Source organism: Amblyomma maculatum, chromosome 5, assembly GCF_055883805.1.
Source record: "Amblyomma maculatum isolate TAMU_Amacu chromosome 5, ASM5588380v1, whole genome shotgun sequence".
Taxonomy (NCBI): Eukaryota; Metazoa; Arthropoda; class Arachnida; order Ixodida; family Ixodidae; genus Amblyomma; species Amblyomma maculatum.
In genome coordinates this window covers 154,123,329-154,267,144 of record NC_139348.1, presented here as the reverse complement: position 1 = coordinate 154,267,144, position 143,816 = coordinate 154,123,329, and the positions used below count along the sequence as shown (strand labels likewise).

The 143,816-nt window shown below is 43.9% G+C and overlaps 7 protein-coding genes, 1 long non-coding RNA gene and 1 pseudogene across 15 annotated transcripts; 5 read left to right on the top strand and 4 right to left on the bottom strand.

The window, feature by feature from the left end:
- Positions 1-9,597: 9,597 nt before the first annotated feature.
- LOC146190015 (uncharacterized) lies at positions 9,598-16,920 on the top strand. Its single transcript, XR_014707328.1, has 3 exons — positions 9,598-9,771; positions 13,080-13,185; positions 16,688-16,920. It is a non-coding gene; the product is annotated as an uncharacterized LOC146190015 (long non-coding RNA).
- A 25,098-nt stretch (positions 16,921-42,018) lies between these two features.
- On the top strand, positions 42,019-42,489 carry LOC146190014 (uncharacterized; annotated as a pseudogene).
- Positions 42,490-65,615: 23,126 nt separating this feature from the next.
- On the bottom strand, positions 65,616-76,934 carry LOC146190013 (uncharacterized). Of its 7 annotated transcripts, none has more exons than XM_084604739.1 (5): positions 76,510-76,934; positions 72,990-73,092; positions 70,795-70,867; positions 67,960-70,166; positions 65,616-67,298 (listed from the first exon to the last, which is right to left on the bottom strand). In XM_084604739.1, exons 4-5 carry the CDS (start codon positions 68,204-68,206, stop codon positions 66,892-66,894), a joined length of 654 nt encoding a protein of 217 aa, XP_084460865.1. In that variant the 5' UTR covers positions 68,207-70,166; positions 70,795-70,867; positions 72,990-73,092; positions 76,510-76,934; the 3' UTR covers positions 65,616-66,891. The 7 variants fall into 7 exon arrangements, with proteins under 7 accessions (XP_084460865.1, XP_084460868.1, XP_084460866.1 ...); XM_084604742.1 differs by having other exon boundaries at positions 67,960-68,369; XM_084604740.1 differs by lacking the exon at positions 76,510-76,934 and adding an exon at positions 76,359-76,503.
- A 123-nt stretch (positions 76,935-77,057) lies between these two features.
- Positions 77,058-79,528, top strand: aft (cap methyltransferase 2). The gene has a single exon (XM_084604735.1). The coding sequence runs from the start codon at positions 77,271-77,273 to the stop codon at positions 79,239-79,241; it is 1,971 nt and encodes a 656-aa protein (XP_084460861.1). The 5' UTR covers positions 77,058-77,270; the 3' UTR covers positions 79,242-79,528.
- Positions 79,529-79,547: 19 nt separating this feature from the next.
- Blm (Bloom syndrome helicase) lies at positions 79,548-93,957 on the bottom strand. Its single transcript, XM_084604734.1, has 7 exons — positions 92,094-93,957; positions 91,161-91,354; positions 90,041-90,488; positions 87,659-87,955; positions 86,212-86,394; positions 84,364-84,885; positions 79,548-80,343 (listed from the first exon to the last, which is right to left on the bottom strand). The coding sequence occupies exons 1-7, from the start codon at positions 93,813-93,815 to the stop codon at positions 79,867-79,869; spliced, it is 3,843 nt and encodes a 1,280-aa protein (XP_084460860.1). The 5' UTR covers positions 93,816-93,957; the 3' UTR covers positions 79,548-79,866.
- Positions 93,958-94,174: 217 nt separating this feature from the next.
- frj (membrane bound O-acyltransferase domain containing farjavit) lies at positions 94,175-109,335 on the top strand. 2 transcript variants are annotated; one of them, XM_084604736.1, is made up of 8 exons: positions 94,175-94,310; positions 95,907-96,146; positions 97,312-97,438; positions 98,951-99,098; positions 101,762-101,913; positions 102,445-102,653; positions 103,454-103,639; positions 106,188-109,335. In XM_084604736.1, exons 2-8 carry the CDS (start codon positions 95,929-95,931, stop codon positions 106,531-106,533), a joined length of 1,386 nt encoding a protein of 461 aa, XP_084460862.1. In that variant the 5' UTR covers positions 94,175-94,310; positions 95,907-95,928; the 3' UTR covers positions 106,534-109,335. The 2 variants fall into 2 exon arrangements, with proteins under 2 accessions (XP_084460862.1, XP_084460863.1); XM_084604737.1 differs by lacking the exon at positions 94,175-94,310 and adding an exon at positions 94,361-94,521.
- A 151-nt stretch (positions 109,336-109,486) lies between these two features.
- On the bottom strand, positions 109,487-117,765 carry Hap40 (Huntingtin-associated protein 40 kDa). The gene is made up of 11 exons (XM_084604738.1): positions 117,621-117,765; positions 117,402-117,448; positions 117,189-117,261; positions 115,758-116,049; positions 114,414-114,471; positions 113,892-113,951; positions 113,671-113,759; positions 110,540-110,627; positions 110,288-110,334; positions 110,143-110,198; positions 109,487-110,050 (listed from the first exon to the last, which is right to left on the bottom strand). The coding sequence occupies exons 1-11, from the start codon at positions 117,680-117,682 to the stop codon at positions 109,987-109,989; spliced, it is 936 nt and encodes a 311-aa protein (XP_084460864.1). The 5' UTR covers positions 117,683-117,765; the 3' UTR covers positions 109,487-109,986.
- Positions 117,766-120,601: 2,836 nt separating this feature from the next.
- LOC146190008 (centrosomal protein 20-like) lies at positions 120,602-123,404 on the bottom strand. The gene is made up of 4 exons (XM_084603367.1): positions 123,248-123,404; positions 122,414-122,614; positions 120,882-120,966; positions 120,602-120,795 (listed from the first exon to the last, which is right to left on the bottom strand). Exons 1-4 carry the CDS (start codon positions 123,279-123,281, stop codon positions 120,657-120,659), a joined length of 459 nt encoding a protein of 152 aa, XP_084459493.1. The 5' UTR covers positions 123,282-123,404; the 3' UTR covers positions 120,602-120,656.
- A 217-nt stretch (positions 123,405-123,621) lies between these two features.
- LOC146190007 (uncharacterized) lies at positions 123,622-137,032 on the top strand. The gene is made up of 4 exons (XM_084604733.1): positions 123,622-124,442; positions 129,545-129,868; positions 132,723-132,887; positions 135,303-137,032. The coding sequence occupies exons 1-4, from the start codon at positions 123,732-123,734 to the stop codon at positions 135,780-135,782; spliced, it is 1,680 nt and encodes a 559-aa protein (XP_084460859.1). The 5' UTR covers positions 123,622-123,731; the 3' UTR covers positions 135,783-137,032.
- The last annotated feature ends 6,784 nt before the right edge of the window (positions 137,033-143,816 follow it).

Below are 143,816 nucleotides of genomic sequence, written 5' to 3'. Positions count from 1 at the left end.
GCGCGCGACTGCCCAGTTGCACCAGTGTTTCTAGACCACACCTTACTGTGCTCAGGGACAAAGTACATAGCCAAAGTACTTGCATGACTTGCAGCAGGATTTGCATTATGAATTTGCATGTTTACTCTATGTTCGGAAGTGTCGCTGCCTTTCTATGCCTCCACCTTTGCCAACCACTTTCATTGTGCTGGAGAAACTGCTCATAAACAAGGGCGTAAACAACAAAACGAGTTCTTTTACATGGCAAAGGTTGGTGCGCGCTAAGAGGCAACAACCTTCAAAATATGCAGGCTCATCAATGCAACGCGTTGTTGTTGTTTTTTTAAGTTGTTTATAACCCGCCTTTTTCCCAAGGCCGCTCTGCGCGTGCGCGCCTCTCGCCTGGTTGAAAACAAACCACCAACCCCAGCTGCGCATACGCAATTCTTGGCCTCCGCGATCGGCGCAGCCGTAGCTGATCTCAGAGGCCATGTGTAGTTTATAATCGTAACAGGCGTATGCGATAGATGGGGGTAGCTGTCAAGAACACACCACATCATTTCGCTGGCGGCTGCATCTCCCAAGGACGTTTTCAACCAGTAGCAGACGAATTTTCAACCACTCCCAGAGGGCGCCACATTTTGTGAGAAAGGCGGATTCGAGCCAAAGTAAACGTATGCGTGACGTCATTCGACCTCATGGCGCCCCAGTTTTCATTGGGCGCTGGAGTCCCGTGAGCCGCCATGTTTTGTACGTATGGATGTCTATGGAGCCTTCGCTACCATAGTACATATACTTTGTTCCCACTAGCCCTATTCAGTCAAAAGTATATGGTGAATAGTGAGAGGCATATTTACAAATTGCTCTACACTTGATGACATTAGGTGATCCTTACATCCGTAGAAAATAAGCATGCCCCATGACAAGTTAATTGAAAATTTTATTTGGCCTTCGTACGCATATTCATATTATAACTCTATGCACATTAATGTTACGTTTCCTTTGATATAATTCATATCAGCAAATTACACCATGTATATCATTCCTTAAAATTTATTTAATACCGCTTAAAGCACCTACATATAAAGAAAGAAGTGTTTGAAAACAGAAGCCTTCTGCATCCACACCTGTTTAAGGCATGCGCGTAGAGCCACATAAAACGATCTCAGTTTTAGACATCCGTTTCGCTTGCCTGAGGTACGACTTTCAGCACGACTTGCACGACGTATCGCGAACAACGCCAAAGCAACATTCAACCAATCCGGACAGAATATGTTCTAGAAGTTACCTAAACTGACGCAAATTGAGCTACATTGCTCTATTGCTCATCTCGCGTTCTGGCCAAATGCCACCGCTCACTCCTCGCGCAGCGCCCGTCAGTTAGGAAGTTGAGATGGATCTGAGCGCACACCTCGCTACAGAAATGCGCCTTCCATCTGGTTGGCGACCGGGTTTCGGTTTCGCACCCTATTTAGCATTACGTAGAAATTCTCTCTTAAGAGAGAGTTTCTACGGAATGCTTTCGAGAATTTCTTTCTCCATTCATATCAAGACAGATGCCAGAGTCCCTGGTGAAGCACTTAGCAGCCATTGCATCACGACCTCTGGACTCTCGGCTTTTGCTCGCCTCCGCCGAGTGTGTGAAGAACGCCCTCCTATTGGTCACCATATGTTCGAGGCTATTATTGAACTTAGTGTCGAGCGCTTTGGGTTAGTCACTACCTCAGTGTTGTAGTGACGACGTTCAGACGCCCGTGATATAGTATTTCCTGGGCAGACCAATATTCACTTCGTTATATACACGATCTCATTAAAAATCTGCCTCGATGCATGGCCTTCTTCAAGCTTGTCTTAATAAAAACAGGCCATTAGATTCCTGGGAGCCCGCCGCAATCAAGAACAAGTCGTTATCATGGTTTTTAACTTCATTAGATTAGGATGTCCTTTTGGTTGCGCAAAGCTTCCCAGATCTTCAACTATCGAAGATGTGACAAGCTGTCTTGCCAAGGGAAAGCTAAAAACGCTGAGGAAGCAGGTAAACCACGAAAAGCTAGAGAACCATGGGCTTCTGGGGAAATGTATGCCATATCTTGGCCATCTGTCCCTAACGCTTCCAAATACGTTGGAAAATCATTCTGTTAGCCATAATTAAGAGTCCTGGCACCTCCTTTGGAGCCCTTGGCGCCACTCTGCGGCCTTAGGGGGTAACTGATTCCGCATGCGGAAGTGCTCATTAAATAGATTTGCACCCGCCAACGAAGCACGTGGAGCGCAAAAGATAACAGCACGATACTTAAAACGCCCTATTCTGCAGAAACTCCGGCGTTGTGAGCGCCGCTGTTGTCGGCGTTGTAAGGAAACATCGCAGACTACGCACTAGATGCTGGAAGTTGCCATATGAAATGGCCGAGCGCTGACTCTCCCACACCTTACGTAATGACACGAAATTAAATATTTATGTTTGCCGGAGCTGTCAACTCGTGTTGCTATTTTTATGTGGGGGATTCTTCTGCACACTATGGACACACGGACCAGCCGATGCCGGGCGTTAAAACAAAGGAGTTTATCTCTCACTTGTGGGAGATCTCCGTCCGGGAGGTGCGGTGGGATCCGACGGCCACGCAGTCAACCTAAAAGAAGTAGAAGGACCCGTGAGGTGGCTGTCAGCCTTGCTTTATACAATGCCAGGGGAACGGTTTTCCAAGCCCGCATGGGAAGGGGAAGGAATGTGGGTGCAGAAAATAGCGCACGATCCTGGTTATGCTTGGCACGTGGCCATCTTGGTGAGAGGGAGAGACAGGAACCAATCTTCCAGAGTTTTTTGAGATTAGGCCATTTTATAATCTACCCCAGCCAGAGGTGGGCATTTGACCTCAAAAAGTGCAACCTCACCTCAACCTCAATAAAAATTTCCTGACCTCACACAACCTCAACCTCTCGCTTTGAGGTTGAGGCTTGACCAGGTGACCTCACTTCAATTTTTCTGATGCCACCACCGACCTCACTCAACCTCACCTCAAACTCAAACTGTGACTTTGAGGTCGGTCTCTCGACCTCAAAAAAATAAAAAAAAAATAAAAGGTTTTTCACTTCAGAACACTAACTATAAAACGTCATGGCACAAGTCCTGTGCGGTGACACGCCAGAATGACGACGTAAATTTTAAACAACATTGAATATGATGATTGTTACTTGTAGAGTAAAAAAATTTAAATGAATATTTGCCAGCGGGGCTACTAATTCATAGCAGGCTGACCTAATAACGGCAGTATAATTGGTCAGTTTCAACTCTTCAAATTTTATTTTTATTTGTTTTGATATGGTGACTTTTGACCTTATTCCCGCTGTAATGCTTATGTGTCCTTGGTGCTGCTGGATGCGAACTCCTGAAGGTCTGCAGTGAAACGTCGCACATATCTGTGACCGTCAAATAGTGTTTCCTCATGACAAGCAAGTCATAATTTCTTGGTGAAGACATTTTCCTGCGATTTGAAATCGAAACGGATGACAAAATCCCAAACAATCTAATGTTTCTTCAGTGTAACGTCTCTGTTACAAAAAAAGTAGATCGATCACTTGCGTATATATGGAAGTTGCAGTACCATAACATTCTTTTATCAAACTGACTTCTGACGTGGGACTTATCACAAGAGATGGACAGAACAAAATGTTGCCATATGCAGAGACGCTTAGTTACGAAAAGGTGAAGCGTGCTTGACTTTTGACATTTCGCTACTTTCGATAATCCTGACGAGTGAGTTGTGCTGTAGAACAAACGCCGTGACAAATTATTGGAAAGATTACCTTCCCATCTACTTATAATAACTAACGGTGAATTTGCAGCCCCAAAACATTCCTTTTATCATTGATGTAAGTTAAAGAAATAATACGTTGGATTAAGGATAATTCGCACATTACCTTGAAATGCCGAGAGAAGCTCAAAAGCTGGTTTCCTTGTCCACACAGTTTCTTGTCGCAGTGAATACATTTCAAGTTTACAGTGCTTTTCGCTTCTTTTGCGTGGCTATTGTAACTGAAATGGCCTTCGATGTCTTCGCCAATTCGACAACTGCGCGCGCACACATCATTGTCGGTATATTTAGATTTTTTCGCTATATCTGCCATAACCGCACCTGATATAACCGCAACCATGCCATGCACCCTCGACGCCGAACGCAACAATGCGATAGACCTCGAAGAAGAAGGGCAGACCTCAGCTGGAAAGGGCGGAAACTTCCGTCGCCGACCACGGCATGGCTGCGTGTCTTCGCTTAAAAAAGACGGCCATGGTAAATGGCGAAGAACGCAGCATGTCGTTTAGATCCTGCCTTTCTTTTTTTGTCGATTTCGGGCGGCTCACCGACGCCGTTCGGGGGCGACTTCCAAGCAGACGTTCCAGAAACGATTGGTGTCGATGAGAACGTGGGGCTAAGACACCAGCTTCTAGTCGCGACGAGAGAACCACGCCCACTGGGAGAAGGGAGCGCGAACACTTAACCCATGCTACAGTAGTTGTTTCGTTTTTCTTCGACTGCACAATACTCGTCAAGAGAGGAAGACTAGCGGGTGGTGAGTAGGGTGGCAACGCGTCTACAGGGAGGAAGAGCAGAGTTTGAACACTGACTAGCGTTTCCCTCCTGCGAAACGATGAGATGCCTGCATGGTCGACAAGCGACAGAAGTCCGCGCAGCCGCCGCGGCGTTCGGAGAAGCGAGAAGGGCCTGTCTTTATATTTCTTTAGACTAACAGGAATACGCCAGTCGGAGGTATAGCGCACAACCAAAAGCTAAAGAAGCAAAAAAAAAGAAAAGAATGTTGCGAGAGGAAGAATCTGAGAATTGTCTTTTCTGATTTTTTGTTGTTGTTTTCTTCTTAGGAGGGGGGGAGGGGGAAGGATGACGACTGGCCGTACCGCAGAAAAGCGGCCGGTTGTGAGTAAACGCGGGTGCACAAACGCGAGAGGGGGCACTGGTAAGTGACCAAACAAAACGAAAACAAGAAGTGAGTAAAAATAGGGGTGGTGCAAGTGTATTGAAAAACTAACGAGAAGAGGAGACGCAGATCTTCACTCGCGCATTCACACGCTCGAGCACCGCGCACACAACTCGCTCCCTCGCCCACACTGCCACTGTCCTTGTAACTCTCGGCCCCGTTGACAGAAACGCACTTAAAGATACCTAAAACTCACAAACTCCCAGAGGCGCGCGTATGTGCAGTGGCTTTCTTTCTAAGAAATGCCGAGGGGTTCCCGGGTCCGCGCTTTGTCCGCTAGTTGAGATCGGACACCGGCTGCGGAGCCGAAAGAGCAGAAGCCAGCTTACGACCAAAAGGCGCGCCCGCCCCTTGGCTGCAAGCTGTAAAACGGAGGGGAGGCTGTAAAACAAACATGTAAATGAAAAAGGCGCAAGCTCACGTAGGGTATGAGAATGACTGCAAGCAGTCGTCAGTCACCTGTCTGTTCTTCAATGATTGTTCGAGAAGGGCACATTAAATTGATATTTTATGTAAGGGTTAACTTAAGGTCTAGTGACTAATAATAATAACAACAACAACAACAACAACAACAACAATAATAATAATAATAATAATAATAATAATAATAATAATAATAATAATAATAATAATAATAATAATAATAATAATAATAATAATAATAATAATAATAATAATAATAAAAGAGTGGATTGCACTAATACAACTACGATCTACCGTCCTATTGCTTTCTTTCGTTTTAACTCGTACCATATACAATAGCAAAAGCAGATTTTATTTACTAAAATACAGTCTTCATGGGGTAACTTCTCGTCAAGCCATTTATCTCTTGTCTCTTCTGCATCCTTGTTCTTTCCATATGCCTCTCTGAAACCTCCTCTCTCGTGCCATCCTACCCAAACAATTCCTTGGTTGCTGGATCTTGCGCTTCCCTCTTTTCTACTATTCTAGCTTTTTATTTTCAAAGAAGTCGACATACCCACGTAGGTCTGGAAGCCCTTCGAGTTTGCGCAGACTTTCTTCGCTTCCCAAACTCGCTCGGAATGGTGGCGGGATCTTGTTTCACCTTCTTTCGAGTCTGCAGCCGTCGTCCAACCCCACCCGTTTGCCGCGCTGCGCACTACGCCCCCCCCCCCCCCCCCCTCCTTTTTTTTTCGTGTCGAACGCAAACGCACAGACGCAAACTGTTCGTTACGTGCGCGTTGGTAGCCAAAAGAGTGTACACGACAGGCATTATGAAAGGTGTTTGTCCGGCTATTTTATCGCTGTGGGAAACAATAATTTCGACCTCACAGGCCGACCTCACTAAGTTACGACCTCACTCAACCTCAAACTCACGCATGAGGTTGAGGTCTCATTTGCTGACCTCAGTCAAAAATATTTCAGGTGTTGCCGACCTCACCTCAACCTCACCTCACTCCGTGAGGTTGAGGTCATTTTGAGGTTGAGGTTGACCTCATGAGGTTGCCCACCTCTGACTCCAGCTACACCAGTGTAGCAAAAGCCCAATGCCTCAATTATGTTTTACTATACTAGTGTAGCTGGTGCAGGTTACAAAATGGCCCCATTATGTAAGGCACGCTACTCCTATAGTCTTTGCGGGCAGGTTTGAAAGGTTGGGTTAAAACGGGGCTTTATATCTATACTTGTAGGATGGTCGCTTACTGCCAGTTCCTTTAGACAGCGTGTTTAAGATATCAGAGGCAAAAATTAAGAGATTGCTAAAACAAGTAGGAACTACAACAACGCGAAGAAGGAATAGCGAGCGGTACCGCGGACAGCAGCCAATAACGCTACGTTATTGTCTCGTGTCTCGAAATTTTGTAGCGTGAGCAATACTGACCGCACTCTCGCTGACTTCGCGTGGTTCTCCGGCAACCATACTACGCATGCATGATGAGCGAGTGGCGTCACTAAGCGCAGCTTCCGCAATTGGAAAATTTGAGACCAATTTCCCTAACCTCATGCGTAAGGAAGTTGCTGGAGCACGTAGTCCAGACGAGATTAACGTAATTCATGGAGCAAAACAACCTGTGGCCGCACGAAATGGTCGGTTTCCGACCACACTTGTGCACGCAGGACGTAATGCTGCGACTAAAGCATGATATCATAGACTCGCGATCGAGAGACGCCAAAGTAATCCTGGGCCTAGATCTCACCAAGGCCTTCGGCAATGTCTGGCACGAGGCTATTCTCGAAGGGCTCGAAGTGCTCGGAGTAGGGTAGCGAATGTACAACTACATAAAAGACTTCTTATTGGGCAGAAAAGCCTGCATGATATTTCAAAATTTAGAAATTTAGCCAGTAAAATCGGGCGGGTGGTTCTTGAAGGAGTTAAAATATCACGCACATTGTTAACACGTCTCAACACAGCTCAGAGCGGTTCCCGGAAGATATCATTTAGGCAGTCACTTTACATCAGGATGTTGCGATGTCTCATTAGAATACCTGTTATGTTACGGAGAGAGGCTGAGTATAGTTAAAACCAAGTTAGTTTGCTGTTTCAAGACAGAGCTCTTTGTTGAACAAAGTAACGACGCGCGCGGCAATGGCGTCTGATTTTTGTTTCGAGTTTGCTGTATATATATATATATATATATATATATATATATATATGCACAAGTACGCTGTTTAACTACTGTACTATGTCTTTTTTCGTGCGTCCCTTTTTTCCAGGCTGATTTCCACTTTTAATCTATATCAACTCGCTCAAATCGCTTCATTATTGAACTAATCTTGAAATGTTCATTTTTAGCCATTACAGTTATTTGCCTGGATAGAATAGATATCTAGGCTACCGCCAGTGATAGTCATATCAGTTTATTCGAATTCCTAAGACGCATCTTCTCTGGGTGCTGTGAGCCACAGCCGCCACTGGTTTGGTTCGCTCAATCACGATATTTCGCGAGCGTCACTTCAGGGTCGGGAAATAAAAGGAAAACGGTTCAGTGAGGCATTCCTTATCGTAATATTCGAGTAGAGGTTAATGAAGCTGTTCTCAGCTTTTCATATCACATATGTTGTATAAAGTAAATATGAGCGAGGGAATATCAACTTTATTGTCCGACAGAAAAGGCTCTTTTCTACCCCAGGTCCTCCCCTCTAGGGGAGAGGCGCCTTTGGGTAGGTGAGAATCCGCTTCAGATGCTGGCCAAAATTCCCTGGATCTCGGCAGCCTCTTTAGTAAGGTAAATATGTAGTAATTTAGGAAATTTCATCTAATTAGCTATAATGAATTGTAAAACAAAAGTTGATTCTTGTGTGCAAGACTGTGAGAAGCTGTTTGAAACTGGTTCATCTTACGTGCCTCAAATATTTTGTTTATTAACACTGGGCCCAAGTTACTTGCGACATATTGTGTAACATAACGCACTGACGCAGAGTGCAAAACAAACGACACTATTTGCCAAAGCTTCGATAAGGTTTGATCTTCGTCCCAGTTATAACGATGGCGTTATAACGTCACAGTTCTAACAAACATTTTGAAGAACACCGGACCGTGGGCGGCACTCGGCAGACAGAGTTCATTCTCTTGCATCGCGCGTCAAACCACTTGTTTATGTTTCATTTGATGTATACTATATTTCAATTCCGCTTATATATCTTGCAGCTATTCATCATTCTCCCCGCCCGCCCCATGCGGCAAACACCATCTGGAACTCTGCCTTGGCCAGCATTGTTACCCTTCCCGTCCTGGCCTCCCTCGAAACAACTGCGAGAATAGCGGGTGAAAAGTACGAACGTAACCATGCAATGCCTGTCTTCCCCATACCCCCCCATCTAGTCTTCGCGGGCAGCTTGCGTGGCGCGGCGCAAGAGACGACGGAGCGATGACAACGCGAGCGGGTTGCTATTACCGAAGACTCAATCACTTTTATTAGAACATCAATAAACTGTTTCTCGTTGTGCTAGCTCTCAGTGCATTTACGCAACTGCAAAAGAGAATTGGAAGAACTTATCATACTTTGACACTTAGACACTCAGCGGTATACACTAATCGAATTATCGCCATCTTCGGCCTCCTTTTCTCAAGGAAGAGATCCAGCTATGCGCGTGCGTGGGGTTCATGCGTGCTGTCGGCGATTGTGCAAAGCGAGTTCACAAGTTTAAGCGAATGCATATGTTCATCCGGTATAACAGCGGTAGTAGCGGTAACAGAGATAAAAGCTGTAATCTGAAATAGACAGTTTCTTATATCCCTGACAGTGCACTGAAATGGCGGCAAGTGCTACTGCGAGATGGTGTGGCTCGGTCTGCCGACCAGTGCTGCTGGTGCCAGGCAGGATTCACCTGCGTCGCTTGTGAATACGTTAAACTATCTTAACGACTGAAAAAAGGCAGCAAGCTATCTTCTGAGTAAGAGATTTCAAACTGGAATGCATTGGTGAATCGCTGATGAGCAGCAGGAAGATAGTTGCAAAGGTTAATACAATTCAGTCAGAATTACAAAACCCGAAATACATCAATACGTTTGTGTTAACGTGGCCATGAGCGGATTTCGAAAGGAATTGAGGCCGTTAGCTATTAATCTTTGTCATCATAAAGCAGTGGTGAAATGTGAGCTCAAGAACATGAAAATATAAAGCTATGATCTGCTTGTTTTTCTTTCTTCGCTGCGGTGTTCTGCGTCATTGACAGCAGGACTCACAGTATAAAAAAAGGTGAAGGTTTGTCTTCACTATCTCCGAGACGGGAAGCAGTGCGAAGGCCTTCAGGACAAGATGCGAGCCCTCCTTCCCTCTCTCAGCATATTTGTCGCCTTGGCCATTCTGTCGTGCGATGGAAAAGTAAACGTAAACGGTATGTGAAACGATTGCCTTAGCAACTATGTCGAGAAATGTTTGTTTCATTTAATTCACTACATATGCCTAACCTGATTATCCGACCTTAAACATGCAACAGACCTTTGTGGCTTAGAATGAATTTTTTGTATTTAAAATGGCATAATTTTTAGAATACAATAGATGCAATTGAAAGCCATATCCTTGCCCTTTCATAGGTTTTGGAATAATAAATGCAGTACTATGTTCTGGCACTTTTATATGTGTCTCGGAGAGTATTTGGTGAAAGATTGGCAGTTGTCTTCAAAACAGCATGGCTGGGGTAGTGACTTTCGATGACGAAATGTAGCCGCATGTCGCAAACCGTCAAGGGGTTATAGATGCTTCACCTGTTTACTGCTACTATACTTGTCTCACTGCAAACTAAACTGGTATGGAGACATTGTAAGCTATTCATGCTCCAAAATCAATTGTGTGCTATTTCGCATCCCAAATAGTTGACAAGAAAGTACCATGCTGAAATATCTGACCATTACAAAGTTGACGAGGCCCTAGTGGCCTTTCTCAGCAGAACCGCTTTCTTCAGTTACAACACCTGGATTCAATCGTTGGCTGCTTCTCGACAAAAACCTGGGAGGTTGAGAGCGTCTAGGTTTTCTTACAGTTTTCAGCAGTAATTTATAAGCTAAGTTGGTCATCTTTTCGCAGGTTTTGTAAGTCCTCCTTATTCTGCTTTTGACGCACCAGCCCAATGATCTTGCTTCGGTTGCTTCTTTTACGGCTCAATTTTTATACAGCTCATTGTGGCTGTTCGAGAGCGTACTAATTTTTTTTTCCTATACAGCCACTAGGTTCCCATTAGGAACTATAAGGAACTTGCACTGCCCAGGCGACACTCCCAAAAAAGGAGACGCAGGGTTACCGTGTACCAAAGCGAGCAAGCTTATAGTAGGACGGAGTAAATGAGTCACGGGGGGCGCGGTAGCGCCGGTTGTTTAAATCTAATGTTTCTGTTTAACCCACAGTGTTATTAGCTCATGAAATTTCAGTGTTCGCAATAGCAGCACGTTATAGAGAATGGCTTAAAAGCGCAACCTCACCAACGGAGCTTCCTGCCAACTAAGCTACGTGGCGCGCTGTCACTGCATCGTGGAAACCATTACTTCTCTACGCGTAGCTGGGAAAATGAAGCTGTTGTCTATAGTTCCCTCAATTGGCATGGGGCGATTTGCGAAGTTATGTCCAAGCTTTCGAGAATATAGCATACATCATTTAGCTTCAGAGAAGTATAGCTATTGGAGACAAAGTATATCACCGAACTGAAACAGTCATTATGCTGTATGTCAACATTCATATGGATTTACCCGTATTTCACACACGAGTAAACATATGCAACACTTATTTTGTGAGCTTTCGAACAAAACCATAATGACTCAAGTAGGTTCTTCTCGATAACATTTGCCCACTAGAATTGCACTCAGTGTCTCGCAATATGCATAGCGCCCTATTTGAGAGGGTGAGACAGTGAACGACATATGAATAGAAACAAAGACCTTCCCTTGGGTTTCGAAACTTGCCAGCTTACGAACGCGCATGAATAGCATTCCATGGGTTTATTTGCCTTCTATTTATTTTATTTATTTATTTTAAGTGGATAACCTTATAATTAGCACCGAATAATGAATGTACCTGGAGAGTTCTCTTTGATGGCACAGTAATAAATTAGGTAGGCGCAGTCTTACTGTTAATAAATAAAGGGCATAATGTGTGAGGGACCTACTTTGTCAGAGCGTTGGAGAGATTTGTCAAACCGTATTCTCTTAGCCTCAGAACGCGCGCCCATCTGTAAGACAGTGTATTAGCAGAGGAACAACTGCATAGATGGGATGGCGTTCCACTCAGTGCCGATGAATGCGAAAAGGAATCTATGAAGACTTGAAGAAATAAAGTATACTATTCATTGTTCCTTACACAACATGAAGTGAAGTAGCCGGCAGGCATTATTTTAACAATGTGATGAGCGTGACTGTATATTGACACACGCCCTTCCATCCCCCTCCGCCCCCCTCTGCTCTCATGATCCCACTGCGAGCAAATATCAGCCTAGCGAATTTTGTGGCCAAGAAACTATTCGGTGGTGTCGCAGATAGAAGCAGGCTTGAATTAAAAAGTATTTTATTTGTATATTTAAGTGTATTTATTATTCCAATCAAATAACAAGCGAATTCTCTAGTCGGCGATTGGTTTTCAAGCATGACACACTTATTCTGCCTCCGAGGGGACTAGGCGTGTTGCGATAGTTTATTGTCGAAATAATTGTCATCGCATGCCATGTCGCCTACCTTACTCTTTCAGCCGCATGAATGCAGCTTTGCCGACTGTCACTATTTTTTCACGCTACGGCCGGAATGAGTACAGATCATGCTTTTTATCATAGCCGTGAAGTTCTAATTGCTGGAACATATGCTTTTCGTTCAGTATACTTAAGTCGCCCTTCCGCGTCTGCAACCACGGTCACATTACTGCATTCGTCCTACTAAAAGTGTGGCGTGACGACCATTAAGCGGCGCTAGCGCAGTTTTCATATAGCCGGCTGTTTAGGAGTAGAATTTGCATTTTCCAGTAGCTGCCTTTTAAACGTGGGCTTTAATCCATTATAGACTCACATAAAATTGCGAAGCTTATTACAGAAAAAGAACGACAGCACGATACAAAAAAAAACAACAACAAATAATTACGGCACTCTAACGCTCCTCCGACTCAACAGCAGTTAAATAAATTTTCTCTCCGTCCCTTTCGTGGTCACTAGGTTCAAGGCTTTGTTGAATCGCTACATTCAAAATAATTTCTACCTAGCTTTCATTGTTTTTCGTCATCATATCTGCTCAAGAGAGCGAACAATTCGTTCAGCTAAAAGATGCAGGATTCAAATACAGCATCGTGCTCGGCTGTCTTTCTACGTGGCTGCGATTCCCCGTTTATATATAATTTTTAGTGCATAATGCCATAATAGGAGTTGCCACTTACGTGTGCATATAATCTTATAAACAAAACACACAGAAAGGAAACAAACAGCTAAGAAAAAATTTGAATCTCAGATTCTCTCATATAATGATCGCAACGATACCTCATTTTCTTACCCGTGCGTACTCAATAAAGCCTGTTTCGTTTTTGTTCTTCCATTTAACGAAGTACGAATATTACGTCAGCTGAGAGCATGACACAAACCAAGAAAGAAATCAAACGCGTGCAGAACGTGAGACATTCGCTTTTGTACGTCGTCAGGGCTGTCGTAACACATTGGCATTTCAATATATCGTGTTGCAGATGGTTGCCGCTACGGGAATAAAAAAATCCCGGACCGCGGGCAAGTTTTCGTGAAAGACCCCTGCCGGATAGTCACCTGCGTTGCAGGAACTGCAACTGCCAAGCAGTGAGTATCTTTACTCTAATGTCAAACAGGTTACACAAACTGGTTTGCTTTATCAGGGTGTTCTGCAAAAAAAAAAAAGGTCAGAAATATTGTAGCACGTCGACAGCTCAAACTGTAGAAAACGTTTTTAGCTGTAAATAGCCCGAAAAAAACCCCAAAGAGGTGCCACAAAAATACGGCGTGAAAAGCACATAGCTGCAACTAGAATTCCTCATGAAATGAGCGTAGATATGCCAATAGCAATGATGATGGTCCCGGTGTATTTATACATATGCGCATTTAGTATGTGTTGCTGCTGGTTAGGTTTTATGTATATATAGAACCTACATAAATTTATTCTGGTCGGGTGCTCTTAATTCGCGTATACCTTATGTTCTGCTTGCAAGAACACCTTAAATAAGTGTCTTCCATTAGCCGCATAATAAAACAGTGTTCATCTGTTATTATGTGTCTATAAACGCCAAAACGCGGTCGATTCGAGCTGCAGGTAGGTTTATCTTGATTGACTGCTATAGTTGTGATTTGCAGTCATCCCTTAAGGGTGGGATTTGTTTTCGAAAGATCTTAAACTTCTCTAAAGATACCTTTTATTAGAAAACACATACCTGAATAAATTTTGCAGATAGCATTTCGATCTTGGTATTTGGAACAAATGTGGGAAATGCAGGACAAGAAATGTTGAATCCGGACACTCCATGCTTCCTTCCGTTTTATGGTGCGATCGGAATACCGTCCTTCTGTTTAATGTGGTCCCCCTTATATGCTGCAGCTGTTGTTTCTTCAGCCATTCACGCAGTTCCCTCTCAAAGCCCATAAGCCACTCTGAATGGACCAGACCACCATCCACCTTAACTGCAGGTAACAAACGCTCCTGCAGGCCCCACTTCGTCCAGTCACATTCGGCCAACAACCTCTCTTCCAAGCTCTGGATTTCTTTCGCGTTCCTGGTTTGCAGCATCTTCAGTTCCGTGCCCAACGCCTTGGCTTGGGCTCCGGCTTTTCGTTCGGGTCCCAGCATAGCCTCTTCCTTAGCCTTGTTCGCCGAGTCCATCTGCCTTTCGGCCTCCTAGAGATCGGCCTGAAGCTTCTTGCGAAGCGTCAGGGCTTCTCATTGCTGCTTCCGTTTCTTATCCAGCTCCGCCCCAATATCCCACACCTGCTTGGCGAGGACCCATCGCTTCTCCTCGGCCTGCTCGTCTCGCCCTTGCAGGTGGCACTCGTGCTGAACCTTGAGCACCTGCAGACTGGCGTCCAGCCGCAGCTTCGCATCATATCGGCCAGCTGCAACTCATCCTCCAGCTCCTCCAGGCGAGTCTTTTACACAGCCAGCTTGTACTCCAGAGAGCGCATGGCCTTCTCCAACTCATGCAGATGGCGGTCTGCCGTGCCTGGCGAGATGACCAGGTCATCCAGCTCTAGCTGCAATTGCTTGCGTGACCGCTGAATCTCCACAAGGGTGTCGTTGCTGCCGAGCTCCAGCGTCTGGGCCAGAATGCGGGTCTCCTTCAAGGGTCACTCCCGCTCTGGTGTGTCCCGCTCGGCTGCCAGCCGCTCAAACACAGCTTTCTCCACCTCCAGCAGCGGGTAAAACTTGCGCTGCTTCTTCTCCGGCTAAGAAACCTTGGCCCTCTGGTTCTCACGCTCGACGGTGACATCCTCAACATGGGCCTGGACCCTGGAGCTTGCGCTTCGTCTTGTCTAGCTTTTCGCTGAGGGCCTGCAGTTCCTTGAGTGGCGCCACTGCTACACCACCATATCATTCTGGAGCCGCTTGTGAGCATCCTTCACCTGCGCAGCAACCTCGCCCTCCTCGTCCGCCTTCTTCTCGAGCTCGGCCACCTGCTGCGTGAAGACGGCGATCTGTTTCTTTTAGTTTCGCTTGTCCTCCTCCCCCTCCTCCCCCTCCTCTACCTACTCCTGGAGGGCGCCGCTTGCCGGTCGCCTCGATGGCGAGGCTCAAAGCGGTGGGGATCGAAACAGGGCGCTCGATACATACCTGGCACCGGACCTCGGGATCCCCGATGGCATCAAGAAAAGCAAACATCTTTTCCTCTCTTTTGTATATAAATAAAATAACCACCACCACCACCCCCAGCTGCGGCTGCAACGCCAACTGCTGAATATCTGCGCAGAGGTCCTGGAGGCTTTCCCCGGGACCCTGCCAGCGAGTATATAAGAGCTGGTATTGGAACCTGGATTAGGTTTTGCCTGCGATAACCTCTGGTTCGTAAGGGGGTTTCTCTCACATTTATTTAGTTTTTTTTTTTTGTCATTGTGAGAGTTTTACAATAAAGGGTAGCGGAGGCCGACCGGCCGTCTCGTATGGCGCTCGGCGTTGGACGGAAGTGCGCCATACCACCACTGCCCCCAAAATGTTACGGGATAGGAAGGCACTCAGGAGACAAACGCATGTGGGGTATGTTCACGCTAAGGGGACACAGTCACTCGCACGTCGCCGACTTATCGTTCCCTTCTGCACGCTACCTCCTATTCACGCGCTTGCCCCGTGCGCTAGCACTGCGCTACATTCTCTTCCACGCCTTGTTACAATATAATCGCCATATATAGCAAACCTATGCTAACTTGTTTTGTGGAAGCAGTCTGTGATGAGTACGGAATGCGGAATGCTATAAAATTATTTCCTTAAGAGAACAAAGGTTTCCGGCAAAAATAATACAAAATTGATATCATGTTCGGATTCCATAGAATTACTCAGAGCTGCCTCTTAGAAGAATCCGAAGGTCCACTTAGCATCAAAAGAATTCGGTGTCAATTTTATATTTATATGTATCCAAAGAAACCTCAATTCTCGTTAAATAATTTTTCGTTTGTTAGCCATAGTCGTAGAAGCCTAAAATAAAAATAAATTTGTCAGTTTGCATAATTTCTCCAGAACGCATCAGGGATCAAATATTGGGTAAAAGTAATACGGATTATTTAAAAATTCTTTAATTTTTTGTTACAGAAATGTTTTTACTGTGTTAATGAATGCGATTTTGTGAATATGCATTCATGTACTACAATGAGCAAAATTAAGACAGCCTTAAGCCCTTGAAATTTATACCCATGTCGTACCTCATGGGTACCACCTCACGAAGCATTCTGGCCTAATTCATAACTTTGGGGGTAGGTCTGTTACTTTTGATCACTCTAGTACGTCGAAGTTATATGGATGCGCACAGCACACCATGAATAGATTGTGCGCTGAAGAAAATATGAGAATCACGAGTTCAAACGTGAAGAAGCTAACATATCTGATTCTGCTCTCTTTTCAAGCAATATTCAGTAAAGCCGCAATAACAAATAGTAGGGAGCCGCTGATGCCAGTACTTGAGCCGCTTAATGCCGAGGGCGACTACATATTTGTGACAATCTGTTCCAGCCTCTATCACTAGTGGAAGCCCATCATGAAGAGTGCCTGCCTGTTATTAAGTGCTGCAAAAAGAGGGCTGTGGGAAATTTTCATTCATCACAGTTATACAAAATATTATTTTCTTTTCAGGTGCCCCCGCATGAGCGAGCATGTCAAATTGTGCGAACTACAGAAAAAAGATCCTGAGAACTTCTGTTGTCCGATGACGAAGATGGCCTGCCCGAAATAGATGGGCGCAGGCGACCTGTCGATACTGCCTTGGCATGCGGACACATACAACTACCAGTCCCGATAAATGCTGGCACTGCATGCAGCAATGGTAATACAATTGCCATTCGAAAAATAAACTTCGCGGGAGAATGCTCGCTTCGTGTTATTTACATTGCGGAACTCTTAACTACAGAGTTGAATATCGGGGATTGAAAGAATGATGACGGCTTAGCTCGGATAAGCCGGCCATGCCAGTTAAAATATTTTTTTTTACTTTTAGTTATACTATATTGCTAAACCAGGTTACATTCACACAGATCTGGATCTAATTTAGAGAGTGGAAGATCGATTACGCGTGGTCATAAATGGCATGTTCTGGTTTAACTATTCAGTGGAAGTCTGCAAACAATTAGCAAATACAACCGAAGTACTGGTTCTGGCGCGCGACTAATCTAAGTGTCTGCGAACCTCAAGGGTACCACAGAATGGTTTAGACGAAGCAAAGGGGTAGAAGGAAATGTGGAACGGGAGACCACAGGAAGTGAGCCAAATGGACAGCAGTGGAGGTGGATGGAAAGGGTATACGTGAGGCTGTTAGGCTGTGGGACATTGTTTAAGGCAATAATAATAATAACAATAATAATTTAATCACAGGAAGAGAACGGCACAGTACCTGTCACACTTGTTTCTGTGGACACCTGAACCGCGCTGTAGGGAAGGGAGGAAGGTGGTAGTGAAAATGGAAAGAAAGAAAAAGAAACCGTAGTGGAGGGCTACGGCTCCTCTTTCTCTATTTCCACTTTTACTCCCACCCTCCTCCCTTACCTTACGGCGCTATATTTTTGGAGATGGTGGTAAAACATTTATTGTGAGAACCAGGGTACATTACAAGGATTGAGGTGGTTCCTGATCAGGGCTGGTGTCTCTCAGGCCGCGCCTGGCAGCGACCTCTTCAGCTCAGTCAACCGGCCTCTTTTGCGCTGCTGAGTCTGAGCAGGAGACCGCGATCTCCAAACCCTCTTGGTCCGTGAGGCCCCATTGGGGCGTTGGCTTGAAATCTTCGCATAAAAACATTGTGTGATTGAAGGTGGCTCTAGGTGCGCCGCATAGAGAGTATGTGGGATCGTACCGGCCCGGGTTTGCCAAGGCCAACCAAGCTGGGGAGGGAAAGGTTTTGGCTTGTAGCTGTCGCCAGATTATTAGGTGGGGTTTTGAGAGAGAGGTATGTGGTGGAGCATATAAGAGTCGCTGTTCTCGGTAGTGAAGTGTTATGTCATAATAGGTAAGAAGACTGTCCCACGTGCTTCTCCAGTCCGGTATACACCGCTCAGTGGACGTGTGCTCGAGCAGTTGAGTGGGCTGCCTCGTTAACGGGGTTGCCTGCATGACCTGGTACGCAGACGATGTGAAGGGGTCGGAGAGCTGTGGAACCAGAGGTTAAAATTTGATGGGCGACTGGGTGCATTTTCCCTCTTGCGAAATTTTGAATGCCAGTTTTAGAATCGCTGAAAATGAGTGCGGCAGTGGAAGAGGAGATGGCTAGCGCTATGGCTGCCACTTCGGCTTCTGTCGACGTTTTTGCTTTGACATAGGCATAAACTATGGGATTGAAATGATGCACCACGCAGCAGAGTAGGCGATGGAACACAGGAGAGGTACAGTGTTCATTAGTGGCAAGACACACAAAGCAGAATACATTTCAGGGCAATTTTATCTGAAGCGCACACTTGGCAGATGTTAATCACTGGTTACCTAGTGTTGCATTTATGCAGTTCAAGTGGATGATCCTTTTAGGATAAAGAATTCCGAAGAGTTCATATTTGACATTAAGAAATACGAGAAGAAGGCTTAATCTGGGTTTCCACTAGATATTGGAGATATGCATAATTCAATTCCACAGGATGGTTTGTTGAGAGAACTAAGGGACACGATTGAGAATCATGGCGCCATTTCTTTCCAAAATGCAGCCGGTGTGTCTGTGGGCACGTTCCTAGAACTGTTAGGAGCTTACCTTAAGTCAACTGTTGCCAGCTATGAAGGATTACTATATGTCCAAAAGAGTGGAGTTTGTATTGGGTCAAGAGTGGTACCGGCCTTGAGTGATGTGTACCGTGCAGCTTGTGATAGAAGGATAAAGAAAGAATTAACAGACAAGTGTTTTATTAGGGTCGTGCGTTATGTTGACGACTTTTTGGGGCTGTGTGAGGGAAGGGACACAGAAGACTTCAGAGACATAAAGCTGGGAATTTTTCAAAGCGGTTGTCCTGATCTTCGATTCACTTGGGAACTCTCAGAAGAAGGTGTTCTAAGGTTCCTGGACTTGCGGCTTGATTTCTTGGCTGGACATCTGTGTTGAAGTTATCAGCCGCGAGCGAAGAACAATTCCTGCCATGTACGTAATATCATTTGAAGACAGTGAAGAGAGGAATAGCGAAGACTGCTTTGCTTTCAGCTTTTAAGAATCATGCCATCACACTAGTAGGCAAAGTTTCTTAAACCAGTATGAGAGACTTATAGACGCAGGATTTCCTGATGAATTCATATTCCGAATATCTGAAAACTTATTGACACAGAATAAGAAACAAAGGATAGAGACTAGACATCTCTTTCCAAAGAAGAAGAGCTCTTTGGTGCCCTATATTCATGGCTTCACCCACAACATGGTGAAGATTGGGAAGTACGGGTTTCATATAATTCCTACGGCTCCCAACAAAGCTAGAAGTATGTGTGCGTGAGTAAATGGGAATGACAATCGATCAAGATGCAAGACAGTGCATCGAACAAAGTACTCTGAGTGCATCCAAGGGATTGTTTATCGCATCCCCTTGTCCTGTGGCAAGAATTATATCGGCCAGACCGGAAGATGCATAAATGATAGGATTAAAGAACATGCCTCTACGATATTGGATAAGTCCGGGACTAACCTTGCGATACACTGCAAGGACTGCACTATTTGTGAAAAAGGAATGTCTTCAATAGAACTTAATAAAGTAGCAGTTTTGAGGAAGAACAAGGACAGATTAACGAGAGAGATTTTGGAAGTTTGGGGGATATATTTAGCTGGTGAAGACTGCGTTAGCATGCCTTCTGTTCTCCTGTCGAAGAGAAAGACTTTTTCATCCATTGGGAAGACCGTCGAAGAAGAAGTGGTGTGTGTCCTTAGAAACAGGAGAAGGAAGAGGATGTTGGTGTTAGATTTAATCAGTTCCGTGGGCATGTGCCATTTTGTCCAAGGTCACCATCATCATTATCGTCAGTGCAGCATTGTGCTTGTTTATGTGTATGTGTGTATTGTGTGCCTCTCCTGTGTTTCGTCGCCTACTCTGCTGCGTGGTGCATCATGTCGTCTGACAAACTAGCTCGACTTTCAACGGTAGTATGTGATTGAAGTTATAAGAAATCACACTGATGACATATGCCACGCGTCTACGTAGGCCGCCTCGGTGTCAGTCGCGTGTGCTTTGTGTAACGCCTTGGCTCGAGCTTCTCTTCGTGCCTTGTGGTGAGCAGGGTGCACATTTTTAGGTAGGGGTTGCACGGTAAGGTTGTCCCGTATGTGTTCGTGCAGACACCAAACTGTTTATAAATTCTAAATTGACCTTTTTAATGTCTCGCATGTAGTTGATTTTACATTTTAAGGTGCTCCTGCAAGCGCTCTTCTAAGAGAACCAAGTTGTCTAAATGTTCTTTTGCAAATATCAATTACATGCGCGTCCCATCTTAAAGATTGAGTTAGTGTGGCACCAAAATATATTTCACACTAGACACCCGCTGTATGTCACCCCCGTTTAACTTGTAGGGAGAACCAAGTGGCAATATTTTACAGGTTAACGTGGTAAAGTTGTGCTATTAAGATTAATTTCTCTAGAGCATTTTTATTTATTTATTTATTTATTTATTTATTTATTTATTTATTTATTTATTTATTTATTTATTTATTTATTTATTTATTTATTTATCTATTTATTTATTTATTTATTTATTTATTTATTTATTTATTTATTTATTTATTTATTTATTTATTCATTTACCTCAGGGCCCGAGGGCATTACAGAGGGGAGTGGGATACATAAAAGTATATGAAAGTACAGCACAGTTACAGAAAAAATACAATACAAGTACACAAAAAACATGCGAAAAAAGAAAAAGGAAAACAAAACTTCAGAATGCAGTGGGGATAAGTAAAAACTATGTTCAGGAAGTAAAGGGCAAATATTAACATAGCTTGTTTAGTTTTGTTTTTGTTTAGTCGTTCCGTTAATCCATTTGTCTGAGGATGATACGCTGTTGTGCGATGCTCGGTATGGCTGAGAGTTAAGATGTCCCGCAGTAGCCGAGCTGTAAACACCTTTCCTCGGTCAGTAATGATGGTCAACGGTGCACCGTGTCTGAGCACAATGTCGTTCATAAAGAATCGAGCAACTTCGCCGGCAGTACCTCTAGAGGCCTTCGTTTCAGCGTAACGTGTTAAGTAGTCTGTGGCGACTACGATCCACTTGTGTCCGTTCGAGGATAAAGGAAATGGGCCTAAAAGGTCCATGCCCACTTGCTCGAAGAGTGAGAGGGGTGGTTCAATGGATTGTAACATACCGGATGGCCTGAGCGTGGGTTTTTTTCGCCACTGGCATTGTCGACAAGTCTGTACGTAACGTCTAACGCTCGGAGAAAGATGTGGCCAGTAGTAGTTCTGCCGGACTCGGTTTAGGCTGCGTGTAAAGCCAAGATATCCTGAAGTTGGTTCGTCGTGGCAGGCCAGGAGGATTTCGTGCCTTAGATCAGCCGGTATGCCTAGAAGGTATGTTTTTGCACTCGACGTAGAATTCTTCTTATAAAGCACCCCATTGCGGAGGCAATACGACGACAACCCCCTCGCAAGGTACCGGGGTATTGTAGGATTCCCACCTTCAAGATGGTCAATAATCAGTCGCAGCTCGTCGTCGGCACGCTGTTTGGAGGCGAGATCGGACGTAGTGACTGCTCCGAGGAAGCTATCGTCGTCGGTGGCATCTGACGAAGGAGGGCCGACGGGCGCGCGGGACAGGCGATCAGCGTCGGTGTGCTTCCGGCTAGACTTATTTAACATCAAAATCGAACTCCTGCAGGCGCAATGCCCAACGTGCTAAGCGGCCACAAGGATCCTTTAAGTTTTTCAGCCAACACAACGCGTGATGGTCAGTGATGGCACGAAACGGTCGGCCATAAAGGTACGGGCGGAACTTGGCAGCGGCCCATACTACCACCAAACATTCTTTTTCAGTGGTGGAATAGTTACACTCAGCACGGGAATGTGCACGGCTGGCGTAGGCAATTAATTACTTTCTCGACTCCGTTTTTGTGCTGAACTAGAACGGCACCAAGGCCGACGTTGCTCGCATCCGTGTGTAACTCTGTGTCGGCATCATCGTCGAAATGTGCCAGGATCGGGGGTGACTGGAGCCGGCGTCGTAACTCGTCGAAAGCCATCTGCTGCTCGGCGCCCCAGGAAAATGATGCGTCATCTCAGGTCAGGAGAGTCAGAGGGCTGGCCATCTGTGCAAAGTTTTTGATAAAGCGACGATAATAGGAGCACAGCCCCAAAAACCGTCGGACTGCTTTTTTGTGGGCGGGGACGGGAAAGGCAGCAACGGCAGCAAGTTTCTCAGGGTCAGCTCGGATGCCATCAGCACTCACGATGTTCAAGTAACTTCAATTCGGTGAACCCGAAGTGGCACTTTTGAGGCTTGAGAGAAAGGTTGGCAGATCGGACGGCTTCGAGAACAGTTCTCAGGCAGCGCAGGTGTTCCGTGAACGTCGGTGAAAAAATTATCACGTCGTCGAGATAAACAAGGCATGTCTGCCACTTAAGACCTGTGAGCACAGTGTCCTTCATCCGCTGGAAGGTGGCAGGAGCACAGCAGAGCCCGAATGGGAGGACGCGGAATTCATAGAGCCCATCTTGTGTTACGAAGGCAGTTTTTTCACGGTCCCTCTCATCAACTTAATTTGCCAATAACCACTCCTGAGGTCAATGGAGGAGAAGTACTTGGCTCGGCGAAGTCGGTCGAGAGAGTCGTCAATCCGTGGCAGCGGATAGACGTCCTTCTTTGTCATACTGTTAAGTTTCCGATAGTCAACGCAGAAACGAAGTGTTCCGTCTTTCTTTTTAACGAGGACTACAGGCGACGACCATGGGCTGCTTGAAGGTTGAGCGACACCATCGGCGAGCATCTCCTTGACTTGCTGTTGGGTAGCGTCTCTCTCCCGAGGAGGCACACGATAGGGCTGCGGATGGATGGGTCGAGTGCCTTCATGCGTGATAATCCGGTGTTTAATGACCGACGTTTGCTGCACTTTAGATGAAGACGTGAAGTACACACGAAACTCCAGCAATAGATCTTGGAGTTGCCTCTTTTCAACAGAGGAAAGGCTAGAATTGATGTCGACAGCGTGTACGGCATCATCCGGTTCAGTGCTAGGCGTAGCTTCCTCTGAAGCAAAACATTCGGAGACTTCGTGCAGATGGTCGACGTAAATGCAATGACAGTGCCACGGAACAGATGTCGATGTTCATTGGAGAAATTGGTGACAAGCACCTCCGTCTCTCTTCCACTAAGGAAACAAAGACCTCTTGCTACAGAAACTCCCAAGGCGAGTGAGAGGGAGACATTAGGCTCAACAAACCGGAGGCCGTGATGTGGCTCGTCACAAGTAACTCTGGTGAGGATGCTAGCGCGTGGTGGCACTGTGAGGCTATCATCGGCGACTCGCAGCGTGGAGTGGGACCCGCGGTACTCATGCTTTTCAGTGGCCAGTTTGGCGGAAAACGTCACTAAGCGGTTCGGTAGATCTATAGTGGCACCGTGCTCACGAAGGAGGTCGATGCCAAGAATAACATCACGAGAGCATTCGCGTAGAACAAGAAAGTCAGTTCAGTTCAGTCGTTCAGTCGTGTCTGACTCTTCGTGACCCTATGGACCATGTCACGCCACGCTCTCCGGTCTCTCACTATCTTCCTAACATCACATAACTTCATCTGCAGTGCCTCGAGGATGCCATCTAACCATCGCGTTCGTTGCCTACCCCTTCTCCGGCGACCCTCAACCTTTCCCAACATCAAATCTTTCTCCAGCGACTCCTCTCTTCTCATCTGATGACCAAAGTAGCTGAGCCTTAACTTTAGAATTTGGCCCTCCAATGAGCAGTCAGGGTTTATGGTCGACAATATTAACTGATTTGATCTTCTGGCAGTCCAAGAAACTCTCAAGAGTCTTCGCCAGCACCACAATTCAAACGCGTCAATTCTTCGGCGGTCAGCCTTTTTCACAGTCCAACTCTCGCATCCATACATCACAACTGGAAAGACCATAGCACGAGTTATACGGATCTTGGTTGGCAGACTAATGTCTCTGCTCTTTAATAGGCGGTCAAGGCTAACCATTGCTCTCTTTCCCAGAAGCAGGCGTCTCCTAATTTCATGGCGGCAGTCTCCTTCCGAGGTAATCTTGGAGCCCAAGAAGAGAAAATCTGTCACAGCTTCCACTTCGTGTCCCTTGATGCTCCAGGACTTGATATAGGGCAAGACGCCATGATCTTTGTCTTTTTAATGTTCAGTTTAAGCCCAAACTTCTCACTCTCTTCTTGTACGCGCATCAGAAGTCTCTTGAGCTCCGCTTCACTTTCTGCCATTAAAGTGGTATCATCCGCATATCTAAGGTTGTTGATACGTTTTCCAGCAATCTTCACTCCAGCTGAAGACTCGTCCAGACCGGCCTTCCTCATGTTGCACTCTGCATATAGGTTAAATAGGCAGGGCGACAGTATGCAGCCTTGCCTCACTCCTTTCTCAATCGGAAACCAATCAGTAAGACCATGCCCAGTTCTGACTAACAAGAAAAGTCGCAACAAATGTGCAGCCTCGCACAGTAACCCAGGCTGTACACATACCCAGTGGTGCAACCACATGTCCGCCTGCCGTCCGTATGTCTGGTCCGTTCCATGGCGTCATCACCTTTTTCAGTGTCCTTGTAAGCCGCCCGCTAAGGATAGAATAATCGGCTCCCGTATCAACTAAAGCGCTGACCTCCTTCGTGTCGACGATAACAAGGATGTCCAGGGAGACCCGGCCAAGACCAGGGCCTGTCGACGTCGGTTCGGAGTGAAGTGAGCGGTATGGCGGCGGAAGCTGGACGGCAGTTGGGTGGTCGGCGTCGGGACAATTCAATGTCGACGGCAGGTCGGCGTGAAGCAAGCGGTGCGGCGGCGGAAGCTGGGTGGCAGTTGTGTGGTCTGCGTCGAGGCGATTTAAGACACACGGCGGTGATAACTGGTCGGCGATGCGGACGACGTCGGGGTGATCTGGTCTGTGCGGCGAAAACTGGATAGGAATTCGGCGTTCGACGTCGGGGCGAATCGAGCGGTGCGGCGATGAAAGCTTTACGGCGAATCGGTGTGCGGCGGCCTCGCCCCCAAAGGTCGCCGGAGCTAGTTTTCCCGATGAGGGCTCGAGGAACCATGGCATCCAGCGGTATACGGTGGCCCAGAGGGCGAAGAGCGACGAGGCGAAGGCGAGCGCGACTCGCGACGAGGAGAATGTGGCAGACTACGCTGGCGGGTGACGTACTCGGCGGTGTCCTGAGGCCGCTGACCAGGTCGTGGACGAGGGCTGTCGGGGGAAAATCCTCTAAGGCCCATCTGACGATAAGGGCACTGCCGGTAGAGGTGACCTGCCTCGCCACAGTGATAGCAGAGAGGGCGGTTATCTGGAGCGCGCCAGAGGTCAGTCTTCCGGGGCGCCTGGCGCCGATCTGCCAAAAGTGGCAACGGTTCCGCAGCGTGCACAGCGACCTGTGGCGGCATGTACGGCGGCGGGGTAGGTAGCAGGGCTGTGCGGCGTGTGACATCAGCATACGTCATCCGCTGGGTGAGGCCCGGGGGTGGTGGTGGCACGACTGTACTTGTCGGTGGCGTGAGTGCGTTCTGGACCTCCTCACGGATGACGCTGGCCAGGGAAGCCGCGCCAGGAGTAAATGATCCATGAAGTTGCTGGAGCTCCTCGCGAACCACGGTGCGAATGAGGTCGCGAAGGGAGCTCATATCTGCCCCGGGATTGTAGTCGGTTCGGTCAGACGGCGGTAGTGTAGAGATGGAATTCAGCGGCCGAGCGTACTAGCTGCATCGCTGCTGTAGCAGTTTCTCCATGATCACAGCTTCAGCCAGAAACGCCGCGACGGTGGTGGGCGGGTGCCGCACGAGGCCGGAAAAAAACTGTTCTTTGACGCCGTGCATCAGGTGCCGCACCTTCTTCTCCTCACTCATAGACGGGTCGGCGCATGACGTCTTCAACGTACATTGCGACCCCTTCGTTCTGACGCTGAACTCGAGAGGTCAGGGCACGCTCGGCATTCTCTCGGCGGTCACTGTTGGCGTACGTAAGGTTGGCGGTTACGTTGACGTACGTTGGCGTACGTTGGCGGCTTGCTTCGGAAGGCTGGCCACGTAGAGAATGTGGCCTCGCGGTTCTCGAACCATGTCCGAGCTGCGTCTTCAAGGCCGAAGTAGACGTTCCGCATTTTCGCAGCGTCGTCCCAGCAGTTAAACGTCGCGACCCTTTCGTAGTGAGCTAGCGAGTCCTCGGCGTTTTCAAACTGCTCACCGTGAAATGGTTTAGGGATACGTGGGGTCTGAAGGATGAGACAGGACGAAGGGGTGAAAGGGACAGTCATGGTACGGGCGGGCGGTGTCGTTGCCACAGCTAGGGTCTCTTCGTCAAGAGCGAAGGCCTCGGGGGGCAAGCCTCGGAGCCGTCCGCTGGTACGATGAACAGAAGTGGTCACGAGAGGCGGCCGCGTAGGATCGTCCGCAGGAGAGGGGATCATCGATGGCAACTCCACCAGTGTCACGACTGAAGTCACAGGGAGCCGTGAAGGTACACGTAGCTGAGGACCAGAGAATAAGGTCGACTTGTCGTTCTGATCACAGAGTCCAGCACCAGCGCGCCACTCGTGCCAACAACAACCGCTTCGTCGTCGTCGGCGCCAAACACGGCTGTCGCGCGGCGCTAGGCACGTGGCAATATATTCAAAGAAAAACAATGGCTTTGCGAAATGCATCGTTATCTGGTATATATTCGATATCATGGGGAAGGTGATTCCAACTGACACACGTTCTAGGTATGAATGCGTCATGGAAACATTTTGTGTGACTAGATGGAACCGCAACTTTATGGCGGTGATCAATGCGCACTGATATGTAAGATGGTCTAGTTAGTAATGTTTGTTCAGGTAGCTGTTCTGGTAAATTTTATGAAAAATGAATAATGATGCTACTGATCTGCGGTGAGATAGAAGTGGAAGGGTCAAACTTAATTTTATGGCAGTTACACTACTTGTTCTGTTATAGTTTGACAGTATGAAGCGACAGGCGCGGTTCTGCCCAGCTTCCAAATCGGAAACGAGTGAATCAATGCCAAAGCTCCAGACAGATGCAGAATATTCTGATTTGGAGCGTACCAGAGTTTTATAAAGCAATAATTTTAAAGAACTGGATGAACGAGAGAATTTCTCCGAAGGCACCCTAGCATGCTGTTTGCGTTATTTATGATATAGTCAAGATAGGGTTTCCAGGATAGGTTAGAAGAAACGTAAACACCTAGATACTTGTAAGAATACACACTCTCAAGAGAAACATTGTTAATCTGATAAGTAGTGGGCATGCTGGAACTACGAGAAATGTGCACATGCTTAAACTTATTAATATTTAATTTCATATTCCATTCCTTACACCAATCGAGAACCTTGTTAATATCAGACTGAAGGCAAGAGGCATAATTATCATCATTAATTACACAGTAAATAACGCAGTCATCAGCAAAAAGGTAAATTGAAGAAATGTTAGCCGGTAAGTCATTTATATAGATGAGAAAAAGGAGGGACCCGAGAACGGACCCCTGAGGCACGCCAGAACGGACAGGTATAGAATGTGAATTAACGTTATTTGCTGTAACGTATTGTGAACGGTTTGAAAGAAACCTCTTCAGCCATGCAAGCACCGTAGGGTCAATGTTCAGGTTATTTAATTTAAGGAAGAGAAGCTCATGAGAGACCTTGTCAAACGCTTTAGAAACGTCAATAAATATGCAATTTGCATGAAGCCCGCGATCAATGATGCAATGAAGGTCATGTGTGAAGCATATTAGCCGAGTTTCGCATGAAAATGACTTACGAAATCCATGCTTGGTTATGCTGAAAAAGGAATTCGACTCTAAAAAGAAACAAAATACGAGTATATAATATGTTCCATGATCTTACAAGGGATACTAGTGAGTGGTATAGGACGAAGGTTGTGAGGACAATGTTTATTTCCAGACTTATGCAGAGGAATCCCCTCCCCAACTTTCCAATCATTGGGAATACAACCTGTTTCAAGAGACTGATCAAATAATTTAGCAAGGATTATGGAGCAGGATGACTTTGTGTTTATCAAAAACTTAGAATTATTATTGTCGACTCTGCAAGAGGAGGAGACCTTAAGATGTTCAATAAGATTCAGAACGCCTGATACCTCAAATAGAACTGGGTCCATGGGAACACCACCAAAATAATAAGTAATAAGTAATATTCTCAAAGTGATCTATTAAGTTCTATACAGTAAACAATTTTTCGTACAGTGGTGTAAAACACGCAGTCATCTGCAAAAAAAAAAAAAGATGCAGCTGTACCATCTCTACAATGATAAATGTTTGATAAATGGACAGTTGGCATAATTATGGAGGTAGATGGAAATCCTTAAAACATTATTAGCTTTGATACCGAAAGACTTCAGCTTTCCTAATAAAGTAGTAGAAACAAAACGCAGTCGGAAGCCTTGCCGAAATCTGTATACATTCTCCCTGCTTTAAAAGCAGAAATAATTATCCCGGCGATATCATGATTAATTTGTATTAGTTGCAACTAAGGAGGCTATAAAACCTGCTGGTGTGGAAGAGGCGCCCAAAACGTGAAACTGGCGGTAGCCATCTTGAGTGGGGACGAAACGGCGTGATGCCAAAGATTCATGCCACATCAAACGACACATGGCGCGCTCATGCAAACAAGCTTGGAAATAGTGTACAATGAACTATGGAGCTAAATATATTTTCTCTTCGTTTGTCTGAAATTTATTGTAAAACCTTGACATTCTTGCGTTTTCAGGCATTCTTAAATGAAATTTTTGGTGATTTGCGGCCCTACTATGAAAAATTGAAAAATATTGATACGTGGCAAGGCTAGTCCACGAAGGTTAGTCCAGGCTGGCATCGCACACAGAACACAGAAACACAGCAGCGTCGACCTTATTCTAGCATCAATCGTCACAATATCTTCAAGATTATTAAATTAAAACACATATATATTTATGTTAGTTAATAAAATTTCGAATGCTCGCGGTTCATTCATCTAAGGATATCAAATGGCTCGGAGAGCACGTCGCTGTGCACGTAAATGGAGTCGTGCGTTGTGCTAATCGATACATGGTGTAGTCGCGATTATCTGGTATTGGGCAGGCCGTCCCAGTATTCTGGAAAATATGAGAATTGGAATAGCGATCGAGTAAAGAGCTATTCGTGCCGTGCTGTGAAGTGCCGTCTGTGGAACCTTTGTCCCATGGCGAAACAGTGGATGCGTGTACGGAGGGCTTATGAGGGCCACAGCGGAACGCGTCGCATTTGAAAAACAGAAAGTGAGGTTGATCGTGTAAGCGAAAGTTATGAGACCGATTCAGCTGTACCCATCATACCAGCAGCGAGAACATATCGCGTGGATAATTCAAGATCATGTGTGAGGTGAGCAGGGTTAAATAGCCAGCGACGTCATAGTGGCGCCGAGGTACGAGATAGAAGGATTCTACTGTATAGTTTTTATAATGAAAGTGAGAAGTAGACAGACGTGGAAGAATATGCGCTCAAAGCTTGCTCGCGGACGGCACCGGTAGAAAAGGCAGACGACATAAAACAAGTCATTGCCTTAATTCACCAGTGCATTCTCTGAAGACTTCTTGCAATATGTGCTGATGTATTCTCGTCGTGACAAATTCATTTTTTTCTTATCTAAAACTCTGCGTGCAACATGTCCATTTATGAATAAAACGTACATGCAAACGCTTTTCTGCATAAGACCAAATGTAGCTCTTGTCTATTTTTTTTCTCTCTACCATGTCGCCGCACAATGCACAACAGACACGGCAGGGAGAACAAGTTCGAGCTGCGCGTCAGGTAATTAATACAGCCGGAGGCAACTCAAGTTTTTACTAATTAAAATAGATTGAAGAAAGTATCCGTCGAGTCATTTCGATTACTTGATAATTGAGGAGTGTAAAGGGGTTCATGGAATATAGACCAAGTCATGCAAGCCGTATATTTGATAATTGAGATGAAATTAAAAAGAAATTAAGCTCTTGCAACTTACGTTGGTGTACATCCCTCTAGGTTTTAATATTAGCTACATGTTCAGGGTAAATTGCTTCTCGAACAGAAATTGTTCGCTTATTCTTCGAATAAAAAAACACTTCACCCTCACATAGTATTGTGAAATCTAAACCACTAATTTCTACGTACATTGTTCAATGACTACACTAACAAGCGAACTGCCTAGCCGAAAGAAGGCTTTTCACTGAGTTTAGTTATACAATACTTCAATTTGATAAACATTTGAGAGGCGAATTCAGTAACTCACATTGAAATGACGAAAATAATTTTTACCCTTTCTGCCTGTCTTGAAGGTTGTACAATAATGGACGCGTTACTCTGCAGAGGTGCTCATTTCTCTTCGACTGGTAATACAGAAAAAGCTCGAAACATCAATAAAGGCATCGAGTCAAGCAATACTTCATACTTAGAACAGAGATAAAACTTCAGTAGCTTTTTCACCACGACATATTTAAACGAAGTGAATGGCACAGCTTTCCTTGAGTGGCTCACCTTGCAACGCTGCATATGGAAACGGGAGTACAGTGAAATAGTGAAAAATAAGAGGGCAATATAACACTAATGTCGCTAGAAGCGCGAATTCTTTTCGGAATGTCCTGCTGTTCTCCTGGGTGATGGCGTGGTCCAAAGACACCAGAATGTTGGCTAACTTAATACGAGTATCCAGGAAATGCAAAAGTATGGTGACATGACAGAGAGCGTGCTTGGTCGAGGCTGCGAAATTCTGTTCATAATGGCATACGCTAGAAGTCAGTCTTGTTAACTGTTGGTAATTACGTTCGCATAAAGTTCACGTGAGGACAGGAAAGAGCGATGTTGACATAACAGTGGTTTTATTGCCGTCCTTGCTGCCTTGCGTTGTGGGGCAGTACTATTGTTATATTTCATTTCCGTTTCACTCATTTAGTCTACAGTCTTGGGTCGCTGATTCTGGCTCACATCAGTTGGGAAGACGACGTCACAGCTTGTCATGAAGGATTCCACTTAGTTGCAAAATGCGCTCCATACACAATGCTGCCTTGTGGGTGAGTGCCTATTACCAAGAATTACAAAGCGAGACACCGTGTTTCAGGCAGCCGAAGGGGCTTATCTGCGCTACTCCTACTTAAGGAAACAAATCGTAGATTGTCAGCGCGATCAATCGGCGAAGCACGCATCTTTGACACCACCGGATTCCACTGTTAGAAGTATCCGACTGTTGGCTTGCTGGTGGCAAGGACGCTACTAGACTGACTGTGCCTGGGATTGGTTGCTCGCACACACACTTTCTATTACGGGTAACTTTCGATAGCGCGAGCAAATAAAGCAAATATGAATGAAGGATTAGAAAAAACAGTCGCTGCCCGGCCCTGTAAACGTTTATTCGTCAGAAAAAAAGTTTTCTTCTGGCGGTTTTGTCCAGCTCTTCATGAGTTTACACTTCGAAAAATGAACCAATTAGTAGACACCATGTGACTGAAAATATTTATTTTCACTTTCGTAGTGGTTGTTCTTTACTTTGTGCGATGCCCATGCCACTCGTAACTCGTCATTGCCTGCTCCATTATGCTTAGGCTGCAGGCACAAGGATCGTCTGCTCCGACCTATCGAGGGCAGGCCCTCCTCGTCATCGGACAGCAATTCGGCAGATTACCCTCCTTCGCTAGTCGGCATAATTCGTAATGCTGGCTGATTGGAGGGCACCTGAAGAAAAACAAAATAAGTGGTTTGGTTTGGTTTTTGGTATTTAACGTCCCAAAGCGACTCAGGCTATGAGAGACGCCGTAGTGGGGGACTCCAGAAATTTCCGCCACCTGGTGTTCTTTAACGTGCACTGTAATCGCACAGCACACGGGCGCCTAGCTTTTCGCCTCTATCAAAAAGCGGCCGCCAAGGTCGGGAGCCGCGGCGGCCGCTTTTCTTCGTTAATAGATGTAGATTTGTACGCCTGTGCCGTCTTCGATTTATACCACTTCTTAATCCTAAATATCATTTCTGCTCCCCTCTCGTGAAATGAGATCAAACTCATCTGTGTTAGCAGCTATGAGCTCATTCAACAAGATTGCTAAACCTAATTCTTGTCCGGCTGCTAAATCTCCATAACAGAGTACGTGTCTGCTCTTTATTAGACTACAATCTTCTAGGTCATACGATATTATCACGTGCTTCGGGGCGTCAGGGGAAGGAAGAAAAGGCTGGAGAGAAGAAGAAGCAGAGGCTGGTGTGTGCTGGTGTGCCTTGCGGACTAGCAGCGCTACGATTACGAATAAACACCCCCGTTACGTACTGAGTACGTAAAAATATGTTACTTATTACCTGCTGTTGCTCGGACAGCCATGTTAGACAAGCCGCACTAAACAAGATTCGTGCGTAAATGCTGTCAGCTTCAGTTTCCATTCGAAATCTACGGGAGACAGATTCTTCGCCTCATACACTGAGTCGCAGATATGACCACCGCATTGGTGAGTAGCTCATCAGCCAATCGAGGGCTGAGTATCAGGGGTAGTTGGTATATTCATATAGGATGTATACATCTTAGTTCAGTTCAGTTCAGTTCAGTTCAGTCGTTCAGTCGTGTCCGACTCTTCGTGACCCTATGGACCATGTCACGCCACGCCTTCCGGTCTCTCACTATCTTCCTAACATCACATAACTTCATCTGCAGTACCTCGAGGATGCCATCTAACCATCGCGTTCACTGCCTACCCCTTCTCCGGCGACCCTCAACCTTTCCCAACATCAAACCTTTCTCCAGTGATTCCTCTCTTCTCATCAGATGACCAAAGTAGCTGAGCTTTAACTTTAGAATTTGACCCTCCAATGAGCAGTCAGGGTTTATGGTCGACAATATCGACTGATTTGATCTTCTGGCAGACCAAGGAACTCTCAAGAGTATTCGCAAGCACCACAATTCAAACGCGTCAATTCTTCGGTGGTCAGCCTTTTTCACAGTCCAACTCTCGCATCCATACATCTTAGACTACGACTGTAATCTAGATAATGTTCCCCCCTCTCTGGTTACAATTTTTATTCGCAATATCTTGTGTATACGGTGACAAATAATTGGGAACACCCTAAATAAATAATAAATATACTCACATGCCAACAGATATATTGCCTCCTTTGCACCTGACGCGCTTGCAAGGACGTCTCACATCTTTGTAACTTCCATCTGATATTTTCTCGCCATTGTATTCGCATGCACCTGCAATGAGGTATATTTAATGGTGGAGGCGTACTCACATAGTGTCGAAGTGGAGCACCGAATAACCCCAGAATTCGAGTCGGTGCCTATCTTTCCTGCGTTGTCCTGTGCAGGCAGCTGACCTCTTTCAGGAACATGCCTTCGGGCCCTTAGTCCATCATATAAAAACAATCCCCACCTTTGTAATACTATACCAAGCCTTAAGTGGCGTTTTCTATCAATGTTTTGCAATCAGAGAATTGCAGCCCCAAAGAATTAGGATCGAGATGTTTTCTTCTGCACCTAATTTTGCTGTGCATATGATTCTACACTTCCCTGTCTAGAATTTGCTGTGCGATATTCTATCACTTGTGAGTTGTATACGCTGGTGAAAAACTATCTCGAGTGCATCGTCAATGCAAATAAGAAATTAAGCAGGCCAATTATCTTTGAATAAAAACGCAAAAACATTCCTTGATAGTCGCGTCTATTTTTCTAGCGCTAAGTCTATTTTACCAAAAAATAAGGTTACATTTCGACATTACGTCAACCACAGATGGGAAAGTCAGATTTTAAGGACAATTCCTATTCTAGCTGTGCAAAAAAAAAAAAAAAAAAACACTTTGGGGGGCACTGCAGCTTCACCTTCAAGTGTATTACACGAATGCGTTATTGGCTCTGTCTAAGGATCCCATTGCGGATTGTGATTCGCATACATGTATTTATTGCTCATTTATTCGGTAATCTTTAATTTGCGCCTATGTTGTATCACACATACTCTGAAGCATGCGCTCGAAAGCCATTACATTTTGTGGAAGTTCGCTCTATACAGATACACAGCCCCCATATAACCAAGAACTGCGAACTTTCCTGCGTGACTTATATACATGTCTCATGCCCGACTCGATCGAGATCCAAGGGCCCGGGAAATTCTCTATCTCTGCCTCGAATCTCAAAGGCAAACTCGCTTCCATGTTATGTGATTTCTAAAAGCACACAACCACCGACCAAACGATGTCTGATCGTGTACCCTGCCAACTACCACCTTACAGTGTCATGCTTGCGATGTCCTAATTACCACTCCGACGCCTTATTTTGTCGGGAATGAGACATTTAACACTATCGCATTAATACCCATTCCTGAAAACGCTGTCAGTAGCCTTCCTTGCACCTTTATACGCCTAAAGACTGAAACATACATGAAAGCGAACTATTCATATTTAATAGAAATATAATCGTTTTAGTGCGCTTCGATGGGCACAAACGCTCTGTGCCAAAAAAGGCAGCCACACACGAAGCAATCCAAGAATGAGCATTGCACTAAAAATTTTACATTTCTGAAGAGCAATAGAACAGAGTTTTAAAAACTTCTAGAAAGCAAAATTAATCTGTATTCAGTGCATTTCGAATCTGTCAAGGAACATTGTCTTATCATCACATCGCTTTGCACAAATATTGATTAATAAATTTTATTGAAAAATTCTTTATTTACAGAGTCTAAGGACGTGTTACTTTGGGTCTCCCCATCTGGCAGTGCAGGCGGTCAAGATAATCGCTGAGCACATAGCCTCCCAGTGCTGTTCCGGGATTTGAAATGGCTACCGCATTGAATAAGCATGTCCACATCAAGTGCTATATGGTACCTACCTCTGCCAAGTCCGGGCACTGCAAAGTGGATATTGTAAGGAACCATTGGTATAACCTAGCCGCAGTTGGGTTTGTGTTGGTTTGTAATTTCCTAAGTTCTTCGCTAGCAAGATCAGAGCCTAACTTATGCTAACTCCGTCCTCTAGTGGAACACAGCTGCTATGGTTGAAGCCTTAAATGGTGGTTAGTACTTTAGCTGTGCAACAACCCAATTATACAGTCCTGAAATTATTGGCCCCTAACCAAATACTAGTACATATATGGTGCAGTCGCCGTGCTGCACCACGTTATCACTTTTATGAGCAATGTAGTTTCCGCATACGATGCTATTTTGACGCCGACTGACAACTTCCTGTCAAATTCTGTCTATGCTTCTCAAAAAGTACTGCAGCGCCTTAGAGCTAGTATTACGTAAAAGGGCAAGACAAGTAATGCAGACGGCTCAAAAGATTAAGCTAGACCAGGGTCCCCACCATGTGCAAGGAGTTTAAACAGGCAGGTCGATAAGCTGCAGGTGAAGGTAGCCAGGTTTCTTCATTAAAGTAGATTAAGAAGTCTCATTTACCTTTTTTCTTCTTTCCATTACAGGCGAGAATGGCTAAGGCCAAGAAAATGGTGAGACAGGCTAGGAGGGCTCGCATCATCTTCGCAGTTTTGTGCTTCGGCTTGCGCTGATAGTAACTGATGCAAAGCTTGGCAGTTCTTATATGCTCTAGATCTCGCATATGATGACGTGCCAGTTCGGAGCGATAAAATAAAGAAGGGCGAAAGTTCCTATTTTTTTTTTATTTCTGCTTGCATTTCACCTCCCTACTGGATTGACAAAAATTAATAATCCAGCGGTTGACATAGATTAGCAGCCATCCTATTATATCAGCAGCATCAACTTCGTCTTGAATTTCAGATATCGTATTTTTTAACCTTCTACCGGAATTTTTTTTTTTCAACCGTGAGCCACAGTGATGATGTTTTATAGGATGAAATGCTAATAGGTTTTTCTAAACGAAACGCGTCAAATGCTTGAATAGAAAAATGATTCCGTTGGTAACAACTAATCCCAGTAAAACTGAACACTGTTGCTAAGTGTACAAAAACGATGCTGCACACGCTGTACTCAAATTACCCTGATGAGAGTGCCCGAAACTGCCTAACGAGCTTGACTAGTGTGAAACCAAAACTGACTTTAGGCTCATAAAAAGCGGATGCCCTCAATGTTCGTTAGAGAATTCTCAGATAATGAATCTCTTTTGTGGAAATAGTTACGTTGTTCATCAGTGAAACATATTGGATAGGCTGATAGGTTTCCGTAAGCCTAAAGAACTCTGCAGTTTTAGTATTGCACGCTTTCGTGGAGAACCATGAGTAAACGTACCCTTTAAGGATTCTTTATCAAAAACCAATTTATCAGCTTACAGTCTATCATCCACTGCTGCTTCAACAAATTATGGCTGCTTTCGATTAAAGGTTTCTGCCATATTGCAGTCAGCAAACGCTGAGCATCATGTCTGAACCACTGCACCCAGTATCAAGAGAACATGTTAACGTGACAAACCCCGTGTCGCTCAATCGACGACTGGCTGTTGTTTTCAGTTCAGTTCAGTCGTTCAGTCGTGTCCGACTCTTCGTGACCCTATGGACCATGTCACGCCACGCTTTCCGGTCTCTCACTATCTTCCTAACATCACATAACTTCATCTGCAGCGCCTCGAGGATGCCATCTAACCATCGCGTTCGCTGCCTACCCCTTCTCCGGCGACCCTCAACCTTTCCCAACATCAAATCTTTCTCCAGCGACTCCTCTCTTCTCATCAGATGACCAAAGTAGCTGAGCTTTAACTTTAGAATTTGACCCTCCAATGAGCAGTCAGGGTTTATGGTCGACAATATCGACTGATTTGATCTTCTGGCAGTCCAAGGAACTCTCAAGAGTCTTCGCCAGCACCACAATTCAAACGCGTCAATTCTTCGGCGGTCAGCCTTTTTCAAAGTCCAACTCTCGCATCCATACATCACAACTGGAAAGACCATTGCACGAGTTGTTTAGCCTCTGAGAATTACTTTTCCTAGATCAAAGCAACATCACATCCAGGTGAAGCTATGCAATATTTTTTTTGTTATTCTTGCTATTTTTATCAAAATTCTCTTTGTATTTTATTATAGTGCCCTCCGCTGGCCTTGTGGGTAGATTATATATAAATCCTTGCCTTTTAACTCAATAACCATAGGTAAAGACTTACAACCGTGAGAACTCGAAACCATTGCGTTACTAAACATTGGGTCATTCATTATTTGCTGAATTACGATACATTGTGTAATGAAAAGGAGTCACGAATTATAGCTATGACTGTGAGCCAAGCCTTTCCGCAGTGCATGCACAAATTGAGCCATGCTTCTGCCGAACATTTAGTGCCCGACATATTCAATCAGCCAAATGAATGGCGGAGGACCGCGTGTATGCTTCCGAAGTGGCCAGGTGTGACATAGATGCTAAAGCTCGGCCTGAAATAAGGCATACGAACATGCCTAGGTGTCTTAGGCATAAGGTGACATACTCGTGATTTAAGGGTTCTGGAGGACTGCTTTTCCTTCTCACTTTCCGATCTCAAAGGAACAGCCCGAGCCAGCAGCTTCTACAAACTCGGCCATGTCATGTGGTGTCATGACCTCACACTACCCGACGATCAGTCAGCGCACGGCCACGTCAGCTGCCGATTACCACCTTCCACAGCCATACTCGTGTTTTTAGATTGCAACGCTGACACCGATTTATTGGATAACGGAGTCTATAACATTACAGCTTTAAAAGCTATATCAAAAAATCTTAATTGTGCAAGGTTATTATTCATGAAAATTGCAGGAAATAAAATTTTTAGGCGTATAGGTTCTGAAGAACAGCTGTCATACAGGTTCGCCCTATATATTTGGTAGCTCGCGGGGCTAGAAGAAAAAGCGGACCCGTGCTGGGAAAACACTTCACAGATATAAAATCCCACATCTACCTTAAGAAAAAGAAAAATTACGAAGAAAATGGTAAGAGCCTTTTTTGAACTATTAGCATTTGTTGGCTCACCTGAACACGCTACTTACTTCTTTGATGTAAAATCTAGAAACATTGCAGCATTTTTCCTTGTCTAGCGTAACTGCACGCTCGCCATTATAGCACGTCTTTTGCAGCGGTAGAAAATATGGTTATAGTTTATCCACATGCCTTCTAAGAATGATGAATCTTTTTGTTGGCTGTCACCGGCTGTCATCAATGCCCAGGATATTTATTACGCATGTTGATCTTGTTGGCATATCTCAGGATATGCTAATCTATCGTTGCTATCTGTCATGCCATTGTCTAAGAATGCAGGTAATCCTTCCTGCATACAGCAGTGTCTGGCGACATAATGCTTGTCATATTGTATACTTTTCTTTTGCATGCGGCCAGCGTACCAGCGAGGAAACTAATTTGTATTGTACTAAGCCTTTTTATAGTCGGAGCCGATCGGCCTGCGTGCTCACTGTGACACACTCACGCGCTCTGAATTGCACTTGATCATAGTTTTCATCAACGTTCCTCTGTGCGCAAAGGCTTGGACACTTTCTTCTCGGCCCAGGTACGCTGAAATCAACGTTCCTTTTTGTTTTCCTTTCAGGCCGGATCACTTTGATCAGTTTTGAGCGCATAGGTGGCGTTGCGGAGATATTTCATCTCACGTTTGTATATTGTATATAATAAACAAATAAAAAAAAAGGTTTTTACGAAGATTCTTCACTGCTACATAAGCATGCACATGTTCACGATGCTCAATGATAATTCCAATCGACATTTCCTTTTATTTTTATTGTGCCACAGAGTCGAGTCTCTCGACTGCACTAATGTCTCCATCGCTTTTCAAATCATCGCATTTTGCACCTAAAGTTCTAGTCGGCGTTCAGCAATATTTTAGATTTTTTCAACTGAAGTGACCAAATTCGCCTCCTCTGTAGGTTTAACATTAAGCTTGCACAAATAACAAGCGTTGCTCTGGTGAAACAGGAACGGCGAAAGCAGGAAATATCAGTTTTGTAACTAATTATTTGAAAAATTCGATAAACATAAGGCATTTGTGCCAATTTCTTTAAGCAATGACTTTAAGAACTCCCGGTACCGGGAGTCTGCCCATAACTGAAAACGCATAAGGCTAACTCGGTAATTGTAGTATTTAGAGGAAAGCCTTACTTGGCTCATACGTGGAGTCCGAAGTGTTACCGACGTGTGGCAGCAAAAATATAAAGTCATTACATTACGTATCGAAATTGTGACGCAACTGTCTGCTGAGTAGCGTTTGGGATGTGTCCCGCTAATTCAGTTATCATTCAGCGTGCATATAATAATCAGTATTGATGCTAGTTCATGACGGCAATTCGAAGCGATGGCTTATGTACCTCCAATTATATGTCGTCAATTGTACTTGTATAGGCGGCCGCCAAGGAAGGGAGAGAAACACTGCCACTTTTATTTCCTCAAACCCCAAAATAAATAAATATATTCGGCATTTTCTTATACTCTGTGCCAGTATTTCAAGAGTTAAATCACCATAACAAAACTTGTCAAACTATGGCAAACTCTCCTTTTCCACTTCTTAATTGGTTGCCGCTAGTTTTTCAGGCGAAAGCCTGTCTAGGCTCATGTTTGTGCGCAGAAAATGCTCATACACTTTGGGTGTCCGTGCCTACTGCTGGCTGAATGGATACAGATAGAAGAAAACAAACACTTGTATGAGATACAGGAGGAAGACATGAGCCAAAAATCTAAATCTGATAATTGTAGACTAATTAGGTAAATAAATACAGCCGCCAGTATCAAATTTGCTTCAAAATGACGTCGGACGTCTATATAGTCCGAAGACACGAAAACAACTCGAACGTCGAAATAGTATTCAGTTCAGTTCAGTCGTTCAGTCGCGTCCGACTCTTCGTGACCCTATTGACCATGTCACGCCACGCTTTCCGGTCTCTCACTATCTTCCTAACATCACATAACTTCATCTGCAGTGCCTCGAGGATGCCATCTAACCATCGCGTTCGCTGCCTACCCCTTCTCCGGCAACCCTCAACCTTTCCCAACATCAAATCTTTCTCCAGCGACTCCTCTCTTCTCATCAGATGACCAAAGTAGCTGAGCTTTAACTTTAGAATTTGACCCTCCAATGAGCAGTCAGGGTTTATGGTCGACAATATCGACTGATTTGATCTTCTGGCAGTCCAAGGAACTCTCAAGAGTCTTCGCCAGCACCACAATTCAAACGCGTCAATTCTTCGGCGGTCAGCCTTTTTCACAGTCCAACTCTCGCATCCATACATCACAACAGGAAAGACCATAGCACGAGTTATACGGATCTTGGTTGGCAGACTAATGTCTCTGCTCTTTACTAGGCGGTCAAGGCTAACCATTGCTCTCTTTCCCAGAAGCAGGCGTCTCCTAATTTCATGGCTGCAGTCTCCTTCCGAGGTAATCTTGGAGCCCAAGAAGAGAAAATCTGTACAAAACGTCAAAATCAGGTTAGAAACGGCGGATTTTGGTCGAATTATATTTAGAACGTGTAACTAAGAGTTTTTAATATTAAGGTCACCAAAGAACCAATACTTTGATCAAATAAAGTGAGGCACTTGGAGGACGACATTACATCCCACGGAAAGCGTCGAGACAGTGTGAGGGCTCACAAATTGGGTAAGAAACGCCAGATTTTTGTCTAATTAGGTAAAAAAAGGCAAAATGTTTTAACTTTATAAATGAGTACAAAGAGACACATAAGAAGATTCGCCTTATCGCACTGTAGAGGTGCCTAAGTGCCAACTAATGTTTTCTTATTTGACTTGTGACGTAATGAACTGTTGAAAATTTGGTGGAATCGGAAGCATAACGGAAATATCTGTCATGAAGTTCCGTGAAAACAGTCTCTTGTAAATACCGGTATCCATCAAATTTTCACAGTGCGCTCCCATTGTGAGGCCAAGTGAACAAACTGAGGCACTTGTACTTTGCTTTTTTTTATTTTATTTTTTATGCAGATGCTTCATAGTTTGGAGCTTTATACTGAAGGCACCAAATTGAAAGCAATGCACAGGGCAATAAAAAGTCGGTGGGACATTTAAAGTCCATTTTAGGGCTATGACAAGCCAGCGTTAATGATTTGCGTTTTCCGGAAATTCTTGCGGTTCCTTTCTCGTACAAGCTATTTTGTACTCACTCATTCAGTAATATTTTCATTTGTGTCTCTATTCTCCCACACATGCTATACTAGTACGCAGTAGTAAGACGCCAAATCATATTAAGGGGCGCCCAACGTGCATACGAAGCCCCGCTTTGACTAAAATATACGAACGTGCCTTTGTACCTAGGGCCAGAGTGTTATCTCGGGATCCAAGGATCCTGGAAGGCTGCGTTCCAATCTCACCCTCCTATCTCAAAGCTGAAGCCCGAGATGGCTGTTCCTGACAATTCCGCCATTTCGTGTGGTCTCGTCACGTCCAGCAACGTCGCAGTCAGTGAATCTAGCCAGCTAGAGCCATGCACATTATTTTTTCCTTCACAAAACCGACACCGGACTTTCTATGCAATGCGGCACTTAAGTTTATCATGTGAAAAGAAACGTAAAGATGAATTCTCGGTGCTTGCTATGGATTTTACCCTCAGCATACTGCACTGTGATTCGAACTGTTTTTTACCGCATGTATGATGATATCTCTAGGAACACAAACTCGCATTTGTATCATATCCTTCCTTAAAATTCGAATTATATATGACAGCCAGACCTTACTTTCCTGAAGTTACGCGTACAAGGGAAGAATATATCTCAAGTGCGTTTTATACGTCCAACAACTTCCTTCGGTTCTAGGCATTTGAAAAACGATTGGGCAGTATGTCAACTGATGTGAGTTTTTAATCACCGGCCCATCAACGGCTAGAAACCGTTGTATCGGCAGCTTTATCTGGGGTTTTTGGACACCACTGTTCTAAAGCATGTTAGGTAAATGTGCATTCAAGCAGCTGCAAAAACGCTCTTTTTCAAACTACGCACAGCGATGTTACCTGTCGAGACATTTCTTCATGATAATGAGATGTTTGTGCCCTGGACGATGAATTGCCGTCTCTGTAACGTGCCTGAGACAATTGATCATTCCTTTATTCTGTGCCATGATGCTATATTCTTTTGGGACGTACTACAAAAAACTCCTAGAAATGACATCGAAATTACACCATAATCTATTAGACTTTTGCCTCCTGACAAAAACTGTGTCGTGCCTTACGATCTATTTGTGTTGGTGGGATTGTTCAGTCTTTGGAAAAGCCGCATGATTGACAGGCATGCAGAGCCACCAAGATCGTCCAAATGCGTGTTTCGGGAGCAGTGTGCTTTGGTGAGGAGTATATATGCTGCACGCGAAGAACCTCCAAACTGGATGCCGTATTTAGATGCATGTGTTTGCCTCCCAGAATTTTGATGTTTTGATGATGGTGCATTGTCGGGCTAGGAATATAGCGGGCTTGTATTAAGCAGCCCGGTAACTTTAGACATGGTCAAGTATAAGCAAGTAGAGTTTTTTTTTTCTTTTCTTATGAAAGTTCTCCCATGCAATAAAGAAAAAAGGTGTTTCAATGGCGCAATGAACTGCCATTAATTACCTTAGCACTGAGCGAATAAAACATCTGTTCGAATCCTCTAAGTGTAACTTCTTTCAATTTTTGTTTTTAAACGCAACGTTAAAATGAGCTACCAATATCTCCCCGGGAGGCACCTCCCCTTCAGGTTGCATTATGTGATGTTTTTAATTCTTAATAGCCGCAAGAACCAGCCATGAACTAAACCATGAGGTGACGTCATGAGAACGGTAACACTATTCAATTAGCTTCACCGTAATCATTTCCTGCTTTCAGTAAGTGTATATTACCTTTAGGTTGCGTTCGGAGACACCTCTCGGTAACAATCACCGTTTAACTCGCTCAGAAGCAACAAGGGAAGAGAAAAGTTGCGGGACCCTACCATTGAGGAGGCGGAATTACTCGAATCTATTACATGCTCAATTAAATTTGAAGGAATGCTCGTGGTTGATACCGACAGTAATTATGGCGAGAAGTTGAGGGACCGTGTTCTAGAACCGGAATGACTTTGCCCACTTTCTAGTCCTGCGGAACGAGAGATAATGAAACAGATTGCTGAAAAATGTGGGACAATACGATACTGGTAGTATCCTTTGTGTTCTTTAAACTTACTGCGTTAATGCCGTCAATACCTTCAGGGAGTCTATAATTTTAAAGATACCACTACGCTCAAACGTTGTATCAGGCAGAGCGGGAAAATAAAATAAAGGGGGAAGTTTGAAATCACCATCCTGTTCGCGGGTGAAAACTGTGCTAAAGGTTAAGTTTAGAACTTCTCCAACCTCATGGTCTGCTCATGTTGTATTCTAATTATGTTGTGTTTTGGGGATGACAGCAATATCCTCTCTGCTGCTCAGGTAAAAAAGCGGAGAGGTGTGTCCTAATCATTTCACTGAAAAGGGCATGACCGCAGCACAATTCCGTCCAAAATATTAAACGCGCGGCAATAAGTTAAAGGACTCTTCGAGCTGCTAGTTGTTTTGGGGGATATCTCTATTCCAGAAAAAGTTGCTGATACCCTAAAGAAGGGCCCGAAATATAGTGTGCCACCCAAGATTCCAGCTTGTGAGCTTCTGTCCTTGAACAGAAAGATAGCGGATAAAGCAGGTGAAGATCGGGACCGATGCTTACTGGATGGGCTTGATAGTATCCTGAGGACGTCTTGGAAGAAGGACCTGGTACCAAAGGAATGTACTGCAGAAGTGGTGAAGTTTTTTTAAAGGAATAATCTTCGATTACTCCAAACGGACAAACAAGGGGGTTTTGCTTTGATACCGGCTGGACTCTTTGATGAGAAGGCGACAATTGCAATTGAGAAAAATTTCGTTAAAGTGAAGAAGAAAGTTTGCAGAACAAAAGCTATTGCGTTATGTAATGATATGAAGCTAACCAGGTTGGCAAAGGGGATCAGTGAATGCAAGAAGGCTTGTTTGGATGTGTTCTTCACTGTTAAGACCCTTAAACCGGACTCGCCTTTCAGATGTATTGTGTGTGAACGTGATGCGTGGCAGCAGCAGATCAGCCGGTATCTTCTTAAACATTCAAAAGGTTTGGAGGTTCATGATCCCTTTGCTACTAAGAATTCTTTTGAAATGATCAATTTTTTAAAATATCAAACCAATCTTGTGTACTTTTCTTCTATTGATGTAGAGGATTTGTTCTATTCGGTGCCACATTTAGAATTGTTTGAATTGGTGCAGGAATGCATTGAAAGTAATGGCACTATAGACTTTCAGAACTCTGCTGGTGTCAATGTGGACAATCTTCTAGCCCTACTCGAGTTTTACCTTAAGTCCACTGTTGTGTCGTTTGGGTCCGATATGTACGTGCAGAGAAGGGGCATTTGTATAGGGTCCTGTGTTGCCCCAGTTCTATGTAACATCTTTTTATACTGTGTTGACAGAGCAATTTATACATTCCTTAATGGTTCAGGTTTTAAAATATTTAGATATGTTGACGATTTCTTAGTCATTGTGGATAAGGGCTCTGCAGTGAATCAAAGTGTGGAAAGTGTGCTTTCTATTTTTAAGCTACAAGGAAAAGGACTTACGTTTACTCATGAGCTACCGGTGGACAACAAATTGCAGTTTCTTGATTTAAATATGAAAATTTGTAATGGGGAAGTGTGTTGGAAGTATTTTCCCAGGGATAAAAAAGAGCTACTTCCATATGGATCAGCCCATTCAAAGACTGTTAAAAGAGGGATAGCTTCCCTTTGTTTGGAGTCGGCCTTGTTAAAATCATGGGTACATATGGCAGAGGAAAGCTTCAATAATCAATTACAAAGGCTTGAGGTGGCTGGTTTCCCGGTTATGATTATACGTGGGGTGGCAGAGTCTGTGCTTCAGAAAATGAAAGGAAAAAAAAAAAGAATGGCAGATATGTTGAGAAATAAACGACCACAAGTGATCCCCTATATACATAGAATTGCACACTGCCTGAAAAAGGTGGCAGGTAGGTTTGAGGTGCCACTTGTGTTTTCTGCCCCCAAAAAAGCTGGGTGGGTTATGTGCATTAATAGAGAGGAAAAAGAAAGGACAATGCGAAAAGAAGCATGTAAAAAGTTTTAGTGGATGTCGGGTGGGAGTGATTTATGAGGTTCCTCTGACCTGCGGTAAAGTATATATAGGGCAAACTGGAAGATGTATCAATGATAGAATGAGGGAACACGAGAAGTCCATAGAAAATGGCAAGGGGTCAAATTTACCCCTGCACTGTCAGAAGTGCAAGTGTGAGCCGTTGTTTAGCAGGCTTAACATTTTAGGAAAGAGTCGGAATAAGATGGCGCGCGAAATTTTAGAGGCGTACTGGATACAGAAGAAAGAAGAGAGATGTATTAGTGAAGCTTCGTTGAGTTTACGTGGAAAAGAATTTACTTTTATTGAGCAATCCTCCTGAGTAATGCAAAGAACGAGATTATCGGGCCTCAAGCTGTTATTCTTGGCCTAAAGCTGTTATTCTTGGACTCCTCTTATGTTTTGGGGCCATGGTAGTTTAAAGAATCTTTTTCCCTCAAGTACATGGGCTTCGTAGCTGCGTAGACGTTGGCAGGTTAAAGTTTTTCAATACATAGGGACTACACAAGGTATGTGGTGTGGATGGACATGTCCTACTGTATATGTGTGGCGGTGGTATTTAATGTATGACTATGTGACTATGTGGTTATACTTGCTTGTCCAGAGTGGTATGAGTTACTGGGCAAAGCAGAGGTGTGGAGTAACAAGACAGTGTAGAATTTGTGACTGCCATGTTTGGACAATGTTTATGGTCTGCGAGGAAGAAAGTGCCACTATCCCCTTGGCTAAGAAGAGGAAGAAGAGAAGAAGAGGAAGATGAGATTGGTGACTGCCATGTTTGGACGATGTTTATGGTCTGAGAGGAAGAAAGTGCCACTATCCCCTTGGCAAAGAAGAGGAAGATGAGAAGAAGAGGAAGATGAGATGTACCTGAGTGTAGAAGAGGAGGAGTGGTGAAAAGGAAGTGTTTTCAGATTCTTATTACAGTTGGTAGTGTGCGCGTGTGTTGTGTATCTTCTCTTGTGTTTGTGTTTGTTGCGCCACATTTCTGAATACGATGCCTGAAGGTCACATTTAGTTGCAGATCTATAAACTCTGAATTCATAATTATTTGCCTACAGATTAAGTTTCAACAGCCTGGAAGCTGAGATTCAACTAAAAACTTGTAGATTTCTCATGTCGAGTTTGTACCTAAAATTGTTTACCATGTTTTAATTGGCTGCTTATAAAATCCAATCAATAAACAGGTGACTCATATTATTTAACATAAAAAACCTTCAATTTACATTTAGTTGCATGTTTATAAACTCAATTCACATGCTCTTACCTGGAAGCTAACATTTATTTGCTTTTTATTATTTCCCCTTCTTGCATAACCGATCTCTAGTTCACACTTCATTGAGTGTTTGTTTATAGATCTAAATACATTCACTCAATCGTTTATTGGGTGGTTATGAACTTACTGTTCAGACAGTTCACAGCTACATGTATAGTGCATCCACGATGTGCGCGTGCTCCTCTAAAAACTACAATATGCAGTCATACTTTTAAAGAAATGAAAATTGGTGACATTTGTTACTCTGATTTGATGCAACCCTGCTCAAGATCTCTTACTCTACAAATTTCGCAGAATATTTGTGGCATAAATTTTTTTCAGAACTACAGTTTGCTAGGTGCATGTAACTAACAAGCACGTCATTTGAAATTTAGGAAAATAAAGATGAAACGCCATAAAATAATATACAAGATCTGTTATATATGAATCGAATGTTGCCACTGAGGCAAGCAGAAAATTTAAGGAACAGTCAAAGTTGTAGAGAAACATATATATCAGATAGTAGCCCCGGTCATACTAGCATTTTTAAAGAACTTTGCAATGGTATCTTCAGAAACATGTGAAGCAAAAAAGCACAAAGACCCTTCATGTCCTACCATGTCTTGTGAAAATTGAAGGCAACAAAAGCAGTTATATGCAACCTAGTGAATGGGTTGTAACCGTTTCAGTGTCAAAGTTGCAAGAACAATCATTTTACATTCCATAAAAACACAGAGAGCTAAGGATTGGGAAGAGTGTCCATAGTGCATAAGATCTAAGAAATGTTTTCTATACTAGGTATTGTAAAACTTGTGCAATTATATGCCGCTTGTGACATTAAGCACACATGAATGCGAAGATCTCAACATGGTATTTCGATATTTTCGTTGATTTCCACTAAAAACTGCACACCATTTTCCTCGGTGAACAATCACAGAAACAGTAAATCATACAGGTATGTACGAATGGAATTCAATGGTTATAACACTTTATTGTTTTTCTCTCCCCAGAATTAGGTATCATGAAAAGTTAGACCAAGCAATTTCGCGGATGTACTTCCAAATGGTACATACCTCACAGGCAGTTAGTGCCGTGAAGGTAAAGAACGAAGCCTAGAACAATATATTAGTGTGAATTGTGAAAACTTTCACCTTGTTTGTTGTTTTCTCTCTCTGGCCAGCAGTGCCAGAATGATCATCTTTAGGCATGCGAGATCACTGCCGTCGCTGTCCTTGTACTCTCAGGCAGCGTTGCCTAAACCAAAATAGAGGATGACACCCAATTACAAGGCAATTGGTACCCTCAATAAAAACTTCAGTACATTGTTTCTATGAATCTGATGGATAACAATAACTTGCATATGTAGCAGATTAGTCTTCAAACGACGACTGGATATTTCAGCGACATGCTGTATATACTAGTAGTTCGAGTGCTCATACTGTTTACTGAAAATAAAATAGATAGAACAAGCAAGTTATGTAACTATTCACACCAACAATGCCCAAATATTTCCTCACAAGCGCTGCAACAATGGCAGCTACGGACAGATCAAAGGCAGTCATTTGTCAGAGGTACTTCCACCAGCAAAAAGTGAACATTTTCGAACAAATATGTACGTCGTTGGCCTGCCATCGCAACCTATGGATTCTGCCGAACTGTGAAGTATTTGATAGTTTTCTGAACAAACATTGAATTAAAAGTACCGCTTCAATTTCGGATTTCCTTTTCTGTATTTTACTTAGATCGGACCACATGCTCAGTATTCATTTTAATTTAGATCGGATCAACGCTTACTACTCAATATCATTGAAATCGACCATACAGCAGTGGTGCATGGGATAGCAACAGAAGCCTTCAGTGAGCAGTGACTCACTGGACATTCCCTGTGACACGGGTATAGACCCATACTACGCTACATGCAAACCTTGAGGACTTGTGGCCATCGCGAGCAGAAATTCATAAAGCATTTATATTGCGATTGGGGCATTGCATGCAAGCCGAATTAATTTAGCTGTCTTGGTCACTTTAGGAACGCGAAATCCGAGTTTTTACTTCTATATACAAGTGCACATAATGGCACCAACAGTCAGTATGACAGCACACGGTGTGTTTTAAAGCGCAAAAAAACAACCAGCATATTTTTCTCGGAATGAGCACTACTTTCTGCAGTCAGTAAGTGTAAAACTAATCTCACTTTCTTTTTCACTTTGACACAGCTCACTGAAATTACGAGTGCCAATGAAGCGGTTGGTTAAATCATGGAGTGATATGAGAACTGAAACATACCAACAACTGCATAGAGCATAAAAAAAATAACTGTAATGCTACAGGTCCATTTCTTCACCGTAAGCTGGACAAAACAGATGTACCAACGGTGTGCCTAACAAACTCGAGGATGGCACTTAATTCCCTGGCCGCGTTCTTTAAAGGGACACAAGGGTAAAACTTTTTTTGTTAGCAAATGTGATAGATCCGCATTTTGTGGCTTTTTTGTCGCTTGCAGAGCGGTGAAAGATGCCGGCACTGCCAAGTGATTTGATTCTCTTATTGAAATCTGGTACCTTGTGACGAAGAAACAGCCAAAAAGTAATGTGAACTCACATTAGCGTGGACTCCACGATTATTGGCTGTGTGCAATGCAGCCTAATAGAACCAAAATAAGAACTACAGTTGGCCAGACGTTGAAGGCCACATCATCTATCTCTGATTTACTTTTACAACAATGTTGTGGTGAATTCCGTTCCCGATGACCTGATTCATACAAAAACTGGCAGGCTAGCCCAAGTTCCTAGAAAAGCAGCGTAGATAGCAAGCAAAGCTGCTGGTGTGGACATAAGCATGGCCTTGTGTTAGGGTTGCCGCCTAGACGCCTAGAAAAAGATTTCCTCCGCAGCTTCCAACAGCATGGGCACAACTTGCTACTTAAGTTTCACAGCACTACCTAAAACGGTGGCATTACAGTTAACATATAGACGGCAACATGCTCTTTGCTTGCATTAAAGATGAAATTATATAGTTTTTGGAGTTCATTATTTCAGGTAATATTAAAAGAGGATACTAATTAGTCACTACCAAAGTTTGAATGCGCTAGACACACAGCGTATTAAAAAGGTAGCAGCGGCTGGGTGATGGTTGAACCGTGTAGAGTATAGTGATAGCTTGGCATTGCAGGGTTTAGCATTTGGTTTTGAATTTTGCTCATCCAAGCCGTTTCAATGATACATGACTCAACGTTCTGCCGCAAAGTTCTATTTCTAATTATGATTAGCTAATTAAGACTTGACATTAAAACAGTGCGCAGTCGTACGGTGAGCAGTCGTACGCAATATCAGGTATCTAACGATATAAGACTGGATTTAGTAGCACATAATTAAACTTCATTATTCTACTTACAATTTATTTAATTTTATTGATACTGTAAGCCATTTCAGCACACATAGGAGAGGGCTGACAAAATACATGAATACTGTAGGAACAACCTGCAGTAACATGAACTACAATGGACGAGGCAAATCATTCCACATTTCCAAAGCGGGAATAAAGAATTCCTTAAGGTATTACGCCGCGATATAAATGGTCGAATGCATTTACTGTTGTTTGTTATATTTTATTGGTGGCGAGGCTGTTTTAAGTAATCAATTTTGTTAATATTCATATACTCATAATAAAAATGGTAAAAAAATTTGAAACAGACATCCTTCTCCGCGTAGCCAAAATAGACATACGTGCTTGAATTTGAAGGGCCGTTACACTTTAATAAATGACATAACTGAAGCAAACAAGCATAAGGATGATATTCTACCCTTTATCTAGCGTATCGCTCAAATATTTTTGTCCGAACTTCACGCTACGTTTATATACTTTAAAATTCACTTCATTAGTGTCTCGTATGCCGTTAATTTTACCTTTGAAGGTGCTCCTGCAAGCGTTCTTCTAAGTAAGCTGAGTTGTCTGAATGTTCTTTAGCAAATAATATTTGCATGCGCGTGCCGTCCTAAAGATTAAGTTACTGTGGCACCTAAATATTTCACACTAGAAACCCGGTTTATATCAACACCATTTAACCGGTAGGCAAAAGTAAGTGGCGACATGGGTTGTCGTGGTACAAATTGTCTTATGGTTAATTTTCTTGCACCAGATTTACATCAAGTATTAACGTTCTCAAAGTGATCTATCAAGTCCTATCCGGCCATAAATCCTCAAAACATATTAAGGTTCGATACCGAAAGCTACCAAAAAGCAAAACTTGGTCGAAATTCTTGGCTAAATCTGTAGATATTGTGCCTGCTTGAAGACCAGAATTAATTATCGCGGCAAAACCATGCTTAATTTCTGACAGTTGCGTCCAAGGAGGATATAGGATAGGATAGGAAATACGTTTGTTTCTCTAGGAGGGTCTTGTGCTAGTAGTAGAAGAGTTCCATCTTCCGCCTTCTCACAGGGTCGGTGCCCCTATTCCAAGGCTCCGCTGAGCTTCGCTGCTCGCTGGGCGTGCTGGATTAGACCTAGTTGGCAATCCAAATCGCCGCTGGAGAGCCGGCTCTCCCACTGTTCCGCACTCGGGTCTTTACGAAAGCTGTCATTATTTCTGCATTGCCACGTGATGTGGTATAACGAAGGTGTGCTACCACCCCATGGGTAGCACACCTTCGTTATACCACATAATGCTGGGGAAGCAGCTGCGCCAAAACGTGAAGCTGGCGTCAGCCATCTTGGGTGGGGCAGAAACGGCGCAGCGCCAAAGATTCGCTCTATATCGCAGGACGCTTATGTGACGCGCTCAACTGTTTTGCATTTGTCTGAACATTTTCACGCTGTTGTATCTCACAGAAAAAAAAAAATTGTTTGTCTGCCGCAAGTTCTCTTCAAGTGACATTTCTGGGCATTTTAACCTATTTAAAATTGGCGGCCGGATGCTAAGCAATCAGGGCTTTAGGAAACAAAATGATTAAACATTGAGTGCTTCGCGAACCACTTTGCCTGATTGTCTAACTCATGCAAACAAGCTTGGAAATAATGTGTAATGAACTACGAAGTTAAGTTTATTTTCTCTTTTTCTATCTAAAATTCATTGCAGAACCTTCAAAATCTTGCGTTTTCAGGCATTCTTAAATGGAATATTTTGCTAAATTCTGCCCCTACTCTGAAAACTCGGAAAAATATCTTCAAGTATCGTAAAGTAAAACACAAATGTTTTATAGCAATTATTAAATTTCCGAATGATCACTGTTCATTCATCTATATTTCTTTATTATTTTGGTCTAGTGCTATTGTAAGCGCATCGACGGATCGACAAATTGTTTTGAAATTCTATACGATCGGGAAAAGAGGCCTGAGAATTATACTAGCATCGCTTAAACATTAATTCATTTATTTCCGTCCTAGAAATTGTAGAGGGAAAATAGGTTATCAGTAGGATGCAATGGTAATGCTTGCATTTTTTATATTTACAAAATTACTTCAGTCGGGGGTGGAGTCTGTCGACAAAAGGTCATCTGAATATTCCCCAGCAAAACGAAATAACGCATGTGATAAGCAGTTTGCCTAACAGAGAAGCTAAGCAATTTGTCTCAAATTCCATCACGACCGTTTCATTCAATCCCGTGCCGACTATGTAGTCAGCCGCTAACTGAAATAATTATAAAATCAGCTTTGCATAACTAGACAGTTATATAGAAGATTTATCAAATAATAATGACATCAACGCTTCTAATTGAGTAAGACACTGAGTTGTATCAATACAGGCTAAATGTAGCAGTATAGCTAAGTGCAATTGTTTATTGAAAATTGTCGGAAGCCACAGTTTGATCAACTGCATTCTCTTTACGACGCTGTTGTGCAAATTTTCAATTGAATTGCAACAGTATGCCTACAATCAAAGATGCCGCAGACAACGAACGTCGCTCATGTCCAGCTTAAAAGTACATATATTCAGTGAATCATAGAGCGCAATGCGAGCACATATACATGCATCGTAAAATAGCGCACATTAGTCGGTGTGTTCACTAATATCAGAGCTAGTTTACAGCTGCATTATGCGCGCTATGTAAGCTTTCCTTCTTAATAAAGCTGCCTGTACCACTGTGATGGTCGAGTTTGTTATTTAGAGCAGTAGTAGTAGTAAGTGGTTTTAATATTATTATAGAATAAAATAAAAATAATAAAGGAAGGAAAAGATTTTTGCTTGCCCCGGTATCTGATATCGAAATGAATTGAAGCACCTGAACTGGGGCGGCGGAAATAAAGGGATAGCAAGGAGAACGGTAGGAGAAATCAAAGAGGGGAGCGACAGGGAGAAAGGACAGTTTAGGTTAAAAGGTAAAGGAGTATAATACAATGTTGTACATATTAGAGGAGTGCGTTTCCCTTTCCTGAAGCGTCGGAAGCTATATTTTCTACTTAGTTTTTTTCATCAAAATGCTGCATTCAGTAGTTACTCAGGTTTGTCGCATACGTTGTTATTTCTCATGTTTTGAATTACTTTTAATTTGAGAACTTGCATGACTGTTCGTTTCTACGTCTCAACAGAATGCATTAAGGAACCTGAAGAAACTTCGCCAACGGTTTTTCTACACTGTTCCTTGACCTTTAAACAAAATGAAATGAAACACTTTTTGACCGAAAATTGGTTCCTATGGGTTACGCGACCGGAGCAGCACCGCTGGTCACACTGCATTCGAAGAATGCGTCAAACCACAGACGTGTTTAAATGTCCGAATCTCGCTTTGTGCTTGGCAGCAGTAGTCTTCATCAACTCGCATCAGTGCACAGGATATACAGAACACACCCCTATTGTATTATCCTCTCAAAGTGTCCGAAATTTTATAGTGTGCTATCACTAACTTTTCCACTCGGTGATTTTGGCAATCCTTGTCCGAAGCCTTCCTTACATTCAAAACCGGTCGAGTCTCAGACCAAAACCGAAAATGTGCAACATCGCATGCTAGAGTAGCTACTTTTCATTTGCCCTATGCACATTATATCATACATTGGTTTTCCACATGAGAGCTAATTAGCTCCCGTATAGATATAACACCATCAGAAAGTATAAATAATTTTATTGTACTGCTTCCCTACCAAAAAAATTGTCTGAGGCAATAACCTCACGTTTTCTCACACAATCTCACTCAATTCACAAAAGAAATCACATACAGGTCGCATATAATTGCATAAGAACTCATAGTTTCTTGTACATTATTATAAATTATGTACGATATTTTATGATAATAATGTGCTCCGTATGAGAATTGTGCTTGGCATGCAGTAGTATTCATCAACTCGCATCAGTGCACAGGATATACAGAACACACCCCTATTGTATTACCCTCTCAAAGTGTCCGAAATTTTATAGCGTGCTATCACTAACTTTTCCACTCCAACCAATGTCTGAGGCAATAACCTCATGTTTTCTCACACAATCTCACTCAATTCACAAAAGAAATCACATACAAGTCGCATATAATTGCATAAGGTCTCATAGTTTCTTGTACATTATTATAAATTATGTACGATATTTTATGATAATAATGTGCACCGTATGAGAGTATATGCGATTTGGTGGTATTTTATGAGGTTATTGCCCCGTAGAACTTTTGGTTCTTCAGTAGGGTTGAAACCAAAAGAACGACTGTCCGGCGAATTTTATACAGATGAATTAAACCACTGCTGTTGTAACTATGATTTCAATTTCGTGAGATCTTGCTTAACATAATATGTATTTCCTTGTTGCACACAGCTATTCAGTGTTGCGGAAGTTTGCTTGACAAAAAGGTTCCCATCGGGCCTACCTCGCTGCTGTCCGATCCCACTGATCGTCGGCAAGTAGAACGACAAAGGACGACGACATCGAGCTCCATAGGGCACCACTGTAAGCTCAGCTTGGCTCAGCAATGCTGTTGGTCATTCTAGAAGAAATATTTGCAATAATACCAATACATCATGCCGTATACTTAGATATCGATCTCTTTTGCATTTTGCCCTTCTTCGGTGTGGCTGTGCCTTTCAGTCAATGAATTGATTTAGGCTGAATGTTATTAATGTATGTAATTCAATGCTTCACAGTGTAAATACTATACATGACTGCCTTAGCAAAAATGGTTATGCAAAGAAAAATGTATGGTCCTGATAATTTCGCCTGCTTTATTTTTTTTTTGTCTATACATTATGGTTATATAGAGTGGCGAAGCAGAACCGGAAACGAAAAGAGCACGTATTTCTTCGCCTTAGAGGAACTAAGCCCAAACCGGAACGGCTGAAAGACTCCCGAACCAGTTCCAGGCACATCTGAAATCCATGTATGGCAAATGATAGGGTACTTTTTTTTACAAAATGAGCGCACATGCCCCGTTAATGAACCTAGCCAAAAATTAACACAATGCTGCTGACAGTTTTTCAACGCCCATTATCATACTGCGACCAAGCATCAGACAGTTACGCTTAGTACTAAGACCACCCGCTATCAGCGGTAGATGACATCCACTCTCCTATACTTACGTCAGACGCCGGAGTAGGTCCCACCCCATTAGATCACTATGTTGCAGCATGTGGATCAGGACATCATCTTGATTTTGTCAACGCGCGAAGATATTTACATACACTATTCTTTTTCCGCTGCACTCTCTCTCTTGCCGCATAAGACCAGTAGAATTGCGCGAGCATAACACCAGAGAGCTATCCTAAGTGGTCCTTGTTTTTTCATAAATCTGTCGAGATTCTTCCGAAGAAATGAACTTGAGCAAAGTAGAGTTCTGGGCTAGTTGGTAATACATGATAAGTGGGAGGCTTAGCGCGGAACAAACAAGGACAAGAGAGGCACACAGGACGAGCGCTCGTCCTGTGTGCCTCTCTTGTCCTTGTTTGTTCCGCGCTAAGCCTCCCACTTATCTTTTTCCGAAGAATTCACTCACAATAATGCGATATTATACTTAACTCAACCAAAGCGTTTACTAACAGAGCCCTTATTATTATCGAGCTCTCGTTTCTGCATGTATATGTGCATCTTTTATTCCTTATAACCTCTAATAACATAGGGCGCTGTTCAGATGCAAAAGGTACGAGGTGCTGAGGGGTATGTGGAAAGGAATTGTTGTGCTAGGCCTTACTTTTTTGAAAGCGGTTTTGGGCCTAAAGGCAAAGAGCAGAAAGTTGGGCTTGTTGATTGAAATGCATACTGAGAAAATTTGTGTGTAGACACAAGGACAAGCCCCCAAAAACAAGAATGAGTGCTAACTCACAACTAAAGTTTATTCAAGGCACATGCTCAAATAATAGAAAAAAACAATAACAAAACAATTCGTGAACATCACGTGTTACCCTGTGTATCCCAGCCAGTTGGCCAGGAACTCAAATTCCCTATCAGATGAGCAGACGGAAGTCTGACACACTTACCTCCGCTGATACATACGAGGTGTGACACACACACACACACAAAAAAAAAACGAGACTGGTCCAAAAAATTATTGTACATACAAAATCAGTTCTCTGTGACATTATCACCATCAAAGTCGTCGCTTTCAGCATTGACACACTTCTGCATTCGATGCTGCGCCACTGCTGGTGACAGTTCTCGAACGATGTTTTTGGAAAGCCTTTGAGGAGATTGTTTTTGCCTGAACGTCTTCAACTAAAGTAAAATGGGTTCCCTTTAAGCAAGTTTTAGCTTTAGGAAATAAAAAAAAAAGTCACATAGAGCCAAATCAGGTGAATGAGGAGGATGCTCCAATAGAGTATTGCTCTTGCTCGTCAGAAATTGCTTGATACGCGTAAGGCCATGGGAGCGGGTACATTTTCCTGGTGCAACAGCCATCCATCACTCCACAACTGGACCTTTTTTTCCTAATTTTTTTTCACTAAGTCTTTTTAGTATACCTCATTGTAGTAGTATTGATTAACAGTCTGACCACTGGGAACCTACTCAATCATTACAATTCCACTCTTTTTTGAAGCTACACACTTAGTCTCATTTCTCTTGTGTCACACCTCTATATGAAAGGCTTCCATAAGCTCACACACGATTTGGTCCCTGTGCCTGAATCTATTTGTTGCTGTAATTAATCGCTCGTCTTTGTTGTTGTTTTTTCGGCTTGTCCTTTTATCTATCTGCAAACTTTATCAGTATGTAAGTGTCTTGAAGCATGCACACGTGCTTATGTTACTGAGATACCGGCCAAGCCACATGTTATCGGCAATAGCTGTGATGATGTGGCAAGAAGTGGCTATAAATGCTACTAACCTGAAATAAAGTTTGTTCGTTCTTCGCCAACCACTTGTCGATTCACTTCAGTGGCGACAAGGCTATGGTGGCTAACAAGGCTGCCCACAACCGGGCACTGTCTGCTCCATGGCGGCCCATGCCGGACCGCCGGGTTTCGACGAAGAGGAAGGCAGTTGGGAGGCATACCAGGGGCGATTGGTGTCTTACGAGGGTAATCCCAAAGTACGGTCTCCAAAGAGCTGCGGCCGCAGAGAAATTATATGTGTGGCTGCTCGCCATACTGCTGTATTAATTGTACCCAGTCTTCCAAGCAAGCCATGACTCAGCGCGAAAGGAACTGTCAGTCTTCGCACGGCAGCCATTTGAAATGGAGCTCCTGTTTGCCGCTACCGCCAGGTGTGAAGTTCGCGAGTTATTAAATTTTTGAACACAAAAAGCGTTCAACTAATCGAAATTCATCGCCAGTTGACGAAAGTGTACGGAGAGTCGTGCATAAACGTTAAAACTGTAAACTGTCCGCAAGTGGTGCAGGGAGTTCGCAGCTGGTCGCACTGAAATTCACGACGGAGAAGCGGGATGCGGGAGACCATCAATTTCTGATGAGACAGTCGCGAATGCCGAAGGAATGGTGTGACAAGATCGGAGGCTCACACTCGACGAACTCGGCATTTCGATTCCTGGCATTTCTAGAAGCACTATTCATAGGATTTTGATAGCAAAGTTGAAATATCGGAAGGTGTGCGCAAGACGAGTTCTGCGAATGCTCACAGATGACCATCAATGGCAACACGTTGACTCCTCCCGTGAATTTATTCGGCGTTATGGAGATGAAAAGGAGACCTTTTTGGATTCCATTGTTACGGGTAACGAAACCTTGGCATTCCACTTCACATCTGAGACCAAACAAGAATCACGTGAGTGAAGGCATTGTTCTTCGGCCAAGCCGCGAAAATTCAAGCGAATACAGTCTGCTGGCAAAGTCATGGGTGTTTTGGGATCTAAAAAGGGTATTATTGGTAGACTTCATAGCTCCTGGCACCACAGTAAACGCGGAGATAATGTGAGACCCTAAAGAAACTCAGACAGGCCATTCAAAATCGCAGAAGAGGATTGCTGAGCAAAAGCGCGAGTCTTCTCTATGACAACATTCACCCCCCAAGTTGCCTGCCAAACCGTCGCTCTACTGCAACAGTTTAGATGGCACGTTATCAGCCACCCACCCTATATAGTCCGGAATGGCACCACTTATTTCCGAAGCTAAAAGAACATCTCGCTGGAAGGCGCTTCATCGATGATGACGAAGTGAAAGATGCGGTCAAATGCTTCCTCAACGGCATGGCGGCGAGCTGATATGACAGGGCATACAAAAACTTCCCCAGTGTCGGCAAAAATGCATGGACCCCAACGGCGATTATGAAGGAAAGTAGAAAAATGGTCTGAATTTTAAGCGATTTGTAAATTGCTTAAAAAAAACTCATTTCTTTCGATTTATAACAGAACTGGAGACCTTAATTTTGGGATAATATTTTGAAGCTTACGGAATCGATGACTCGAAGAAATGACGGGCTCTTCTAACAGCAGCTTTCAGTACAGCAACAGTCGGCATAATAACGGGACGTTGCGCACCACTCAAGATTCAAGAGCTCAGAACAGATGGTTCTGTTGCTGATTGAGCATTTCGCGCCGCAGGCCAATGAAATTGCGGAGTCTTACAAGTTCTTCACAAGATGCCAGCGTCCGGACAAAACAGCGAATGACTTTATTGCCAAAATTCGAAAGCATGCTCGCAGGTGCAAGTTTAGCGAGAGGACAGGATGTTACCAGACAGACCTGTTTGCGGTCTGCGTGACACCGTCGTTCAACGGAAACTCTTGTCAAAGCGTCGCCAACAAAGAAAAAAGCCGAGGATATAGCGCTATCGGCAGAGATGGCAGCCCCCACGTGGATAAGAAGAAGTACACCTTGGCAATATTAATGCCGTAAGGAGCAAGTTGCAGGGCCAACCTTATTGCCACAAGGCGCGTTCGCACACTGCATCTAGACCAAGCGCAGATGTCGTTTGCCCGTGTTGCGGTAGCACTGAGCACAAGGCAGGGAAGTGCAAGTTTCGCCGGGTGGAGTGTTTTCGTAGCCGACGTAAAGGGCCCCTAGTTAAAATGTGCGCGTTGAAACACCAGGAGTGGCACTGTGAAGAGCATTCCTCTCAGTGAAGGCAACAAGCTTTGTCTACTTAGTGTGTACACTGCGTCTGTTAACTTGACCACGCCCGTTGTCCGCACATTCCGCTGTAGTGGGATTGCGTCAAGATGCAAGTAGACACAGGCTCGCCAGAATCTACATGAAAAGCCTACTGCAGTATCGGCATGACTGGTCTGCGCTTCTCGAGATGTTTTTGCAGTTGTCTTGTTTCTGGGCAAGCTACCCGGAAAGGGCCAGCTCAAGCTTCCTGTCTCGTATGCGGGACCTTGGAAGAAGCGCTGACCCTGCTGCAGTGCGCTGGCCTGGACTTGTGCGGACGCGACATCATCAGCGCATTTGAGCATATAGTGGAATACCCATCCTCAGCATTGCCAGCGATGCAACCCATGGTGACCAAGGTTCTTCGCACATACCAAATTCGGTTATAGCGCACTGTTAGAAGGGTTCAGCGATCTATTATACCAGGTCTAGGACGTCGGGCCCCGCAGTTCATTTGCGGTTGCACGAACATGCGAAGCCGCGTTTCTGCAAAGCTCGCTCTGTGCCATATACAATGCGGGAACAAGTGCCTAATGAAATGAGCAGACTTGTAGAGGATGGCATTCTCTCGCATATAGACAGTGCGGAGTGGGCCACGCCTCTGGTAGCCGTTATCCAGAAGAATGGTTCCATTCGGTTGTGTGGCGATTTTAAGGTGACCGCAAATGCTGCATGCGTCACGGAGCAGTACTCATTGCCGAAAATACGGGATATTTTAAATAACCTAAACGGGGTTGAAGTCTTCAGCACCATTGACTTGATCAGTTGCCGCTTGACAAGGAAACTAGGAAGTTCTTGGTCGTAAACATCCCGAAAGGCCTGTTTTGCTTCAATCGAAGCTTCCTTTTGGTGTAGCCTCTGTTCTTGCGATTTAGATTTTGAGAGACGTGTGGAAAACATCCTGCAAGGCATTCCGGGTGTTCAAGTTTACGCGGACGACGTAGGTAGTAGTCGCGGAAAAACATGGGACCTCTCACAAATATCGCGTGAAGTTTTCAGGCGCTTCCGGCAGCATGGTGTGAAGTTGAATCCCCAAAAATGTAAGTTTCAGCAAGCAGAAGTTAAAGTTCTGGGGAATCTTATAAGCGCGGACGGGTTGTTACCCAAGACAGCTAGATATAACACCATCGACATAGCAAAGGTGCCGAAGCCAACGTGCGTTGTGAAACTGCGGACGTCCTTGGTCTTCGTAACCTATTACCACGCATTTCTGGGAAACTTAGCTACGATTCTAGAGCCGCCGCATGAACTGCTAAGATCGCACGCTGCAAGTGGGGAGCAAGACGTAATAACGCTTTCCAAACAACGAAGCGGCTACTAGAGGAAACAAAGTTCTTGGCACACTATATACGATCCAAGTAAGCCCCCTTTTTTTTTTTTTTTTTTGGAAACCGATGCATTGTGTGGCGTAAACGGGCAAGATCTATCAATCGGGTTCTAATCGCGAGCTCTTTCAGCTGCTAAGCGCAATTACGCGCAGACTGAAAAGGAGGCACTGGCGGTGGTCTGTGCGTTACAAAGTTTCGGGAATATCGGCTCGGGAATCGGTTCACGCTCGTCACTGATCACAGGCCTCTCGTGAGACTTTTCAGCCCCGACAAGCCCGTTCCAGCCATGGCTGCTGCGTGGATCAGCGTTGGTCTCTCCTGTCAAGTGCCTACAACTACAAAACTCAGTTCAAGCAAGGGAAGGCATTGATTTCTGCGACACCCTCAGCCGTTTGCCTGTGCGGCAGAAGCAACTCTAAGGCTGCAGATGAGGCTCATGAGTATGTTCTTCTAACCGATCACCTAAATTCTGGTCTGCTCTCAGCGAGTGATTTGGCCAAAATGACGGGCAATGATAGCGACCTCGCGCAAGTCCGCCAATACATTCACAATGGCTGGCCAACTTGCAGCCTAGTCAAAAGCCGTTACGCGAATATATATGCATAGGAAGAACGCGCAGCCATGGAATTGTATACTGGGGTCATCGTGCGGAAATTCCGACGGCTGCGTGGCTACTAATGCTGCATGATGCACATCAAGGTATATAACGGCTATGAAGAACTTGTCTCGGTCTGTATTCTGATACACAAATATCAATCAGGACATTGAGAAGCTTGTCAGTGCGTGCCCAACATGTATTGAATGGGGCAACAAGCCAGCTCCCCAACAGCCCCTTCCATGGCCGAAAACGGGACCTTTTTAGTTTCGATGCCTGGGTGCAGCCATCTTATTTTGATGGTGGCGCCCCGTATGAGCCAAACTGGGAAAGTCCGCTGGGGCTCCTCTTGACGCCATCTTGGGCTGTGCTGTGCGTGTTGATGCTGCGGTGCGGCAGTGTAAAAGTGCTGTTTCGCGGTGCTCGTGAAAGCTACCCGAGACCTTGGTGCTATTTGTGCTTTGTTTGAGCGCGCCAGCAAACAGTCTAGCATCCGTTTGGCATGGCGGCAGCTGTTGGAAACAGCACTAGCGGCCGGGTGACTGCGAAGGACTGCGCTCCACTTCCGCAGTGAGGATGTATCTGTTGGATCTTTCACGATACATATATTAATAATTATATTTTATAATCACAATGGTAACTGTACACACAAACACACAGCGAATTAACCGTACGGGCAGCTACCGAACGCGGAAAGATGCTTTCCAGTTATCGCCGGATTGATTTAACGTGAAGTGCGACCCATTTCGATATACGATCGAGCTGTTTTGCTTCAACAATGTATACTTTCAAGTTAAACCACGGTTCAAGGCCAGCACATAAAAGAAGTAGTGTTTAAAGTACCATCCGTCGACGTTTTCATGCAGCCTTGGTGTTCGTCCCACGGCGCAACATCGTATACCCCCGTCCTGTACGTCGTAGCAGCATTGTTTGCACGACGTATTGTTGAGCAAAACGTCGAAAAACGTACGCTCTCAGCTGCACCATGAACGAAGATGACAAATTCGCAGCACATACAGCAGTGCTTACGAAAACGGCGCCGCCCGCTGGCGCGGTGGATTACGGCACTCTCGTCGAGCGCTAGGCCTAATTTGTTTCGCATCGAAGGCACATCCGACGGCGCAATTTGTAATTGCTCAGCGCTTGAGTAAATGGTCTCTCATGGAACTGCCTGACTGCCGATCCCATTGTATCAGTAAAAGTAAGATGTAAATTTCGGTGACGCATTAGCAGCGGAGCCAGCGTGCAGATGACGAGCCGCGCGCCGCACCATGCGGCAATGTGTTGCGTAACTTATTTGTATTGCAATTATCAATAACACGGTATGGGTCAGAAATCCGCAAGAAACATTTTTTTCTCTCGGCTTATTGTTTAACTGAAAGACGTATTTTAGCACGCTCTTCTTGCGTAGGCGGAAGAGATCCACCGTATATCGTTGGCGCGGAGGGCTTGCGGAAGGCACGGCCTGCCCGGCGCGCATTGGTTACTACGACGGAGGAAGTGAAATGGGCATCATATTCGTGAGTCCGTCATTGCTACTAAGTCTATCTGGCTTACATAAAGCGTTCATGGGCGAAATAAATCAGGATAGACTGGAAAGCGGTGAAGCAGAAACATATCACAGCCGAACTCGGACTGTCGATGCATGCTTCCCGCATACGCTCTTGGCAATCATCTTGCGATTTCTCTGATTGTTTGTGCAGTCCACGATCACGCATTGCTGTCCCGATGAATTACCACTAAAACGGGCGCTATAAAGGTATTTAAATCTCTCAAACGACAATATACCGAGGTGCAAGGCCGCTCTGCTATGCATGAAGTGTGCGAATGCACAGCCCACTCGGCACTGGCAACAATGGGCCGGCGAAGGAATCTGGTTAGAAAGTATTTTCCTCCTCTCCTGCTTGCTCTCGGTATGTCGATTTTGCGGGTCCCTTGGAAGATCACGTGTTGATAGTTGTAGTTGTTTCTCATACAAAATGGATTCATGTTGCGGTTATGAAGACTGCCACTTCGACGAAAACAATTTAAGCACTGCAGACGATGTTCAACTGATTCGGCTTGACGATGACCCTTGTGACATGGACAATGGGCTGCAGTTTAGTAACGAGTTCAGGGCATATATGATGCGCAATGGCATCAGTCATCTGCAGACAGCTTACATATATGCCAGTCTAACAGCATGGCACAAAGAGCGCGGTATGTTCTGTAAAGCAAGGGCGAAACGAGAATGCGCGCGGTTGTCTGCAAGCTCGCCCAGACCACATTCTTTCTCATTATCGGCGTACCCCTCTTCTAAAAGGGAAAGCCCCAGCTTCCATGCTTCTCGGTTACCAGCCGCGCTGTTTACTACACAATATCGTGTCACAACCTTTCCCTTCTGCAGGTGCGTGCAACACCGGCAGAACGCTGTGCAGGGAGGTCTGGTTCAAGAACTACGAAGTGGGTGACAAATGTAAACCATGTGTTGTAGTCCATCGTGGGCTCACGCATGACAACCATAAAGACCGCAGATAAGGAGCAACATTGCTGCCACCTCGACCAACTAAAGACCAGGAGAACCAGTGTAGAAGGAATAGAGGTTAAACCCGAGGTCCCCACAGAAGCCTCAATGGCTGAAAGCAGCCCAAACGTATTGGTTGAGCCGCAGTCTCAAGTACATGGCAGCAGCGAGCAGCGACAGCCAGTGTTAAGCGGGCGCTGACATGCAAACGCTGTCAGATGCACAAGCTGAGGATAGTACAAATGAGGCACCGGTGACCGGCGGCACTGGAGTGATGTTGCGTAGGTCAAAAAGAAATACTCAATGCCTCGACCGCTTCACTCCTTAAGGTTGGAGTTGTGAAGCATGCACACATGCTTACCTTACCGAGATACCAGCCAAGCCAAATGCTATCGGCAGTAGCTGTGGCGACGTGGCAAGCCAAGGGGCTATAAATGCTCCTGACCTCTAATATAAAGTTTGTTCGTTCTTTGCCAACCACTTGTCGAATGACTTCAGTAAGTACGTAAAGGCAAATGTACAGTCAAGATTAGAAATAAATCAGAGAAATGTACATGATATGCGCTAAGTGCCCATAGCCAAAACACAAACAATGCGGCACAGGGTGATATAAATAGGGCATCTTTTGAAGCATGGGAAGCTTAGAGTAAAATATATGAGGAATGCCTGAGAAAAATGGACAGTAACAGGCAGGCAGCTAGAGTATTTAAATGCCTATACCTAAAAAGCATTGATTCAAAATGGAGAAAAGAACTAGGAAACAAACCAGTAAGTATGCAGGGCACAAGGGCAGAGAAATAAAGAGCATTAAACAGCAGGCAAAAGACATAAAAGGTAGAAACTGGATAAGTCCTATAAAAAAAAAAGCAGTGCAGAATTATATCGAAAATGGAAAAGCCATATCAGGAAGGTATCTCTCTCTAATAACTGAATAGGCAGTACCCTACTTTTTGAAGCTAAATGTGGGTGCCTTAGAACACACAGCTACAAAAAGTTCTACCAAAATGATGACACATGTGCACTGTGTGGTATACCTGCAGAAACAACTGAAGAACTTATACTCGAATGCGATAGTAGTCATCTGGATCTCGATACAGATGCAGTCACTCACCCTGAGGCCTTAGAGTTCAGAGACACCATCGGCCGGGTGAATGAATCTGGTATGTAAGCTCAGTTCAGTTCAGTCGTGTCCGACTCTTCGTGACCCTATGGACCATGTCACGCCACGCTTTCCGGTCTCTATCTTTCTAACATCACATAACTTCATCTGCAGTGCCTCGAGGATGCCATCTAACTATCGCGTTCACTACCCTCAACCTTTCCCAACATCAAATCCTTCTCCAGCGACTCCTCTCTTCTCATCAGATGACCAAAGTAGCTGAGCTTTAACTTCAGAATTTGACTTTCCAATGAGCAGTCAGGGTTTATGGTCGACAATATCGACTGATTTGATCTTCTGGCAGTCCAAGGAACTCTCAAGAGTCTTCGCCAGCACCACAATTCAAACGCGTCAATTCTTCGGTGGTCAGCCTTTTTCACAGTCCAACTCTCGCATCCATACATCACAACTGGAAAGACCATAGCACGAGTTATACGGATCTTGGTTGGCAGACTAATGTCTCTGCTCTTTACTAGGCGGTCAAGGCTAACCACTGCTCTCTTTCCCAGAAGCAGGCGTCTCCTAATTTCATGGCTGCAGTCTCCTTCCGAGGTAATCTTGGAGCCCAAGAAGAGAAAATCTGTCACAGCTTCCACTTGTCCATTGATGCTCCAGGACTTGATAGGCCAAGACACCATGATCTTTGTCTTTTTAATGTTCAGTTTAAGCCCAAACTTCTATCTTCTTGTACGCGCATCAGAAGTCTCTTGAGTTCCACTTCACTTTCTGCCATTAAAGTGGTATCATCCGCATATCTAAGTGATGTAAGCTAGCAGAAAGCAATTAGAAAATTGGTGGCTGAAAAGCACAAAAATGACATGAGTGTAGAAATAAAAATTTAACTTAAATGACAGAATAGATGAGGGATTTAAAACATAAATAACCTATAACATATATTTTTTAAAAGCCGAGCATGGTGGAAGGTCCCACCACTTCATTTCAAAGGGAACGATCTTGTAATCCATCCATCCATACATAAGCCAGATGGTCTCCATGGAGTGCTGTACCTGCGGCGAATGCTACGATGGCTGCAAGAAGCACGGTGCTAACATGGGCGCACTATATTCACGCTTCTGGGTTACGTAGGAGCTGATCTGTTAGCATGCTTATATCGGCTGTTTCTCGATACCATTCAATCCCAATATATCTGAAATAGGCTGCATTGCCACGACCCAGAGATGAACTGCTAAAGCAATCAGTAGGTTGAAAATGGGCACACTCGCCCAATGAATGATAAAAACACAAATATAAGCAAACAAGAAAATGGTAATCATATCTTTCAACCACAACGGCAAATGGTCAACACCCAACGCAAGGAGTTTCTGCAGCCAGAAAGTAAATGACAGGCACAGAGAAGTGTTTTGGCGACAGCAATCAGGGAACATACCTGAGAAAGACCAGAACTTGTGAAAAATTGATAACCGCCGCAACAAAAGGGTTCCCATTGTGAGCACTGACTTGATTTCTCACACTGAACTGAAAACTATCGCAAAAAACCTTCAGTCATCTCAGTTGTGACCTTACTGAAAACTATCTATCGCAAAAAACCTTCACCCATCGCAGTCGTGACTTTGATTGCTGTCCCTTTATATTCTAATCCACAGCAAAAGAATTAGACGTGTTCAAAAGGAGCAGAATGAAGTCAAGGCTTTGAAGGTAGTTTTGGAGAAGATTGTAAAAAATGGCTTGGCCAGTTTTCCAGGCATTGCAGGAGCAGTTGGACAAGTGCATTACATTCAATCATTACTTTGCAAGTGCCACTTCTGGTAAATAATATAAAAAAGTTAATGTTTCAGAGAATTTGTGTTTGAAGTGAAATCTCATATACTGTGATAGAGCTATTTCACTACAGAGCCACTCATACAAAAATTTAGTATTTTTCAAGGGCTTCTCTGAATTCTTTTGGCATCCGTGCAAGGACAAAGGCCAAAACACGGCGTTTCTCAGAATGTTATACTGAAGGCCATTAAGATTTCAAGTAGAGAGACTAAGAACTAGTGACCTAGGGTACAATACAGCTGCCCAATTATAACTTATCTGCAACCAGGAAACCTTAAAATGATGCAGCCCAACACTAACATAATCACTATGCAGATTCCTACGCTTTTAATGTATCTTCTACAACCGAGCATATTTTCTGGCTCTACATACACTTCTTTTCTGTAAAAAGCACACTACCAACTTCTACTTGCTTTTGTTTGATTTCCAGATGGTTTTAGCAATGATTTACACTGAAAAATGTTAGTCCATGTTGTGTGTCCACAGGTGACGCTGCAAGGCACACTTCTGGATGGTCGAATAGGGACACACGCTGCACTTGAATAGCTTCTCCCCAGTGTGCCTGCCCATGTGCCTTTTGTAATTCACATTGAAAAATGTTAGTCTGCATTGTGCTTCCTCAGGTGGCGCTGCAAGGCACACTTCTGGATGGTTGAGTAAGGACACACGCTGCACTTGAATGGCTTCTCCCCAGTGTGCCTGCGCATGTGCCTCTTGTAGTTGCCCACCTGTGTGAAGGAGGCCCAGCACACCCGGCACGTGTACGGCTTCTCACCCGTGTGAGTGCGTGCATGCGTTGTCAGGCTGACCTTGTAGGCCGTGGTATATGGGCACAAATCGCAGCGGAAAACTTTGCATCTTGCAGCTTGCTTCCCACTCTGGGAAGAGCAAAGCGTAGCCGTTCCGAGTCCGCTTCCGTACGAGGTTTCATTAACCTCAAGCACAGCCGAGCTGGATTGAAAATCTGTTCCGTGATCACTCAGGCTCCAGGTTTCTACCACAGCAGCTGCGTTAAGCGAAGACAGGATTAATCTAGCTTTACACTAAATAGTGCAGCTTTACAGTACATATTTACAGTTCGGGTGAACTAAACATTTTTGAGCAAACTTCTTCCGTGATGCACCAAGATAATATATATGAGCAGGCTCATTCTTTAGCCTGTCCAGATAACATAGTACAGCAGTCCCAATCTTACACCTAACATTGCTAGTACGCTCAGTATCCAGTAGCTGCAAAAGTGAATTATGAGCATCAACAAATAACTCTTATGGCACAACAGCCCAGCCCAAAAAAATCTCTTGCTACCACTGTAGAAATTATTATAGATGATTTGGCATATATTCGTAAATGTACAGTCCACTGCAGAGCTATTTTTTACTATGTAAATTTTGTAATAGGCTGTTTCCATCTCATGCACCCTATAGGAACACAAGAAAAGTTAATTTCTTAATTAAGAAGAGGAAAATGTCTCCCTATCTCCAGACCTGTGTGACCAACTCTAGCAACAGCTCTTTAGTAACCACTGTAGCAACAACTCCAGAGAGATAATTGTAGTTAAACGCACAAAACAAGTTGTACGAATACACCAACACTAAGCATAATGGGACGGTGACTCTCGTAACGCCAACTATAAAAGTGTTTTTTTTTCTTCGCAATGTATCTCGTACACAAAAATGCTAGTTCACACAGTGAGTACTCTTCTGGTGGCGCTGTAAGGTGACCTTCTGGGTGGCTGAATAGGCACAGAAGCTGCACTTGAATGGTTTCTCCCCAGTGTGCTTCAGCATGTGCCGCTTGTAGTTTCCAATCTGAGTGAAAGCTGCCCGGCACACATCGCACGTGTATGGTCTCTCGCCGGTGTGAGTACGGAAGTGTGTTGTCAAGCTGTGCCTGTAGATTGTGATAAAAGGGCATCGGTCACAGCGAAACATTGGCCGCTTCCGGCTCACAAAGGAGCTATGGCTGCTGTGCCTTTGGGGTCCACTTCTATCCATGAATTCTTCACTTTCAAGTGTAGCCAAGCTTGGTTGAAAATCTATTCCATGACCATCAGGGCTCCAAGTTTCCACTGTAGCCACTGCATTGAGCAAACACAGGGTTAGTCTGTTTAGTACATTTTAAAACCATCTCAGACCATCCCTAATCCTTTACGTAGCTCACGCACATTTTCTGTAAAGCCTACAAAATTTCACACAATATAACAAGCATTAAAAGCCCAGTTTGTTGATGCAGCTTTCTGTATTGGAGCATCTATGAGGTATAACTGGGAAACTGAAAACATTACATTCTAGCAGACTGTGGCTATAAACAAGTAGGCAGAGCACTAACAAAAAAAAAAAAAAAGAAGGTATCAACAAACCACAATAGATGAACTCTGATCTCAAAAAAACCTTTGATTTCTGCAGCAGAATGTAGCCCTTCTTCAAGCAGGAGCTCAATTGTCATAAAGGCAGTAAAAAATAGCAAGAGTGCAAAGCATCCCTAGAGGAAGTCATTTACAACATCACATTGTGCATGAAAAACACACCCAAAAGAAGATTCAACGCATAAAGCTGGAAAACATGGGATAGTGAGATCCAAACAGAGAAAAACGCTCCAGTCTCCTTATTAACACTTGGGCACAAACACATCACAAAGGCATCATACACAGCAGTCAGCACCTGGCCCTACCCTTACTTTCCTAGCTACCACTCTCATGGTCAGGTGAGCAATCACAAGCTGCCTTGAAGGAATGTATTCCTTTACTGTTTTCAATGCTACGCTGCTTATAGCAAATTGGTGCATGGTTCTGGGGCCGTAGAAAAACTAGTGCACTTTTCAGAGATTAATTTTCAGACTCTGTTCTACTTTGCTTATGACTATGTTTTGTAATTAGTATTCCCCTGCGTTGCTTAGCAAGAAAATATAACTAGACAATTAGCAATACCTAAGGTTCTCTGAATTAACATTTATCTCCAAATCTTTCTAATGATAACACACAGATATCAGTAAAAAATATACATTTCTTTAATTTCGACGCACCTCCCTCACACCATGAGAATGTTGCCATGATTAGGCCAGCAACCGTAAAGAGCATATTCTCAAAAAAAACATTTTTTAGTCTCCATAAGTAATAGTGATCAGCATATCCATGTTTAAAGCCAGGTATCATTCTTGTGTACATCTGTGCTTTGGTCTTCCTGGAGTTCATTTGCGAGCTCACTCAGCCTTTGCTGTATATGCAGATAGCACACACAGCTGTCTAAAGCTGTAAATGTGTGCCACCAGCTCCAAAATTAACAAAATGGCAAAGCTTTCCAGCTTTGAAGAAAATCTCTCGTATGGCTAAGCAAATTATTAGTCATTCATTGTTCTTGATAATGTACCGTTCCCCACAGAACCAACCTTTAAGTGAGTTTTGCAGAAAGCTACTATGCTGATTGTGTAGCTTTGCCCAGAACAAGGAAAAGATAATTTTCAAAGTCAGGAAGGAAATCTCTTACAGCCTTCAGACATGTGCGGCCAACTATCATAAAATCTGTGGCAGGGTTGGATAATTTAGCAGGCTAGCCATAATTCAGGTTAAACACGTGAACCGGATAATGCAGCATCATCCAAACTAAGTCCAAGAAAGGTGCTCACAATACCAGCTATTAAATAACATTTTTGTCTCTTCCCATTGTATTTTACATAAGAAACAAATGCTAGACACAGAGGTGCATTGTCAGGTGACTCATGGGCCGCTTCAGGGGGGCAGATTTTTTCTTCTGGATGGAGGAAGAACTAAGTCCAAAACATCCAGCTCTGCATCCAGCTCCGTCCGTGGCTCTTTTATGGGCAGATAAACTCGATTGAAAAGGTGTTCTGAGCTCTCAGATGTTCCATGTCTCTGCATCTGCATTAAGCAGAAACAGAAGAAATTGAAACCGTGCGCCAGACAGTTGCTTTGAATGCAAACCTGCACAGCGTACCCCATAGCCTTCAAACTGCATACCTAATCCCACAAAGTGAGCCATACCACTAAAAAAAAAACATTCAGTGAACTGCCATAAGCCATGGAGTCAATTAGAATGTCTGTAGGATACCACTGATCATGTCAACAGGTGCATAGGAGTTGATCAAGATGAGCCAACTTGCCCCCTCAAGTTACTTCAGCTACTATGAAATGGATTTAGATACATCAGCGCCCTTGATACACAGGCAAACAAGTTGATAATGCTTCATCTTGCTTGCACACTACCACTACATCATAACTTCAAACTGCAATCCTTTTATTTATCCCAGAGAAAAACAAATGGCATTGGAAAAAAAACCTACGCGGAGCAGCTTGACTTGCATATGCCCCACCATCACCATATCATGCAGGCATTTATCAAGATATGTACTTGAGCAAAGATCAGATAACTTAAAGCCTTAAAATAACACAACTTCACTGTGCACAAGAAACCCATTTGTACAGAAAGATCACCTCACTTTGAAGTGGTCCATAAGATTCATTTACTTCAATGCTATGACGCACTTACATCGCCTTTCAAAGCAGATATCATGCTAGCATGCAGAAGGCTGGGACTGAAGATTCACGCAAGTGTGCCCGAGCTGAAAGTGCAAAATGAAAGTGAGACAAGAGTAACCAGTGAAGAATGCATCCAAAGTCGGACAAAAACAATAACAGCAAAATTACCTGTGATGACACCATGAAAGGCCAGAACACATTCAAGAAAGCTCATGAAGGAATGTGACCAACAAGGAGGATTCTTAAAAACAAATACACTCATTGAGGTATGCAATACAGAGTCCCAGATACTTTTTCGACAGTTTTACAAGTTCAATATATCTGACATACTGTTTACTTGCATAATGACCCTGCGTTTTTGTTTTGTTTTTTTCAAGAAATTTCCACTTAAATTTGGGAGGAATGTTAGTTATGCAGAGACCGTTTCTAAAGATTTTTTCGTGACAACTGAAGTTCCATATTATACATACGTCTGCTTGTAACCAATAAAAAACATTTTGCAATCGCACTGCCTGTTTTTGGCACTCTTCATTTCAAAAGGTGTTTGCTGTTACCACAGCGTGGTCTGACACCTTTGTTATAGTGAAAAGTGCCCGCCAATTGCGACAAGATATAGAAAACATGCTGAACACCAGTGCTGAAGTTAAGGTGTGCATTTTTTGATAAGTTGAAAGAAACTAGCGAAACAGTGACAAGCATAACAAAAATGCTTAAACATTAGCAGTGGCATGAGAAGGGTTCGGCATTTTTGCTCTCAATCTGAAGCTGGCCAAACCACTTAAGAATAAAACTGCCCTTCTTTCTCCACAATAATGTAAAGGATGTTTATAATGTTTTGGTTTAAGTTGCTGTGCTCCTCTCCAATGCACGAGTCCCTGCTGGCTTTGCAAGCATGCACAGACAAAACCAGGTGCACAGTACCATGTTCAGCAAGCCACCATTAATAGCGCTCCAGTCAGAGACATATAGTGCATACAATCTAAAGTTTGCCGAGTGCCAGCATCGCCATAGCAGCTCTCGTCAAGAAACAAACATACAGTTATGCTGTTGGCGCAGTGCCAAGATATACGCTGTGGACAGCAACAATTACGGCATAAAACCAAGGAACACGCTTTAAAAGAAATCGAATTTTTAACAACAAAAAAAGGAAAACGGGGGTGGGTTCATTATGCAAGTAAGTCCATTACGCATATAAATATCATATTCGCCGGAGTAAGAAAAAGAAACTTGTAAATAAATATCTAACTTGAAAATCATCAAGACACAAAGCACTAAGGTCCTTTAAGCAAAGAACTATCTTTTAGCAAGTGCCCAGGAGAAATGGAGTTTCCAAAGAAATCATACAAAATATATACAGCACATTATCGACCAAGGTTCCAAAGACGTGGTACTTTACGTTTTTACGTGTCCGCAAACAGCGTTTCCACCAATAACCTGCGCTGCTTAGATTAGATTATCATTCATGCACTATCAGAGATGCAAACAAAAGGGGAAGATAAACAAATAATGCAAAATTACATAATAAAATTATAAACGTATGCAATTTCAGACTCAATGGAACAAATATCTCAATGACTGTACAGTAGCAGAAATACGAGACTGAAAAAGAAATATGTCACAAACCAAACTACCCCAATGTATTTGACATGCCTAGGTTTCCAGAGCACAGTAAATTTCAATCAAAGGGCTCGTTAGCATTCACCTGCACAGAGTCCTTAACCATAACAGATTCTTCAAGTGCAAAGTTTCCAACAGAGCAGCATAATGTTCCCCTCTAGACACATGTTTGGTTTGGTTTATGGGGTTTAACGTCCCAAAGTGACTAGGGCTATGAGAGACACCGTAATGGAGAGCTCTGGAAATTTCTACCACATGGGGTTCTTTAATGCGCACCGACATTGCACAGCACATGGGTGCCTTGCTTTTCGCCTCCTTCGAAAAGCAGCAGCCGCGGTCGTGATTCGATTCTGCTTTCTTGGGTACAGCAGTCAAGCGCCCTAACCACTGCATCACCAAGGCAGGGCTGTAGGCACATGTGTCCACTCAGGTGAATACTAATGAGTAATTACTTCCTCATTAGGAATACCATTCACCATACTATTACGATGTACAATGTGGCACAATATATGCAAAGCTCAAGAAGTACGCCAATTTCTTAGATTAATCTTATCTAAAAAGTGCACTTTTAAGAAAGTGCTCATTCACTTTTTGAGTGTAAATGCTAGTGGGTCCAGAAGCAGATGAATGTTTCGTGCATTTCTGTAGGCCTGACTTTGCACGCACGAACGGTGCTCAGCCACCAAAGAACCTGAAAGGATGGAAAGTAAAAAAAAAAAAATTCCGTTAATGGGAACAGAGATACAAACTACTATTTCATCAAAATATTGGTCAGGACTGCTGCACCCCTAATGCAAACATATTTATGCCACTGTCAAATTAATTTTTTTCTAATTGAGAACAATTTCAGTGCTATGTAATGTCTATAATAAGATGCTGCATTTGAATCAATAACCTCCCATAATTAGGCTCAAATGACTCTTTTCAGCAGAGTTCAATCACATTCAATTTCAATCCAAACATTTACTCTTCACTCTGGATTAGCAGTGAAAATATGTGCCTCAAAATGTACGTCAGCGAAGAAATGTCACTATTTCTTGCATTTAATAACACACAGGGTTGCTCGACATTGCGTTTGGCAAGAGCTGCCAACTTCGAGCCTCTCTTTTTAATGGAAGGGCAATATCAGAATCAGCCTAGCAGACACTTTTTTCAGAAGGGAACAGTTTAGCCAATAGAATTATTTAGAATGAGTCTCAAGTGTTAACAAAAATGGCATAGAGCTTGTGCCATGACATGCTAAAAATTCAGCATTCAGTAATGAGATTCCACTACTTCTATGTAGACTTTTTGAGTACAGCTGTAGCAAAAAGTCTGAAAATGACTTGTGAGTCTCAACTACAGTCGCAATAATTATTCAAGTGATGATCAGTGTGAAACTTCAATAAGTGGTCCAAAGTAAGCATACTTTCAATTTAAGCTTACTCTTGAGTAGCTACACATGCTCACAGCGTGTTCTCACTGTTTTACCTTCATTCGCGTTTCAGTAACCTATGCTACCATTTCAACATGGAGAACTCTGGTATGTGTGGTGGCTTCTCCAGAACATAAGCCTAGTGTGAAGCCTTCCTCAGCCATATCGAGAAAGTTGACTAGCTAGCTTTCAATGAGTTCCTTGAGCAGATTTGCAATCTTGATAATGGCGGTAAACAGCTGAAGAAAGAGAAGGGCCTTGTTCAAGCTGTTCGTTGAACAAACTAGCCCAGCTTACTATTCTTGCACTCTTGACCGCAAACCACTTCACACTCCACCACCCTCCATAAAACAAGCTGACCATAAGCCATAAAAAGTTCAAGAACTGTAAGACATACAGTGCATACAAGACCAAGCAGAAAACAAACATCTTTAGCCATTTGTACATTTAAACAAAACATTTTGTACGCATTTCAAAGACTATCCAAATAGCTACATTTTAGTACATGTTATAGGAGAACTGTTTAAATATTTTATTTAATGAAATTCTTTTCCAAGGGCCCTCCAAGTTGCCTACCTATTCCATAGTCCCAAAACAACAACTAAGATATGCAGGCCAATAAAGGCTTGAAAAAGCTCAGAGCAAACACAAAATCACAAAAGAAAAAAAAACACCCTAGACATATCTGCCTTCCCTATACTTCCTTTCCCCTTTTATTGTTTCCTTTTTTTTTCTCAATGCTTTCTTTCAATATATGCTTTCACCTTTTGTTCTGCACATCCTGGAACCCTCGGCTCCTGTTCCCTTCTCCATCGTCTTTCCTTTCTCTGTCACCTCCGTTGTCTTCTTCCTTTTTTTCTGAAGATACCTGACAACTTTTCTGCGTCGTTCCTTTCCATCTTTTTGCGGTGTCGCCCTTCAATTATCACTATATTTACTTACTTGTTTTACCCAGTAATTAGTTCAGCCATTTGATTGAATCACTTTTCCAAGCCTTTCCCGGTCAACTCAACTCTCAGCTACAACGTCATCTATCACAGGATCTGCACCAGCACACCTAGCCTTTCCATATCTATAGCATTCATCATTTCATGTTCACACAGAATAGCCTGCCAAGACTTTTGACTGCATTGTCGATGGCTTACCGAGAAGCATATACATACTTCTGTAATGTGTCGCAAATTAATTTGTTAGCTAACACTGCAGCCATTTTTCGGCCGAGATGACAATCAGTTGGACATGCTCCCACTCATTTAGAGGCCTTCCTGCTGATGTGTAAAACTTTCCATTGTGCTGTGACTGCTGTTGCTGCAAGCATGTGATCTAGTGACGTGGTTGACACAATGTGGCTAATGCAGGCAAGCAGACTGGAACTTGAGCTTTTCATAAGACAATGGATTTATAACATGCATTTCATGCTATGAGGCCCAAGGCAAAATGGAGGCGTGAAGCAAATTTGAATTAAACTGCATCGTTGGTGCGGAACGTTTTGAAGATAGTCAGAGATAAAGCCGCAGCTACTCTTATGGAAGCACAAAAGAAGTGGAGCTGTGGCATGCTAGGACAAAACCTGTCAAATTCATATAACATAGAGCATATTTTAGCCAGACTGATATATCTGCATATTCACTTTCAACTCCCTGCAACTGTGTAGAAATTTGCCTTTAACGCAAAGTCAGACCCATACAAATTTTCCAAGGAATTTAATGACTGCATCCAAATATAAGGGGCATGAAATAACCACAAAAATGTTTTTGGGAAATCAAGGGTATTCAAGGATTTCAAGGGCCTGTGTAAACCCTGGTTGTGCAGGCATATCAGGAGGATTTTTCATCAATCAGGATTTCAACTGTCCATTTGACTGTCCCACATACTTTTATGATAAAAAAAAAAGAACGCTTTAGAAATTTCTTTATGTTAATGTAAACATTATTCATAAATACACACTGGGAAAAAAAACTTGACAGTGACAGTGGTGAACAAGTGAAAGACAAAGTTTTTCCAAATATAATTAGTTGTTATTAATGAACCAGATGGCAGGCACAATCTAAGAGGTAAAACTGCGAAGTGCTGTTAGTTTATGGGTATCAATATCGCACAAACAGTCAAAACAGTCCCTGGGATGCAGGCATTGAAATAAACTTGCAATGTCATCTTGCAGCTGTAATTTTAGCGTTATACTCAAATTTAGATCATAGCAGTATGTTTAGTTTGGCTGTTGATGTTTGAATATTGAATACACGCTTTTGGCTCATATTTAAAATTATCACCATGTTCCAATGCAGCACGTAACATTAATGCAACCTATATAACAATTTTACACCATTCTAATTGTTTAATGCTACCTTAATGGTTGTGCTTCTGGGAGACTTGGAACAATACTAAATTAGCACGCCAGTAAAAGTCACGCGCCTGGAACATAGCCATTACACTGATACTCTTGGTGGCCGTTCATTGCTGCCACTTATCAGCTAGGCAACGGTCAGGGTATTTTTGTTAAGATCGTCTGCCCCCCAGGCTCACACACACATACAACCACATACCTCACAACCTGTTGACAGCGGATTGAAAGATGTGAACACTAGGCCAGCTAGGCGGCAACTTCCAACACTGCGTGGTTGCGAGCCTTGACTGCCTTGACCTCACGATTACGTGCGATCAGCAGCAAACGGCAGACGGGCATGCAGACGATACCTGGGGACGGTGAACGGCTCCGCCGGTTGTAAGTACACGCCAGAGCCACACCAGCGCTGCCAGTGCCGTTCAGAGTTGGTTGACACAAGTCGATGCTCTAACATAGCGAAACAACAAGGCGAAGACACTCTTTGAAAAGTCGCCCCTAAGTTTTGATTTTGCCGTCAAACAGCCCAAACACCACACGCCGTAAATCAGTACACACCAACGTTACGTAAACGTTGATTAAACACTGCAAGCATAATGCATAACGGTTTAACAACTCTATAGCTTTAAACACTCCGCAGGCAATGATTAATAGCAAGTTTTAGCCAAGTATTTTTGACAAACAATTGTACTACTTTCACTGCTTTATGTGCGGCACATTGTTGTGTAGCGAAACCATGAGCGAAACCTACGACAGGGACGGCTCAAACAGTTAATAATGCGGTTTGGCACAGTGTAGACACAGTTGCGCATGGAATTGTACGGCAGTCTGCGAGATTGCGAGCAAATTAGCTCCTTCAGAACTAAGTAGAAAATAAGTATTGATTTTTAGCTATTTACTGCAAGTAGAACTTTATAATAGCACATCCTATCAGTTGTACTCTAAACATTCACTAGGTGGCGCGGCTGAATTCACAATCGCGCGTTTGCGGGATCTGACTGACGTAAATTACGGGAACTGAGATGCATTTTGCACAGCCAGGAGACTTTCTTTGAATGCAATTTCATGTAGACGATGCAGGCTAGGCACTAAAGGCGTACCTGAGGCACCGGCGATGTCAGTCTACGAAGAAGCGGCGCAGATCTTTCGCAGGCAGTTCACTTTCCAAGGTTCGTCTGCATGGCGACCGCCCGACCCGAGTCGCATCTGCTCCGAGGCGGACGTCAACTGGACACTGCCAGGTTTCCAGCAAATGAAGGCCGAACTGAACGCCACGAAGAGTTTGCTGAACAACATGGAGCCAATCGCGTGGCGTCGGCATACGACGTGGACAAACAGGGCCGGTAACGTCATGCACCGGGTGCGTCAGACCGCCGCTCCGGAACTGCTCACTCAAGCGTGGTGCAAGTTTTACCAGCTCCTTCACGACTACGACCTCGCGAGGGGTGACCCGCTGAGATCTTTCCATTTGTGTGAGGCTCCTGGGGCTTTCATCCTGGCCCTTCAGCACTACCTACACTCTGCTGACGATCGCAGAGGCGAGAACTGGACGTGGTTCGCAAACACGTTGAACCCGTACTACGAAGGCAACGACTTCAAGTCGACCGTCACAGACGATCGGCTTATATTTGCTACGCTGAAGCAGTGGTACTTTGGCCAGGACCAGACGGGAGACGTTATGTCACCCGAGTTCCGTGTTGAGCGTTTCCTAGAGATCCGGGGAGGAGGAGCAGCTGGCGAGTTCGGCCTGGTCACCGCAGACGGGAGTGTCGACTGTCAGGACGACCCCGCCGAACAGGAAGCGACCGTCGCGCCTCTGCACGCAGCCGAAGCAGTAGCGGCGCTGAAGTTGCTCGCAGACGGCGGGCACCTTGTGCTCAAGATGTTCACCTTCTTCGAGCGGCCGTCCGTCTGTCTGCTTTACTTGTTCAACTGTGCGTTCCGACACGTGCATGTCAAGAAGCCCGCGTGTAGCAAGCCCGGCAACTCTGAGGTCTACGTAGTCTGCACGTCGTTCCGCAAGGAGGCGCTATCGACCGCTCACGTGGCGGCGCTGTCGAAGCTTGTCGAAGAGAGGCGGGCCTTCTGTCTGTCTCACCTAGAAGACATGCCTGATAACTTTGTAGCGCAGGTCGAGAGCTGCGCGAAGTATTTCAAGGAGCTGCAGGAAAAAACCATTCGCGAGAACATCGACTGGTTCCAAAATGACATGGACCAGCCTAGCTGTCTGCGGTTGCAGAGTGTGAAGGAAACCGTGGCGTCGCTGTATGTCGAACGCTACGGGTGCAAGCAGGTGGCACAGGCGTCGCTGCCCCTGTCGCAGGGGAACCCATTCCTGCGCTTCCGCGGATGGAACGTGGCCAGCTTTGCTGAGCGTAATGGTCGCAGCGACTGGTGGAAAGAACACACTGAAGAGCTGCGAAAGCTGCTCAACTCCATCCAGTACACTGCCCTGCAAAAGCCTGTCTACCACCGAGCACCGTCAGACAGGGCTGCTCCACGTGCATCTTGGATTTGCACCGGTCGACGATACGGGAAAGTTCCTGGTCTGTCAAAGTTCTGCTCACCGGCCCTCTTGGACTTGGCGTTGATGCTTGGACTTGCAGATTCCATTAGCTCAGACAGTGATCTCATTGAAGGACTCGATGCGTCAAACGTCTCTTTTGTGGAGTGCGGGGAGGACAATGCAAAGTCCGCTGCGGACATTTCAAGGGCAGTGTCCCAGCTTGAGTTCGGTACACAACTATTGGTCAAGTTCCATGAGAACCTTAGCCGGTTTTCAGCCGGAGTGCTGTACCTTCTCAGCTGCCTCTTCAAGACGACATTGGTAACATTCTCAGAAGTCCCTGGAACATGGCCACTGTGGACATTCTCAGATGTGGATGTTGACCATGCGGACACGCTCCTAGAGTACTTTGCAGGAATAGCAGCTGCAGAAGTGGACCATTCGTCGACGGTTCTTGAAGTCGTTCCATTGCTAGTGCTGTGCCATTCAAAGTTCAGCAAGTTCCTCAAATCAGTCAATGACAGTGTGCTGTACGAGTTTGTTTCTTCTGTCTTGGCTGCTGCTGATGATTGTAATTAATATGTGGAACAGCTGCCAAACATGACCTGTAGATTATGTCAGCAATCCCTGTGAGCATGAACTTTATACCCACAACAAGGCAATACTTTCATACAGCATCGTAAATGTTGGACATCTTCATTCAGTTCATTAGCAGACATGTTAACACGGTGTTTGTGTGTGCGCCCCAGTATTCCATAAATCACGAATAAACCAACCCCTTTTCACTGCGAGTGTTGGTTGTGTGATAATCTCTAGCTGTCAATGGCTAGTGAAGAAAAAATGGGCTGTTGTAAAATATAATGAACCCCTCCCTGACAACACGTCTCCACTGTACAAAAAGTTTATTAGACACTTTCTTCAGTACACCATAAAAGAACCAGACTTTTATGCATGCTGAGAATTGCCTCAGATGCAACCAACCCTGCAGCATTTTTCATTTAAATTTTTAAAACCGTTCTAAAATATGCACTGAATGCATTACTTTGTCATTTTTCACAGAAGAGTCGACCTTTTCCAGTGAAAATGAAAAAGCCACAACTATGTATACAAGTGTCCCGAGCAGCCCTATTTAAAACATGTACAGATGTGCGGTCCAGCAGCCATTATTTTGGCTGGTTGGCAAATTCGTTTCCCAAACACGTGATCAAATTTCCACAACACGGGGTTTTGTGAGAAATGAGCGACTCTTTGCAACAGCTGATGCTGGCTTTGGCATTCCAAGAGCTCCAAATCCACTCGACTGGCCAGCAAACGAAGAACCACCCGCAGGCCTTCCAGCTGTCTTTGCCTTCCCAGCCGTCTTACCGGCCGTCTTTCTCTTAGCGGCTGCTTGTCTTCCAAACTTGTTTTGTGACTTTCCACCGTAGCCGCTCTTCTTCCGAAAGAAAGTGCGTGGGCGCTTCCCCGTTGAGCCGCTGCCGCTGCCGGATCCGGACCAGGTTTTCCGCTTGCGGTTTGTGGTAGCGCTTGCTGCACTAGTGGATGCAGCGACAAAGTCCGGAGGTGGCTTTGGGTTCTGGAAGTCACTTTCAGCTTCATTTTCTGCATCTGCCATCTCTGCTTCGATCACCATTTTCTCGGCTGCATAACGTTCTGTGACTTCAAGCAGCTGGGCACCATACTACAAGAGAGCAAAAGACCACACACACACAAAGAAAAAGGTAATCAAACAAGTAAGAACTGTTCACTATGCAATACTTCTGATAGTACACTGATTTTCGTGACACTTGCAAGCTACGCTGAAAAATAAACAGTCATGCTTGACTACCAAGCTACCATGCAAACTTCCACAACGAACAAAAAAATACACACATTATTCTTACGCAGACATTATTATGCACACATGTTACAATCTAAACGTTTTCAGATATATATTACCTCCTGCAAATGTAAGTGCACTTCATTAGCTTTCATCAATAAGTAGGAAAAAGAAAAAGGGGGGGGGGGGGGGGGGGCAGCATGGAAAGAAGGCTGTGAAAGAATTCCTTTTTACCAATACAGCAGAACTTCTCTATATAACAAAGTCACTCGGACCGCCAAAGTTCTTTACCATATCAGTGTCTTTACTATACCAGTTGTTGATGACATAAGTAGCCCGTTACTTCTTAGAGGATGCTGTCTGGTAAGTAACTGGCTACTTACTAAACATACAAAGCTGGTTAATGCAAGAAACAGAAATGCCTTCCATTTGCTAACTCACTAACTGCCTCTTTGTGTGACGGTTATTGTAAAGTACAATACTGTCAAAGTCATTTATATATTGTGAAAGCACTGCATTTCCATGAATACAACATGAGTTTCATTCCATGTGAAAAGCAGGACTTTATGTACACCCTGTGTCACCTTCGGCGGCCTTAATGTCATTTAGGCAGCAATAGTTAAGAACAGCATGATAAAATCGGGCGCTGCAGACCTAGCCACTCCGTGCCGCTGCGCATCCGTTTCTTGCCACCCACTTCTATGAACATTCATCCGTCTTCCTTCCCTTCACCTCACAGCATTTTTACAGTCTACTTTCTCAGCTGCACGCGCTCAACTCAAAGCACTGCTTTGCTGTCTTTTTCATTTATTAGGGGTGTGCGAATATTGAAATTTATGAATATGCGAAAGAATTGCCTTCGAATATCAAACAGCTGATCAGTGAAAAAAAAAAACTTTTTTTAAATTAAAAGAGATAACACTGTTTGTCCTGTTTATTTCAGAATTCGCATGGTAGTATTTGCAAATAAAGTTAAACTAGAAGCATACACTCTACTGAGAAATCCAGTCAAATTTTATACAGTATTACAAGTTTTTTGTACAGGAACGACCTGGATGAAACTGCGTGGAGCTATCATCGCTGCTGAATACAGCAAGTTCTCATTAATTCGGCCTTCAAGGGAAATGAAAAAAAAAAAGGCCTCAATCAACTGAAAGCTTGAATTATCGAATGGGCCCGAAGAAACTGCTCAATAAAGCTTACATCACAGTAATTTCATCTGATGAACACCGAAAATTTCGAATATCAATTCTTTGAATATGAATATGAATCGAATAACAATCATATTCAATTCGTATTCAAAATGTTGAATACTCGCACACCCCTAGCATTCGTGACTTCCGAATTTTGGCCTTGCAATTGTAGACTGAGCACGGGCCATGATGTCATCATTCCATGAGAAACAGGTTGCCATAGAAAGACACTCTTTACTGCAGCCGCTTTTTTATTAAAGATGCATTTACTATAAATGAATACAACGTATGGTTGCCAAAAGATGAGGAAATATGGGATCATTGTTTCACTTTACTATACTATATCAATAATATCCATAAAGTTCTGTGTGCGGATGCATGCAGTACTAGTGTCATCAGGAAGCATGACAATGCGCGAAAAATCAACTTATTCTTATTGAAAAAAGAAGCACTTCTGTCTGAGTAAATTTTACATTTCTTGTGCGTGTACAAAACTTGCCAAGAGTGGATTAAATATCTCACAGCCGCTCATGTGTATCGCCAGTCCCTACTGGCCGTTGTCCAATGTTCTAACTTTAGTGTATCTCAGATGTTTCCTTTTCGTCCTCATTTCATTAATTTTTAAAATAATCGCATATATAGTGCTTCCATTTAAATCATCATCTTATTAGCACCGGCAGATTCATAACCTTCCTACTCTGTAATTTGAAAACTGCGGGTAAAAAATTAAATGACATTATACTAGTAGGCGCTGCAAAATAAATAAATAAAAGATGTTGAAATCTATGCTAGACTTTTTCTTGTGACACGATGATAACATCTGCTTAGTTAAAATCTCACAAAATTATCCAAATTATGTCGCAGAAAATTCCACTTTTTTCTTGGGGCGAGGGGGGGGGGGGGGGGGGGACAAGTCGAAAAAGTCATTATAAATATGCATGTGAGTACATAAGCTGAGTGTGCAAGAAGTACCAAAAATATAAATGGCAATGTTCACAGTGAAAATCTAGCAGAGGTGATTCATCTGAGACAGAAAATTCTGGACAAAACGTTGCTACCTGAAAGAACGGCATTCCTAGCTTCACTGCTCTTCTACGTGCGGAATGGGGATGAAATTGTGCATTTCCCTGCTGCACGAATAATGCCGGACTAAGCATGTCGCGAATGAAAGTAAGACCACTAAAACGTGTGGCAAAATTGAAAGTGGTAAGTGCTTACTGGCATCAAATTTGTTCGTGTGGCATGAATATCAGCTTTGCACACAATGCCTGTATAATTTGAAACTACAGCATTTACCATTTACTTACACACTGAATACACTTTCCTTTCAGACAACTTGAAGAAAATTTGGAAGTTGCGCAGCAAAGAAGTGTGGTAATGCATTAGTAATAATAATGTATAATATACTGGCAACAAAAATATCTACTGCATTCGCTCAAATATAATGAGAGTTTTTTTCATGATTTTTGGCTCTCAAAGTCTACCCTGCGTTACAATCAAATACTGCAATTCAGTTGGCTAAAGCAGCACCGGGGTGCAGCCATATTGAATCCACCCCTACTCGGTTTCAGTTTCAGTGGTTTTACGATGTTATGTTGGCAACATGGGTACCAGGGAAGCCAAATCAGCCTAATCACAATCCATCCAAAGTCAAAACGTTAGGTTTTTTCTCGTGGGCTCGGACAGAGGAGGCGCTGGCTCGGATCATGTCCCCTTGATCACGCGCTTGTCACGTCTTTCGCATTGGATTAGCGTGGTTACTTCTGTTGTTATCGCATCTTGCAAGATGGCAACACACTGTGCACGGTACGACGCTCGCCTCAAAAAGGCTATTGTGATAGCAGAAGGAATTGAAAATCCTGCGGCAGCTCGACGGCTAAACGTTACTAATCTACTTTACGTGGGTGGCGGATGTAGCAGGAGGTGATTTTTAAATGTGGGCCTGGCTACAAAGGCTTCCGAATCGTCTGGGAGGACAAGACTGAAAAGGAAGACTTGGTTTCCATGAACTCGGCCTCCAATGACGCTGACGAATTAGCATTTTTTATTAGACTGGAATGGCCATATTGTTTATTGAAGGTACCTTTTCAAGCGCTTATCGCGCGTTACATTCGTGGTTTTTTCTCACTGGGCAGTATGAAAAGCCGCCCCACGCGTTACATTCATGGTCGCTTTACACACCAGTAAATATGGTACCACCTTCATTCGCAACTGTATTCGCGCAGTGAGTAAATATGGTAATCAAGCAATAACAGCAATCAATCGTGGCTAAGGCCACTAGTTTCCTGTGATTCCACGAAGAAACGCAGATCTTGTCATTTTTTGTAGAATCCTATGCTAGCAGTCACATCCTCTTCTCTGATGTTATTGTTATGGAAACCAGTAGAAAGTCTGCTACAAATATGTAATGCGAGAAGGGAGCTTGAGGACTCGGGAGAAATTTTATAACCATTATAACAATTGTGATGCGATCTCAAGCTGTTCAGGCCAACGACATAAGGGGGCCCATGAAAATAATGCAATCGGCACACTAAAATTGAGATGCAAACCAAACTTGGAGAATTTTGCGGATTCAGTAGGAAAGTGCGTTCACTGTGCACGTATAATACATGAGCATTAGTAACCAATCATGACAGCATGCGTCCAATTAATGTCGAATTCTGACTCACGTGTGCGCATACAAACTTACCTTATCAACGAGAGCCTTTGTCATGTGCGGCACCTGCAGCATAGCCTCCGCAGTCGTGGGCAGTGTCTCCGCGATGCCTCGGAGTGCATCAATATGAATCACGTTGCTGTAGTGCGTGTTCTTGGCCAGTGCCAGTGCCTTGACAATAGACACCAGTTCCAGGTGGCACGCTTCGGTGAGCTTGGCAATCTCCGGATTGAGCCGGCTCGGCTCGGCCGCGGCCTCCTCAGCGGCGCGGACAGCCGACTCGGAGGGCCGCGACTTCTTTTCGATAGCAAGCGTGATGCGGGTGGAGCCGGACAGAAGCTGGGGTAGCTTGGCGCCGGGGCGGAGGTAGGACATGGCCATGTCCAGGTGGTTCATGGTGATGGCTTCCTTCAGGTAGCCATCGAGCACCAGACGCCGGATCAGGCGGTTGGCGTCGTTGCGTTGGTAGCCCTTTCCACGGCCGTGCAGAGGAAGTGTGTCGCACTTGAGGTCCTTTGTCTTCTTGTTGACGGCGCCCTTGAAGATGTCCACGAGCTGTGTGAAAATAGTAGACAGAGATTTACATACGCAATGTATACTAGCTTAGAAGTTTAAGGCTTGTTAAATGTTTGTTTTGAGCAGCATACCACCTTGGAAAGCATAGAGCCGCAACAGATGCATGGATTTGAATGCCACGTGTTTTGTTGTAATTGCTGACATATGCTTTGTGTCGAGACAGTCTCAGACTTACCATCTAGGCTCACATTTTTTTTATTAACGAGTAATTATGCCATCATGCATTCCAAACATTAGAGGAAGGTGCATACTGAGTCAGTTAAAAAACAAAAGCAGCGAAATTCAAAAAAAAAATTACGAATGTCTTTGAGCCATACTTCCGATCGATCAAATATTCTTGTCTTGAAAACCACACTTCTGATTAAATATTAAAACCATTTATACAGACCGATAGCCAATTTTGTAGTCATGATAGGCTTCCCACGAGCAAGCAGCAAGTGAACATTATGTAAACTATGATAAAACAAAAACTACTCAAGGTATCACCGTGAAACTTTGTATCTGACTGTTCGGTGCTATATTTCAAGTCAGTAAAATCTCGTTATAAGGGACATGGTTACAAGAGACATTCGGTTATAAGAGACACTTGAAAATGGTTTGGTTGGTTTTCTTATGTCTGCCATGTTAACCACATTGCATACAAGAGACATGGTTACAAGAGACACTTGGTTACTAAAGACAACTTTTGCAGATCCCTAAAGTAACTTCTTCACTATTTAGAAGAGACACAATTAACCCAGGTGCACTCATGCAATGCAGCTGACTCGTCGACAGTTTAGATTCCCTTATCTAAATTCTGTTTCGTATTAGTGTCTTGTTTTGTTGCAATATGTCAGGAACCAAAAAAGAAGTGCCTCTTCTTGAGTGGGAAGTCAAAGAACATTCTTGAAAAACTTAAGAGCCATCTGCAAAAAAATAAAATAAAGCTTGCCCTTACTGTCTTCTAGCCAAGCTAACTCCAAAATCCAACCGCCCTCACCCACCTTTTTGCCAGTCACATGATGGAATTGCCCACCAATACCTAGGGTTCAGAAGTTAACAGCAAAAATTAGTAATGATTTATGATTCATTTATAGGAAGGGAAAGGCGCGGTAACTGTCTCACTTGTTTTCTGCAGACACCTCAACCGCGCCTTAAGGAAAGGGAGGAAGGTGGGAGTGAAAGTGGAAAGAGAGAAAGAGGAGTCGTAGTGGAGGGCTACGGAGTAAATTCGACCGCCTGGGGAAAAATTAGTTAGCAAAAGCAGAAAAAGCAATAGAAGTTACAGCAAACTAAGCACAAGCAACAAAGATATCCTAGTCACACCTGATTTACAGTGACGTTGCGACGCTGCTGGTTTAACGTTTCCACACATCGAGCCACTTCCCGTGCATCCTCGGTGACGTCCATCGTGACCCAGCGCGTTTCCGCTAGGCAGTTGTCACAGGCGAAGCGGCGGTTCTGCCGACAGAACTCGCGGTTGAAGTTTTCCCCAAAATAGTGCAGAACCTGGAAGAACAAAAGCCATGACAAAGGAAGTCAGGTACATTTCTTGGCTCTTCATGTAATGCAGGTTTCTTGTTAAGAACTAATCAGCAGAATCTCCTTGGCTCAAAGCAGCTCTAGAAAGATTCTTCGTTCAATCTCACTTCTCTAGCTAAAGATAAGCTGAATACTCAGTCAGTTGTCTGATGTGCTCTGTAACAAACAGCTTCAACTTTTTAACAAGCGTTGGATAATGAGGTATGAAACAATGACAGAGCGCCTTGCTATAATGACAACTGAATGGATTTACTATTCACCCTTGGCCATTCAAAACCAAAGAGATTAAGATTTGTCGGAATTACACAGAGAGAGAATCAATACAAGCCTTTTTAATGCACTTGTTGATGGCAGTACCAAAGCACCTGTTCAAATAAAATGGATGTCGCAATTGAGTCACAACTAAGTGGACACTGTACAGCAGCAGAAGCTCGTCAGTCTTAACCAAAAACTAAAGAAATGAAAATAACTTTTAAATCTGACACAACGGTTACCACAGTGTAACCTACAGCAACAGCTGCTGAGGCATTGTGGGAGAAATCGCCCGGAGAAGAACAATGCGGCATCACCGAGTTTGGATCACTAAACGTGGTGTGTTGACAAACTGCCTTCCCATGACGTTGTGTGCTGCTGCTACTGCTGCTGCTGCACACAAGAACTACTGCAGCGGCTGAACGAGGGCACCGAGAGAGCTGAACGAAGGAACAAGGACACCAGGAACGGGCCTACACTTCTACGTCCTCTACTTTTACCGATTGCGGTCCTTCCTCTACCTCTTCTTCTTCTTCTATCACAAAAAACTGTCAAAAGTAGTCTCACATCTTAGAAATTGGTCGATTCAAAAATAAACTTGCAGGTAAAAACTGCATGACAGTGACAATTTCTCGCAGCTGTCACCACTGCATTCTGCGCAGGTCAGAGTTCACATGTGCAGCGTGCCGTGCAATTCTCCGTCGGGAACGAATATCTGAAGGAAATTGCTTGCCACGTTGAAGTACAACCGGCGAATTCCCACGTAATGACGCACTGCTAACCTGATACATCCAACCATAGTTTCCCCTCTTTCGCGTGCAGGAAGCATGGGAGAAAGACAAAAAATTTGAAATAAGCTCAAGTGTTAGACAAATTAGGTGACCTTAAAATGCGATAAAAATACAACTAACCAACCATATCAGAGATCTTTGCTGTGTGGGTGTACACGCCACAACGTCATGGATCCGCGAATACGCACCTGTGCCCGCCGGCAATCGGTGCGGTTCTCGCAGAAGTTGACCATGTGCCAGAGGTTGGCGATATGCGTCTCCCGGGCAGATGCATTAGCATTGGCGTCCTTGTCGATCATAGAGCGGATGCGGTGCATGTCGTGGTAGTTGTAGAAGAGGAGGCAGCAAGCCCGCTGGCCATCGCGCCCCGCGCGCCCAGACTCCTGGTAGTAGCCCTCGATGGACTTGGGCAGAGTGTGGTGGATCACGAAACGCACGTCCGGCTTGTCCACTCCCATTCCAAAGGCGATGGTGGCACACACTACCTACAAGGATAAGGCTGCAGTCAATGACCTTTTGGCATCCATTCACTCTACAGCACATCTGAAATGCTAGGGCCGATTACTGTGTCGTCACAAGATGCCTTAGTGCCTTTTTATAGCCACAGAAAAAGGCTTGTGGAAAAAGAATTCACGCACACAAAAAGAGGACTGTGCAAGACAACACAGAAGCTCAACACTGCATTCCTTGAGTACTCAGATCTCTGAACTGGCAGTCAAGCTTGGAACTCGGTGTGAACCAGGTTCCAGCATTGTCGCTGTGTGGTCCTCCGCTTATATTATTCCTCCGCTTATATTATGAATTCCTTTTCTGCAATCTTTTATACTGTTCAGTACCTGAATTGAACAAAATTGAGAAAAATCCGCAATTTTTTTTCATTGCATGCGCTTCTCATGCGAAGACTTAAAAGGGCAACGCAGAAAGAAAATGAAAAGAAATGTGAAGGTGAGATAACCGTGAAAGCATTTGCAGTAAGCCACAGTCACTTGAAGTTGTAAAAGTACAGAACCATTCGCAATCATGTTGATAACGCTGCTGCAGCAGCAGCCGCAGCCATCGCCACCTCTGCTGCAGCTCACATATCTTTACAAGTGGGATTAGGGTAGCGGAAAAGGCAAGAGAGTCGGAGGAAGGCCAATCAATCCAGTGACCATGGCCGGACAGGAGAAGTGCACGGTCAGCCCGCCACTCCTAAGCCGCCTACCTGCCTTTCTGCCTCGCATTGCTGTCACTCTCTGGTGTCCCTACTAAAGTGGCCTAGAAATGCAGCAGGTTTAGTCCCCGCTGCCAGCGCACGAAATCTATTGGTGTCAGAGTCATTCAAGCAACTCAGTGGCAGCAATGGGCATGCACTGTTTGTCCTATATCTCTCTTGCTACGCCCAATTATCATTTGATGCTTCTGAGCATGAACTGTTGTGACGGTGACACATGGCGTGACGTCAAAAGCAAAAGCTGGAGAGGCTGCTGCATGCACCACATAAAGGTGTTGGCAGCACTGAAAATCAATGTGTTATGACAACTGTGGTTGCTTGCTGCAATTGTTTGCGTTCTATCGTCATTAGGCTTTTGAACAGTTCAGTAAACTTTAAAAAACATAGCACTAGACAAGCAAGAATACTTGATATGGTCAGTTCGTTGTATCAACTTCAACTGCCACAACATTTTCATTACACGGAGATCACAAATACATGCACTTCGATGAAGGCAGCATTGGGGAATTCAGTGCCACATAATATCTAGGCATTCGTCACATGGAAGTTCATTACATCCATGTTTCACTGAGTGTGCACAAACTGCCAGGCATCAGCTACAGACACTTCTTCACGCATCTACTGCCATGCCCAAACATTTTAAAGAAAGGGTTGTTCATGCCCTACTTTTTATTCATAATGGTACACCGCAACATCAAGAGAAGTTATTTTGCAGCTCCCATGGAGACACTGATCGTCTACATTGCTATTAAAATTCAGTGGAAGGAAGGAATTTTCGCAGCTGCCAAGAAATTTTTTGCTGCATGATGGCAGCACTGCAAAGTAAACCACTGCAAAGATTTTTGTATTAGTAACTTCAGTTCTGTTTAAAGGTTTAGTCTCTTTAATAGTATGTTGGAAATATACCTTACTGTCTTCTATGAGTACGCCTCCTGTCATCTTCATCCGTGCCGAACTACAGAATGGAGGGGTCTGGAAACTTTTCCGGAGAAACCGAACATTGGACCTCAACTCAAACTTTCCTAAAAGTAAACAGTCTTGCCTTTGCATCAAGAGCAGAATCTCCCACACTCTTCTATGGTCGGTGAGAACATTATCCAGTCTGGCAAGTCGAAGAGTTAGCGACTTCAATCATGTGATTAAGCTTCGCAGAATCACATGATCATGCGATCAAGTTTTGCACTACCATTCAGGGCTACAGGTCAATTATAATGCTGGAATAACACAGGACTGACTTTAACCTTCATTACAAGGCGTACTTTCCTTCTGCCAGATTCACCCCCCAAACCGTAATCAACTTCACAATTAAAATCATCCTTCGTATGCTCAAATACAGAAAAAAAAAAAACACTCTTACTTGAACCTTGTCGTCAATCCACTGACGCTGGACACTAATCCGCCTGTTGTCGGCAAGCCCGGCGTGGTAAGACACGGATGCAATGCCTTGCTGGGACAGGTCGCTGGCCAGCTGGTCACATTCCTTTCGGGAGAAGCAGTACACGATGCCACTCTGCCGCTTGAACTTGTTCTTGATGACTTCCACAATTTCGTTTACGACTGACTTGCCCGTCTTGGGACAGACCTCGTAGCAGAGGTTGGGGCGGTTGAAGCTCTGCAGGAACCATTTCGGGTCCCGCATCCCCAGCTGGTGGAGGATGTCCGTGCGGACACGTGGCGTCGCTGTCGCGGTCAGCGCCATCATTGGCACACCAGGGAACTTCTCGCGTAGGACGCTCAGGCGCTTATAGTCGGGGCGGAAGTCATGGCCCCACTGGCTGACGCAGTGCGCCTCATCGATGACAAACCTATAATTGATAAATGCAATCCAAGCAGGTCAGTATACATAAACTGCTACCATGCATTCATCACAGCCAACAACTAGTAACTATTCATAACTATTAATTTTCAAGCCTTGCGAGTACTGACAGGACAACATAGTAAACACGCTGAGTAAATATGGCAAAGCTACTCTAATGCTAGCTATGCTCAACAATTTTTCGAGCTCGTGGATCCACCATTCAAAGAGCAAATTCATAAACAGCTTTAGTACCATGTAACCAACAATAAGTTCCAAATGTTCTGGCTCTTGAATAAGTAAGCCAATGCGGTGCAACATGCCAGGGCTAGGCTGGTTGGCAACTAACATCAAGGTGAAGTTTAGAGTGAAAATGCTAATTCTGTACTGTGAAGTAAATTTTACTGCATGCTTTTGGACCAGCCCAAAATATTTTATAAATATTTCTGGCATTACCACTTGCAGCTATCTACTGTATGTTTGACTGTGTGCGGCTCTGTTCCCCATGACCCACCATCCAGGCAACCTTCCAAGCAAGAGGGAGCAAGAGCTGTCCGACCCACAGCCATAAAAGTTTTCGTGTATATTAGATGGAACACCTCAAATTGAAAACTATACTTTAACCATGACACACTGAACTTTTGCCCAGATCCGAAGAGACGTACAAAGGCAAACTTCGAACCTTGTGAGATGCTTGTTTGCATGTAGCCGCTGAAGGGCATCGAGGAGCCGGCCGCTGGCACTGATCTTCTCAGGCGTGACGTAGAGTAGACGCAGCTGCGGTCGTGAAGATCTCAGGTCAGCATACACGCCGGCACTGTCATTGTCACCGGACAGGTGGTTTGCCGGCACATCTAGCGACGTCAGTTTCAGGACCTGAATATCACAGCAAAGTACGAGTCATCCCTAATTCTAGTAGGCTAACATGAAAACATCCTTTTCAGCAGCTGAAGACGGACAGAGCATCCTGAGTGACAAGAGTTTCTCACCTTAGACCAAGTTTTAGTTTGAACTGCACGATTATGTACAGCAGCAAAAAATATCAGCCATAAGCCAAACCATATGACAGCTCGTTTAATTTCACTTATTTACATTGAGTAAATGCCCCTACAGGCTTTCACAGGAGAGAATACATTGAAGTTTATAGTATGCCTTAACAATAAAATTGCTCTTGAAGGCTTGTAATGGATAATAATAATAATAATAATAATAATAATAATAATAATAATAATAATAATAATAATAATAATAATAATAATAATAAATAAACGACAGTGGAAAAAAAATGTCGAAGTAGGTATGGAAACACTATAAAGGCAATAAGTGCCTCTACTCGATACATCAAAGCTTTAAAACATGAGGGGAAACTAGATGATCGGCAAGCCTAAGAGCTAAACAGAAATATATTAAAAGAACAATGTGCACGTTACAAACCACCAAATGATTTGCCAAGATGAATGATACGAGGTGAGCCAAAAGGTCCTTCTCACAGAAACTTTTCACATTCATTACAAAGAGCAGGTCTCAGCTCCTTTCAACACCTTTTTTGAGTCTCCACTTGACTTAAAACAACCTCAGCTTTCAATCTGCAACGCAACACAATTGTCACACACACCTGATCCTGAATGAGTGACTTGAGCGGCGATATGACAATGGTCACTCCTTCGCTCATCACAGCGGGTAGCTGGTAGCAAAGGCTTTTTCCACCTCCTGTTGGCATCAGTATGAAGCAATCTTCTCCCAAGAGTGCAGCATTAATAGCTTCCAGCTGGTTCAGACGAAACTGCTTCAGCCCAAACACCGACGCGAACTTCGCCCTGAGCTCTGTTGAGTGAGGAAAGCCAAAGCCCTTGAACTTTGTGGACGCACCGTCATTGCGATACTGCCCAACAAATCTTCCTGTCGATCCACTGTTGTTGGCAGCGTCCTTATGCACCTGCGTTTGGGCCTCGGTAATGCCACCATCCAGGTCTGACACATCCTCAGTGTCAAAGTCCTGAATGAACTCCGTGTCCGTGACAGGGGCTGCAGAGGTAGACGCTTTGCTAGTGGACGGCTTTGCGCCAAAGTAGGGCGAATGCGCCGAGCCCTGCAGCGACGAGGAATCCGCCAAACGAGAGTTGACAGGGGTTGGACTATTTGACGACGACGATGACGCCTTGTTCAACGTCTCGTCACCTAGCCTTCTCAGTCTGTGGGAAAGCGAAAGTTCGTGAGAAGGGCTGTCCGAAAACACACCGGACGTTCCGGGCTTCAGGAGTTCTGCTCCGCCGTTTCCTAACGCGGCGAGGCGAGATGACAGTTTGTCCAGGCGGCTTCCTGTCAGCGACGATCCTGCCACGCTAGTCTTACATTTTGCCGGCGATGAGAAACTGCCAGAAGCCCTCCGGAACTGCCGGAAGACCTTAGCGCGTAAGTCGACGAGGGACAGAAGGTCGCCCGAAAGTTGCCTCGTCTCGTCCAAAACGGAGCATATGTGCGAAGACAGTTTGTAGTCGTACTCTCGCAAGACAGAGGCAGCCACCTCAGCGTCGCTTGAGCCGGCTTGGAAGCTCGGCTTAGACAGCAGTGCGCTCTGCTCTATCTGGCGAAGTTCTAAAGCATCCAGTTTGCCGTTCGGCGAAAGCGGGTCATTCGTCAACTGGTACGCCGGTGCGCCCGTGGTCGTTCGCTTCGACGAAGTGGACATCGAAGCTCGCGACGGAACGAAAACATCGTCGTCCCAGTCATCGTCCCGAAAGCGGCAGTTTTCTTTCGACAGGTCTTTACGGGGAGGCGACTGGGATGGGATGTCAATGAACTCGGGCTCGTCGGCTCCTGCCCAGTCGAACTCCGGACTGCTTGGCGGGAACTGAGTTTCGGAAACCTGCACCTCCGACGAGGACAGCGCACCATCAACGGCGGCGATCTTCCTCGGGGACCTGAAAGCGCCGTTCGGCCGCTGCCGACGAGGAGACTGTCCCAGAGCTTTGCGCGAGACAGGGCTGCCCAAGACAGAGCGCGGCGCCTTGAACTTCGAGGGTGACCCACTGCTGCTGAACTCTCTCCCGTCGTCGTAGCCATGCTCGACGTCATGATCATGATCACGTCTCGCACTTGGAGCCGGTGGCTTGAACGAGCTCGCCTTGGCACCTGTACGAAGATGCGAAGACGACGGATTTTCATACGGAGTCACACACTCAGCGACGAGTTCAGCTAACTTGCGGTGGTCGTAGAAGGTAAATCCGGAGCTTTTGGAAGCAGCGGTCTTTCCGCTTACCGAGTGCGATTTGATGCTAAGCTCTTGAAGCCGCCTTTTGCACTCTTCTAGATTTGTCTCAGGTAAATGCTTGGACATTTCCGCGTGACAGTAGGCAGCATTATGCCTCTCAGTTTACCGCGCCAATCTTTCGATGGCAGATTCAGAACTCAACATAACTCAACTTGCAGCCGACATGCCAAAAACCGCCACATTTCGGTCACCAGGCGTGCACGTCGACGTACATCTAAATCAACGTCAACAATGGCAGTACTGAGGGCGCTGCATACCGCTCAAATTTTCTTTGTTTTTATCTTTCTTTTAATAGCAAACGCATATATTTTAAGGTCACTGAATAATAATACACCTTTGTTTATTAGTGCAAACCATATATACATATATAATAATTATTATTGCTTTTGTTGATGTTTTTCTTTTTTTACATTCATTCTTCGCTTTCTGGGATGAGCAAGAGATTTCGTTTCAACACTTGCGTCCGAAAGCAATGTCAAAACTTGTGTAGACTTTATTCATCGAAGGCATGGTCGAATGAAATATCACGTAAAGTGGGAGTAGTTTAACGATCCGAGTCAGGTAAGCCGTAATCTGGATTTGCTTGAGTAATCGTGAATTTCGTACATACGTACACAAAGACCAGCGTGCACGATGAAAGACGACGATCAATGCACGTTCTCGCATGAACCCCCGGTTCAGTGCGCTCAAACAGGCACGCAGGTAGCTTGATATCAATTTATTTCCTGGCAATTATTAGACCCTCGCAACAAGAATACGCCTCCTGATCAACGTGAGTGCACAGCGCGCGTAGTAGCTCGAGCGCGCACCCTGAGTGGTAACTTCCCCTCATGCATAAAAGCTTAACAGCAAAGGCGGATTTCCGTTTTGGAAACGGATTTGAACGGGAAGTTCGAGATGGTTTTCCTGCTACGCTGACTCCGCTAAGGGGTCTGAACGCGATCCTAGTCGTCATATCAAACGGTTTACTTAAATATCTTTATCTCAATTATGTGTTCATGTGAAACAGCGAGACAAGTAACGAAGATTGTTAATTGCTGTCGAGTTAATTTTGGGGTGACATATGTGGGCATCATACCACATATAATATGGAGACTAATTAAATTGTCGGCGCAATTTCGACCTCTCTAATTTGTGCGAAGGTACGAAAAAAACCCCACTGGATATTATATTGAACCGTGTATGTACCTCATCTTTCCAGCTGGAATGACACCTATTTCCAGCTGGAATATTGAACCAGAAATCATATTCAGCTGAAGTGTTCCGGTTTTCAGCTGGAAAATTTACACCTCTAATCAAGTTCCAGCTGGAATAAGTACACTTGGGAAAAACGTACCGAGTGTTGATACATTTTTATCGGGGAGGTTGCTTCATATTATTTCAAGAAATATATGTACTAAGTATGCTGGGCAGTTATATGAATATTCAATTTAAATAATAGTCCCATATATTATACTGAAGTGCACACCGCTGATTGAGTGTGCATGAATACTTCCAGTATATCAAACAAAGCGATAAGTTGTTCGCTATACTTTGGTTGCTTTAATTTTTCTTCTTGATGATGTCGAGCATTTATGCTTGATTTCTGATAAAGTGTACACATTATACGGCCAGTATAAGTTAAGTTATTCTATCGTTAATAGTTATTAGTAATGAAAAATTATTCTGCGATTTAGCACAGAATCATTTCTGATAAACCCTGCTAAAAAAGCTCTCTTGGAGTGCACCATGCGTATGCGTAGTTATCTAGAATGTAACGACTTTTAGCTGCATGCGGAACATATGTGTACACCTCTCAGAATTATATTTACAGTTTTTGCATGATGGCTGTAGTCACTGAGAGAGTTGAGAGAGTGCAACTATGCAGCTTAATAGGTGCCTTTTGCATGCACAAAATGAGATGTTAAGGGTTCATTTATTATTAAGAGACCCATTCAAGCATGATATCATGAATCAACCGAAATACTATGCTTGACACAATTTCACTCATTCTGTGCACTTTCAACAAGGACTCTATTTTTACCATGTCAGGCTGGTGGAATTTTAATTTGTACGTGCAATATAAAACTCCACTACCAATGACACAATACTTCTTATTAAAACTGTACACCAAGTCTGTCTATTTCAACAACTGCTGTGACCTTTTCATATCTCCAGGCACCACAAAGCGTGCCTTGCCATGGCTCTCAGCTTGACAGATTTCGCCTACGTTGGCCTGCTCGTGGTCTCCATTGTGGCTGGCAACTTTGTCCACCGCATCAAGGAAGTTCGCCATCGCAGGGTCTACTGCACCGCCCTGGGTGCCTTTCTGGTGTTGATAGTCTCGGGTCGTCATGCCGTGCACCCGTGCCTGGTCAGTGTGGTCAACGCCTTCATCATCACTTTCTGCTCCGTCAGGTGAGCAAACAGTGTGGATCTCAATACACACGGCCACACAAGTAATAGTCAGCTCGAAATTTCACATATAATGTTGCCCCTATACTTTCGGAACATGTAAAAAAAACTACATGCAAGCTGGAAGGTATTCATGATTAGTGCAAAATGCTGTTTGCGTAAAACAAACATAGGAAATTCTCCCCAGGATACATGTGCAAATATCACATCATGTTTTTTGTGCCATAATTCTTGAGATGATTATTTTTTCTTTCAAAAACTTTGGTGCTAATTTGGGAAGTGTGCTTTTACGTGGGGAGCATATTCATTGTCAACAAATATATTTTGCCAAATTTTACTAAGATAGGGGTTGCACTACATAGGGTACATGTAAGTAATGCGCTGAATAATTTTAACCACTCATTTTTTAAAATATGAACAACATACCGGTATGAGCTGACACAAGGCAAATTTATATGCAACTTCCCTTCATCATTCCTTGTCAAGTTCGTTTTTTTTTCTTTGTAAAGCTATGTTTAGCATGGGGGTCCACTGCTGAGTTGAAGAATGATTTACCATTTGTAATAGAAACAAGAAATGCAGGAATGTATGAAGGAAAACTTTTTAAGGCATGCAATGTAATACTCAAATATTAATTTTGAGGAAGCAAGCAGCACAAGCAGCTTAAATTGTATGTTACAAGCAATGATAGACACAAATCACTGTATGAGGAGAAGCAACACAATAGCACTGTAATCACAACTAAATTTTATTTGAAAATCAGAAATCTTATCCTCCTAATACGCCTCCTTCTTTGTCTTCTTAATTCTGTTTACTGCATTTACAGGTAGGACTTAAGTACCCTACAAACACTTCAACAACATACATAAGTGACAAGGAAAGCAGATTTCTATCCAAGCACGAACACCAGCTACTTAGCCCGGCACTTTCGAGTGAACTGTGCTCAACTCCAGAAAGGCTAAAAAACCTTGAACACATTCTTCACACCAGGTTAAGTGTTATATTTTAAGCCACTTCCATGTTAAAGTAAACAAATTAAGTAGATGCAAATTATAATACTAAAGAAGAAAGTGGCTCCGTGGCCAGAGTACCAAATCTGTACCAAAGCGCATCTCAACAGGCTTTCACTTGGTGCTCAACATGCTCAACATGTGCACGTGAATTGCAGGTATCGGGCAAAGGCCAGCTTTGTGTTCTGCTTTGGATACCTCGCATTCTTCAAGTACCTCAAGATGTGGAGCACTAACCCACCACCGGGCATCACCAACCTCATCCAGATGATGCTGACGCTCAGGGTCAGGAACTCATTATGCACGAAATCTACACCAACAAGGCAAATTTAAAAAAACAATGCCATTTTCTATAGTCAACGAGAGCTTGAACTGAGCTCTCGGATATCATAGTCATCATCAGCCAGATTATATCCACTGCAGGACGAAGACTTCGCCCATATTCCTCCAATTAACCCAGTCCTCTGCTAGCTGCATCCACTTGATGCCTGTGAATTTCCCAACCTCATCCGCCCACCTGACTCTCTGCCGCCCCCTTCTACGCTTTCCTTCCCTTGGTATCCTATTTGTTACTCTTTTTGACCATCGGTTATCCTTTCTGTGCACAACGTACCCTGCCCATTCTCATTTTTTCATCTTGAAAAGAATTGTCGCCAAGACAATGAAAGCTGTCTTAGACTGACATTGGCTATAGAAAGTTAGTTAAACTTTATGCAAAGCCTATAAGGCTGACTACCTCTCTCATCTCTTCCTCAGCATTTAAACAAAACTAACACTACCATATGACGATGAAAATCAATGTGAACAGCGGAGTGCAAGTTCTCCGCGCGCAGTAAGTGCAGTCTAGTGTCTGCCTGTTAGTCTGAGGATCATCGTTCATCTCCGATATCACTTGACTGTTTCTAGGCAAATTGGCGCATTGAAAATTTGCTTCCGTGGTGCTGAAATCTTGTCCCGTCTACAAAGGCACTTCAGTTCTTGCCTGCACTATTGCATCATGTGTGTGTTCAACTTTGTTTAAGCCAACGCAAGACAGGGACTTCTAATCCCTTGCAAACTACATCATGAGTTGCTTGTATTAAAGGAAGGATGCATTGAGTGAGTGCCCAGTCATCGAGAGTTCGTAGGACTTCATAAAAGAAAAAAAAAACATAAAGAAAAATAGAGATGACTGGAAAAGGTGCTCTGCGTGTGTGCTCTGTTTACCCACAGTACAAGAACTGGGCTACCAACTCCGGTCTTTTTTTAGTTTACAGTGAATAATGCTGCGAGTGTAAAGACGCTTATCATGCACTGGTAACTTTTGGCACTCCAAACACGCATGTGGCGCGATAGTAGCCAGCTAAACATGACTGCAGCGCTGTGGCGGCTCCAATTGAAAGCACCAGTCAGAATGTATCTGTACTAATTAACTGTCAGTGCTTAACAAATTTTGTTACGCATGCCCTTGAAAATACACAAGCAAAATATTTTGAATACTAAAAGTGTTACAGTTTCCCTGTCAAGTGATAGGCTAGCATGAATTTATTGCCTCTTATATGGACACTCAGCAGTTTCAGAAAAATGCACGCAAAATTAGGAAGTTTATCACCTGCTATTTGCAGTATTCAGCCTATTGGCACGTGTCAAATCTGTGTGTAGGACATACCATTATGCATGACCGCACAATGGGTGTTTTTTTCCTGGCCTTCACGCATCCATCAGTTTATTTGCTTTAATGGGTCCAAGTGCTGTAGAGAGCCTTTGATAAGATTTTGCTAACTATTTCTTTTACACCATGGTTGCCCACATGTACAGATGGCAGGGCTGGCCATGGAGCAGCAAATTGTCCATGAGGAACACCAGGAAAAGACAACTGACAGGCAGACGTATGAAGAAGAGGACATGAAGGCCGGTTTCTGGGATGTCATTGATTATGCCTTCTGCTATATTGGGGTCCTTGTAGGTGAGGAATGAGCACTGTCACACCTTTTACTCTGCCTATTTACAAATTGCAATAGGTGCATCTTAAACGTGACATTGCATTTTTTTTTATTGTACTTCTGACAGAAAAATTGTATGAATGAATAAGAATAAGAAATAATCGGGTATTATATATAAATCTATGAAATAATAAACACCCAGAAGGCCTATGACAAAGTATATTATAGAAGGCTAGAAGAAATAAAAGATGACAGGTAAAAAACTGTTAAGTGTTTACAGTCTTGCGCAGCGAGCTGATTCATCAAAACCTGCTGGTAGGCTGTTGTCTTGCTTGCTACGCAGCACGTGCAGCTGTCACATGCCTGGTGCTCGTCATAAGGGTATCATTGGTCACGTGACCAGTCGTGATGACGTTAACTACCTACACTGTCATGGGATCTGATGTTGGTAGCATACATGGCGAATATAATGGTGGGCAGTGGGAAGGTTTTCATGTAGCAGATTATCCTGTAATAAAACTACGTAGCTAAACAAGGATGAAACTGAATCAACACATCTTGCAGCCACAGCTACCTGTAGCGGAATTTCAATTCATTGATGGTCTCTGACAAACTCGACATCTGTAGCCATACATGGATATGTCACTGCTCAAATGCACTGTTGGCCAAGTTCTGTCTTGCTTTTAATAAACCATCTCCTGTTGCTTATTGTAATATTTTAAATGTCATTTTATTTATTAATACTAGAGTGTTCCATTTTCTGGATGTTGTATTCAAACCCTTTTACATCTTGTATTGTTTCAACTGTTGGCACATTTCACATTCACGCAAGCATAAAGAACAAACCAGAGTTGAGACATTAAGGGCAAGGTAGATAAAATGTTTAATATGAAACAAGTATGGTGTCTGATTAAGCTTTTGAGATAGATGAATGAGAAAAACTGGCTTCAGACAATTTTGGATGTCCCCTATATTTTTGTAACATGATCATCCAGTACCAAATAATACCCAAATTATGAAGATGAAACCGTGCTCGTCTAGGCCCTCGGGAGGTAAGCACTAAACACCAATAGAAATCACTGTGGTTAGCACACAAAGCTATGAGGTTATGCTGGATATATTAACGAGGGTCTTCATTTGGTAGCCTTGATGCCATAGGTAGCATTTGCATAGTGCCCATTTTTATCACATCAGGTTCAACATGATCAGCAGCAGACATAGTAAGTGCTGTATTACCGGAAGTGTCGACGCTTCCAGTGACACAGGACTTACTATGTCTGCTGCTATACATGAGGGTGGTGCTGGTGAAATTCTCAATAGCTAGGTTACATGCAACATATAACAGCTGCTGCTGTAGCTTAGTTAGTTGAGAGCCAGACACAAAATTTAGAGGCCACGATTTCGGATTCCACCAGCAACATGTTTCTTTTTTCCTGCTATGTGATCAGTAATGATTCAGCCCTAAAATTATTGCATTAATTAATTTCACACTGACCAATAATGCACACACAAAACAAAACATTCTCATGTGCTTTTGCTTTCCGCGGTTTCGGTGGCATGTTAGCCCCACTAAAAGTTGTTTGAAACACGGAAGAGGATGCTGGCATTACTTAGCACAACTAACTGATTGCTCTTACCAAAGAAATTTTCCTTTTACGCCTCAAAGGCAAACTTCATTACAACAATCACTGACATAACAAATTACGAGGCACAATAAGCTAGTAATTAAGCAAGGTTCGGTTTGCCATGCTTTAACAAAGCCAACATTTGGGACAAGTGTTTAGTTTGTGCTGACTTTCCCCTAAAGCTGTTCCCTTAAAGGTAATATCAGAACACACAAGAGTGTGTACTTGCATAGCTGTGTTGTCTGTGAAGAAACAGCCTATTTTTGTTAACCCTGGTCATGGTGATAACTGAAGATTTTTACGCTTGTGCTGTCATACAGGTCTTGCACTAGCATCTTGCTAATAGTGTTGCTGACATAGCAGGATCTTTTGCTTGGACCTGGTTGTAGGTTTGCTGGCAACATTTTGTCTCTATCATAAGCACGCAGTACAGAAGATGACACACTTTTGCTGTTGACAGTAGATATTAACATGGGCTTTATGCACAAGCAAATGCTTTACGCAGCTCCCTTGAATTAGGTTTGTTCACAGTAATTTTTTATAGTTGTTGATTCTGAACTTCGGACAATATCTTAAAATCAAATATAGTAACTAACACACATCCAGAAAAACAGAGTGAAGGATGGTATATTAGAGCCCAGATGTCCTATCCTTCATGCTGCCCATGCCCCTGTAACTTTAATGAAGAAATAGAGGGGTGCACAGCCCTTGAAAGCATTTGTCTTCACTGCATATTTTTTTAAGCACAATTCAACACTTAGCTCACAAGAGACTGGTTTAAACCAGTGTGTGTGGTATTGCACATTGGTGATTGTGGACATTGTATCGAATACAGCTGTACTTAACAGCAACATCATAAGGCAGTCAGATTAAGCAAGACTAGGTTAGATCAAGCAGAGAGAGCCTAATCTTGAGAGCTATAACTGTGGTTACTTTGTGTTTTGACCTATCACTGTATCGATATGTGCATGTAAATGGGTTTGTTGACCTTGAAGGCAGAAATATGGCTCTCTTCATAATGTGACTGGCTACTAACATAAGCTGGCCACTTCTAAATGCAGGGCCATACTACCGGTACCGGACATACCGCGACTTCCTGAACGCCCCCTACCTAGATGCGGTTGACCGCAAGAGCATGTGTCTGAACCGCGTGAAGGTAGTGCCACTGTACGCACTGCTCTGGCTGGCACTTGTGCAAGTCTTCCCACCCGATGTGAGTCCTTTAGCCGTCTTCGGCTGCCTGATTTGAAGGCGACCAATTTAGGCTTAACTAAAAAGCACCGGTGACGCTTATGTCTGCCTTGAGGAAATCTTGATGTTGAGGAAATCTTGGGGGAATCTTCATGGTTTAGTGAGATTAGTTTGTAGTGGTATGCCTGCGCACTGTAAATTTCGTGTCAAAATTTCTGTGGGCAGAGCGCTGGTATGGCACGACATATCTTATGTTTTCGCAGGTTGTGTCGTGGAGGCTGTGCAGCATGCATAACACTGCCATTTAAACCAAAGCAGTCAGCCTAACTGCAGCAGATTGCAATTAGAGCCATTGTCAGTTGCAAACCTAATTATGATTGAAACTTGAATTCAACAGTTGCAATATGAACATTTGTATACTGTTACTTCTCTTGTGTTTCTTTACACTCCAATAAGCTTCAGTAGGCCACACCTTGCTTGCTTTAAACTTCTTCTTTGTCTTAAGAGTGGTTGCTCTATGCTGTGGTCGAAACGAACATTCTGTCTGGCGCAGTTTTTTGGCACCGACGGCTTTTACGAGCATGGGCTGGCGTACAAGCTGCTGTACTTGACGCCCGTATTCATCATCTTCCGGCTACGGCTTTACATCGGCTTTGTGCTCGGCGAGTGCGTCTGCATCATGGCTGGCCTTGGCGTCTACCCAACCGAATCTAAGGCAGCCCCAGGTGTCGGTCCCACTGATATTGATGGACTGCTAAGTGTGTATGTATTTTTCTTCAATCCTTGGAATTCTGTACACTTCTTTGCGAATTGAGAGTCTGTGCATTTTTAACTGTCTTAAAACACTATGGTAACTTGGCTGTGTTTTCCATCACCAATGAAAATATGTTAAATAAAGCAGTCGTTTTGTAGTAAATTGAACTACAGGCCATCAACTGCCCTGTGCAACATTGGTTTATAAAGAAAGCAAAAGGAGTCGCATCACCTGCTTTCTGAACTGCCAGGATATAGAAAATATTTTTAACAATCTACCACGCAAAAAAAAACGGTATTCTAACGTCATAAAATCTTGATGCATAGACATTTTGTGCATAGTAACCCAAATGATGTGAAAAGACAAATCTGCTCATTTGGTATATGCAGACATCGCTGAAGGTACCGCATAGTAGACCACTTCGATTCTGAACGTAACTAAAGTGCAAGTTATTTAGAGGAATATATTGGTAATGCATTTCGTGTAGGAATAGAGGAAAGCAGGGGCCGAATTAGAGTCCAACCACATCACAAAACCTGTCGAAAGCCGATCGACTAGCCACACTGGTAAATTCTGACCAGCTGACCTGTCAACCAATGAGTGTGGGGGGCGACTGACATATTTGTGACCGTTTTTGTGACATGATCGGAGCGTAATTCGGTCCAAGGAGTGTTGATCACAGGCGCCTCGGACACAAGAACAAGGCATCCAAGAAGTCTATTCTTGTTAGAGGAGTAAGAAAACTACCCACTAGACACTAAAATTTGACGTTTCAAGCAGGTTCATTAATGAACTCAACACCCACCAGGTGGCAGGGCAAGAGCGGCCAGTGGGAGCAGCACGAGTACGACTATGAGACCATCCACAACATAGACGAGACGCAGGCCGAGCTTAGCACCACAATGCGCATGGGCATCCGCAATTGGAACCGCACTGTCCAGTTCTGGCTGGCCGTTTACTTCTACAAGCGGCTGCCACTGACCAAGCCACTCAGGCAAGTATTTAAAGTATGAAGCCATTTCCCAGATGCATATACTAGCGTCATCCCTGAGGGACGACACTTTCTACTGACAAGTTTGCACCAGATTAAACTACTTTTGAAAGGCATGTAGGCAGTGGGTGCAGCTCCCCAGGCTTGGTGACAGTGAAAAAGCTACAAGAGAGATGACAAGCCGATTGCTCCTGATTTATGCTAACTGATAATAATAATAATAATAACAATAATAATTGGTTCACAGGAAAGGAAATGTGCAGTGTCTGTCACACTTGTTCTGTAGACACCTGAACCGCACTGTAAAGGAAGGGAGGATGGTGGGAGTGAGAGAGGAAAGAGAGAAAGAGGAGCTGCAGTGGAGGGCTACAGAGTAATTTCGACCACCTCGGGATCTTTAACATGCACTGACATTGCACAGCACACAGACGCCTCTCCGTTTCGCCCCCATCAAACGCAGCCGCTGGCGGTACGGATCGAAGCCGGGAACTCTGAATCACTCTTTTTCATATTCTACAAGATGTCAGTTTACATGCAAGTCATCTGCATAATCTGGCTAATGCAAGCTGATGCTAGATGCAAAGTAAAAGAATTACTATAGTGTGATATGGTTTCTACACATTATTTTTGACATCACTTGAAGCCCTGTTCGGCTGTCATTATAGTCCAAAAGGCTGTACCACCTTTCAAGATATACAAGCTCCAGTGGGAGCAAAATACTTATGCTTGGCAAAAGCACATAACGTGCAGATGGCATGCTTACTCAACGAATTTCACACTGAGCAGCAGTAACAAAATTAAAATACTTATGCTTGGCGAAAGCACATAACGTGCAGATGGCATGCTTACTCAACGAATTTCACACTAAGCAGCAGTAACAAAATTTTTAGGAGATACAAAATTAAAAGGCAAAAGTCATCATCATCATCAGCCTGATTATACCCACTGCAGGGCGAAGGCCTCTCCCATATTTCTCCACCTAACCCGGTTCTGTGCTAGCTGCATCCACTTGACCCCTGCGAACTTTTTAATCTCATCCGCCCACCTAACTTTCTGCCGCCCCCTGCTACGCTTTCCTTCCCTTGGAATTCAGTTTGTTACCCTCTGCGACCATCGGTTATCCTCTCTTCGCACTACATGTCCTGCCTATGTCCATTTCTTCTTCTTAATTTCTACTAGAATGTCGGTAACTTGAGTTATTTCTCTGACCCACTCTGCACGCTTTCTATCTCTTAATGTTACCCCTACCATTTCTCGTTCCATAGCCCTCTGGGTTGTCCTCAACTTAAGTAGAACTCTCTTGGTTAGCCTCCACGTTTCAGCCCCATAGGTGAGTACAGGCAAGATGCAACTGTTGTATACTTTCCTCTTGAGCGATACCGGTAAGTTGCTAGTCATAATCTGCGAGTGCTTGCCAAATGCGCTCCATCCCAATCTTATTCGCATTTTAGGAAAACGTAGCGCAAAGAAGACAAGGACAAAAAGAGAAGGAAACACACACGAGCGCTTACTCACAACTGATTTTTTATTCGAAAAGCAAACAGAATATATAGGATACAAGATATTATCAAATACATCTAATAAAGTAGTGAGATTGACAAGAAATTGACAAAAATGTGGAGAAAGGCAAGTCTGCGAATGCACCAACTCGCCCAATTTAGCATTCTTGTCCAATCTTATTCTTCTTGTTATTTCCTTTTCATGGTCCGGGTCTGCGGTTACTACCTGTCCTAAGTAGACATATTCGCCTACTACTTCCAGTATTTCGCTACCTAATGTAAACTGCTGTTCCTTCCCGAGGCTGTTGAACATTACCTTAGTCTTCTGCATATTGATTTTCAAGCCTACCCTTCTACTTTTCCTGTCTAGGTCATCAATCATTATTTGCAGTTCATCCCCCGAGTTGCTTAGCAAGGCAATGTCATCAGCAAATCACAGATTACTGAGGTATTCTCCATCCACCCTTATCCCTAACTGCTCCCATTCAAAGTCTCTGAATACTTCCTCTAAACAAGCTGTGAATAGTACTGGGGAGATTGTGTCTCCTTGCCTAACACCTTTCTTTATGGGAATTTTGTTACTTTCTTTATGCAGAACTATGGTTGCTGTGCAGCCACTATATATATCTTCCAGCACCTACAAGGCAAAAGTACCTACAAGCGAATACAACAGTATTGCTCAACCTATTCAAAAAAGGCGAAAGCCACTTTACAGTATTGTTTTCACTAACTGCATCGTCACTTTCATAACTACTACCATCATCATCACTAGTGCTACTATCATCATTATCACTGTCACTGACTGCATCGTCGTCATCGCTGCTATTATTCTCATGCTAGGCGAGGATAACTACAATTGATTTATCACAAACTCGGCGTGGCCTAGTAGTTTGTGTGCTTTGGAGAGATAGTGGTGTGGTTCCTGGTGGAGACGGACTTTTTTTTCTTAACTGTCAGTTCGTGGGAACATCTCCTGCGAACTCTTCCGTGGCCCATGAGCCTAGAAAGGCTTTCGCCTTAAAAAACAAGCCCCACTTTTATCTATCCCACAGGGCACTGCTGACAATGACTCTGAGTGCCATCTGGCATGGGCTGGAGCCAGGCTACTTCCTCTGCCTGGTCACCTCCACCGCCTACATTGTGGGCGAGGAACAGCTCGAGGTGATGGTGCAACGCCGGCGCACTATTGTGGGGCGCCTGGTTGGCCGGCTGCTCCTCTGGTTCTGCAAGATGCAGTCCTTCACCTACATGCTGGCCGCGTTCCTGCTGCTTGACCTTGAAAGCATCTGGCAGTACTACCACTCGGTCTACTTCGTGGGACACGTCTACGTCGCTATTCTCCTGCTGTGGAGGTTCATGGCGCCACTCCATCGAACACCGAGTGGCAAGCTCAACTAGTCGAGAGGCAAAGCACTACCGACGACAACGGGGGCATGGAAACTGCAAGCGATAGCAATCAATAATTCTATCCTATCTTCTTGAGCAAATTCCACAACTGCTGTCTTCCCCTGTCATGGATTGTGGTTGTGTCAGGAAAACAATTCAGAGAAAGCCAGTTATTCACTATATGAGGAAGTGCGGCTCGCTGCAAGGTTACGACCACACATGGGTCGTACTTTGCAGCACTTCTTTTCCTGCCTCACGTCTTTGCTTCCGTGCCACTGGTCAGCCACGTCTTTGACAATGCTTCTTTAGCTGTCAATCATGACATCCTAGGTTGCAACTACAGTAGAGCCTCATCGATACATTCCTGGTCCATACAATTTCCTGTTTCATATGCTAAAAATTGCGAGCTGCAATACACCTCCCATAGAGTTACATTATTCTTCTCCCGGTTAATATGTTCCCAGTAAGCACAATTTCCTAGTTACTATGTTTGAAATTTCGACAGATTGTGGTCATACAATATGCTTCGTGATCAACCAGGACATGTGCTAACGAGCGCTCACAACATGAAAAATTGATCAGCAGAACTCAGTCAGCACAGTTCCTGCAGTGCCTAGGTGCAAGGAGGCGAAGCATCAAAGAACGTTAACGTACGGGGCGCCTGTTCCTGCGGAACCAGGACTTCATGGGGAGAAATGCAGTGGCCTCTTTGTGGTGCCTTAGGGGCATAGAGTTGAACCATTTTATAACTACAACTATTCACTTGCACATGAGTGGGACGTGTCTGAGCGACGCAGCATGAGCAAAGATGCGGCGACTGTAAGCCATCGCGATGGCTTCTCCACATGTCACTGGTGTAAGGATGTGAAGCATCCAGTGCCAACCAAGGAAGCGATTCTGGCTCGTCACTGCCTTCTACGAACCAGATTTGTTAAATTTCTTCCGCGCATAGGACAACGCAAATGCTAACTGAATTCTACGAGAGCTAAAAAGGAGCTGTGCATAATGGATGTCTATAAATTCTAATCGGCACTTTTATGCAGTGAAAGTCTCAATTCTAAATGCCTTTGTACCTCATTCAGCAATTTAAAGTTTTCAAAAATCAGGCAATTCGGATCATATGTTTTCCCGGACATGCTTCTAATAATAATAACAATTGGTTCACAGGAAACAAAAGGCGCCGTATCTGTTACACTTGCTCTGTGGGCACTTGAACTGTGCACTGAGGGCAGGGAAGAAGGTGGGAGTGGAAGTGGAAAGAGAGAAAGGGGTGCCACAGTGGAGGCTGGGGATCTTTAATGTGCACTGACATCACACAGAACACGGACGCCTCTTCGTTTTGCCTCCATCGAAATGCAGCCGCTGGCAGTTGGGATCAAACCCGGGTACTTCGGCACAGTAGTCTGACATCTTACCTACTGCACCACCATGGCAAGGCCTGGATATATTTTTTCCCCCACACTTTTTAAGAGACCTATTGACGAGGTTTTACTGTACTAATCATTTGTCGGCCATACCTTTGATGCCAGTGATGGCAAAAAAAACTTCTAAGCTTGCAATCTACACTTTGAAGCTACCAATGGCAGAAAGAAAATAAAAATTCCAGAAAATAATCATTACAAACTATAGCCCTGGGTTAGTCCGTAACACTTCAGAATGCTCAGCTTGTGGATGGCAGCATTTAAATGTCAGTTCTGTGTTAGTCCATCTACGCTAAGCATCTTGCCTACAAATACCATATAGCCTGAACCAAAAGCAATGCTTGTTTCAAGCGGTTTGATTGTCATCTTATCCTATGAGAGTTGCGCTGTGTACTATTTTCCTCTACTTTTCAGTCTCATTTTCAACCTCAACTTCCAGTTATGTCCCAAATGTTTACCTCTTTATGACAACGGGTTCTCTTAGGCCACATGGAAGGTTTATCCTAGCATCTGTCTTTGGCACATTTACAGTTTGCATCAATTCAAGCTCACACTAAATGTCAGGGTACATGATGTATAAACAATGAGTATCAGGTGACATATAGTATGCATAACTTTGTGTTAATGTGACTTCATTGAGATGCAACAGACATTTAGGATAATGGGAATTTTATGATGGTGTTCCCTACATAGTGTTGTAGGAAAGCTGTGGTTAACCAAGACACAGCACAGATGGTGTCAAGTACTACGTCCTTTGTTCATGACAGGCTTGAGGAGACATACAAGTAGTGAAAGTATTCATTTTGAAAGCACCTTCAAAAGTGCACCAACAGGGATGCATGAACCCCCATGACATTTAGAGACACATCTTTGAAATTTCACTGTGTTGTATGATTTAGAGGTATGATCTTTCTCATTGATGTCTCCCATGCTATGTGAAGAACTCTATTCAGGCCGCATGCATTTTACAAGCTTGCCAGCCCTATTCATTGCACACTGTCTCAAACGACTATATACTCTAGTGATCAATATACATGTATACGAAATTTCCCCAACATTTTCGAGAACACCAAAAGTTTTGGATTGCTCATTTTTTTTGTGATCATACACACACTAGCATAGTCTTCCGAACCAAAATGATATAAGTGATTGCTTCCACCCTGGCTTCCGAACTAGTGCTTTCGTGCTGTTCCATTTATTTTTTACACTTAAATACATAGTTTAGCAATGTGCCACACAAAAAGAAAAAACTCTATTTCCACAGCAAAGCTTTAGACATCACATCTGCATGAATGTGACCGCACCTCAGCCAAGGTGTCCTCCATAACAAATATTCATATGCTCGAATTAGCAGTTTCACATCTCGTCCGCTACCATTTGGTGTGCCACGTATATTTACTTATGTGACACCTTAAACTGGCCCCATCAAGGGGTATAAATGAGATGTGACTGATCCGAGTAGAGATTCTAGAAAGTGAGATGCCGGTTCCTCTCTGTTAGTCTTTCTACTGACCCAGTCTTGGAAACACAGCACAAGAGTCAGCTTTGACAAAGCTTATTTATTTTTCGTGCATGAGAGAGCTGACCATTCCATTTTTCATAATACTGCATGATGTGAAATCGCTGTTTCGTGTCCGCACGTGAACGGCTCCCTGAACTAGTCATGTTTTGCCATTACACTGCCTTACTTGCACCACGGTCTCGCACCTACTAGTCGTTTTAGCCTGGTACAAGTCATGCACTCTTTGAACTTTGGAAACTGGATGAATAAAGCACAGCCTGGTTCTGAGGTTTTTTGTAAACCGTGTTTTTAACTCGCCAAATTAATTGCCGAATTTCGCAAGTAAATCAGTCCGTATGCGTCACTTTTCAACGCCGTCTGGAGCAGCCACAGTCCACAGTGAGCTCGTGCAACACAAGAGTGTGAAAACTAACTTTCAACACTGAGCAGCATCTGGTGAAAAGAACTTTCAGCTATACGTTGACATCGAGCTGTTGTGTCTTGGTGTCAAAGCACTTCAGAGTCTCTCGCGGTGTAACGCAGTCATTTGCAAAGTCGGTCAACGGCTTCATGGAGAAGTTCATTTTCGCCTGCCTTCAGCAAGGGCCTACAAGGAGCAAAGCATTGAAAGGAGTTCTGGTAAGACAGTACCTTCTAAAATGCTGTGCACTGAATGTAAAGTAAGCAGGGGAACCTTACCAGAGATGACTTTGCAGCAGCCTCACTGATTCACGGTCCTTGCTTTCGAAAGCCATCTACGGTAAACATAAGGTGCCTTTTATGAAGTAGCAGAAACGCAAAAGTGATGTTGCTTATCTGCAGCGCGAAAGGAAACGACACTTACCACGAGTGATCGCAACAAGAGAAAAACGTCCTCGTTGAGGTAGCTGGCTGCGAGAGCAACACAAAAATAATGAGAAAATTTCTAATCTCAACTCACTGGTTAGCAACAAAATGGCTAACAAAGCCAACACTTTCATGCACAACATTTGTGTTCGGGGCAGTCTGACATCAAAAATGTAAACAAATTAAACACAAGCAAATCGCTAAGGCTTGCCAGGTCGGCAAGTTTTAGCACTGCTTCAAGAACGCTCACGTTTTGTCGGCGTTATCTCATCGGGGCTGTCGTAGAGGTAGCGGTCGAGCAGGGCCGCATGCTCTGCGGGCATCTTCTGGGCGGACGGCTGTAAAATGACAAAAAAAGAAAAAGCCACGAACCGCGACAACAAGGTGCTTGCCGTCACCTAACTCCTTCTACCTAAAATTTCTCCTTATGTAAATGCCAATCAAGCCGGTCAATGATAATCACAGAAGTCTTTACAGACAATATGCGTAGATCAATTGCCAGATTCCTTCCTGACAAGGAGCCAATATGGAATTTAGCACCTGCATGGAGCAACCTGATGCCAATGCTTTATGTTAAACCAGATTCGAAAGTAGTCAAGTTGCCGTGAGCAATGTTTCTTTGAAATCAATCACAAATTGGACACATTTAGGGAAATATTGATTTTGAATACTGGCCACCACAATGCTACAAGGTAGAGACTACAAAAGTCCAACTGCGAGGCTATCAATTCTTCAATCAATTACTAGTGCTCAATTGCCTCATAACATTGCGGTTCTGTGAGACAACTTGCCTGAAGACCAGTGCACACTCAATTTTTTTATACAGTTTAAAATACTACACCTTGAACCTCCCACAAAAACAGACACGACAGAATTCTGCTCCTTAAATGCTCTCAAGCTAGCTCTGTGCAATGTTTACAAAACAAATGAAGCATGAAAAATTTTCCGTGCCAGATATAATTCAATTTGTTCACAAAACGTGCACATAGCTCTGGCTTATCACTTCACGTTGAACGCTTAAAGTTCCGGTGGAATGATATTCCTTTTGAACAGCGTCATAAACACCTACGTGAGTTGAATGAGCAAGTTTGGAGAAAACGGTGTTGACTATGCTCTAGCACCTGCTGGAGTTGGGATTGAACCCGTATCTTTGGGATCAGCAGTCAAGTGTCCTAAGCACTGAGCCACCACATATGTACCTCTCTCTTTTGTGTAGCATGCACCTCCGGTATGCAGCTCTTCATGTCAAGACACCATCTGACCAGACCTCAACTGCGCTTTACGCTTTCAGATGCTATGTGCAGCTAACAGCTTTTTCCAAGCATGTGTTAACTCTTTCGTTACCACGCCACTGCGATTCAATCACTGCTGATAAAAAAACTTGAAGATTAAATTTCGCACCACCAGCTCTGTAACGGACATGCTGCGTCATCTAGTTTGTACTTCAGACATTGTTTTTTACCCTACATGGCAGCTATTTTATCAAGCGCCTTTGAAGTTCGGATTGCAGTGTCGAACGCTCTCAGCATGGCATCAACCTCAAGAACAGCACTTGCTTGCAAAAAAAACTGTTTCAGGCGAATTTGTTTCTTCTGGAGCAGAATTGTTGGATGCTATTGACAGCAGTGGTTCAGAAGATGATGCTGCATCCTCGGATTCTGACTCCAATACTGAAACAGCAATAACAGCCCGGGATATTGGCGGCTGCATGTATGTATGTTTCAGTTTCAGCCTATAATTTGTGTTCTTCCTTGGAGCTTATTCACTCGGTGGAAATATGTGACAATTGATATTTTTCTCATCTGTGGTGCCTCGAAAACAAATGGGAAGACGTCCTTCCGCCATCGCAAAGAAAGATTTTGTTTTGGCCGAGTGTAATTCTGGGCAGTGACTTTCGATTGATACTGCCTAGCAGGCCTTCTGGCTTACGGAGAAGTAGCATACGGCTTGCCAAATCAGCGGACTCCTTCAAACTGTTTTTCACCGGGTAGTTCTAAAGGCCATATGCCTGAGCACCAACAAGTACGCATATACAGCCACTGACCGAAAATTTCGATTCCTGATTATTCGAATATGCTCGATTAGTCGGACTTTTTCGTGGCATCACAATCTGCTCCATAAAGCTAAATATATATGAGCACCTGAAATTTTGGATGCATTACGACTGATTGCTCGATTTTTCGGACTTTACTCGCTCCGCTGCTATTTGAGGATGCTTCACCGCAGGAAAGATGAGGACTATGCATTGAAGCATCCACAAAACACTGCGGTTCAGCAAACCCGCAGTAGCAGGTGCGCTTTCGTATCTACATCGTCGAAGTTTGCAAGTTCGCCTGCATCATGTCGATGGCAGTACAGCCATTGAATGCTTTGTGAATAGGCTTATGGTAAGCGAAATTGTCTGCATACTTTGCTTGATTTCATCGCATTTTATTTCAAATTTTCGTATCAAGAGTTGGTCACAAATGTTACGGCACCTGTAGTTCTTGTTTCTACAATTTTTTTCCAGTGTTGATCTTAGTTGAAACTGAGAATGGTTTAAAGCACTGTTATCAAACTTTACTTAAGTAAAAGACTGTACTTATTTAAGATTTTTTTTCTTGGAGAGTAAAATTTATTTTAAATCGAAGACTGAAATTATTCTTGTTCAGGTAGTACGATGAAATAATGTCTACCGCAAAATGCATTTGTGTTGTAATTTTAGATTTTTCTGGCAAGTTTCAAGAAAGATTTAAAACTAATAATTTCTTCAAGAGTTATCACCTTGTAAATTCTAATTTTTTTATTCTAATCTAATTTTGTGTTTTGCAAATTGCTTTTTCAATATTCGCACTGAATATTATTGTGTTAAAAGAATGATTTTCGAATGTGCATTTTATTTCCATTATTGGTATGTATTTTACCTATTTTTATCTCTTGTATAATTCGCAACAATAAAGTTCGTCAGGAACCTATAAAAGCAGCCATTTTTCCCCTGGTAACAAGAGAGTTAACCGGTGCATTCCTCAGCTTTAAGCAAGAATGCACTAACGAGCATTTTTGGCAACAGGAGCTTGGTAGGACATGTTTTAATATAGTCATAAAGGCTGGTTTTGTCATATTTTCAGATTTATAGAATACGAGGTTGCATGAAAACTCAAGTGGGTATTTCATTTGCTTTTCAGGAGCAAGTTACAATTTCACGACCATTATGATGCTTCTTACAAAACTGCATACACATCTAGAGAAAGCTAACATTAGATGCTTATGGTTTTTAAGACCACTGCACTGATTTTCTTCAGGTGTACATGAACTATTTATGCAGACAACTGCATAGGGGACAGAAGTGTCTGAACGAATAATAAAAGAGAACATCAACATGTTTAGTGAATTAAGCATTACTTGTAGAACGAGGAGCAGAAGGAGTCTCATGACTTCTGCAGAGGCCAAAATCGATGCCATGGCTCCCATTGGACGGCCACCTAACATGCCTGCATCAGTGCAAGAAGACAAGCCAAACTAAGCAAGAAAAACAAGTCCATAATATTATTAAGCCCTCAGTCAGGCGTACAAAAAAGAAAAAAAAAAACTATCAAAATGAAAAGTTTAACCGAGGCGCTCACTTCTGTCTTGGGCTATCAAGTACACTTCGCTGAACGATGCCAGTGCTCCCGAGTAGTCGCCTAAAACAGAGAAAACACAAAGACAATAAAAGAAACATTCCTATGGACCTCAGATTAACCCTTTCCAGCTGTTGCTTCCTTACCCTCGCAATTTTCCAACCTCACGCCTCACCATTTAATCTGCCTCGGAATTCATTGTCATATACGCCAAATGAGCCTTGGTGATCTGCTCTATACTTTTAACAAGCCCTGCCCGAGCCTATTTCTTCTTGATTTCACTTAGGATATTACTGACTCGCACGTCTTGGCCAATCCAATCTGGTGCTTGCCCGTTTCTTAACATTGTCACATGTTTTCCTCTCTCTATAGAAACTCTATGGAAAACAGAGTTTAAGTTAGACTCTTTTCATTGTCCTTCAGGATTCTGGCCCAGATGCAAGCAGTGAGCCAGGGTATTAAAAGATGCATAACACGCTCAATATCAAGGCTTGAAAACATGCGAATATCTTAATCCACACCCACCAGTTTCAACCTGACATGCAGCAAGCTCCTGCAGTGCATCCAGATAGCCCATGGCACACTGGGAGTAAGAAACGAATACACATCCGTTAAGCTGAGTAAAATTGCATTGATAATGAAAAGTGTAATTGCAAGCAAACCAGGTTTACAGCCATTAACCACACAAGCCTTGAGTGAGCAAAAAATATGACAGGTAATCTATTCATGTCTCAAACGTAAAGGTGCGGGCAAAAGTGAACATTGCTCTCCTTTCTCAAGGACAAATAAAGTTTGTTTATGTCCTGGTGCGAAGGTGTGATTGTAATTAGAACAGAATAGCGTGCGCTTTTTACTTCTGTCTGCACCTGTGCATGACTGTACAGTCTAAGGACAGCAGTTGCAAGTCCATTTTGGACAGCCAGTGTTTTTTCATGCTGAAATTTCAGCACACAGCCACATCCATTCACATCCACATCACATCCACATTCACTTATTAAAAGTTACAAACTTCAGTGGCATTCAACAGACAAACGTTTTTCTGTCCACACAGATCCAACAGCATAATTGCATCTTACAGTCACAGTGAAAGTGAAGTTATTTTTCTGTCTTCTTTTAACTCCCTCATTCCCATTCCGTTAAATGTAACGTAGCCATTCAGGCATAGTGCCTTAGACCTCTTTGCTTTTCTCCTGTCTCTCTGTACTCCTCTGTCGTTACTGTAACATAAGTGCAACCTGCAAGACCTGCATTGATAACTCCATATTTTATCAGTCATAACTTGGGTCAATGCTATCATCATCATCATCATCATCATAATCATCAGCCCAACTATGCCTAGTTAAGAACAAATGCCTCTCTCTCAATCCTCTTCAATTATCCCCGTGAAAGCCACAGCCAGCCTATCCCCGTAAACTTGCTGATCAGGGCAAAGGCAGATAACTGGTTTATATCAGGTGTAATAAGAGCACCCCTAATCTATTACCTTTCCTCTACGGCTACATTGCACATTTTTGGAATACCTTCAGTTGCATTAACAGACCATCAATTATCCGCCGACCAAACTGCCTGTCTTTCTCAAGTTTGGTTTTGTTTTAATGTCTTAAAGCAGCTCAGGCTATGAGGGATGCCATAGTGGAGGGCTTTGGAGATTTCAACCACCTGGGCTTCTTTAACAGGCACATGTACAATGCATAGATGGTTCTTCTTTGTCCATCAAAAAGTGAGGCCATTTACATGTTGATGTTCACCCCAAAGATCCCGCAGCGTGTTTCACTTGATGACCAGCTTTTTGCTATTTTCAAGGTAATAAGAGAGGCAAATAGTTACAAGAAGGAGTTCACGACTGAATATGGTATGCCAACCACACACCCTGTTTTGTAGCTGGACAGCCCGTTGCAGGTATGACATTGCCAAGGGGGCGCGGTCGATGGATCGGAGGCACTGGCCAGCTTCAGTGCACAGAGCAGCAGCAAGGGACGGTTCCTGAAGCTGCATGTAGAGGTCAATGGCTCGCGAGAAACAGTGCACCGCCGCTGACAGGTGCTCATCGATCGATGGGCACAGCAGCGCATGGGAATCGGCCTCAGCGGTGAAGAACTGCCGCGCCCCTTGCGCCAGCGCTTGTGCTTCCGCCGCAGTGTTCCCCATCGACTGCTCGCACCTGCGGTGAAAAGGCAGAAAGCAATCTGCATCTTCGTCCACCACTTAGACAGCAGGGTTAAGGCTATTAGGGATGCCGTAGCGGAGGGCTCCAGGAATTTCAACCAGTTGTGATTTTTTGAAATGCACTGACATCGCACAGTACACAGCATGTTGCTTTTCAGCTACACCGAAAAGCGGCCAGGATTGAACCCACGTCCTTGGGTTCAGTAGTCGAGCGTCTTAAACACTGAGCCAATGCAGCAGGATGTAATACAGAATATGCACCAGTAATGTGACATTTGTCTTTTGACTTGAACCGGAGCTGGTTTGGTTTAGTTCATGGATTTTAATGTCCCAAAGCGACTCAAGCTACGAGAGATGCCGCAGTGACTATGTGGCCTACGTTATTCTAAACAAAACTGGACACAAAGGCGTACATTTTGCACTAGCGTAAAAATATTAACTGGTTTAAAGGGAAGGAAAACACAGCATCTGTCACATTTTTTATTTGGTCACCTGAACCGGGTGTAAGGGAAGGGAGGAAAGTGAAAGCGGTAGGCTTCGGAGTAATTTCGACCACCTGGCAATCTAACATGCACTGATATCGCACAGCACATGAACGTCTTTCCGTTTCGCCCCCATTAAAACGCAGCCGCCGACGGTCGGGTTCGAACCCGGGTACTCCGGTACAGTAGCCGGGCATTTTAGCCACTGCGCCAGCGCGGCGGGACAGAGGCGCGTAATGCAATTACGCGCAACGTACCCAATCAGCAGCTCGCGCAAAGGTCAAAACTTTCTCCTACGTGCCTCACAGCATCTCTCATAGCCTGAGTCGCTTTGGGACGTTAAACCCCACAAACCAAACCAAACGTGCCTCACGCTAACCAAACATGCTAGCTTATAGAGGGCCATGTCACATCACACTTGGCGTAACAGCAATTCACATCGACGAATGTGCTCAAGGCCTCTTCGCGGTAGATCAGTAGCAATAGAGTACTGCAATTGGCACAACGTATTGAGTTCGATCGAACCCAGCCGCATAATGAGATTTCCCAGCCTGTTGAAGAACCCCGTGCTGAAGTCATCCGGAATCCTAAACCGCGACGTATTATAGTACCCTGCGGTGCAGCTTTCACACCGTGGGGTCGACATACTCACTTGGCAGCGGCAATACTGCACATCCCAGCATAGTGTGGGCAGTCTTGGTGCTGAAGTTGCTTTCCAAGGGCCGCTGGAATTGTGAGAAAAGGGAGATGTGGCGAAACTGCACGCAAATGCACTGCTGCTATTATATACAGACTTCGTGCAATAAGACGAACACAGACATCATGGCATATTTGGGGACTGCGGCGAGGTAAAAACTTAACTCACTGTATTGGTCGCTGACCTCAGCTAGGTTTGGTTTGCGGAGAAATCGCCTGAAATACAAAAAACATTGTCGAAGAGTGATCGAAACGGAACACCTCACCTCCGATGCACGAGTATATTTAGCCAGCGCTTGGTCGGAAAGTAGCCAAGTTGCGCAGATTTATTTCATAGAAAACGCAAGGACTTCATGCCACGAGCACGAACGATGTCAAAGAAACTTACTTCTTGAGCTTCAATGAGATAGCTTTGTACTGCTGCATAAAATCATTCCTGCCGGACTCCATGGTTTCTTTGACGTGTAAATAGCGCTGCTCCTATTTACACGTCTATCGTTGCAGCGTTGCCAGCTTATCTTTGCATTTGTGTTGAGTGTGGCGACGAGGAGCAGATTGCAAGGAAATGTGAAAAACGAAACGCAATACGGGCATACATACGCCAAGAAATTATGGACACGAAAAGAGACAGCTCCAGTTCGAAGGAGATCCGCGGCCTGCTTTAACATGTCGCAATTAGAAAAAATAAAATTGTTTTAGAACCTTATGGTGAAGTGTATAGAACTCACAGCAGAGCTCGTACTTGGCGCACTTGGCGCGCTCTAATGTTCGGACTGCAACTTTGTACTTAGTAGACCACTGCACAAGCGACCTTGACATTTGACCTCAAACCCCTTCCTACGGCGCGTCAGGTGTCCACCGTGAAATATGCAGTGACCGAAATCGCGCCTGTCCTTTCCTATAAATAAAAAATGGTAAATTGGTTTAGAAAAGGGGAAACACGCAGCATATCTGTCACACTTCTCCGTGAATATCTGAACCGCACTGTGAGGAAAGGAGGAAGTGAAAGTAGAAAGAGGTGCAGCTCTGTGGATTCACCCGGCCTGCCGACAAAGTTTATGTGTATGCAGACACTATTGCTTTTTTTGCTTCTGCCACAAGTATTCACAACACATATTGTTTGTTGTAAGATTATCTAAATGCTCTGGAAGTCTGGCTGTACAGCCTAAGGTTAGCTTTAAATGTCAACAAATGTGTGTGCCGTCCTCATATTCCCACAGACATTTCTGTTAACATTTCTTTGTCATATGATTCTGTTTTACCCGCAGGTTCTATTAAGTATTTCGGTATAATATACGACCCGCAGTTAGACTGGAGGCCCCAAATTAGAAGTCTTGTACTTAAAGGTGAACATGCTCTTGGCCGGTTGTTGAGAATTGACAACAAAAGTTATGGCCCCGCCACATTGGTTCGTGCCTACTAAAGGACCTCGCTTCAAGCGTCATTTTAATAAAATCTCGAAGAAATGCTGCAGTAGCTAAAATATATGAAAGTGCAGTACCTGACACGGTGGCTCAACAGCTAGGGGCGGCGGAGGAAATATGGTATATGTATTGGCCGACACTCTGCTCTTGCTTTATAAGACCTATGTACGGCCAATACTTGAATTCGGCTGCATTCTCTTTTCTGGGTGCCCTTGAACCCCTGTTTGTTTTGGAACAACGAGCTCTGCACCTTTGCTTAAATCTTCCCAAATCAGTGGCAAGTGCTGTGCTGTACTTGGAAGTTCGAATACCCAATATAAATTCGCAGTTTCAGCTTCTCACTGTGCGAACATTTTTAACGTCTTTAGAGCCTGTCCCTTGATTGGCTAACCCCATATTTACTTCAATCCCATCATACTTTTTTGATAACATCTGGCCTAGGTATAAGCTCCCTCAGGTTGTGTTTACTAATTCCCTGCTGTCGAAACTTCCCGTATCAATAAATTCTTTAGTACAAGTTAACCACCGGCGCCCTGATACTATTATCTCATTTGATGACACCCTCCCAAGGAAGGAAGGAAGAATTTGTCTGCCAATGTTAAAATGACCTTATAGAGGAGTATCTAGACAATTTTCCGAGCCATATTGCCATTTTTACAGATGCCTCACAGCAGAATAAAAAACCAGCTATTGGCATATACTCCTGGGCTCTTGACTGAAGTTATTCATTTCGGGTCCCTGACTTTACGTCTATTTTTGCTGCTGAGTTTCTGGCCATTGAGTTGGCCTTGACAAAGATTCCTAGTAATATCTCTAAGGTAATTTTTCTTTCTGACAGCCTATTCGTGTTGGCAGCGCTCAAAAATTCGAGCAATAGTCTGCTTTGCCGTTCCTTTTATTTTTTTATTCCTCCTCACATTACAGAAGTGCATTTTCACTGGGTCCCTGGCCACTGTAGCATTACATCTAATAAAAGGGCAGATCTTTTAGCAAAGTCTGCCCTTGGTGGACCTCTTGTTCCGTACATACCTAATACCATTTTCTTAGCTTTAGCATTATTTCAAAACTTCCAATGTCTCCATTACCTGAGTCACGAGGCTCTCCTTTCTGCACCGGATTACCAACATCTGGAATGACCTTGGCATGGACGCATGTGTAGTTCAAGGCAATGTGAAGTGTCTGTGACTCTCTTGCACTGCAGATTACCGAAACTAAATTTGTATTTGTCATTCGGGTCTATCCGTTACTAACCTCTGCGAGTCTTGTAGAGAAATTGAATCCATAGATCATTTTTTACTCTTCTGTCGTCGGTTCGCATCTCTCTGTAAAATTTACTTAGTGGCTCCCCTTTCTAGATTAGGCCTTCCTCTAATCATTCCAGTTCTCTCCTTCGGGGCAAGCGTCACGGGACATGCCTTGAAGCCAGTGTGCAACACTATTTATGATTACATAATTTCATGAGGCAGATTCCTATGCCAGGTGAAACTTCACTGCTTTTCCCTTTCCTTTTTTCTGAATTCTAGCCAAACATCCATATTTATCGAAATACACCAGTCCTTAACCACATATATATTTAGTATCTACAATGTACCTTGGCCAATCCCCCATCGTGGGTATGTGCCATTTTGACTGAGGTCATCATCACCACCATCACCTGGGGACCCTTAACCTGCACTGGCATCGCACAGCACAATGACACTATAGTGCCTAGAACTCTCCGTTTCACCTCCATTGAAATGCAGCTGCCGATAATTTACTTAAAGATGCTATCGGGTCTACTCAAGGCCAAGCTCGAGCACCTTCCAATTAAACCGTCAAAGTGTGTACAACCTTGCTAAACCATGCAAAACTATGCTTTTAATGGTGCATTTGCTCATTATATGTGTTCAAACCATTTTTTCAATATTAACTAGTTCAACGCAAAGGACAACAAAGCTTAGCAGCATTTTTGAGAAGCCCACATTTATTTATTTAAAACTTGAAAAATTACAAATGAATGACTAGCTTTCAGTTGAACAGTGCACTGGTGACATGAGATCCAACTCCAGTGCCTCAGGCTTTTTCTTTTTTTTACTCTTTGTAGAGGGTTCATGTTTCTCACTGCTGCGAAGAGTTTCCAATATTGAATACAGTAGCGGACTGAGGGGAGAAAAGAGAAGAAAGTATGGTTAAGCACTGTTGACATTTCGCAACCCAATACTACACTGATTAAGTAGAATGCTCACAGCTTAGAGGCCTCCTTCGACAGAGTTATGCGGAGCTCCTTTTCCAAAAATGCACGCCCAACTCTGCTTTGCTGGTATCCACTCTCTGCGATGAGTGAAAGATACAAGTGATATAGCACTCAATCTACAAAGGAAACTGTTGCCAATTTCCGCATATCATATAACTTACACAGACTAAGTTAAACACAACTTTAATTTTTTACCACAAAAAGTTTTCTAAGGGGAGAAAGCCAACATGTACATTTTCAGAGCAGTATTTTTAATTAGTGCCTGCTTGTGGTATTGTACTGCAGTAGACAGCTAGGAACACAAAAAAAAAAGAGATTTAAATAGAAGTACTGGTAATGAATATAAAGCTTTTTTAACCTTCTTCGTTCACTGCATCATCTTTAGAGTGAAAAGATTATGTAATTTTTTTTTTTTTAACTGGCATTGGGGGGGGTTGCATAATGAGCTACCAAAGCTAGCCATGCCATGATCCCGTGCCACCTCATATACTGAATGACAAGCATAGAACACACACCAAAAATGCCAGCCATGATATGGCTTATAGATAAAGACAGTGTCTATTAACTTTCAATCTTAAAAAAAAGGAAGAAGAAAACAAAATCCAAAAGCAAGGGGATCTACTATACATTTTAACCAATGTAATCATAAGTGCAACATTTCAGACTAAGCAAACAGAGCAATCCAATTATTCTGTACATAATCTATTAATGTTATACAACAGGTTTCCTGCAAAGAAAAACTGAAGGCTTTGATGCTTAGCAGTATTAAAACCAACTAGCATATCCCCTGGCATATCATTTGTGCAGCTGAATTTTAAGATAAAAAATTTAAATGATTTCTTTAAAATTAACTCCCCCAACATGAGTTGTAATCTCTGATCCAATGCAACTTCCAGGCTGTGGCCAGCACAGAAGATATGGGCCCCATTGCCTCAAGCTTCTTCAGGGTGGCTGCATAATGTCTGAACATGGGTAGCTGACTCAATTTTTTTGGAAGTTTGTCCCCTCTGCACTAACCATATAAGGCACTTTTCTTTCTATTCAGCTTGTAAGCAGAATAGCAGTCCCGTTTAAAATTATCCGACTTGCAGAGCTCAGCATAAAATAAGTGCAGTGATACGCACTCCACTGAATATGTTACAACATTAATTCAATGTTATGTAACAAGCAGAGAACATAGTTATAAAACATAACCCCATGTAATGTAATAGTACCTTGAAATTGTCTGCTTTTCGATCTCAGATGCTAACCATCTATTTACGGTTGCGCTGCTATTTGTGTTGGTGATCACTAAACCAGCTCAGTGTACGCACATGGTTGCTGATATCACCATACGCCCTGAACGCGAAACAGTGCATCTAGTCACATCGAACACAGATGTCAACATCAAAATAACAGCTTCTATGTCCAATCGTGACAAAGAACACCACATTCTTTGATTCTGCATTCCTTCTATATTCACGACAGAATCTACATGTGGCTCAGTAAACAAAAAAACAAAAACCGAAACTAGCACGCCCATACCTGCTTCCAGTATGGAAGCGGTTCGTTTGTAGTTGTTGAAAGCGAGGTACTCCAGCACGAGTTCATTAATGAGGCAGTTCTGTTCAGGCAGCTTGGGGGGCGCGTCACAAGCAGGCTCTTCCACAGCCTTCGCGATTTCGGAGCGTAACTTGGCACGCAAAGAGGGCAACGCTCCGTTGTTTTCTAAGATTTCTGTCAGGGCTGGAAGACAAGAAAAAAAGGATAATGGAATTACGCAGTGCCGCAGTTTTCACATATAAATACCATGAAATGTTTGAAAGCACTCTGCTTTCTGCAGTTCAGACTTAGTTTACGACAGAAAGCAGTATCACGGCATGGCACAACTGCCGTGAACTCCAAGCGATCCAATTATAATCAAGTTCAATAAACCAAGTCACAATCTACTTAATCATGCGGTTTTATAGCGAATGTAACCTCCTAGGAAGTCATGAGCTTTGGTTAATGAAAGGAATGAATTGCAAAACGTTGTTTTTTTTTTTTTTTTTCGTCAGAAAAGGCAGAAAGCAGACGATCCGTGCTAAGTGGCTATCAGTCCACGGCTGTCAGCGACGTGAGTAGCCCAGTCAATGACTGGGTTTGAACTTAGGTCTGAGCTGAGCTCCCATTGCTCGAGAGTAGGAACTTGTATTAGAAATTCCGGGAGCGGCTCCTCTGTACATCTCCACAATACGTGATCATAAGTGGCTATCTCACCACATAGTGTACATTCCGCATTGAATTGAAAGAACCTCCCTCAGCAACTATCTGAGCTCAGTTGTTCAGGGCAGGTAAATCAACGACTCGCGCGTTCGAAAGGGAACTAATGACACATACCTGCTTTTAGATCTTTCTCAGAATTCATTCTCATGCATAGTTTAGAAACACGGATACAGAAACGCGCGAAACGCAAGCTGAAATGATGCGCTGTGATTTTGATTTTTGAACCTGCGCTCTTCTTGCACCCTTCCCCTTCCTTCCTAATTAAACAAGAAAAAGCCTACTATTCATGTGGGCCGTGTTTGAAACTTTCGTAGTTAAAAACATTTTTGCCAGTAAAACGTTTCAATAATTATTAAAAACGACACTAAAACTTTATGTTTTATTTAAACGCTTGTTTTTGAGAAAGTTAATTGCTTGAATAACGTTAATTGCATCGGGTGAAAAATAAGGTACGGCCATATCGCTCGGCATCGACTGCCAATACAGCATTCTCCTACTTGAGTCATGTAAACAGCGAAGGGTGTTGAGTTTCGCGTGCTCGGGTGTCCGACGTCGACTTCGTGCCTTACTGCACTTCGTGCCGGTTTTACGAACAACGATGCACTCGACATTGTGTCGCATTGGTGTTATTCTATTGTCCTTCGGCGCAATTGCGTGGGCTGAGCCTGAGACCGAGGCTTCCGACGTCGACGACTTCTACAGGAGCCGTTTCGGTAATGGAGATACATCTCGAATGCGCGTCATTCTTGGCGACACCGAGGGCTGGGTGAACCCGCATGACATGCTGGGAACCGCCAGCGAGGCCCGCACTAAGCGAGTGCAGGAACAATTGCAGCAGCAACAGCGGCGACAGCACCAGTCCAAGTTGAAGAAGAGCTCCGGCGCTCTGCCATCCGAACCCATCTCGGAGGACACGACGTCTGCCGAGACCCGGGCCCGAATATACAGCGAGATCAGGGCTCGGTCGGCCGCCGAGAGTAAGAAATTCAGCCGTTATCCCATCGAAACCGAACAAGACGAAACCGAAGCGAACGTAGTCGATGGCGAGTCGACCAAGGATCAAGTCACAGCTCCGAGTTGCAACAACCAGCGCTGCGACTGCGACTGCAAGGCGCTGCAGCGCGAATCCAAGAAATGCGCCGAGCAAGTGAAGCAGCTGAGACTGAGCCAAGTTGTCGCGGGCAGCAAGCACGATCGAGAGTTTGTATATCTCAGGCGTCTTGCTCTCAACGTCATCTACAGCGCCAAATTCGGCGGAGACGAGATGCCGTCGAACGTCAAGTTCGAAATCCTCCTCTCCTCGGACGACGTAAGCATGGCCTCAGCTTAGTTTGGCTTGGTTTGTGGCGTTTAACGTCCCGAGGAGGCCCTTGCTATGAGGGATGCCGTAGTGGAGGGCTACGTGCACTGACATCGCACAGTACGCGAGCAACTTCACCTGAACGCAGCCCCGCTCAGCAGTCGAGCATCCTAGCCACTGAGCCACCCTGGCGGAGAGGCATTTGAGTGCGTGAGCATAAGTTGGTTTGTGGCGACCGAATTGGAGCACGATTAGGGGCGCATCCATTTTTCCTTCCAGAAACTAACCTATACTCATAGTGATAATGCAAGTATCTTGTGTGTTGCCTGTAGAGTCGAAATAGAGACCACAGAACGTATAATGTTAGGTGTCTGAAACTCCAGCTGGCCCTCCCAGATGGAAAAGCGACAGATAGAGGGGGAGCTGGGACTTGCCACGGAAAATAGGAATAGATGAGAAATATGCTAGTATAAGGTCAGTATAACAAATATGCGGTTGAGAGATTGGTGGAGTAGGGCAAGGGAGAGTTGAAATTATCGAATTGACAGGCAGATTAGACTTACTCAGGAGAAGGGGAGAAAGGGGATTATAGGCTGTGTGGTGCAAGCTACCACTTGATACAAAGGGAATTCAAAGTAGAATCCAACCATCCAAGGTGATGCTGTTGCAGGTATCGGTGCCCAAAGAGAACAGCTTTTGGAGGTTTGAGTAGAGATTGATACATTGTTCACTCTAGTCTAAACCCTAGTGATTCGAATGACTCCTCACGCCCCTTCGGCCTATCAGTATGGTGGGAACCTTGGTCGTCTTAGTACTTGAAGCTAAATGATCCACGTGATGCTACCAGCTGGACAAGTCGCTGCTATCTTCATGTAGTGCAGCTTCTTTGTTGGCATGATAAATTTGTGGAGATTTCATGCACTTTGGAATATCAGTGACCTGAGCTCCAAATATATGTTCCTTGATTTTTAACAACTGCTTACTTTCATATTGCATTTACCATTTTACTTGTCCTCTCAGAGGAAAAACATATAAAAACATAGACAAGAGAGACAGCCAGCATTAGCAGAGCTTTGCCAGGCTTAAAGTCAACAATACAATTCTTGCACTTTAAGGAGCTTTAACAGGGCCCTGCAACCCTTGCCCACCATGCTTTAATGAATGCACATACTGAATAAAAATCAATTGCAGGAATATGTGCACTAGTACGGGAGTTTGTGTTAAGGAATGGATTTTTTTAAATACTGGCGAACCAAAAATTTTCATCAGTTTTCCCGGTCTTTCGCTTTCCTATTTTAGTAGCCTGCTGATGACAAACAGCGGTACCAATCGAAACAGCCTACATAAGTATGTCACTACAATGTCACGGAAGGTGGCTTCTCATGGTCTCCCGGTAATACGTTATTCTCAAGTTGACGACCTCTCTTCCATGGCTAAGACCACGGGGGTGCCTCTCAGAAATAGAACCGAGGAACAGAGAGACCGGGAGCAGGCAGGGGAAGGAGACATTTCATTGTTATCATGCACCCTCAACTATTGTGGTTTTCTCGTGAACATGTTCCTTGACTGCCCTTTCACTCCATCCACAGACATCCTACAATAGCGAGGAACGACTGGCTGCATAGCCCCACATGCATAGGTGATGAAAGCCTTTGATGCAAAGTAGTAACCAGCGCCTCTGTCAGTGCTTTTTATGTCACTTGCTTTGCAGTGCCTTTGTGTAAAGCACATGTTGAATTCATTGACTTAATATAAAATATGATAATGCAACATAACATATTTTTCCTAAAGGACACAATTTCCAGTGCATTCACTATAATCCAATTGGAAAATTCTCGCCAGTTGAAATGAATGAACCACCACTGTATGTGACACCGTCTGTACCGTAATTTTGGTTGTCGAGCAAATTAAAATAATAAATACCGAAATATGAAGTACGACTGGTGGTAATAGCATCGCCAAAACTCAACAGTTACAACAAACAAGCAAAATGGTGCACTCAAATTACGTTGCAGGGCCCCTTTAGGGAAAGTGAACCTAACATGTCAATGTCATTGGTGTTGGCCAAGCATTAGAGTTACGAACAATAGCAAGAGGATTAACGAAAGTTAGTTCAGTTACTTTATAAAATATTGTGGTGCATTTTGGACACTGTTTATTTGTTCAGGTTATCCGTTATTTCACATTTTACCTTGCACATGACTCTTGATATGATCATGGACAGGTGCGGACGAAAGTAAACAAAGCACATTATTGACTTCTAACATTTTTTGCTCATTGCCTAATTGAAACTGACAGCTGCAGTATGTGCAGGTTGGCAGTAGATTAAATGTAACAAAATGGGAGTACCAGCAAATAGAAAAGACGCGCCAACAGAGACGTTAGACATAGGCGGCGCTGTACTTACAACTGGGGTTAATGAAAAATACACACTTGCCACAAAAAACATCTGACACACGTGAATCCTCAGCAACTCGCTACACGCTCATGATAAAAACATTATCACCTTTATCTGTGTTCCAGGTAGGCACATTCCTTGTTCATTAGACACAGCGATATGTCACTCACACAGCTTTCTTTCTGATTTCCTATCTGAAATGCCTGTAATATTTCACGCTGATATCTTATTTCACCCCTGTACTAAATGGGGACACTCTCAATCATCAGTATTGTTTCCTTGCACTGTTTGCAGCTGCTGCAATGACTTACCAAATGCATTCCTGGGTCCCCCCTTCTAGGGACTTTCTAGGTTCCTGCAAACATTATTGAGGCACCTGCCTGGCTGTCCTATATATACTTTTCCACAGGCTGGGGAATGCAGTAGACAACACCAGTCCTGCATTCGATGAAGGGTTTTTGTCATGCTTGATCTTCATGCTCCTTTCTTCGTTTCCTATTCTCACATAAAGGCCAGCCAGTTTGTGTTGTGCAAAAAATACTATGCCTATACTGTGCCTTTTAACCACCTTCTTAATATTGTGGGAGACTTTATGTAGATAGGTGGCACTTCTAATTTCTTCACTGGCTGGGATATTAGCACCTTCTGGCCTGCAAGACCCTTCACTCTCAACAATCAGGCTTCATCAACAGCCCTAATGACCGAGAATGGAAAACTTGCCGTCAACAACCTCTCTACTTGTTGCATTAGGCTACACACCATTATGTAGCAACAGCTCTTCTGCACTGCATCCAGAAGGCGTCCCATCGTTACACCCCACTTTTCAACGTTTAGTGATTAGTTTCCTAAAGCACCAATGCCTTCTTTTCTCAAGGTGAAAACATCCAGCAAACATGATCATTGTCATGGAAAGTTACTTGTAAGTGAAGGAACCGTATGGCTTTGGCATATGGCTGCTCATAGGTAAAACTTGGGCTGCGAAAACAAGCCTTAAAGCTGATAAAATATCCTTTGCCGCACTAACAACGCTCTCCCCTGGTGAAAGCCTTACAAAGATTAAAAAAGATATCAGCAGCATACCTAAAAGCACATATCACATGACCACATGTTAGTAGATGTTAGTGCGTTTCCTAGTGAACAAATAATGCCAACATGTCCAACAGGGAAGGTGTAACTGGAATTAGAATGAAACAGCACGCTTTGTTTACTTATGTCCATGCCTGTAAATTTTTCTGTTTTTATTTTAACACAAGATCTCACTGTCTTTTGGATCCCAGAAGCCTGTTACCAATACCCATCAATTGCTTGATCCCTGTTGATCATGCGCGATGTAGCTACATGCATTTGTCTTGATAGAAAATGGAGACAGAGAACAACTCCCAAATCACACCCAACCAAGCACCTTCTTTTGTTCTTAGTCCCGCTGTGGTTATGCAGTGGATAAGGTGCTCGACTACTGTGCCCAAGGATGCGGGATCGAATTCCGACTGCGGCGGCCCCTTTTCGATGGAGGCAAAAAGCAAGGCGCTCATGTGCTGTGCGATGTCAGTGTGCATTAAAAAACCCAGGTAGTCGAAATTTCTGGAACCCTCCACTATGGCCTCTCTCATAGACTGAGTCGCTTTGGGCCATTAAACCCCATAAATGATAAACTATTCCAATTCTTAATCATAATCAAGTGCTAGAAAATGAGACCTTGTTTCTTGAAGTGCCTGGTGGGCCTGTTATTTTGTGTGCGGGGTACAGAGTAAGAAGGATGTAAATAACACAGTGGTTCCATACAAACAAAAGAAGGGGGCCCTTCAGTAAGTGCGCAAACCCTAGGAATTTTGGTTTTGTGCACTGCAAGGCTTCTGCCAAGTCTCTCTTGACACTTGACAACTGAACATGTGTTTCTACAATCAGGATGCCCATAGGGAGATTCATAGATTTGAAAAATCTAAAATTAAATACCCCTCCCCCCCCCCTTCCGTCATGTCATGTTTCGTGTCAATATCTTGACGAGACGAGGGCGAGAAATGTCAATTTATTTGTGAAGGAAAGTTTGCAAACATATTCTGCAAATGCAATTGCAATGCCCTTGAAGTTAAAGTTTCCACAGCCCTATTCAAACTCATCCCGACTTTTGATGGATGCCAAACAGTTGACACCAAACAAAGCAGTGCAATGCCTGCGGAATCTGCCGACATCCGTCGAATGGCTGCCAGTTCCAGGTCCCCATGATAATATGTTGATAGCGTCATCGGTATCGCTTTCGGCCACCTTTTGCCACCAGCTGTGATGTAGTTTAGGAATGCGACAACAAAAGAAGTGGAGATCGCGCTGTGGACGCAGCACTACATCAGGTCTTCAACGGCTCCAGCTGGACTGAGCCATCAAGTGCGCTAGAAGCCTTGTCCACTCTCTCCTTTTCCCTAAAAAAGGTTTGCTTAGATGCGCATGCAAACATTTGTTACAAATTTTTTGTGAAGTGGGGGGGGGGGGGGGGGGGGAGGGGGGTTAAAAACGCAAAAGTATGGCAGTATAACAGATTTTGTACCGTTCCTTGTGTGACCAGATAGGTGTCCAGGGAAAATTTTGTGATGAGCTTGTGTTTCCGGTTCACCCATGATTGGCACTGTACAGTAATTGGAGGAGGACACTTAACACAGATTTGGTGCCGCCTTGAGAAATTGTTGCATGTCCAACTGAGTGTGTCACATCTCACCAACAGGTGGCAGCACTGGAAAAGCTTGCCACGAATGCGGGAACAAAGTCGTCGCAGCTGGAGCAGAAGCTGTCTACAATCCTGTCCAGCTCAGTGGTGACCCCAGACGAATTGCCGCATGGTGCCAATGCCCTGCTGGGGCGCCTTGCTCAGGCCTGGGGCCAGACCATGGGCCCTGTTGATGTGCGGTTTGCTGTCCCAGTCTGTGGCTTTCTGGGCGTACTTCTCATCGCAGTCATTTGGGGTCGCCCATGGAAGGTTATTGTCCTGATGACTGCCTTCTACTTCCTGGTGCTCAGCTTCGTCTGGCATTGGGCTCTCTGCTACCAGGTGACGCATTGCATTAATTTGTTAATTAGTCCATAGCCCTTTGCAGTGCTTTATGTGCATCTTCCGCCTTCACTGAGAATGAGACATAAGTGGATTTTTCTCTTTTGAGATTGTGTCTGAGGTGCTACTTATTAAATCCGCTATTTTTTCTGAAATTGAGGGAAACTAGGGGCCTTAGTCATGATACCATGTGTGCTTACAGGTAGCCTGCAGTTGCATGTTGCTGCTTATGGGGAGTACTTATGTGGACTACAGGTGCCCTCAGGAGCTTATGGAACGCAGAAATCAGAACCAAAAATTACAACAGAAACAATATTTTCGAAATGTAAGCACACAGCCCAGACTTGAATGGTGTGGTGAGCGCTTCCCTGTGTGACCTATATAATGCATCCCTCAATGCCTTGTAAAGCCTTTAGAAAGCAAAGGAATTAGCATTTGCATTGTTTTCCATGTTCTGGAAACTTTTGTGCACATGTGTACTGGTCAGGTTACTCGTGGCACTTGGTTTAACTATCCAACACTTAGTATCAGGCCTGGCTAGAAACATACCTGATACTTACCTGGCCTGAACCCCTGTGGCCAACCACGTGTGTACTGGGCACGGGACACATATCATTGTGGACATTAATGCATAGTTTGTAGCAGTCCTTGAAACCCTCGAAAACCACTGAAAATTCAGAGATAATTGAAAGTCCTTGAATTTCAGGCTCAGTTATGTGTTGCAGCTTCAGCTTGGCGTACGGCCAAAATGCACCTTGAACGGGTACAAGCAAAATTAATAAAAATGTAAAAACATTAATAGCTGTCACTGTAGCTCAGTTGGTAAGAGCACCAGATATGAAAATCAGAGGTTGTGTGTATCCCACGAGCAACGTGCTGTTTTTCCTCTACTTTGTATTTAGTTATTTACATTTCATCCATAAGATTATTACAGTAATACTTCATGTCAACAGCAGATATTAATAATAATCCCCTGCGCATTCCTTGGCTTTGCTGACTGTTGGTTTATATGTCTTCCTTTTTTTCTTTTCAATAAAAATCGGAGATTATATAGGCATCATTTTCTGTCTGAGGTACTAAACACTGTGTTACTTGAAAGTCCTTGACATTACCCTGTCAGGGCAAAGCTTCCTGTATTTTCCATGCTTGGCCATTCGTTCTGGCGCGGTCATTCAAGATAGTTATCTAAAAGCCCGGTTTGCTAACGCCGCAATGAGGTGATTTTCCGCAAAATGACACTCGCATTGCATGGCTCCCGTTTCATGCGCTGCACTTCTACCTACTTATCAATCTGCATTTGCAATTCTTCGCATACGATGCATGTGCCTCATTGTGGAGAAGCGCCTCATTCATTCATCGCGGCAAGCGCCTAGTTTTGTCACTCGATGCAAAATGGCTCTCGTAACCCGGCCACCCACCCGCCCACACGGCCTACCTAACGCGCAGTGGAAGAGGCAATCTGAAAGCGCCATGAAGCGCATTCAGTTAGCACGGCACGCCACATGACGCAGTGCCAGTACTGGAGGCACTTTTTTCTGCAGCGGCACTTGCAACGAGCACTTAATTTTAGTGCATATGTCATGTTTGTGCGTTTTGAATGACTTCTTTGGGGGGAGGGGGGCGAGGTTGGAGGCAAGTCCATTTATAGCCCTGTGCTTCGAATTCTGTCTTCGTAAGCACTGGGAAACGACACAGTTTTTTTAAAGTCTTTTTTTTTCCTAATTACGCGCTTCTTGCTGTAGCTAAATGTGCAAGATAGTCAAGACTGTTTCAGTTGTACTAATTTGCAGTTACAGTTGAAGAAAATGTGCGACTCAGTCCGGCACATCACTATACCCCTGTCAGCTGATTTGCTGATTATGCAAACAAGGGTTCTTGCCAACGGGTCATTGTCATACAAGGCAGTCTACTGCTGGAGTGTCCAGCGGCGCCAGCTACATCACTGTTTGAACAGAGGACCCACGTCTTTGTATTAAAAAATTAAGTGATTTGAACAGTGAGAAAAGGCAGGATAGCTCCTATTAGAATCAGATGTTTTAACTAAGTTAAAGAGGCGTATTTCACTGTTGCAGTATTTCAATACTGGCACAGATTGCATGATTTCAGCATGCGTGCTGTTTCACGGTATAAACGCCAGCAGAATTAGCAGAAAGTATGGCCCCTTATACAATGTGCTGCCACTAGCAGTACACGAAAGTGGCTGTGGCTGCTATCTCTCTGCAGCGTGGGCTGGCACAGAGCATTATTCTTTCTGCCACCGCAGTCTTGAACGTGACGGTTGGCATACTTTGATCTCAGCACCTACGATCTGACATGGATGATATGGGAAGTTATGATCAGGGTCTGAAAAGTCCTTGAAAGTGCTTAAATGTTTTTTCTTTAAAACTGCTACAAACTCTTCTAGTGCAAACTGACCTACATGGCTAGTATTGCTTACAGATGAATACAAAGCCAAGCACTATATTCATTTCCTGCAGCTCCTTTGCATTACATTATTTTTAATTTTATTCTTTAGAAGTAACAGGCGTGAAAGTACCTGTAGCCTTTGCAGGCCTGTATGCTTCACCTGATCTTGTTACAGTTTTGGACTATGCTTGCTGTTATACATGTTAAAAGACCTGCGTCGACAATTAACATTGTGGTTGGCAATCTGTGGCCTCGGCTGGCCATTCAGCATAGAAATCCACCTTCATCTTTCAAGACTAGTGTGTGCGTGTTTTGAGAGCCGCAGATGCGGTGTGTGTGTAAAAGTCAGCACTGCCTCGCCATTTCAGCATTTCAATTAATGTGTCGTTCATTAGAGATGAGGCTGACCAGAGCACATGTGACCATATCTCTCTTGTTTTTGGGACAGGTGGAGCACGCTCGACGAGACGCGTACATCTCGCGCAACGAAGTTCCGCCCGAGCACTGCCGTCCGGGCTACACCCCGAGTTGGATGCAGTGGGCTCTGGGACGCGAGAACAGTGCCGAGTGCGACAAGTACTACGAAAGCCTCCACATTGACCCTGTGTGGCAGGTAATAAGGCCGGCGGTGAATCACTCATTTTCGCAACATGACACCAGTGTGTTCCAGTTTCCAGCTATGGTCTGTTAACCCGATAGCATCGATGTCCCCGCTCTTCGGAACATCTGACTCCAGGATTGTCAGCATTGGTGAAAAATTATGGCCACGGCTGTTAGCAAGTGCACTGACTGGTCGTCAGGTGGCCACGAGATCACATGACATGGCCGGCAGGTGCTTCCAGCTTGGGCTTCGTCTCTGAGATGGGAATCCAGCCTTCCAGGATCTTGAGCTAGACACACTCTCCTGGGGCACACAGGTACATTCATATGGCTTGGTTAAAGCAGGGTTTGTATCTATGTTAGGTTGTCCTTCACATCACTCACCTCGCAAATGTGTACTAATGAAATGGAATGCTAATGAGTATCAGAGCTTTTAGATCATACCATTTGAGAAACTCCGCTTCATTCTTCATGCTCACATATGCAGTCGCACTTGTGCCCTTTGTGGCAAGCCTGACGAGCTTCTCTGCATTGCATTTCCACTGCAGGGACTTCTTTTAGTCATTTCATAGCTGATTGACCTGCTCTTTGTTTGCTTAAATTATAATTAATAATGATGGCACAAGCGTGTCTTCTTTCATTTTCACTGTAGCTGCTACTGAACCTGGTAATGGATGGTGCCACATCTAATGTTAAAATGTCTGTTACAAGCAAGACTGTGTACCAAGCTTTAAGGCTAATTTGTCCTTTATAGCCAGTTGTCTTTTACATCCAATGTCTGTTAAAAAAGGGGTCCAATTAATGAAAGTCATAGGGCGGCCAACCATTTGAGTGAATGGTGTCTCTTATACCCAATTATCTGTTGCATCCATATCTCTTATAACGGGGTTCGTGAATGGTGTCTCTTGTACCCAATCGTCTGTTAAATCCATGTCTCTTATAAGGGGGTCCAGCTGTAAAGCAGAGCTCAAGTGTCTCCACCTGAGGCGACCCTTGGATAGAGTGTACTGCAGGTGGCTGTTTCCATGTTGGAATGGGAGACCTGAAATATTGTGCTCAGAAATGCTGCACAATTTTGCTTTCTGCGCTGTCCTAGCATTTTGCATTTTTTAATATCAGGAAATTGCTTTGTATCTTTTACAAATAGCATGGACCTGGACATTGTCATTAAAAGAAAGTTTGTCTGTTTACCTGCACATTTGCTTCATTTTCAGTCATTGCTCACGTGTAGCACCAGTGTTCAGGAAATGAGTCCCAGGGCCAAAAATTGCCAACGTGCTGTGCTTGATAATTATGGGTGTGCTCTAGGTACCAGAGGAAGAGGACAGAGCTCATTCGAAGTAGCAATTTTATATAAAAATAAAACAAAGCTGTAATGAAAACGGCCATGAAATGGGTGCAAAGACCACCGATAAATAATTTCCATGTGTAGAACGAATGCTTTTCAGTATTTGCCCAAGGTGTAACTCCTTGAAATGAAGCCTCCAGTTTATCACTAATTTTTAGGAACAGTGCTTTTGAAATTCTTCTAAAGGTTCTGTGCTTCTAAAGGGAGCACAGAACCCACAATCGCACTCGAGAGTTAACGAGCCCTTTAGATGGGTAGATGTGTATGCGACGTCATGCAATTATATACTAAGCTTAGAAATGGCTGCGATTAGATTGTTTCAGACTTAACATATAGCTGTTGTAGCCGCGTCTAGCCAGCCATGTCACGCTGGGGGGAAAGGAAGGTCTGCCTCCTAAAGAATTTTCATTAAAAATAAATTGCTAGAGGAAATCTTTGAGACAGCATCGTTTAACAAACAGGGCATACTGCAACTTTACTGATTTGGGTTGAAAGGCCGGTTTAAAAGCTCACAACTATCAGTGATGTTGCTCCAAATTTTATAACATTCTGTTCCCCAGTTTTCATTCGTTCTTGAGCTCTTAAAATAATTCTTTTTTTTTCCTCATTTTACCCCCATGACGGTAATTTCTCCATGCCTGTCGCTCTTTTGTTGTTTGTTGATTGCTTTCTGAGGGGTTTAATGTCCCAAAGTGACTTAGGCTATGAGAGACACCATAGTGGAGAGCTCAAAAAATTTCGACCACCTAGGGTTCTTTAACGTACACCGACATCGCACAGCACATGGGTGCCTTGCTTTCCGCCTCTATCCAAAAGCAGCCACCGCGGCCGGGATTCGATCCCACATCCTTGGGCGCAGTAGTCGAGCACCGTAACCACTGCACCACCGCGGCAGGGCTGTAATTCTTTTGTGTTTATAATGACCTCTTACATAGGTTCTCAAATGTTGATGATGCCATGTGGCCTATGCACAAGATGGTGGCATCAAGGCCATGTGAGCTTACAAGGATAGGGTGGTGTGTTGTGCAAACGATAGCAGCATGCCAAAGTAGCCGTGACCCTCTGCATGCATTGCTGCAGGTCAATCCGCTGTTCGTCTTGACCGAGCTGTTGTCCAAGGCCCTGTTCAACCCGCTTGCCAACATGGGCACAGCACTCGGACAGTTCGCACGCAACTTCGCCGAGCACCAGACCTGGTGGAGCATGCTCAACAACATCGTCAACGTCATCTGCATCTGCGTTGTGGCCTTGTTTGCGGCCATGATATTCGGAAAGTTGTTTATGCTTTTACTCACCACTTACTATTGGAACGCGCCCAAACGACCGCAGCGTGAACGTGTTGAAGAGGTGCCGCAGTCTCAACTGAGGCGCTCATCCTCACCACGGCGTAAGATCAGACCCCCACCCCAAGAGGAGTGGTCTGAACGTCACGAAGAAATTGTTGAAGATGATGTCTCATGTGAAGAGGAGGAAGAAGTTGAGGACATTGAAGACACCAACAAGGGTGGTGGGGACGTGTATCAGAAAGCAGATAATGTGAAAGTGCCAGACAACACTTGAACTACCAGGCGGCTGGCTAGGTGCGTGCTTTTAGTAATGTTTTAGCGCATAGCATGGGGGTTGTTAATTGAAGACCTGTATTTTGTGATAATGTTGAAGTGTTCCTCTCTCATCCCACCAAAGCGCATGTATATTATATATATTAGCGCTGCTCCCATCTTGAAGCTATGCTTCTACGGCAGCTGTCTGCAATGTTTTCATGCGAATTTTATGCAGTCAAACCAGGTGAAAAAATGGTGCTTGCTTTGTTCAACTGAGACTGCTTCCTGTTTATGGAAATGTTTATTAGAAAGAGTTGGCAAGCTTGCTTTGTTGTATTTATGAATGTCAATAGTGCAGCTGTAGTAAAGCCAAAGCAATAATGAGAAATCTTATGAAAGCAGTCGTGCATTGTTTTTTGTTGCAGCCAAATACAAACACTGTCCGTTTTCTCTTTCAAGCTGAGACTCACATAAACTGTTTCTTTAACTGCCTAAGTTTTATAACTTCTTTTTTTTTATCTACTTATAGCCAAAATTGACGCCACGTTTTTGCACAAGCTTTCACACTTCTAAAATAATGCATTGCTACTCATTACAGAATGAAGCAAATAAATTATAATTTTAGTTAAGTTTTTTTTTATTGGTGCAGTTAATGCAATGGTAGTCTTTAGCGAAAGTGGCGTGACTGTATCATGTTCAATCTGCACTTTCCGTAGCATTTCACTCCAGGGGAACCAGGCCAGGAGAAAGCTTGTACTCGCTGTTAAAGCAGCAGTTCTGATCACCACTGTGGATTGAACCCAACACCCGTCACAAGACAGGCACTCGAACCATTGAGCCACCATGGAGGCCAGAAAAAGCAAACTGAACAGTGTATGCCAGCCTGAGCAGAAAATTCATGTATTTCTGAGTTTGAAGGTCAGCTATCTATTGATTGTTTCGTGAGCACGCTAGCTTCAGGAAGAACCTTTGTTCGGACGTTTAAAGCTGTCCAGGCAGCATGGGTACTCCTTTATTTTGTGCACAAACAGATTTAAAGTTATAGTTGCGATCAGCAAGGTATTTATTTCCATCTTTCCTTTCTCCGCTGCAAAGCAGCAGGTCAGAAAGCAATCCTTCAAGCAAAGCTCTCTGCCTTTCTCTCTTTTGATGATCATTGATAGTAGACTATAAAGCGTTCATTTATTGACTGATTGAATTATGGAATTTGCTTGAAGAAGGCAAATAAAATACTGGTTTTACAGTCCGAAAAATGTTGATGGTAACTTTTATTCTTCTAGCTGCTTCATGCCAGTATACTTTGTGCAGAATGTTCAATGCTTGGAGTTGTCATACTTTGCGTGAAGCTGGCTATAATGTTGCATGAGAAACATACTCTCTGTTTCATGCCTACCCTGCTTTGCAGCTCTAAATATGCCCACCATTTCTGCACAATACTTGTTATGCATTTCGCAACAATTTAAATTTTCTTAGGTTTATTTTTAGCTGTGTTCCTAAGACAAATGGTGTATAATCTCAAGTCTTCAAGTCTTAAGTTCATTTCAGATAAACAAACCTTTGTGCAACCCCCATGAAGGTGTCATGTAAATGCAATTCAGTTTGCAGAGAACCCTTGTGAGCTTGATGCAACTTAAAGATTAAGAAACGTGTTGTAAAGCACTAAAGTACACGGTCGTCTACTTCTAGCTATAACACAGTCACTGCTTTCAAAGCACCATTGCGTCTGACCAGGCCACGCAGTAAAGCCAAGTGTCAGGCCATGCGAAGCCCCTCCTCCGGGTCCTTCTGTGTTTGCATTGCTTTGCTTCAATATGCGCCTGCATCGGATGCAATGTTGCTTTGAAAGCTGTGAACGTGTTATAGTTAGAAGTGGACGACCCTGTACATCTCCCAGGTCGGGATGTGACATTTTGGCAGACGAGCAACAATTTTTACTTGCAAAGCTGCAGACAGTGCAGTTTTGAGCTTTTGCCTCTCATCTGAGCATTTAGAATCCACAGGGGATAACTGTGGGTACTACTGTATCGTTCAAATAATGTACAGCCTTTGTCAAAAGTATACGGCCCAAGGAGTTTTGTTCTAAGCCCAGTAACGAGGCTCGTAAAGCAACTCTAGCGTTCGAAATCTCTTAGATAACAAATCTCACCTTTATTCTCCTCTAGCTTACATTCATATTCCAGTATTGCCGCCAGCAGCCATATTACAATGCTTAGAAGCGAACCTCTTGGGCCGTATACCTTTGATAAAGACTGTACATCATGTCACTAATGTTGAGGCATATTCATTGGCTAGACTCGTTAGTTGGAAGTAACATCACAGTCTTGAAATAAAGGGGAGGAACTGCATGGTATAGAACAAAATGACGAGAATGTTGGCAAGAGGTAGATGCCATCCAGCTGGCATCTGCGAAAGAAAATACCAAAGCAGAAATTTCCAACGTTTATGAAGATGGCTGTGTTCACTACCGTGGAAGTTTGGGTTAATTGATGTGGCATTGCATGAAAAATTAAGCGAACACCCAAACGAACATGGAGAAGCACATGAGAGACATGACTGCTGACTTTCAACAATACCGCAAAGTGGAAAGAAAAGGCCTTTTGAGTACTAGTATCGACTGTGTGCGGCCAGCAAATAATTAGACATTGCAGGTACTGTAATTCTTTCAGAGACAGAGCAATAGACAGCTTAGACACAGTTATTCCCTAAACTGTCAATAACATCTGCTTCAATGATTTCATGTGTCATTTGGCAATTGCTTTTTGTGACAGCAGATTGATTTTGAAATTGACAAAGATCTGTCTTCTTCCCTTTCCTGTCTAACCTACGCTGTATAGCCACAGAAAGTTGTCTGGGATTAGGACTTAAAACATTCATGGTGCAGTTGTGGGCAGTGGAATATTGATTGTTCATGCACTTTTCATAGCCTTATTAAATACTGCCCTTTCATGGTTCCTTTGATGTGGGGACGATACATCACCTGGGAATGAAGGAATGAAATGAATCATACTTTATTCTGCTTCAATGTGCCAATTGAAACTTGTTCAATTGATTACCTTGCTTCGATAATCCAATTATATGTAAGACCAATTATTCATTGCGAGAGTCATTATCATCATCAGCCTAATCATGTTCACTGCAGGGCAAAGACCTCCCCCATATCAATAATTAACCTATCTATCAATCATCCACCTACCCATCTATCTACCTATCCATCCATCTATCGTCCACCCACCTACCCACCCACCTATCTATCTACCTACCTACCTGCCTGCACACCTACCTACCTACCTAACCTAACCTAAACCTAACCTAACCCAACCTAACCTAACCTCACCTCACACCTGAATAATATATTATAATATGGACAATATATTATACCGTCAGACTAAACAGATTACATTTCTTTCTTTCCTAAATTTCAATTTGCCAGATACTATTTTACCTCCCGTAACTTTTGGCTTCAAACTCTATTATGCTGCTCAAAGGTGCTCAGCGACGTTCACCTTCGGTCGGGTGAAAGAGACTAAAACTGTACCGGAGTTCAGCACCCACAGATGTAGTAATCGCAGGTGTAGTAAGCCCGATGAAGCGAATATATAAAAATCTTGTCATGCTAAAATTCACTACTGATCCATGCAGTGATATGAAAGGACCAATTATTAAATGTATTGCAGCAGTGCTTGTCTGAAGTAAGCATGAATGCAGGTTCACAGGGATGCACATAGGGACCTTCCCTGCACAGTGAGTTCCTTATGAATGTGCAGACATAAATAGCCGTACCAAGGTACTTTTTAAAAGCCTACGGAAATGAAGAAGCGCAAATATAACTCCTTAGAAAATATCAGGGTCGTTCTCGCATTTCCGCAGCTACTGCTGGCGCTGAAATGGAATGGCGGGAGATATTTACAATACTCATTTCCCTACAACTCACAGGCGCTCTCGTCTCGCAGAAATAATCAACTCGCGACACATCAACAACAACAACAAAAAAAAAATGGCGGCCTAGACCATGCTGTCCCCCGTATGTAGAAACGTCTTCTATTTTTCCACTAATAAACCACAGTCATTAGCTCTACTTCCCCACAGGTTGCCTTGACAAGACAGAGGACACTCGCACCAATGCAATGCTGTTTGAACGCCAGTCGGCACTCTTACACAAACTGTGCAGTATTTGTCCGCAATGCCCACCGCTGCGTTCCGAAGGCCAGAAATGACGGCCGTCCTAGTGGCGCCATCCATTGGAGGCAGCGGAACTGAATCCTTGATGCAGAGCATAAAGGGACGCAATCGTTTGCAGAAAAGGCACGATAAAGGGGAGGTCGCAACTAGACCTGTTGTTGCCCCTTATATGGATAAGGTGGGTCATAATTTGAAGAATGTCGAAGAATAATCCCTTAACCTGCGGCAAGGTATACATCGGCCAAACTGGTCAATGTGTGAATGATCGGCCTGCAAAGCATAAGCGTTCTCTGAAAAACAGTCCTAATTTACATCTACCTGCCCATTGCCAATCATGCGATTTCAAACCAAAGTATGAACCGAAGTTCACAGAAATTAGGATTTTTGGCAGGAGCAGGGTCACTCTTGCCCGTGAGTTGCTCGAAGCCTCTTATATAAAAAGACTAGGTTCGGAATGCATCAGTGACTCATCGGTACAGTCCAGCCCAGCTGTCACTAGTTAATAATTAGAGGATTATTAACGATGCGCCCTTAATGGTGCGCACGCTCCCATACACCCTCACAGTGACTGGGGTAGCTGTTCCGGTTGCAAAGGAGATTCCCTCGACTTGCGTGGCAAGCTCAACCGGAATTCAACTACTTGTAGTGAGAGAAGGGGGTGGCCGTTTGGTGCCCAGCTTTCGCCGGTTCAAGCCAGAGTAAGGGTTGGAGTCAGAAGGAACAAAAAAAAAAAAAAAAGAATGTTTAAAGACAGCAAGAAATGATATAGAGGAATATACTTACTAACACTTAAAATGTATACAGACGAGAGGTTCACAGAAAGGGTGCGCTAAGCATGCAACTAAAGAGGTATTCAATAACACAGAGGCTTTACAACACAGAACAACACACGAGAGAGTCAAATAAACAACAAATTGTTTACCGGGCACTGTTGCAGACCGACGCCTCGAGAGTCGTGATGTGGCCGCCATGTAAGACAAGCGTCGCTCCCTCGCAGGTATTTGGGTTTGGCAGCAGCGGGTGAACCCCGGCAGTCGAGCAGTAGCACCTTTCGTGCTCGACTTCACCTGCCTTGGCAGGTTTGTATTCTTTTCTCTTCATTTTTTACTTCTTTTTTTCGCACTACTGGCCGAGGCAGGTTTGCTCCGGTTTCCCTGACATAGTCAGGATATTGTTGTCTTGATGGAACATCTCGTTGAGAATCATTTTGTTCTCCCTTAATTCTTTCATTTCTCTTCCTTTTCTTTACGACCTTCAGTCGTACCTTCTTATAAAGCAGGACTCATTTTCTACTGGAGACTCATTCTCCTCACTTTTAATTACTTCTTGTTCCTTAAACTTTTCCTTGAATTCTTTCAGTGCAGTGCAGCCCTCGCTTACTTTTATTTCGGAATCCTCCAGTCTAGGATCAGCACTGCCACTCTCCTCTGAGAAAAAGGTTTCCTCATGTTCCTCAGTAGGAAGGGGTTCCTCATGTTCCTCATTGGGAAGAACCTCCTCGGTAGTCGAGTCGTCGCCCGAAACTGGCTCTTGAAGTTTTTGAAGAGTACTGTCTTGAGCTTCAACTCCATCTGAGCTTTCGTGCTCGCTGTTATTTTACAGCTCTTCACTAGGTCACTCATGTACTCAGACCTGGTGCAATTTAATATGGAGCTACAATCCTGTCCTTCCTCTTGAGGCGAAAAGCACATGCAGGAGCCTTCTGGCTCAACAACTGCCTTTGCAGCCTCTTTAGGACCTGTAGTCTCGGAATGCACATTCTCGCTTAAATGAGAAATTTTAGCTCGAGTTAAGGCATTTTCTGAAATTTTTGTTGCAAGAACAAGCTGTTCCCCAACCTCATTCTGACTTCTGGAGCTAATTTCCACAGCACCTGTGGCTGTCAACGAATCACTTGTTTCGCTTTACCTCCTATAGACCTTTGTAACGAGGGCCTCCTAGGTGTCACCATATTGCTCGCTGGGCTGTTGTGTGCACCTGACGTCAACACGGTGGAGGCGGCAGCAGAACTGGTTTGCAACAGTCCAGAGAAGAGGTGTTTCAACAACTTCCTCGCCCGATGCAAAGGTCTATAGGGGACGGTAACCTTCGGAGGCTCGGTGATACTTTTCAAACGCTGAACCTCAGCCAGCTTCTTCAGAAGAATCTCTCTTTTAAGAATTCTTTTTCGTTCTCCAACCTCATCATCAGCCTGACTATACCCACTGCAGAGCGAAGGCCTCTCCCATATTTTACCTACGTAAGTTCGATTTTCTCTCTTTTTCTGCTCGCCTTCTGAGACATTTTTTCTCTCGTTCTTCTCGTTGTCTCTCTGCCTCGGCTTGCTTCCTGAGTCATTCTCTCTCTCTTTCTTCTCTTTGCCTCTCTCTTTCCTTCCTAGCCTCTTCTAGAACCTCCTTTTCTTTTTGGTCCACCTACTCTCGCAGTTCAGCTCCTTTTAGACCCTTCTCTAGTCCCAACGCAATAATCTTCTTGAGATTCATCTCGAGTCTGAACTGCCGAAATGCTACGACATAGCACTACTCAATGGACCTTATCACAGCGCTTCCGCGCGGTAACTCTCTCTATCGCTCTGGTTTTACACTGTTTACAACCGGTTCGTAAACTCTTTCAACTCGTTCTCCGTCCTCTGAGCTTGATAGCACCAAACGTCCTGTCGCGGACGTCAGAATATTTGTCACCTGTTAATATTAATAGGATTATTAACTATGCGCCCTTAATGGTGCGCACACTCCCAGACACCCTTAGAGTGAGAGGGGTGGGGTAGCTGTTCCGGTCGCAAAGGAGATGCCCTCGACTTGCGTGACAAGCTCAGCCGGAATTCAACAGAATGGGGTGGCCACTTGGTGCCCAGCTTTCGCCGGTTCATGCCAGAGTAAGGGTCGGAGTCAGAAATAACAAACAAAACAAACTTTATACACAGCAAGAGACGATACAGAGGAATACACACGATCACTTAAAATGTACAGACGAGAGGTTCACAGAAAACAAACGCTAAGCATGCCACTAAAAAGTATTCAATAATACAGAACAATACACAAGAGAGTCAAATAAAAAACAAAAAATTGTTCACAAGGCACTTAAATAAATTAAATGTAACAAAAACACTTTCCCCACCGGGAATGGAACCTCCATTCCTTGGATCCCCAGCCGAGAGCTTTAAACAACTGCGCCACGCCGCCAAGCCCCAGAGTGAAACACACATCATAATTCTCCTTGTCTACCGTGAGGATGATGGTAGCAGATTCAGCAGGTGATAGATACTGCGCCTTTCCTTTCATGTAACCAATCATAGAACGTCGGTGAACTGATGCGTTCAACGGAGCTCTGGTTGGGTTTGCAAATGGAGCGCGATGCAGTGTCATATATGATGGGTCATAACGCCACCAGGCAGGCAATTCACGCATATTCGATGCTGACCCCGCCTGGCATCCGATCCAGGCGTCCGTACGACGCCTCTCATTTGAAGCTTCCACGAACGCCGCATCACACAGCAAATAGCAGCAGAAACAGTATAGCACTCTTTAGCGGCACTGTACATTGGTTTAGCCCCGTCGGGGTGGTGCAGTGGTAAGACGCCCGACTACTGTGCCGGAGTACCCGGGTTCGAACCCAACCTCAGCGGCTGCGTTTCGATGGGGAGAAACGAAGAGGCGTCCGTGTGCTGTGCGATGTCAGCGCACGTTGAAGATCCCCAGGTGGTCGAAATTACTCCGTAGCTTTCCACTACGGCTCCTCTTTCTCTCTTTCCACTTCCACCTTCGTCCCTTCCCTTACGGCGCGGTTGAGGTGTCCAAGAAAACAAGTGAGACAGTTACCGCGCCTTTTCCTTGCTATAAATCAATCAATCAGTACATTGTGTTTAGAGAAAAGA

Coding starts and splice junctions, on each gene's coding strand:
- LOC146190013 (XM_084604739.1), bottom strand. CDS start 68,206: ATGCCCTTTTATCACAATCTACAGGCACAGCTTGACAACACACTTCCG. Junction 67,299..67,959: donor GTGTGAACTAGCATTTTTGT/GTACGAGATACA, acceptor CGCTTAACGCAG/CTGCTGTGGTAGAAACCTGG.
- aft (XM_084604735.1), top strand. CDS start 77,271: ATGTCAGTCTACGAAGAAGCGGCGCAGATCTTTCGCAGGCAGTTCACT.
- Blm (XM_084604734.1), bottom strand. CDS start 93,815: ATGTCCAAGCATTTACCTGAGACAAATCTAGAAGAGTGCAAAAGGCGG. Junction 91,355..92,093: donor AGTCACTCATTCAGGATCAG/GTGTGTGTGACA, acceptor TGTGATATTCAG/GTCCTGAAACTGACGTCGCT. Junction 80,344..84,363: donor CAAAGGCTCTCGTTGATAAG/GTAAGTTTGTAT, acceptor GCTCTCTTGTAG/TATGGTGCCCAGCTGCTTGA.
- frj (XM_084604736.1), top strand. CDS start 95,929: ATGGCTCTCAGCTTGACAGATTTCGCCTACGTTGGCCTGCTCGTGGTC. Junction 96,147..97,311: donor ATCACTTTCTGCTCCGTCAG/GTGAGCAAACAG, acceptor CGTGAATTGCAG/GTATCGGGCAAAGGCCAGCT. Junction 101,914..102,444: donor TGCAAGTCTTCCCACCCGAT/GTGAGTCCTTTA, acceptor TGTCTGGCGCAG/TTTTTTGGCACCGACGGCTT.
- Hap40 (XM_084604738.1), bottom strand. CDS start 117,682: ATGGAGTCCGGCAGGAATGATTTTATGCAGCAGTACAAAGCTATCTCA. Junction 117,449..117,620: donor ATCTCATTGAAGCTCAAGAA/GTAAGTTTCTTT, acceptor TTTGTATTTCAG/GCGATTTCTCCGCAAACCAA. Junction 110,199..110,287: donor TCTTGTTGCGATCACTCGTG/GTAAGTGTCGTT, acceptor TGTTTACCGTAG/ATGGCTTTCGAAAGCAAGGA.
- LOC146190008 (XM_084603367.1), bottom strand. CDS start 123,281: ATGAGAATGAATTCTGAGAAAGATCTAAAAGCAG. Junction 122,615..123,247: donor TGAGAAAGATCTAAAAGCAG/GTATGTGTCATT, acceptor CTTGTCTTCCAG/CCCTGACAGAAATCTTAGAA. Junction 120,967..122,413: donor CGCTTCCATACTGGAAGCAG/GTATGGGCGTGC, acceptor CACTCATCGCAG/AGAGTGGATACCAGCAAAGC.
- LOC146190007 (XM_084604733.1), top strand. CDS start 123,732: ATGCACTCGACATTGTGTCGCATTGGTGTTATTCTATTGTCCTTCGGC. Junction 129,869..132,722: donor ATTGGGCTCTCTGCTACCAG/GTGACGCATTGC, acceptor TTTTTGGGACAG/GTGGAGCACGCTCGACGAGA. Junction 132,888..135,302: donor ACATTGACCCTGTGTGGCAG/GTAATAAGGCCG, acceptor GCATTGCTGCAG/GTCAATCCGCTGTTCGTCTT.